General features: G+C 48.0%; 6 protein-coding genes and 2 long non-coding RNA genes across 12 annotated transcripts; 4 read left to right on the plus strand and 4 right to left on the minus strand.

The window, feature by feature from the left end:
* Positions 1-266: 266 nt before the first annotated feature.
* On the minus strand, positions 267-36440 carry RECQL4 (RecQ like helicase 4). Of its 2 annotated transcripts, none has more exons than XM_081918647.1 (25): positions 36315-36440; positions 31166-31275; positions 31025-31058; positions 29739-29848; positions 29088-29231; positions 27365-28488; positions 26520-26619; positions 23116-23245; positions 20974-21105; positions 20533-20682; positions 19303-19395; positions 17415-17551; positions 15584-15667; positions 14796-14984; positions 14510-14692; positions 13318-13519; positions 11256-11533; positions 10166-10303; positions 8545-8701; positions 7605-7734; positions 5951-6117; positions 3812-3998; positions 2985-3147; positions 2170-2278; positions 267-1350 (listed from the first exon to the last, which is right to left on the minus strand). In XM_081918647.1, exons 2-25 carry the CDS (start codon positions 31247-31249, stop codon positions 1229-1231), a joined length of 4347 nt encoding a protein of 1448 aa, XP_081774773.1. In that variant the 5' UTR covers positions 31250-31275; positions 36315-36440; the 3' UTR covers positions 267-1228. The 2 variants fall into 2 exon arrangements, with proteins under 2 accessions (XP_081774773.1, XP_081774774.1); XM_081918648.1 differs by lacking the exon at positions 36315-36440 and adding an exon at positions 31542-31768.
* A 107-nt stretch (positions 36441-36547) lies between these two features.
* LRRC14 (leucine rich repeat containing 14) lies at positions 36548-50957 on the plus strand. The gene is made up of 4 exons (XM_081918931.1): positions 36548-36697; positions 43887-44241; positions 45068-45709; positions 49547-50957. The coding sequence occupies exons 2-4, from the start codon at positions 43919-43921 to the stop codon at positions 50115-50117; spliced, it is 1536 nt and encodes a 511-aa protein (XP_081775057.1). The 5' UTR covers positions 36548-36697; positions 43887-43918; the 3' UTR covers positions 50118-50957.
* Positions 50958-52023: 1066 nt separating this feature from the next.
* On the plus strand, positions 52024-59609 carry LOC309374059 (uncharacterized protein). Its single transcript, XM_081918862.1, has 3 exons — positions 52024-52158; positions 53812-53896; positions 57887-59609. The coding sequence occupies exon 3, from the start codon at positions 57888-57890 to the stop codon at positions 59451-59453; it is 1566 nt and encodes a 521-aa protein (XP_081774988.1). The 5' UTR covers positions 52024-52158; positions 53812-53896; position 57887; the 3' UTR covers positions 59454-59609.
* Positions 59610-61655: 2046 nt separating this feature from the next.
* On the minus strand, positions 61656-86308 carry LRRC24 (leucine rich repeat containing 24). Of its 3 annotated transcripts, XR_014170332.1 has the most exons (6): positions 86166-86308; positions 68266-68440; positions 66057-66335; positions 64590-64758; positions 62647-63926; positions 61656-62594 (listed from the first exon to the last, which is right to left on the minus strand). XR_014170332.1 is itself a non-coding variant. In XM_081918851.1 (5 exons), exons 1-5 carry the CDS (start codon positions 86198-86200, stop codon positions 62908-62910), a joined length of 1674 nt encoding a protein of 557 aa, XP_081774977.1. In that variant the 5' UTR covers positions 86201-86308; the 3' UTR covers positions 61656-62907. The 3 variants fall into 3 exon arrangements, 2 of the variants coding, with proteins under 2 accessions (XP_081774977.1, XP_081774976.1); XM_081918851.1 differs by having other exon boundaries at positions 61656-63926; positions 68266-68437; XM_081918850.1 differs by having other exon boundaries at positions 61656-63926.
* Positions 80461-83642, plus strand: LOC309374421. Its single transcript, XR_014170578.1, has 2 exons — positions 80461-80622; positions 83441-83642. It is a non-coding gene; the product is annotated as an uncharacterized lncRNA (long non-coding RNA).
* A 21974-nt stretch (positions 86309-108282) lies between the features above and the next one.
* On the minus strand, positions 108283-124722 carry LOC309374141 (UPF0598 protein C8orf82). Of its 2 annotated transcripts, XM_081919007.1 has the most exons (3): positions 124133-124349; positions 117761-117809; positions 108283-108977 (listed from the first exon to the last, which is right to left on the minus strand). In XM_081919007.1, exons 1-3 carry the CDS (start codon positions 124271-124273, stop codon positions 108532-108534), a joined length of 636 nt encoding a protein of 211 aa, XP_081775133.1. In that variant the 5' UTR covers positions 124274-124349; the 3' UTR covers positions 108283-108531. The 2 variants fall into 2 exon arrangements, with proteins under 2 accessions (XP_081775133.1, XP_081775132.1); XM_081919006.1 differs by lacking the exon at positions 117761-117809 and having other exon boundaries at positions 124133-124722.
* A 1822-nt stretch (positions 124723-126544) lies between these two features.
* Positions 126545-130120, minus strand: LOC309374229. The gene is made up of 2 exons (XR_014170425.1): positions 130066-130120; positions 126545-126877 (listed from the first exon to the last, which is right to left on the minus strand). It is a non-coding gene; the product is annotated as an uncharacterized lncRNA (long non-coding RNA).
* A 1494-nt stretch (positions 130121-131614) lies between these two features.
* ENPP4 (ectonucleotide pyrophosphatase/phosphodiesterase 4) lies at positions 131615-138992 on the plus strand. Its single transcript, XM_081918885.1, has 5 exons — positions 131615-131749; positions 133773-133848; positions 135198-136061; positions 137105-137275; positions 138414-138992. Exons 3-5 carry the CDS (start codon positions 135239-135241, stop codon positions 138776-138778), a joined length of 1359 nt encoding a protein of 452 aa, XP_081775011.1. The 5' UTR covers positions 131615-131749; positions 133773-133848; positions 135198-135238; the 3' UTR covers positions 138779-138992.
* The last annotated feature ends 1463 nt before the right edge of the window (positions 138993-140455 follow it).

The raw sequence follows: 140455 nt of genomic DNA on the forward strand, positions 1-140455 counted from the left end.
CTGCGCCAGCTGGTCATTACAGAAACCTGTACAGAAACCAGTGTGTGTTTCGGTTTTCCTCTTCCCTCCTTGTCTCTTTTCCCTTGGGTGTTGTGGGTTTATTTAATTCTAAGTCAGAGGATAGGGATTGTCTTGTTTTGATGGTACGCAAGCTGCTCTGGGAACCTTTTTGGCTGTAGAGTGGGGTGCAAATGCTCTAAATAACTACTACTACTATTAAATTCCTCACCTGTTTAGTTCCTGCTCAATTAGATGTGAAGGCAGCATAAATATTCTTTGTATATTTATTAAGGCAAATGTACAAAAAGGATATGGGGGAATTGAGAGAAAAATCAGTGCTAAATTAAGACGGTCAGTTCATGATCAATTTTATACCAATGCAAGCATTCCTCAGCTTATTAAAAAATACGTAAAAGGCCCCTCTATACAATGAAACAGGTTTATCGCAGGTGAAGAGGCGGGCAGCAGCCAAACATTTAAAGCATTATATTTCTAAATGCCATATAAAAGCAAATCCTCACAATTCTTTTATGGAAGAGGATCTGCCCATCAGTTCTTCAAGATCATGCCTGCTGACACCAGTCTCTCCTGTATGTCTCCCAATTGTATGTGCATGTTCTACCCTTAATCATGGGTCCTCCTTTTATACATATTTTATTATCATTATTTATTAAATCAACCTCCCTACCTCCAATGCTGGCACCCTGGAGGGAGGAGGGAAGGCATCCATTAACACACTTCAAGATTTGCAAAATATGTAGAACTCCAGATAATAAATAAAAATAATAAAAATTCCTAGAATATTAAACTTGGTGACCAGGATAAAGCTTGGGCGCCACACATGGTGTGCAAGGCATGCACAGAGACTCTTCCTTACATTAAAAAATATATTAAAAAATCAGGACAATTTTGTAAAAAATTAAGCATAAAAAGGAAGCTTTACATACAAAAATAGGAAAGGCTTGGAGATGAAAACAAGCCATTTCCCCCAAAACCTTTGCTTATTTCAGGGCAACAGAGAAGTCCATTCAGGTGCCCAGCTTTCCCATCTGCCTTGCAGAGAAGTTCTGCAAAACCGCAAGGGGAGCAGGAGGTGCTATTTTGGCTATGCTGGGATGATGGCTGGTCAGTTGCATCTTGCAGTTTGAGCAACCTGCACACAGGCTTGAGGGAACCGTAGAGCTCTGCTCAGGGCTTTCATCCCTGGAGATGGCAGTGCAGGCTCAGTTCAGTTCCAACGGATGATCTCTTCCGTGGCCATGCGTATAATCTTGTTGAAATCAAAATGTATGTACTTCCTCCAGAAACGCCGGTCTCTGCCATAAACCTGGGCCGGGTAGCGTGGGCTTCCTGTCCAAATGGAGAAAACTCAATCAGCCACCAAAAGAATTACAAGTGTTTGGTCATTTCTCAGAAAAACAGAGCAATGCCAGCCATTAGAGGGCCCAACAGAGCCTTCTACTTGGCCTACATTGCTGACATAAAGTTAAGGATTACCAGTTTTGTTCACTTTGCAACAGCCTTTGCCAAAGTAGTAGCCTCCAGATGTTTTTAGGACAACAAACATCAGCCACGCCCTGGGAGTTGGTAGTCCAAAACATCTGCAAGGCACCAGGTTGGAAAAGACTGTTCTACAGCACTATAGCAAATGTGATGCTCAATTGCCTTTGCCCTTAAGAGATCAGATCGTGATTCAGCAGAAATGCCCTCTGGAGGTTTTGGTGGATTTCAGCCTATGGTGCTGGAGGAGACTCTTGAGAGTCCCACGGACTGCAAGAAGATCAAACCTCTCCATTCTGAAGGAAATCAGCCCTGAGTGCTCACTGGAAGGACAGATCCTGAAGCTGAGGCTCCAAGACTTTGGCCACCTCCTGAGAAGAGAAGACTCCCTGGAAAAGACCCTGATGTTGGGAAAGATGGAGGGCACAAGGAGAAGGGGACGGCAGAGGACGAGATGGTGGGACAGTGTTCTCGAAGCTACCAGCATGAGTTTGACCAAACTGCGGAGGCAGTGGAAGACAGGAGTGCCTGGCGTGCTCTGGTCCAGGGGGTCACGAAAAGTCGGACACGACTAAACGACTAAACAACAACAACCTGTGCAGTGCCAGGCTCTGTGCTGATGCAAGAAGCAGAGCAGACCACGGAACGGCTGGAGAATTACATCCTCACCTATGCCGTGGAAGATTCTGGCCACAGCCCTGCCAGTGAACTTCTCGTCTTGGCGGAGAGACAGGAAGTTGCGGACGTCAGCTCGTATTTGCTCTTCCCAGTCCCGAAGCTGAAATTGGGAAGCAAAACATACTGGGAGTTTAGTTACTGATTTGAGCTGTTTTGTACCAAGTCAAATCACTGGATTCGTCTTTGCTCAGCATTGTGTACTTGATAATTGGAAGTGTCTCCAGAAAGGACTCTTTCCTACCTCTGGCTTAAAAGGGAGAAGAGAACTCACTTCTTTGCACAGGTAGAAAAGTGGGCAGGGTAAGGCTACTGATTATCTAGCTTAGAACGTCCTTTGGGCAGCAACTCAAGGTCTTTCCAGTCCCTTGCTGCCTGAGCCCTTTTTAAAATGGGAGATTTCTGCCTGCAAAGGACCTACTCTGCCACTTAGTTATGACCCTCTCCTTTGAAAAATAAGAGGAGTAGCAGGATTAGAACCCTCCCCGTCTTCAGAGCAAGTCCCTAACCACACATTAGTGGAAAGCACACAGTTAATGTGAACAAATATGCCAGAGGTTCACCTACCCACCCATCATTATCTCAGGAGATATTTAGAAAGCCTACTCAGACCCATATATAGTATTATGAAATGGATGAGGACCATGAAGTCCCAGGAGCATTGCAGGATTAGGGTACAGGAGACAGCGGCACATTGCCACACACGGTGCCTGACTGTGGCCACAATCTGGAGAAGCCCAAAAGAGATGCCTGTGTCATTCTATGCTTCAGTGCCATTAAGAAGAGGCGAAAAGAGCAGCTTCTCTCACTTTAATGTCTTGGAGGTCCTCAGCGCCCTGCTCTTCACTTGAGAGTGCAGGATCTGCCTCATCCGTATCCTTCTCAAAATAATCCAGCAGCAGAGACTTCAGCTGGGCGCTCTTCTCCTCGCCCCCGTGGTCACAGCACAAGGCACAGACGCGGAAAGCCACACTGCTCAAAAAGACGAGGGAGAGGGAATACTTTTCTTTTTGCAAATCTTTCTTAGCTGTAAAGGGAATCTGAAGGAGCGTCTCCACCCCCATCGTTCTGCCCAGACACTGAGGTCCAGCTCTGAAGGCCTTCTGGCGGTTCCCTCCCTGCGATAAGCAAAGCTACAGGGAACCAGGCAGAGGGCCTTCTCAGTGGTGGCGCCCGCCCTGTGGAACGCCCTCCCACCAGATGTCAAAGAGAACAAGAACTACCAGAGATTTAGAAGACATCTGAAGGCAGCCCTCTTTAGGGAAGCTTTTAATGCTTAATAGACTATTGTATTTCAATATTCTGTTGGAAGCTGCCCAGAGTGGCTGGGGAAGCCCAGCCAGATGGACGGGGTATAAATAATAAATTATTATTATTATTTGTACGAGTTAACACTTTATTATCCCTTCGGAAGGAGGCTTCCCAACTGGTGCCTCCCACCCCTTCTCAGCATCCAGCCAGTCCGTGACAAGCACCTGTTGTGTCCATTAAATGCAAGGTGGTTCTCCCTCCCTGTTAGAACAGGAGCTCTTTCTCCTCTCTCCTGCCACCAGACTGAACACATTGTTCTTTTGCCCAGCTTCTCACATGCAGCAGAGCCCACCTTTTAAAGTGGTGCCGGTTTGTGCCTACCCACCTCTGAAAGGCCTGGAAGCAGGCCTGCAGCTGGGAAAGGGCAGCTTTTTCGCGGCCCGTCACTCTCTGGTGCAGGAAGTCACAGACCGAGTCCAGCTCCTCATCGGTGAGATCGCCGTAAGAGCGCAGGTGGAAAGCAAACTGGCTAAATTCCACGAGGATCCCGCTCTTCCTAGACACATGGGAACCTGTGCCACAAGGGAAGGGAAGAATTAAGAAGAGGCCTGCAGCGGAATCAGGCCACTTGGTCCAGCATCCAGGTCTTACAGTGACCAATGAGGTGCCCCTTGGGGGAGGCCACAAGCAGGGCATAAGCACAGCAACAGCACTCAGAGAGCCAGTGTGGGGTAGTGGTTAAGAGCGGTGGACTCGTAATCTGAGGAACTGGGTTCGCTTCCCCGCTCCTCCACATGCAGGTGCTGGGTGACCTTGGGCCAGTCACACTTCTCTGAAGTCTCTCAGCAGCACTTACCTCACAGAGTGTTTGTTGTGGGGAAGGAAGGGAAAGGAGAATGTTAGCCGCTTTGAGACTCCTTAGGGTAGTGATAAAGCGGGATATCAAATCCAAAATCATCATCTTCTTCTCCTCTCCCCACTTGCAATTGCCAGCATCCAGAGGCTACTACTTACAGCACTAAAAGTAGAAACAAAAAAAATTCCTTCCAGTAGCACCTTAAAGACCAACTAAGTTAGTTCTTGGTATGAGCTTTCGTGTGCATGCACACTTCTTCAGATGTGCATGTATCTGAAGAAGTGTGCATGCACACGAAAGCTCATACCAAGAACTAACTTAGTTGGTCTTTAAGGTGCTACTGGAAGGAAATTTTTTTGTTTTGACTATGGCAGACCAACACGGCTACCTATCTGTCACTAAAAGTAGAACACAGCTGTTGCGGCTAGTAGCCACTGACAGTCTTACCCTCGCCGAGCCTGTCTGCCCTCTTTTAAAACCATTGAAATTGGTGGACAACGCTAGCATTTTTAGGAGCCCGCAGTTATGCACTGGGTGAAGAAGCCATTTCTTGTGTCTGAGTTCTGAATCTTCCAACATTCAATTTCACTGGAAGGTTAAGTAGAAATCATGCAAGACCCACTATCAGGGAGGCTGGTGCCACGTACGCCAGAGGGTAATCTGGCCACAAATCGGCAGGAACCAGTTTAGGAGGAACTGAATGGCTGAACAGGGACACGGGTGGTGCTGTGGGTTAAACCACAGAGCCTACTACTTGCCAATCAGAAGGTCGGTGGTTCGAATCCCCGCGACGGGGTGAGCTCCCGTTGCTCAGTCCCTGCTCCTGCCATCCTAGCAGTTTGAAAGCATGTCAAAGTGCAAGTAGATAAATAGGTACTGCTCTGGCGCGAAGGTAACCAGCGTTTCCATGCGCTGCTCTGGTTTGCCAGAAGCGGCTTAGTCATGCTGGCCACATGAGCCGGAAGCTGTACGCCGGCTCCCTCGGCCAATAAAGCAAGATGAGCGCCGCAACTCCAGAGTCAGCCATGGCTGGACCTAATGGTCAGGGGTCCCTTTACCTTTAATGTCTGAATGGTAGAGTGAAAAACAACTCCAGTTAAGGTGCAAGGAGGGCTCTGCATGTATAGTAAAAATAACTGGGTTGTGGATTCGTTTTCAAGGATTGTGGTTAGGTGAAGAGATGGTGGAGCAACAGGGGTGGCAGGCGGTTGGCTAGGAAATAAACAGCCAAAATGACACACATTTCCTCTGTATGGTGTGTGTTAATGGATACGCTCTCACATTCTTTTGGACTATGTCTGGCAAGGCATTGTGGAATAGTCTGACGAACTGGGAATTTGGTGCACCTTAAGCCCCCAAAGGGAGTTTTCTCCCACTGTGGCCCTGCTGGGTCAGATATTAAGAGGGTGGGGATTGCCTTGGAATCACAAGTTCCTCCATCCTTGTCACTCAGAAGGCCTTTGCCTCTAAAGAACAGCACCACCACCACCCCACCGATCCCCAACCTTCCAGCTGAGATTAAACAAGGGATGAGCGGCCAACAAGATGTGGCTTCTCTGCTTCCTTCCTGAACCAAGACTGGCTGGGGGCTTAGGCAGAAGGTCTGCTCTCTGGGATAGCTGTTCCCATCCCAGCCCACCTTAGATAGGCTTCCCACTGACTGGTTACCGTTCTGAGTGCTCCACTGCAGCTGACGGAGAGCTCGTTTCACTGGCAAGACCTCCCATCCCATGGAGTCGGCCAGCTCAATGACGTCAAACTCTACAGAGCTGGCATGGGCAAGGTCCACCCCTTTCAGGCGCTGCTGGGCCAGACAGACTGCGAGAGGAGGGCACCTGGGGGAAAGGGGAGGAAGAGAAGTCAGCAGGTGAGAAGTCCGTAGGGGAGCAGAAGAGGGTCTATTTATATAATAATAATAATTTATTATTTATAGCCCGCCCATCTGGCTGGATTTCCCCAACTACACTGGGCGGCTTCCAACCGAATATTGAAAACAATACAGCATCAGACATTTAAAAACTTCCCTAAACAGGGCCGCCTTCAGTTGTCTTTTAAAAGTAAAATAGTTGTTTGTTGCCTTGACATGTGCTGGGAGGGCGTTCCACAGGGTGGGCGCCACTACCGAGAAGGCCCTCTGCCTGCTTCCCTGTAACTTGGCTTCTCACAGGGAGGGAACCGCCGGAAGGCCCTCGGCGCTCAGTCTCCGGGCAGAACGACTGAGGTGGAGACGCTCCTTCAGGCATACAGGACCGAGGCCGTTTAGGGCTTTAAAGGTCAGCACCAACACTTTGAATTGTGCTCGGAAACATACTGGGAGCCAATGCAGATCTCTCAGAACTGGTGTTATGTGGTCTTGGCGGCCACTCCCAGTCACCAGTTTAGCTGCCACATTCTGGATTAACTGCAGTTTCCAAGTCACCTTCAAAGGTAGCCCCACATAGAGCACATTGCAGTAGTCCAAGTGAGAGATAACTAGAGCATGCACCACTTTCATCTGGCAAGCTTGGATTCAAGCACAGATGGAATGATCTGAAGAGTGCAGAGTTCAAATCCACCCCTAATAAATTATCATAATCATCAAGGGGACAGCCTCAGTTCATCCAGCGAAATTGATTCAAGAACGCAAGGAATACCCAGCTCCCCAGATACAATTAGGGCTCTGTGGGTACTCTCCCTGATCATGCCAGAGCTGCGGGCATCTGGCACAGTACGCAGCATTTTTCAAAAGGAGGCTTCTAGCCCTCATGTTTTCCAGCTGAGCTGTCACTGCAGCAATCTGTGTCACATCTGGGGACACCTCAGAAATGGGTTGGAGGACAGCTGTGCCAAACTGCCAGGGGGCTGCAAAGCTCTTTATGCTCCCTTGTCTGGCCCAGCAGGGGACGGAAGGAATTGTTATAACTATTATTATTTCGATTTGCATCCTGTTTTCCCATCAGGAACGATACTCGAAACAGCCTGTGCCAAAACAGCTATACAGCAACAAGCGATTAGAACAGCGAAACCATATGTGTGGGCGCACAATGACAAAACCTACAATTTATTGTATTGTTACAAGAGTGAGAATGAATCAGCTTCATGAAAATGTGCTTTGCTTGACTCCTTTAACCAGGCAACAAAATCTTCAGGTTTGCTTTAACGCTGAGGGTGTCATGCGACCCACAACAGATTCTGCACACACCCCCCCCAATAATCCAGACTCTTCCGTTGGGTTCTCTCTGGTTCCCTTAGACGCTTATCCATGTGCCATCATTTTCCCAGTGCTCAGTTTCCCCCAGGTCCCTGCTCAGAGTGATGCAAGAAGCCACCTTCCCCTCCGTACCTTTGAGCCACTGCCCGCAGCTGCTGGGGGCCACCGTAGCAGACCACCCGGCAGGAAGAGAAGGTGGGGTGCAGGAGCTCCACCCACTGGCGGGGGTGCAATTCCAGGTAGCACAGAAGCGTCTCTATACCTGGAGAAAGAAGAAAACTCTCAAGCTGGAGGGGGCATCTGCTGCTGCTGCTGTGCATCCATCTCTGGTGGAAAGCCTTTCATGGAATCATAGAAATTATTCCAAGCGTCATCTGGTCCAACCCCCTGAAATACTCAGGGAATGTTTGGCCCAACATGAGGCTTGAAGCCTCGACCACAAGATGAAGGGTATCATGCTCTGCTATTCTGAGCTATTTCACTCCAAACAAAATGCAAAGAAGTTTGCATTTAAGCTTGACATATAAAACACAGTCCAGCAGAGAGTGCCACTGGGACATCTCCCCCCCCCCCAATTTTACAATGAGGCAGAAGGATTGTGGGCCAACTTTGAGAGGAGCTCCACCTGGGCCCAGGGCAATGGGGCCCGAGGAAAAATGCAGGCACCCAGGGACTCCATCCCACTCCTTCCCTATTAACCCCTGTGTGGCCTAAAGAAAGGCAGTGTTGTGCAGTGGTTAGAGCACCTGGGAGAGACCACGGTTCAAATCCCCACTCTGTCATGAAGCTGACTGGGTGGTGGCCTTGGGCCAGTCTAACCTACCTCACAGGGTGGTTGTGGGGATTAAATGACAAGGATCTGGGAGAGACCATGGTTCAAGTTCCCCACTTGGCTAAGAACATCTTTGTGCATGAGTGTGCAAAAGGCTCGTGACCAGCAAGAGAAGGAAGCTGAGCAGCCACCAGCAAAGACACAGGGCAAGGGGTGGCTCAGCAGTTGTGGGGCAGGGGCTGGCCCTGTCCTCGTCCTCCTGTGGGAGCTGGAAGTTAACCACTGGTCTGGCCTCCTCACCTTCCTCTCGGAAGTCCAGGGCCTCCACAGTTTGCTGAATGGGGATAGCTCGCTCGTGCTTGTAACAGACCCGAGGACGGCTGTCGCCTGGATCAGGCTGCTCCTCACCGCTCCCTTCCAAGGCAGCCAACATCTCTGCATCGCCCACTTCACCATCCTAGAAGTGAAAATAATAATAATACATTTTTACTTATACCCTGCCCTTCCCGGTTCAGAAAACTGGGCTCAGGGCGGCTAACAACAAATTCAAAACACTTAATTGATACCACAAAAAACAGCATAAAATACAGTATAAAACGTGAATTATGATAAATTCAGAATTCAAAAATCAATTTAGGGGGGAAATCCATCCAATAAACATTAGATGATCCCCAGGGTTAGCTGGCTAAATTAGTCCTATTTGGGCCAGCGAGGAGACCAGGGGAGAATTAGCTGTGGGATCCCAGAGCGGGTAATCTTCATAAAAAGAGGAGATGGAGGGAAGGAAAGGAAATAAAAGATCAGGCTGAATTCAAATTGAAAGCCAGGCGGAATAGCTCTGTCTTACAGGCCCGTTGGAAGGAGGTTAAATCCTGCAGGGCCCTGGTCTCATGGGACAGAGCAGTCCACCAGGTCGGAGCCATCACTACAGTTCTATGACACTGTTCTGAATGGGTCCACAGGAGATTTAGAGCTAGATGGTTCAGCCCTGCGTGCAATTCATAAGCCTCTGAAAGCAAGCTGAAATGTGGGTTGTGTTTTGCAGGCCCAGAGAAGCATTTTTCAGGGTGCCTTGGGGGAAAAGGCTAGGAGTCAGCAATGCAGGGACACTAGAGCGCTCTTTACACAGCCGCAGTCCCAGAATCGGCTCGTATATCCACAAGACCTTGGAGGACCCAGAATGCGGTCCGTGCTAGCTGGTAAAAAGAGATGAGGGAAGCCAGAAAACCTATTTGCACGTAACTACCTGGCCTTGCGGGTGGCGCTGTGGGTTAAACCACAGAGCATAGGGCTTGCCGATCAGAAGTTCGGCAGTTCAAATCCCCGTGACGGGGTGAGCTCCCATTGCTTAGTCCCTGCTCCTACCCACCTAGCAGTTCGAAAGGATGTCAAAATGTAAGTAGATAAATAGGTACCACTCCGGCGGGAAGGTAAATGACTTTTCCATGCGCTGCTCTGGTTCGCCAGAAGTGGCTTAGTCATGCTGGCCACATGACCTGGAAGCTGTATGCCAGCTCCCTCGGCCAGTAAAGCGAAATGAGCGCCGCAACCTCAGAGTCGTCTGCGACTGGACCTAATGGTCAGGGGTCCCTTTACCTTTACCTGGCCTTGAGGCCTGCACTTCATTAAAGAGGAAATGTTAACTTCTGGTGTGGCAATTTTGCTTGTTTACCCTACGACAGAACTGAGTTGTTCATTGATCCTCTTTATAGGAGTTTGTAGTTTTTGTATATTGTTTTCCACTGCTTACTTTTATTGCTTTATGCCTTGCTCTGGGATTGAAAACATTCAAAGAGTGGGCAATAGATACTGCAAATGAAGAAGCGGCGACGGCTGCCACCACTTTTGACCCTGCAGGCCATCAGGGAGAACAACGCCACCCCAAGAGATCTCTGCCCTCCTCTCCACTCTCTCTCCTGACCTTGCTGAGCTCCTGCTGTTTCTCATGCAGCTCCTGGCACTTGCAGGAAGGGAAAACCTTCTGTACGAGCCTCTTCACAGTGAAGAAGTCAACCGTGTCAGCGTAGATGTGCCGTCTCAGCTCGTGCAAATCCTCGCCCTAGGGAGAGAGAAGGCCAGCCGTGTGACTTTGTGGGAGAAGGGGAAAAGGAGACAGACTGCAGGAGCTGCTGCCACCAGGCAGGAATTCCCACAAGGACCAACCTGTCACGGAGCTGGCATGGAAGGCTCCGGAGTTGAAAGAGGGGGAGAGAGACGGGCTGGTAGAAGAGGCAGCACTGGAAGAGGGATGGAGAGCAAGGGGAAGCCACTCAGGCGGAGGCAAGGCTCCCGATGTTAGCGAACATCAGCACCTCTCTACCAGCTCAGGCACGGAGGGAGAGGGAAGACCTGTTCCATCAGCTCAGGACAGGAGGGGGTTAAAACGCACGGAACAACGGAGGCGTTTGGGATTGCCCAAACTGATTTGCTGGAGGAGGAGCAGGAAGTTCCTATTCCCGGGATCTGCTATGGATGATTCAGATGCTTGAAGCGATGCTCTGTACCTTGTAAATAATGTACAATAAAAACTGTAAATTTTCGCACCTGACCATAAGACGCACCCAGTTCTTAGAGGAGGAAAACAAGAAAACAAATTTTCTGAACGAAACAGTGGAGGTATGATTTTTGTGGTTCATGCTGTGGCCACAGACATATGTGATTTGACGGTGAATTTGGGGTGACCCAATGCAAAAATCCTGAGGATCCATGTGGATCGGTGCTTTGTAACCACGTTTTTGTGCCATTGCGGCCCCACGAAACAGTGGGTGCGTGGTTTTTTTTGGTGCAGGCTGTAGCCATGGACATGCTACGTGATCTGATGGTGAATTTGGCTCCAGGGACCACACATATGCTCCGTAACACACACAGATATTTCCCCGTACTTTTTAGGAGGAAAAAAGTGCATCTTATGGAGCGAAAAATATGGTATGTCTCTGATTGAGCAGAGGGATTTATTGCGTAGGGCTCAACAAACTCATCACACAACCCGAGCAGAGTCCAGCAGGCCTTACCTCTGGTTGCAGGAAGAGGTGGCATTGGGCTGGCTTGCCATCTCTGCCCGCCCTCCCGATCTCCTGCACATAGCTCTCAAAGTTCTTGGGCATGTTGTAGTGCACCACGCCCCGCACGTCGGACTTGTCCAGCCCCATGCCGAAGGCCACCGTGGCCACCACCACCCGCAGCTGGCCGGACATGAAGTTGTTCTGCACCCGGCGGCGCTCAGCAGCAGACATGCCGGCGTGGTAGGCTTCGGCAATCCACTTCAGGGGGCGGCGGATGCTCTTTTTGGCTACGAGGAAATGGGATTAAAAAGAGAGAGAACAGGAACAAGGCTCACTTGACAGAGCTCTGAGAGGCTTTCGGTGCATAATAATAATAATAATAATAATAATAATAATAATAATAATAATAATAATAATAATAATATCTATACCCCACCCTCCCCGTCCAGAACTGCTCTCCAGCACTGGGAACTGCAGCTTCTTTCTGGAGAAACTCAACAGATGCAACTCCCAATGGCAGCACAAAATTTTATTTTATTTTTAATAACATAATAATAAACTTTTTTTTCTATCCTGCCCTCCCCGGCCGAAAATGGGCTCAGGGCAGCTAGCATCAAATATATAACATTCGTAGAAAATTAAACAATAATTAAATTACCTCCTAAAAACAGGTCAAAATCAAAGTCTAATTAGCTGGCTTTCCGCAGGGTTAGGGTTGGGATCAGTGAGTGCTCATCGGCCCACTGTTTACGGTGATTTTATATGGGCCTGTGAGAATGCTGGGAGGCCTCTTTCATATATATTTTTTTAAAATAAATAAATTTTATTAGTATTTTCCACACAACAACAATCCGAAAAATATCGAAAAATAACAATAAACACACAAAAACCAACATTTGAAAACTAAAGAAAACAACAAAAAACAAATCCCTATCTTTCAAGTTAATACTATAAACACTAAAACAACAAGACATTGACTTCCACCAATCCCACAGAACCTCCTTTATCTCTCATTGTGTCTTCCTGTTTTCCTTATCATCTCTATCCTAACATTTAGATATAAATCCCTCTTTCTTATCCTTTCACTTCACAAGGTTATTCCAGACTCAGCCAGATTTCTGTCCTCGAACCTTGACTTTTGAGGTATTCATTTAGGCACTCATTTAGGCCTGTGAGAATGCTGGGAGGCCTCTTTCATATTAGTTCTTATATACAAAGAAAAGGGGAGTCAGGCTGAGCCCTGACCAAAGGGCTGGCGGAACATGAAGCTGCCCTGTTTAATTTTTGCATGCGGTGCTGCTGTTAAAGGCTGCTAGTGTGAGTAACCTGAGAGAGCATCCCTGAGCCACATTGCAAGGATTCCTGGGGTGCATGGATATTTCAGTTTCTCACTCTGTGTGCCTGAGTATCTCCTTGGGACATGTTACACTATACACTCTGAAGCTTGGGGTTAAGTGCAAGGTAGCCACTGTGTAGGGATGCAGGTGGCGCTGTGGGTTAAACCACAGAGCCTAGGACTTGCTGATCAGAAGGTTGGCAGTTCGATCCCTGCGACGGGGTGAGCTCCCGTTGCTCGGTCCCTGCTCCTGCCAACCTAGCAGTTCGAAAGCACATCAAAGTGCAAGTAGATAAACAGGTACCGCTCTGGCAGGAAGGTAAACGGCGTTTCCGTGCGCTGCTATGGTTCGCCAGAAGCAGCTTAGTCATGCTGGCCACATGACCCGGAAGCTGTATGCCAGCTCCCTCGGACAATAAAGCGAGATGAGCGCCGCAACCCCAGAGTCGGCCACGACTGGACCTAATGGTCAGGGGTCCCTTTACCTTTACCCACTGTGTAGCTGGAATTTAGGTGGTTCCCAGTAATTTTAGTTATATTTTTACAGGGTATTTCAGCTTTAAAAAAATTATTATGACACACTCCAGGCCTCTGGAGTAGAGCTGGCTATAAATAAATGCATTTTCAATTTGGCCTGAGAACTGGGGGGGGGAAAACCACCAGCTCTCCTGTTTTCTGACCCCACCATTTCCCAGCCTGCCTCTCCAAACAACCAGCCAAGCCAGTGACGACCACCTTTTGCTTTCTTCCTCTTGCTAGCGAGGCTGCTGCTGTCCTCCTCCTGCTCCTCAGCACTGGGGGGCTCTCTGAGTTTCACACCCTGGAGGCACGTGCGGATAAGGGCTGCGATCCGGGCCGTCTCCTCGCGGCGTGTGCAGTAAACTATGACCGAGTCTAGGCTTCCAAACCTCTCCCCTTGCAGCAAGTTCACCAGGGCCTGGAATCAGAACAAAGTTGGCAACTTTGAGATGCAGGACTGCCTCCCTAGATGCTCGAGGGAAAGTGACATGCATTGCTCAGCGCGGAAGAAGGGAATGCCAAAAGACCATCACCGGAGAGACGAGGGATCCTTCTATGATAGGAATTTTGAGGTCTTAGGTATATGTTAAATGTTCATAAGTGTACCAACCAAGCAACGTATATAGATCAGCACAGGAAGACCGACCTGAAACCATTTTGATTCCCAAACTGAGCAAATGATTTCTTTGCAAGGTCAAAGTGGGAAACCTCTCCATTGTCTTTTTCCTTCACAAATAATGAGTTAAGGGCACATTTAAGATATGAATAGGGTGGGAGCCTGTGACCTGGCCCAGGAACTACCAGTAAGTATTTATCATTACAAAAGACTGGCCAGGCTCCCCAGGCAATCCAATCTAGTAAGCAGGGTATCCAATCTAGTAACGTGCCAGACATGAGATAAACGATGAGAGGAGAAAAACAACATTCAAATTTCTGTTTTAGACCGCCTTTTCTGTGATGTAGATATGATGTATCTGGGGTGGTGGTCTTGAGCTACATCCCTTCTGTGATTTATGTATGATGTTTCTGGCGGTGGTCTTGATCTACAGTGTGGCAATTTCAAAAGTCTATATAAGGCCTTGCGCGACATTGTTCTGGGTTCCCCCTCCTTTCCTGCCTGTGAGGGGAGCACCCTGTTGCAACAGATCAATAAAGATCAGGCTTACCAACTGCTTTGCTTCTCAATATTCTCTGGTTGGCCTGTGTTATTTTCTCCTACCGATAGGGAACCTACGTAAGGACTCTATATGGGCTCTTGGATACCCCATAAGGGGAAAGGGCAGATTTTGTTTACAACACTCCCCAGACTCCACAACATACGGCTGGAAATCAGCAACCAGAAAGACTTCTGAAGATGGAGCCTCTCCCACAGAGTAGTGATAGGCAGCAAGTCAGGCCCCAGACTCACCTGGTCCTTGTCTCTGTCTGCAGAGACAGAGAGATGCAAGTTTGGAGGGACAGCAGCAGAACGCACAGCGATCCCCTTGGCCTCTGGGATGCCCAAGTGATGAGCCACATCCCGCGCAGTGGAGAGGGTGGCGGTGGCTGTGAGGCCCAAGAAGCATCGCACGCCCAAGCGGTCCCGAAGAACCTGCCGGAGAGAAGGTGTTACCTAGCCAGGCTCTGCTGCTTGCAGGTGTTCCTCATGCACACACCTGTGTCGCATCTTGCTTCTGTGCGCACAGATTCCATACCTTACAGAGGCGCAGGTAACAAGGGCGGAAATTGTGGGACCATTCTGAGACGCAGTGTGCTTCATCGATGCAGGCAAAAGCTACTGGGGGCAGCTGATCTGCTGGTGGGAGGCAACTGGAGGCCGAGGCGCCTCCCCCAACCAAGGCCTCGGGGGACAGCAGGAGCACATGAACCTTCCCAGCCTTGACCTGCAAGCATGGAAAGCCAGCAAGTTGGGAGCCATAATTTCCAATTTTAACATTTCTATAAAAATAATTTTAAAAGTCTTACCATGCTGACTTGCCCCACAGGGTTGTTGTAAAGATTACAGGCATTGATTAGAATATTTGTATGAGATTGTATGGGAAAAATACAGAATAACAGATAGAAATTTGCTTAAAATGTATATAGGAAGTGCAGTGTAAGCGATGGAAGTCAATCAATGAAATTTTATTGTTGAGATATTTGTAGAATAAATTTGGAAGAAATTCTTCCAAATTTTCTTCTTCTTCCAATTTTTCTTCTTTCTTTTCTTCCCTTTCTCTTTTATTCTTTTTTTATATATGTGTGCTTATCTTGAAAATATATGTATGTATTTGTATGTATTTTGCTTGTATTTTGTAATAATTATGTTAAATAAAATTTAATTATTTTTTTTTAAGGCATGTTGTGCTTTGAGCATTTGACAGCATGCTACCAATTTATTACTATTTACAAGTTGCAAACCGGAGGCTGGAAGGAGCCCAGGGCACCCTAGAATTTTGCAGTTACATTAAGGATTACGTAGCCTCTACATTAGTCGCCTCACCCTGTCCATAGCAGCCTCTCTCTGGGTCTTGGACATGTTTGAGTGTATGCAGACGGCTTTCAGGCACTGGGGAAGACCAGAGACCTGCAAAGGAAGCACAAAATGTGTGTCACTGAAGGAAGAACCAATGGTGGACACAGAACAGTCAAGAGAGATGGAGATCCCCTCAAGCCACATTGAGGCTCCCAGAGCCACCTCCTTGCAAGCTGTCCCTCCTCTGTAACTTCCTCTGAGGGGGTGAAATATGCTGAGGTTTACCCTAATCTCATTCCCTGATGCTAGGATCATGTCATCCAACAAACTTGTTGGGGGAGGGAAATGATTTGCAGGGAAGGGATCTAATTCACTGCTTAAGAACCAGGATTGAGTTAGAGTGGAGTTGGAGACCATTTCAAGGAAACCTGCTTGCAAATAATTCAAAATTATATTCTTAGAAGCTGAACTCAACGTTTGTTCTTACAGATATACCGCTGCATGTGAACTCCAGGCCAGAGAGTCCATCTACCTGAATACAGTGGTACCTCTGGATGTGAACGGGATCTGCTCCGGAGCCTCGTTCGCATCCTGAAGCAAATGCAACCTGCGTGCGCGGGTTGCGATTCACCGCCTCTGCGCATGTGTGTGACGTCATTTTGAGCATCTGCGCATGCAGCAAAACCTGGAAGTAACGTGCTCCATTACTTCCGGGTCGCCACGGAGCGCAACCCGAAAATGCTTAACCCAAAGCTACTTCAACCCGAGGTATGACTGCATTACCTCCTCTCATGGGTAGCAACTCAGATAGACTTTCCCAGCTCCGCTACCTGCCATTACAGCTTTTAAAAATGGACCAAGAAAAGTTACTTTATTGAAAGGAGCTTATTGGGTTGTTGTTTTCATTTTGATTATATACTTTGTGGCTTTACATTTTGATTTTGTTCTGTGAACCACCTGGAGACCTCCAGGCACAGGGCAGTATATAAATTCCATAAATAATAATAATAAAGACTTGAAAAGCAGGTTTGTGTCAAAAATTGGTTTGTTCAATGCCCTCTATTGAAAATAGACAAGAGCTGCCTGCCTGTCCAGGTGAGGCCTTGCTCCTCCGCTATCAAGGTTCAAAGCAATCACAGCAGAAAACCAGAAGCACACTGCTAAGGTCTGGATGCTGGAGGTTGAATGCAGAAGGCCCCAGGGAGGGCTAGGAAAGGTTATTGTCCGAAAACCAGGAGAGCCACTGCCAGTCTTTGAAGACAACCCTGGGATGACAGTATTTTCATCCCTCCCACTGCAAGGATCACCAGATCATGTTTGTTTTACTTTCTCTCTGTGAGAAAGGAGGGGGCGGAACTATTCTTCCAGACTTCCGTCCCTAGTACTGTGTTGGGTTTTCTTTGCTCTGTCTAGAGACAAGATAGCAGTATGAGAGCGCTGTATCTCTCGTACACGTTTGTTATGTTCTTTCATTTGTTTAATCAGTAGAAATAAATTAGGTTTGCAACAAATCTTCCACAGCTTTGCTTCCGTCGCTCTGCTGCTTTTGAGGTGCTCACATCAGCAAATGTGAGTCCACTGCACCAGGACCTATTCCTCGGGAATGCTGTGCTGCTGTTCCTGAGATCAGAAGGTCGGAGGTGCTTCCGACACCCAGCCCATGCAGGCGCTGAAGACGTGGGCTGTACATGGGTGTATGGAAATCAGCTAGATGGACCTATTGGTCTGCTTTGGATATAAGGCAGGTTCCCTGTGTTCCTAAATCTAGAGCCTGTAGAGCTCTCTCCCCCCCCAATCCCTGGACCACAAGCAAGGAAATGACACCAGCCTCCAAATCCAAAAGCACCAGCAAACTTACTTGGTCATCCATCAGCGATACCAATGGCGAGATCACCAAGGTGATGCATTTGGACCTCTTCCTGTACAGGTACGCAGGGAGCTGGTAACAGAGAGATTTCCCCATTCCTGTGGACAGGACCACCAGCGTAGAGAGGCCTAGAGAAGTGACAGAATTAAGAGCAGCAGCGGCAAACTGCACAGGCTGCCTATAGAAGTGATTCCTGCACTGCAGGGGGTTGGACCACATGATCCTTTGAGTCCCTTCCAAGTACAGTGGTGCCTCGCAAGACGAAATTAATCCGTTCCGTGAGGCTCTTCGTCTAGCGGTTTTTTCGTCTTGCGAAGCAAGCCCATTGACAGCTTAGCGGATTAGCGCTATTAGCGGCTTTTAGCGGCTTATCAGCTTAGCGGATCAGCTGATAAGCGGCTTAGCTGCTTAGAAAAAGGGGGGGGAGGAAAAAAACCCTGCAGGAACTCGCAAGACATTTTCGTCTTGCAAAGCAAGCCCATAGGGAAATTCGTTTTGCAAGCGCCTCCAAAACGGAAAACCCTTTCGTCTAGCGGGTTTTCCGTCTTGCGAGGCGTTCGTCTTGCGGGGCACCACTGTATAAAATTATATTGCTGTTGGCACTCGTCTGTTCCAGGGACAATGGACTGCGCGTATGGGGGTGAAGCCACACCTCCTCGGTGCACAAGCCTGGACTGTGTGTCTGGAGGTCCTGGGCTGCCCAGACGACGAGACCCCCCTCTCGGACTCACTGATGGGGTCCAAAGGAAAGCAAAGCAAGACGTTTAGAACCAGCTGGGCTGCAGGAGCTGCCAGAAGGAGGCGTACAAAACGTCACCCAACCGCCTTAGGGACTCTGCTCCACATTTGTGTAGGGTTTACTCTTTAGCCTTTCCTTCTCCTGAAGATATCCCGCAAGGCAGCGGATGTTCAGGATCAGTTTCCCTTCTCCTAAATGGGCTACCTTCCTAGGCTGACGAGTCCTATCTGCCCCTCACTTATCTCTACAGCATGAGCAGGAACTGCCTTCTTGACTGTTGGACCAACTCTCGGTCTCGTCCACTCAATCCACCAGAGCCTATCTTCGCATGCAGGGGAAGTCATACAATTTGATGACTCCATGTTATTGGACTCAATTCAAGGTGCTAACATTAACGTATAACCCCTTAAGCAGCTGGTACTGTTGCTGCAACACCTCTCTCCATATCAACCAGCTCCTATATAAATTCAACCCTTCAGTGTTGCTTGGTCATTCCTTGGAAGTTGCATCTGGCAACAGTCTCCCCCCGCCTAGTGCCTGTGGAGTTTGGAACTAACAGGGTTAAAACTCCGTGGTGTCCTGTATCTGGGAGGAGCTTGACGCAGGGAAATGCGTCACAGTGTGTGTCTGCGTTCAGATCTGCTTTCGCTTCTGGCTGACACACGCAGCACAGCAGCAGAAGCTGCGAGAGAGTGCTTTTGGGAAGCACAGAGAGAAATGGCTGAAGTTTCTGATGGTTTTACTGCTTTGTAAATAAAGCTACTAGAGATAAGAACGAACTGTCTCTGGACGTGATTTATTCCTTTTCTCACACGGATGCAGGACCGCTGCTGCTACTCTGCTCTCCTGCCAGGTCAGCTTTCCCAGCAAAGTCCGTGCAGGGAAGAGTGACTGGATGCAGGATTTATTTATATTTACCCGAAGAGTGCCCTCCTGGTGTCTTGGACTATAACTGCCATCAGGCTAGTCGGCACAGCCATACTGTAGTTCAAAACATCTGGAGGCCACAGGGTTAGAAAAGGATGCAGCAAGACCACATCTGGTCACCAGCAACAATTGCTTGGCCGCACATCCAAGTAAAATGCATCCTTTTTTTCACTCTGCAAGATGAGGAAGTTTCTTGCAAACAACCCTTCTCACCTGAGAGTATCCGCATAATGGCTGTTTCCTGTCCTGGCCGGAAGGTGGCATAACCCAACTCAGCCAGTGCTTCCAACACTTCTGGAGGGGTCTCTGCATAAGACACAGAACAGAGATCCAGTCAAGAAAGGGGCAAGGCCTGTCCCCCCCCCCCCCGCAACGATTCCACGCTCATGGAAGCATCAGGAGAAAGAGACTTAGGTAGAAATTCTACAAAACCCCTTATCAGTGAGAGTGAAACCTGTTCACCAAACTGTGAAACCTGTTCACAAAACTGTCAAGAAACACTTTAGGAAAACCTCACACCGACTGTTAACTAGGGCCTTTTAACTGGGAGCTGTGGCTGTAAGGTGAGTCTGATGGCAGCTGCTTTGGGCCTTGGCTGGTATCCGCCGCTGCGGGCCTCCATCCCAGCACGGGTCCCCAGAAGCCCTCCTTAGATGGAGAAGGGAGGCAAATAGCTGTACGCCCGCCACGGTTTTTCCGTTCTTTGGGGCGGGGAAGATTGAAATTCGGGCGGGCGGAGAAGTCCGGGGTTGGGGCGGTAGGGGGGAAAAATGGCCTCTGCAAGCAGCTGGGGATTCTGAAAACCCCGAATGTGGAAGCCTTGCCTTTGGAAATGCAAGTGGGCCGTGGGTGAAACAGATGGGGAGGAAATCAGTTCTGTAGGTTTTCTGCAGGTAGGCCTCATCTTTTTGGCTCAACCTTGGGTGGGTTAAGTGGGAAGGCAAGATGAATTCAAGGATTTAAAAAACCAGAATTTCATACGCTGTGTGTCTTTGTTTCTCAATTTGATACTTTTACATGGTCTTGTATGCACTGTGGCTTTTGGTGCATTGTGACTTGCTCTTATTTTTTATTGATAATAGCTTAGTACTTACTGTAATAGCTACAGGTTATTTTTTGCTTTATTATTTGCTGGTGCTTAATTTTATTGTGTACTGTTGTATTCCAGTGGGTTCTTGAATATGACTTTATATGATGCAAGTTGTTTAACATTATGTTCCTTTTTTTTGTATTGGATCGGATTGTTATAAGGTGTCTGGATTCTGCTGTAGACTTTGCTGTTTCTTCAGTTTGTAAACTGCCTTGAGTATAGTAATGTAGGAAAGCAGTATACAAATGAAAAGTGAAAGTGAAATTCTGCAGTAAGTTCTGCCTCACCACTGCATGGAGGCTGGCGACAACCAGCCTTCGGGGGGCAGCAGAGACACCCTTTTGGAATCTTACCTCTCACTTTCCCGTCCTGCCCCAGTTTGTAGAGAGGTTCTGTTGGCAGAGGTGGTGGGAGAACTTCGAACACAGGCCTCTGCACACACAGGTGAACCTCTTCCTCCTGAGCAAGCTGCTTCAGGTCTCCTTGGCTGCTCTCACTTTTTGCTGGCGAAGAAGGAGGGGGAGGAACAAGAAGTTATGAATATTATTATCTTTATCGTTTATTAATTAATATACCAGCTGGACCGTAGTGTCTTTGCAACAGCTGCAGCCTCTATATCAACTGCAAGGAAAGCCCCAAATTATTTCTTCATTTTGACACCATGGCACTTGTATCTGCTTACAGAAAAATGCCCTGATAGCGCAGCGGGAACTGACCTGTGGCAAGTTCTTCCTGATCTGAGACCACATAGCATCAGACTGGAGGGTGCTACAGATACAGCCTTTGCCTCTTACCTGAGATCTTGCTGTAGGCTGTGTTGGTCATCTGAGCCACTTCCTCCAAAGTCAGCAGTGGCACCTCCTCTTCGGCAGCAGAGCCATCTCCCTTCTGTTGGGGGTCCGCAGCAGAGAGCTGCTCAGTAGCAGCTAAAGGAAGAAGAGATGCTGCTTTGGAGCAATCAAAACAATGGAAGGAAAATGCCTTCCCCTTTGGGAAAAGGAGTAGAGCGTGTGCTTTACATCAGGGGTGGTAAACAGCAATTGCTTTGACCATAAAAGCTATTGCTTTGACCATAAAAGTTAAAGGGACCCCTGACCATTAGGTCCAGTCGTGACCGATTCTGGGGTTGCAGCGCTCATCTCGCTTTACTGGCCGAGGGAGCCGGCGTACAGCTTCCAGGTCATGTGGCCAGCAGGACTAAGCCGCTTCTGGCGAACCAGAGCAGCGCACGGGAACACCATTTACCTTCCCGCCGGAGCGGTACCTATTTATCTACTTGCACTGGCGTGCTTTCGAACTGCTAGGTTGGCAGGAGCAGGGACCGAGCAACGGGAGCTCACCCCGTCTCAGGGATTTGAACCGCTGACCTTCTGATCGGCAAGTCCTAGGCTCTGTGGTTTAACCCACAGTGCCACCAAGACCACAAATTCTGGTAGCAGTGGGGTAGGCAAATCACCTTTTCCCTAGTGATTGTTGTTTGATTATTTGACGAGGGAAGACAGACAATGCCAGCCCCCCTCACCCCATTTGTACAGTTCAGTCGGGGGGAGAAAGTTGTGTGTTTTCATGCAAGAACATGGAGTGGCCATTTCAGCATATGGCCCCTGAAATATTGACAAAGGGTGAAAGAGGCCCCTGGGCCAAAAAAAATCCAGCCCACCTTGCTTTACATGCAAAGGGTTCAATTCCTGGCACCTTCAAGTAGCTCAGGGAAAGACTTTCATCTTAAACCCTAAAGAGATGCTGCCAGTCAATGTATGGACAATACTGAGTTTACTGGTCTAAGGCAGCCTCCTGGGTTCCTCCTCCTTCTGCAAAGATGGCCAGGGACTTGCCTATGGCCTAGGTTGCCCTGGGCTTTGGTGCAGTTGCAGGAAGACGACTAGACGTTCAGCTTCCTCGTTCAACTAACCTCAATGACTTCTTACAGGCATGGCCAAACTTGGCCCTCCAGATGTTTTGGGACTACAACTCCCATCATCCCTGACCACTGGTCCTGTTAGCTAGCGATGTTGAGAGTTGTAGTCCCAAAACATCTGGAGGGCCAAGTTTGGCCATGCCTGACTTGTTATGTCCCAACCAGGAACTGTGGCAAGTGTTGGCCTGTTTCACTAGAACCATAGCTAAGAATATTACCCACAGTTTGAAGTTGGCTGAGTTAACTAAACAACCACATGCCACTAATGAGAGACCACCAGCCACACATCACTAGCAGCCAAGGTTAGCTGACAACTGAAGCAAAAATTCCCAAGCTCCATCTTGCAGCTGAGGTGGAGGATGGGTAAGAACCTGAGGCTCACACATGCAAAACTAAACCTTGAGTTTAATATTAATGTACAAATTCAGTCATTATCTGCTAGATGTGCTAATCCTATGGTCAGAAATAGTGTCTTCCTCAGAAAGCATTCCAATGTCACATAACAATTCAGGGGGCCTTCATGTCCTTATGCAAAGGTTAGTGGAAAAAGCATTTTCCAAATAAGGCAATGATTGATTGATTGATTGATTGGTTTTATTTATCCCAGCCTTCATCTCACAGTCTTGGGGTGGGTTTCCAGTCAATTTAAAAATCCAAACCAAACCGAAGGAATGGCCAGAGCTGATAAAACATACCTAAAATCATCTGAGGATTAATAATAAAAAACATCTTATGGAGTCAACACAACAAAGTGGTCAACTGGTTTACAACGAGGAATTTTTACTTGTCTTTGTGCTTGACAGCCCGATCAAGACTCTGCTGGTAGCTTTCCTAATAACTGGGCAGTGAGGGTTTGTAGACATTGCAGGAAGTTGTGCAAACTCCGCAACTGATTCCTTCTGCTTTTTTGTGAGAATCTCTGTAGCCATCCAAAACAAACTCGACAGGTCTTCTGTTCTCTTAATGCAAAGCATGCCAATACCTGGTCTATCTGGCCATGACAGCCAGGTGGCCTTACCTCTCCCCTTGCACTGGGAAGCCCAGTGACCACGTTCTCCACACCGGAAGCAAGTGTCAGAGCCTCGGTCCAAGCGCCTGCCACCTCCTCCAAATTGTTCCCCCTTTTTCTGCCACTTCTGCTTCCATACCTGTCAAGACACCAAAAAGACGAAGGCTAAGTTAGTAGATTGATGCTTTTGAATTCTGGTGCTGGAGGAGACTCTTGAGAGTCCCATGGACTGCAAGAAGATCAAACCTCTCCATTCTGAAGAAAATCAGCCCTGAGTGCTCACTGGAAGGACAGATCCTGAAGCTGAGGCTCCAATATTTTGGCCACCTCAGGAGAAGAGAAGACTCCCTGGAAAAGACCCTGATGCTGGAAAAGATGGAGGGCACAAGGAGAAGGGGACGACAGAGGACGAGATGGTGGGACAGTGTTCTCGAAGCTACCAGCATGAGTTTGACCAAAGTGCGGGAGGCAGTGGAAGACAGGAGTGCCTGGCGTGCTCTGGTCCAGGGGGTCACGAAGAGTTGGACACGACTAAACAACAACGAAGTCAATGGATGCCTCTCCTGCGTCACTACAGGAGGTTGTGATCAGGCTGTGTGAGTCATGGGCTGGCCAAGGACCCAGCTGATGGCTCCAGTGACTTGTGGGGGAATCTGTCAGCAAATATTTGGCAGGAGGGTGCCCCAAAGTGTTCTCTCACCCCAGTTATCCCTATGGTGGAAGTCATGAACACATCCCCTCTCTGATGGGCTTTCTGGGCTTGGCAAATAATAATAATTATTATTAATTTTATCTATACCCCACCCTCCCCAGCCAAGGCTGGGCTCAGGCGGCTAACAGGCAATAATAAAAACAAGTTGAATGAATACAACTTAAAAACAAGATTAAAATACAACATTAAAACATTAAAATGCAGCCTCATCACAGGAGTAGAAAGGAAAAAAGAAAGAGGGGGAGATAATCAAATTGACTCCAACCCAAAGGCCAGGCAGAACAACTCTGTCTCACAGGCCCTGCGGAAAGAAATCAGATCCTGCAAGGACCTGGTCTCATGAGACAGAGCGTTCCACCAGGCTGGGGCCAGTGTTGAAAAGGCCCTGGCTCTGGTTGAGGCTAATCTAGGGCACGGGTGTCAAACCACAAGGCCCGCGGGCCGAATTCGGCCCGCCAGACTTCATCATGTGGCCCGTGTAGCCGCCGCCAGCCTTCACCTTTTATTCTCGCTTTTTTTTTTTTACACAAGAAAGCCGCCTCTTCAGCGCATGCGCGGCAGCCTACAAGCCAGAGAACGTCTGCCCTCTAGCGGCGCCGGCCGTTCTACACAGGAAACCTCCACTTTACAGTGGTGCCTCGCAAGACGAAAAGAATCCGTTCCGCGAGTCTCTTCGCCTTGCGTTTTTTTCGTCTTGCGAAGCAAGCCCATTAGCGCCTTAGCGGATTAGCGCTATTAGCTTAGCGGGCTTAGCGGATCAGCTGATAAGCAGCTTAGCGGGTCAGTTGTTAAGCGGCTTAGCAGATCAGCTGATAAACGGCTTAGCGGCTTGGGGAAAAGGGGGGGGGGAGGGAAAAAACCCCGCAGGAACTCGCAAGACATTTTAGTCTTGCGAAGCAAGCCCATAGGAAATTCGTTTTGCGAAGCACCTCCAAAACGGAAAACCCTTTCGTCTAGCGGGTTTTCCGTCTTGCGAGGCATTCGTCTTGCGGGGCACCACTGTACATGCATTCAGGAAACCTCCACTTGTTTTTATATTGAGCGCATGCCATCCTGTGATGTGACAGATCCAACGGCTGCCTGAACCCTTCTCTCCTGTACTGTAAGTCCTACAGATACAACCGGCCCTTTGAGGGTGACCAAACTGCTGATGTGGCCCCCGAAGAATTTGAGTTTGACACCCCTGCTCTAGGGTGTTGCTATTTAGGGACCTTAAGGTCCTCCGCGGGGCATACCGGGAGAGGCGGTCCTGTAGGTATGAGGGTCCTAGGCCGTGCCCTGACACACAAAGCCCTGCCCAGGTACACAAGCCCTGGTGCCACTGAGGACTGGAAATAGCTCCATCTGCCCTGAAGGGAAGGGGTCAACAGCCACCCATCACCCAAGTCTAGGAGGAGTGAAATGAGAAGGGGGCAGAAGAGCTCAGCCCACCAGGAGGAGGGAGAGGCTGCAGGAGCACACACAGCTTTAGTGATCTCTTACCTCCAAGAAGTGTGCCTTCATGTATTCAGATCTATAAATTTAGACGTCCACTCACTGTCTAACCACACCCTGATACACAAGCCCCTGAGAGGTGGTGGGCTCTCCTTCCTTGGAGGTTTTTAAGCAGAGGCAGGATGGCCATCTGTCATGGATGCTGTCAGGGAACTGCCATCAGAACAGGGGTGGGAAACAGAGGGGCAGCTGTGTTACAGGGAGCCTCCGAAAACCTTGCGAAGCAGTTCCTCTTCCGGTGATGAGGAAAGCCCCACCTCCACTGGGGAAGAGGTGAAAGGACCAGAGGATGCTGGTGGGAGCCTCAGCACCGCTCCTGGCCAAGCCAGCCAGGAGGGAAGCACGCCCCTTCCGCCGCCCACCCTGCGCGGAGATCCAAAGCGCAAAGAGAGAAGGAAAAGGCTGGGCGTAACGAGGCTTTTATGTTGGGGGAAGTCCAGGAAACAAGCACTTCCAGAATCTGCTAGCGATTGAGGCAGACATGAACTTTGGGGTTCTGCACTGTAAATAGTTTTTGCACCTAAATAAAACCTGTAAAAGACAAGTCGGAGTCCTGCCTGGTTACTCGTGAGCAACCACCTTTGCCATCTGACAGATGCTTTAGATGAGATTCCTGCACTGCCAGGGGGTTGGACTAGATGACCCTGGGAGTCCCTTCCAACTCTACCATTCTGTAACAACTGTGGCCCCCACCCATGTAGAAGTGCAATGAGGCAGAGACCTACCCACCCCACACAAACAAATGAAGAAACGGCAAAATCGTTGAGAGTAGCTGTCATTTCCCAAAATGTTTTAAACATAAATATTCTTCTTCATGTGAAACTAAATGCAAAATTGGAAGGATAACAACAAGAAGATTTAAAGAAAGAACTATTGGAAACTCAAGGCAGTAGAAACATAAGATGATTAGAACCCCACTGAACTTGAAGTATGTGAAGCCCCAACAAAAATTTATAATTTGGCAGAATATTTGGACTATATGATATGTATTTGTATAATTTGGAATACTTAATGTGATTTGATTGGATTGTTAAAATGGAAAATTTAATAAAAGTTATTTTTTTAAAAAGAAACTAAATGCAAAATTGAATTCAATTCCCTCCAGAGCAAACAGGCTACTTCAACAGTTGGAAGTTCCACTCAGATATGATTCATTCCAATTCTATTTTACAGGCTGTAAATACCACTGAGTCAAGAGGCAATTTACCTGCTTGCGAAGCTGCCTCCCTTTCAAAGCGTACCCTTTCACGTGAGATTTATTCTTGAGATTGATTCGCACAAAGTTGCCATCCTTCTTTGGTAGTGGTCTAGAAAGAGATAAGATCCCTTTATTGTAACGGTTCAAAATAGGATGCCTTGTGTTTAGTTGTACTCTTGCTCAGGCCTTAACACTCGCTGGCAAAAAGGCACAAAGACTTAAGCACCAAAGCAGTCCTGATTCCCACCAGCCCCTAAAGACCCTAAGGGACTGTATTTCTCAAAAAGGTCCTGAGATCTCTCCTCTTTCTCGCTAGTTGAACACAAGTCTTTGAGGGTAAAACATCCTCAACGTGGAAAAGGAAGGGTGACACTGTAGTGTTAGTAAAACAAAACCATGCAAGGTGTCAGCATGGAGAAACACTGTAGGAAGGTACTGCATGAAATGACTATTTTATGTGACAGTAATTTGTAGAATGCAAAATCAGGGTAGGGAGAAAATCCCAGTGCATTACGGACTCTCTCTCTCTCTGGCTACACTTCTAGATATTTTCTCTGCGTACTTAATCGATTTGTACATTCAGGCCTTCTTATAGCGACCTTATGGGAGAAATCCTTGAGGTGTGGGGAGCTGAAGGTTCCTCCAACGAGGGTTCGCATAGCAGGATGGACTGCACAAACCATTCACTTTCTAGCACAAATTTATGAGCACATACCGAAACAGAGGAGAAAATATTAGATTAAGTTGTACTTCGAGGATGCCACTTTTTCTCTTAAATAGCACCTCTCCAGGCTATTCCTTGGCCAGACAAGAGGAGCAACAATCGCCAGCTCCAGAAAGCTCCCTGGACATACCTGCAGGCCAGACTGTTGGATCTCTCACTCTGTCTGGGACACTCCTCCCCATCGACTTCCCCAAGGAGGTTTTCAAAGCAAACTGGGGTGCCTGTTCCACTTTTGTCTTGTGCCTCAACAATGTCCTGACCATCAAAGTCGTATTCACTGAGCCCTGGCTTTTGACTAGCACCACGCAGTTTTTTGAAGCGGCTGCCCCCCGCTACCTCTTTAGTTCTCTTGCGCTTTACACCAGAGGTGCCACTTTGGGACCTGTCCTTGCCATCATCTCCGTGGTCTTCAGCATCCCGTTTCCTCTTCTTGCGAGAAGCTTTTCCTCTCTTAGAAGGACTCCTCTGCTGCCTGTCCTCCACTTTGCAGAAAGCACCACTCGACTGCGGCGAAGTTCCTTCCCGAAGCTGCATCTCGGTTTCCTGAGTGGCCTCCTTGGTGCAAACCTCCAGTTTGTGGCTATGCTTGAAGGCAGAAAACTCGGCTTGGCTCTCAGAGAGTGCTGCGTTTGCACCTGTTTTGCATGGGGTCTCACCTGCAGGATGATTAGCCTGCCCACTGGGCTTGCAGTCGTCTCCAACACTTTGGACCAGGGGCTGACTCTCCACCGCATCTCCTTGACTGTTTTCCCTGGGAGAATTGCAACACTTCTCCTGTTCCTGCTCTCCAAGGTGGGGAGGAACACCCCCTTTCCCCTGAGAATTGTGTCCTGGTGAGCCCTGGCCTGAATCTGCCCCGCCACCTGGGATAGGAGAGCCGTCTCCAGGGAGCCCCTCTCTTGCCTGCCATTCTGCCCCTTGGCACCTGTCCAGCCAACCAGGATCCAGGCTACTCAGACGCTTGGTCAGTGTCTGCTTCAGCTGCCGAAACTTATCCAGCGGAGGCGGCGGCCTTGGCTTTGGGTCACAGCAAAGGAACTTGTTAGGAATCAGCCCTGGGAATGAAGGTGGCAGGAGGGTTTCAAGTTCCATGGGATCGGGGCAAAGCAGCTGATCTGGGCTATTTTTTAACAAAGGAGCCTCAGGCGGTTTGGGAGACACAGGCTTTGCAGTGGTTTGGTGCATGTCCTTCTGCGCCGCTGTGACTGACTTCCTCCTGGGGGTAAGGGATTTCCTTAAAGTTACAGGGCGTTCCTGAGATCAAAAGTAAAATTCAGTTAGTTTCCAGCAAGTGAATCTACCTATACCCCCAACACTTTCTCCTCTTATTTTATACCAGAACAGAAAACCTTTGAAGCTAAGCACAACAGACATCTTTCCCTTCCCTTCTGGAAATCTTTGCTAAATGGATAGCTCTTCCTCAGCAAGTTTTGAACCACATAACAAGTCTCAGGTTCCTTCCGTGGGGTTTCCAGTTAAAGGAGATCAAACACCAGAGCTGAGAAAAACCTTAGACACCCAGTGAGAGCAGACAAAATCTCACTTAGTATTCAGAAATGCGTGTTCATGCGTCTGCAAGGTCAAATTATACAGATAAGTAATTATTTAGGTAAGGGAAATGAGCTCAGACTTTCCAAACAGCCTTATCCCTTCGTCTGGTTCATGGTGCTCATCAAGTTTGCAGACATCACTGAAATGGAAGGAAGTGCAAAGACTAGATCATATCAGAGGCATAGATTAAATGGAGTTAGTCCTTTTGTTTCCTCAAGGATTTTCAGCCTTCAGAAGCTGCCCTGTCCCTGCACTCAGCCTGGGCTCAAGGCTAGAATTAGTCACTCACCAATCACACAAACCTTAATAGCTGATCCCAAGTTGCATTTCAGCTTCATGCCAAAATACTTTACAGAAGCCTGCAGTGTCTCTTGATCCTGCGACGTCAGTTTAGGAGCCATATTTCCTCGATTCAGGTGCGCACCCCAGCAATCTGACTCAGGTACCTTGGAACAGAGATGAGGGGAGGGGGAAGGAAAATAGTGGCAGAAGTTTTAGAGGGTAATTATGGCATGCAAAACTGATGTTTGTAAATTTTACTTGCAAATCGTTCCTCTGTGCAGAGTTGTTTAATAGTTAAGTTTACATATCCATATTGTAGTTCGTTTTCCATGTAACTGCTATCATTCTCCAACTATTTATATTTTTATTACATTTATATCCCACTTTTCCTCGAAGGAGCTCAAGGTGGTATTCACAGTTCTCCTTCCAACTTAATCCCCACAACCATGTGAGGTAGGTCAGTCTGAGAGTGAGTGACTGACTGGCCCAAGCCTACCTAGTGAGCTTCATGGCTGAGTGGGAATTTGAACCCTGGACGTGGTCCAAGTCTCCAACCACTACACCACACTATTATTATCTGATAATAACAAACATGGGCTCAAGCCTTTCCCCTGCAAGGTCAGTGCCCACAGACAAGATCACAACTGCAAAACAAAAAGCTCCTTTGTTACCTGTTCTGTTACTGGCAGCTCCTGAATTTCTTTCTGGCAGATGGCTTCAGATCCAAGGAGGCCTTGCTGTCCTTTGGTTTCTTTCAGTGCCTTGTACTCTTTGTACAGTTCTGTGCACAAATAGCAGTTCAGAATGACGAGGAATTACCTGCCCAAATCAACTCTGGGGTCTATCAAACCCAGCACACACACTCTCCCTCAGGTAGTAGTAATATTCAGGTGCGACAGTTCTACAATAGGTACTGATTTGAGAAGAGCCTGCCTGTAGGGAGGTCTTGTTCTGACAGTATATGTTTAGAAATTCACCCACTGGATTAGGCATTGAGGCCTGCAGCTTGAGCTGAACGAAATGACAGTAAATGTTGCAAGGGGCTGAGATGGAGAGATGGAGAGCTTCAACGCACAAGGTTCCCCCCCCCCCCCCGATCTGACAGGCCATGGCTCCACAGAGCTGCTGCCAATCAGGAAGGACAACACTCTAAAGATGGACTGTTGGCCTGAATCTCCTTAGGGCAGCCAACCACAGTACCTTTCTGCAATCATGTTTCCATGTGTTATAGGGGGTCAAATTTCACAGCTACTGGAAAAGCACATTAAGTAAATGGAAAAGCATTTTGTACACTGAAAACCCCTACACAATAAAACATATTTAGATGGCAATGGCCCAGTGCTGAAGTGATTAAGGCCCATCATCCCAGTGTTTTGGGGTCTTCTGCTGTCTGTGTTTGGGGTCTTGCCTGAGTGTTGGGGTCAGTCTGTCAGTGAGTCGGAACTGGGGGCAACTTCTGCTACATAGGTGCCTCACCTCATATCCCCAACAGTAATTAGGGTTTCTCAGCTCTGCATCAATACTTTAGATTTGCAATGCTGCCATGTATTTTATAATATTTGCATGCTATTGTTCAACCTCATTTATCTTCTCTTCTGCAATGCTTCCCACTGAGGCATTTGCAGGGGAAAGGTGATGGAATAGAGAGTTTGCCCTGAACCAACCAAGCTCTTCCTATCTTAAGACAATGTGTTCTTAAAATGAGCAGTGACAATTATTCTGCTAGTTGAATTTTTGTGTTTTAATTAGCAGGAGTTATAGGGTTTTAGAGTTCTATGCTCTCCTTACCACCATAGGGAACTGGGAAGCATACACGTGACTCTGGGGACTTGCCAGCTGATCTAAATTATTCCAAAAATAAAAGTTGCCCCCTTGATTAACCTAAAGCTGGCTTGACATCCCTTCCACTACTGCAGTACACAAAAAGAAATATGCTATGGAGAAGTGTCACACTTACGTCTGACCTCTTCAGGAGCCGTTGCAACATCAGCCTAGAAAACAGGTGCAAATTTGTCAGGATAATTTTAGAAATGTGAATGACAGACATGCTGTCAGCAATAACTCAAATGTCCATCCTAGTCTGCAGTGTTCCAAATACCTTGCCAGGTCTCCTTTGGTGCTCCTGAAAAAACGAAACCTCCCAGTTTTTCAGCAGGCGTTTCACCTTGTTACATCTGTCCATCGCTCCCCAAGACAGGCTTCCAAAAGCTGCACGAGAAGACAGAAGTTTCGGGTTAATGTGTTCCAAAGGAAGCCTTCAGAGCTGGGTTGGTAGCAGGCAGGAGGCCACACTGCAAGTCCAGAATATGTTACACAGCAGGCAATTCATAATTGGAGAATGCAACTTTCAGATTTAATATTTTTCATGAATTATTATTATTTAAACAGTGTAATCAATATAGATGACATAAGGCCCTCTCGATGGCTGCTCCCAGACAACTCTGGTTCTCCCTCCCTAGAGAAGATAGGCTTACTCCCTCCTTACTGTCCTTTAGCCAGCAGGTGAAGACATTCTAGTTTCAACAAGCTTTTCAGAACTGGCTGCTTTTAAGGAACTGGCTGGTGCTGTGCTGTTCTTCTTGTACTTATCCGTATGTTTTTAATACATCTTCTTAAAACGCCTCTTCAACCAGGCGTGTTTGGCTGATTAACATTCTAAGGCTTTTAAAATGTGTTTGTTTTACTATGTATTTTGTATTCTCATTTTGTGTTTTTCTGTTGTGAACTGCCCTGGGACTTTCGGGTATAAGGTGGTATATAAATTTGATAAATAATAATAATAATAAAGAAATACATTTAATAATAAAATAAATTATATATCTGTTTAATAGTTTTTAATTATTGCTTCCACCCCCCCCCCCCAATGTTTTCAGCTGTTTTTATTTTAGCTGCGAACTGCCTTAGGCCACAGTCAGGGGAAAAGGGTGGGATATAAAGAATTAGTGCTGCATCATTTTTATTTATTTAAATAACTGTTACTTTCTATTGTTATGAGAATTATAAGGTCTAAGATATAAAATAAATATTCATAAATGTACCAGGCAAACACATACATATATAAACCACATGTCTGAACCAGTAGGAAAACAGTCCTAAAGCCATTTTGACTCTTTCAGTGACCTCAGATATTCCTCTGCAGTTTGGATGGAAATGAGAAAAGAAGAAGAAGAAGAAGAGGAGTTTGGATTTGATATCCCGCATTTCACTCCCCTTCAGGAGTCTCAAAGCATCTAACATTCTCCTTTCCCTTCATCCCCCCCAACAAACACTCTGTGAGGTAAGTGGGGCTGAGAGACTTCAGAGAAGTGTGACTGGCCCAAGGTCACCCAGCAGCTTCATGTGGAGGAGCAGGTTCCCAGATTACGAGACTACCGCTCTTAACCACTACACCACACTGGCTCTCAAAGCTATGGTTTCCCCAGTAGTGATGTATGAAAGTGGGAGCTGGACCATCAAGAAGGCTGATCGCCGAAGAATGGATGCTTTTGAATTCTGGTGCTGGAGGAGACTCTTGAGAGTCCCATGGACTGCAAGAAAATCAAACCTCTCCATTCTGAAGGAAATCAGCCCTGAGTGCTCACTGGAAGGACAGATCCTGAAGCTGAGGCTCCTATCCTTTGGCCACCTCATAAGAAGAGAAGACTCCCTGGAAAAGACCCTGATGTTGGGAAAGATGGAGGGCACAAGGAGAAGGGGATGACAGAGGAGGAGATGGTTGGATAGTGTTCTCGAAGCTACCAGCATGAGTTTGACCAAACTGTGGGAGGCAGTGGAAGACAGGAGGGCCTGGCATGCTCTGGTCCATGGGGTCACAAAGAGTCGGACATGACTAAATAATAACAACAACAACATTAAGAGCTCGTGCACCAATTTTCGGGGTTCCTCCTCCCTCCTGTATTGGGGGTGTGATCACCCTGTTGCAACAGTTTAATAAAAATCAGGCTTACTAGCTGCTTTGCTTCTCAATATTCTTTGGTTGGCCTCTTTTATATTCGCCTACAGATAGAGAACCTACATAAGAACTCTATACGGGCTCTTGGGTACCCCATAAGGGGAAAGGAGCAGTTTTTTTCTTATAACACTATATTCCGAAAGGAAAGAGAATGTACATTGCTTCTCTGCCAAAGAATGCTCTGGCACACATGCCTACATCACATGTGAACTAAGTCAGAGGAAGCTCTGAGGGAACTTAACTCTTTTGGGATCATATTCATATATATATATATATATATATATATATTTGCTTTCGTAGATTTTCACGGGTACAGGAATGCAGGTTTTGGTGTCCTCGGGTGTCTTCCCGTGTAAAAGTTGGGGTGTCTAGGCGACGTTTCGACGAGGTCTCACTCGTCATCTTCAGGCTGGTGCTTTCGGCTTCTTGTTACTGGAACAGAGCAGGATCTCAGTGTTTGAGTTCCTATAAATACTGTTGAGGGGGTGTGGTGTATAGCCTCCAATGTTCTGGGCAGAGAGGAAGTTCCCAGGCTAGTGTGCCTTTTCTTCTTTTGTTCCTTAATTACTTGAGGGATATCTTGGGTGATTTCTTGAGTGATATCCTGAGTACCACTTAGGTGGGTCATTAGGTGTGGATTAGTTGCTAAAGTCTTTGTGTCTTGACCTCTTGAACTTTGTGAAGAGTTTTTCTGAGAAGATGGCTGTACAACTAAGTGCAGTACAGCCATCTTCTCAGAAAAACTCTTCACAAAGTTCAAGAGGTCAAGACACAAAGACTTTAGCAACTAATCCACACCTAATGACCCACCTAAGTGGTACTCAGGATATCACTCAAGAAATCACCCAAGATATCCCTCAAGTAATTAAGGAACAAAAGAAGAAAAGGCACACTAGCCTGGGAACTTCCTCTCTGCCCAGAACATTGGAGGCTATACACCACACCCCCTCAACAGTATTTATAGGAACTCAAACACTGAGATCCTGCTCTGTTCCAGTAACAAGAAGCCGAAAGCACCAGCCTGAAGATGACGAGTGAGACCTCGTCGAAACGTCGCCTAGACACCCCAACTTTTACACGGGAAGACACCCGAGGACACCAAAACCTGCATATATATATATATATATATATATATATATATATATATATATATATAATTTTAATACACCACATACAAAAAAGAAATATGAAGATAAACACATATCCATCACCTCCTAACAACTAAGACAGAAATAAATAAAAATAAAAAATACATTGAATAGTGCTCAATATACATTTAACATAAAATGACTTTTTCCTATGTAGCTGACCTCCTGTCTACTCCTTACTTCTGTTTCTCATCCATTATTCACTGCCATATTATAGCATATTTTGGCTTTAATGTTATTTGTTCTATCCTAGGTTTTCCATTAGATTTAAAATTCCTACTGAAGTTATTCAAATGCTGCTACAGACTTCAAACTGTCAGTACTATTTTTCAAATAAATTTTAAAGTTCCCATTCTGTGGTGAATACTTCCTTTGCTTTATTTTGTCTAATTCTGCATATTCGGTCATTTTTTGGATCCACACTGATATTGAAGGGGCTTTATCACTTTTCCAATTTGTCGCAATGAGTATTCTTGCTGCAACAGTAGCATAGAGAAAAAGTTCTGCTTTTTTAGGAATATCCAAATCTGTGATTCCTAGTAAAGCTTCTGTTTTTTGCTAAAATATATTTTTAGCATTTTTCCCAATTCGGAATGGATATCCTCCCAGAACAACTTGATTTCTTTACATTGCCACCACATGTGATACAGGAGGTGGGCAGGCGTGGAGGACTCCCTGGTCCTGTCGGGGCTAACTGTGCCCCTGAAGGACCAGAGGCGCAGCCTGGGAGTCATTCTGGACTCACAGCTGTCCATGGAGGCGCAGGTCAGTTCTGTGTCCAGGGCAGCTGCTTATCAGCTCCATCTGGTACGCAGGATGAGACCCTACTTGCCTGTCTTGCCAGAGTGGTGCATGCTCTGGTTATCTCCTGCTTAGACTACTGCCATGCACTCTATGTGGGGCTACCTATGAAGGTGACCTGGAAACTGCAATTGATCCAGAATGCGACAGCTAGACTGGTGACTGGGAGCGGCCACCGAGACCGCATAACACTGGTCCTGAGAGATCTGCATTGGCTCCCAGTACGTTTCCGAGCACAATTCAAAGTGTTGGTGCTGACCTTTAAAGCCCTAAACGGCCTCAGTCCAGTAGACCTGAAGGAGCATCTTCACCCCCATCGTTCTGCCCGGACACTGAGGTCCAGTTCCGAGGGCCTTCTGGCAGTTCCCTCCCTGCGAGAAGTGAGGCTACAGGGAACCAGGCAGAGGGCCTTCTTGGTGGTGGCACCCGTCTCCTGCCAGATGTCAAGGAGGTTTGCAATCTTCCAATATACCTGAAGGGGCGTCTCCACCCCCATCGTTCTGCCTGGACACTGAGGTCCAGCTCTGAGGGCCTTCTGGCAGTTCCCTCCCTGCGAGAAGCCAAGTTACAGGGAACCAGGCAGAGGGCCTTCTCGGTGGTGGCGCCCGCCCTGTGGAATGCCCACCCACCAGATGTCAAAGAGAACAACAACTATCTGACTTTTAGAAGACATCCAGAGGCAGCCCTGTTTAGGGAAGCTTTGAATGTTTAATAGACTATTGTATTTTAGTGTTTTGTTGGAAGCCGCCCAGAGTGGCTGGGGAAACCCAGCCAGATGGGTGGGGTATAAACAATTACAGTATTATTATATATAGATTTTGTGATTCTTAGCTGGAGCCACTAAGGGTGCCGTGATAAAGTTCCCATTGGGCTTCCCCCGCCCCCCACCATGAAACACAACACTGTGGCAGCCATCCCTGTACATGAGAAAGATAAGCAGAAGGGGAGACCCCTGCCCCGAAGAGGGGCTCTGAAAGGGACCCAGGCATCCGGGGATCCCTCCCCTCCCAAGGCTGGAAGGGACCCAGGCGTCCGGGCACCCCCTCCTCAGGACACTGGAAGGGACCCAGGCGTCCGGGTGCCACCTCCTCGGGATTCTGAAAGGGACCCAGGCGTCCGGGCACCCCCTCCTCAGGACACTGGAAGGGACCCAGGCGTCCGGGCACCCCCTCCTCAGGACACTGGAAGGGACCCAGGCGTCCGGGTGCCACCTCCTCGGGATTCTGAAAGGGACCCAGGCGTCCGGGCACCCCCTCCTCGAGTTACTGGAAGGGACCCAGGCGTCCGGGGATCCCTCCACCTCCCAAGGCTGGAAGGAACCCAGGCGTCCGACCGCGCTCCGTTACCTCGGCCTCCTTCCCCGCGCGCTCTGAGGCGATTCTCTCCTTCCCGCGCGCCCGCCGCGCGGACCAATCGGCGACGGTCCTCCCGCCCGAGGGGCGGCGCCTGCTGCGCCCCAATCAGGAGGAGCCGCTGGGGTGGCAGGGAAGAAAGGAAGGCCGGCCGCTGGTCTCCATGGTAACCCCGTGGGAGGGAGGAGGGAGGGAGGAGGGCGGGGCGGCGGCGCCACGTCCGCGCCTGCGCACCCCGTCCGCTCGGCGCTACGGCGGCTGCGAAGGGGACGGCCGGCGGTGCGCGCGCAGGAGGGTCTCAGGGCCGCCTCGGGATGGCCTGAGGGGAGAGCGGAGCGTCGCCGAGAGAAGCAGCCAGGAGTGGTCGCGGGGGCCCGGTAAGACCCGAGGCCTACTACGGGAGAGAGAGAGAGAGAGCCCGGGTCGGCGGGGGGGGGGTGTCGCTGAGGGGATGTCGTTGCCATGGCGACGGGAGGGGGCCTCCGTGACAGGAATGCGGCGGTGGGGGGAGGGGCGTGGCGGCAAACGGGGGGGGGGGAGGCGGGTGGAGCCGCGCAACAAAAGAAAGGCCCGGCCCCGCCTGAAAGGGATCGCCTTGCTTTAAAAATGGCCGGGGGGGGGGGTCGCCGGTTTCCGCCCCTGAGGCCCACGGAGCGGGGGGGAGGGGCAGCGACGGAGCCCCCCCCCCATATTCCGGATCGGATTCCCCTCACAATCGGGCTCCTTCCCGGCCGTAAGAATCGAGCTCCGTCTCCTCCTCCTCCCTCCCCGCCGAGGCGCCTCTCCTCTGCCTCGGAAGCGGGCGGCCCCCGCGGCATCGCCAGGCCGGGCTGGGAGGGAGGGAGGGAGGGAGGGAGGGACACCGGTGCCTGGAAGCGAAGCGGGTCCGATTCGGTGTCGCAGCTTCTGCCGCCGGTCGACCGATCGTCGCAGATGGGCTGACGGTCCCCGAAACGCAGAAACCACGTAGCCTAAGAACAAAGCGATAAACCCCACCCCGCGGTTGCAAAGGCCCCGCGCGTTGTATAATATCAGCCGGAGGCCCGGGAGGAGGGGAATAATGGCCGATCGCCTAAAGGTGTCCCCGGGAGAGCCGTCCACCCAAACCGGGAGCCTCCCGGGGGTGGGGAGAGCATCACACAAGCGCAGAAAAGGCCCGATCTCGATTACCGCAGCTCCCTTATGTTCCTCTCTTGCACGCCAAAATGGCTTCTTACAGGTAGAAAATCAAACCATTTTATCAACGTTCCTTTCCTTTCTTTTTATTTTGTAAATAATTTTTTTTTAATTTGGTTGTTTTTCACAGGCAGGAAACAATAAGGATGCAAAAAAGGACAATCTAACATTTGAACTGCTAATTAGTGATCCTACTATTTTGCAGGTCTTCTTTTGAGGCTCTTTAAACCTCAAGACTTCCTTCCACCCCTTCTAATGGTTCTTTACATCTTACACCATTCTCTGCATTTTGTTATCATTTTTATCCAATTGTTACTCCTCAACTCCTGTTGTTACTCCAATTGTTACTCCTTTTTCTAGTTCCTTACTGCTTATCAGTGTTGCTTTTAATGCCGTAACCCACCCTGGGACCTTATGGCAAAGGGCAGGAATGCACAATATCAAATCCATTGGGGCACAAAATGCATTCATATATATGTTGCTATCAAGTACTATCTTCGAAGAGGCAAAAGAGAGAGAAAGAAATCCTTTCTGTCATGGTGCTGAGACAGCCTGGATTGCCAACAGGTTTACTGTGATCTCCCAGAGATCATCTGCCACCATGACCAAGGTGATTTCCATTCTGAAACCTGGCTGGAAGCCAGCCTGGAATGAATCCAAATAATCAGTGTCATCCAGGACTGTCCGAAACTGGAACAGAATGACTGATGCTAATACCTTAATTAAGAACAATAAATTTGTCACTGGATAATTGTTCAGGTCAATAGAGTGGTTATTTTTTATATAAAAAAGGGAGCTGGAACACCTCAGGGCAGACAGAAGCACCCAGATTTGACAAACTCCCTACAGGTAATTGTAACAATGGACCCCTCCCTTCTTTTTGGCAAATGAGGGAATAATGGAAGCTTTCAAGTTTGTGATTTCAAGAGATTGAGCATGCTACCCTTTTCAGTTACCTATGCTGATTAGATCTCCCTTGTCTATATCCAAATGGAGTGCGCACCCACTGCACTAGCTGCACGATCCGATCCGATATCTTTATTGTCCTTGTCCCATACAGAACAATGAAATTGAAAAATCTTCATAAGACATTCAGAACCCCCTAAAAACTCTGAAACCCCATTTTAAAATACAATATACTCCTATAGAGACTCCTTATACTGCGTTTAAAACCAGAATTGCATTTGGGTAGAAACTGTTTCTCAGGTGGCTAGTCCTAGTCTTTATAACCCTGTAACTTCTTCCAGAAGGCAGAAGCTGAAAGAGACTATGCTACCACTCAGTGGATTTGTAACTGACCGAACCCAAAGGGTGCTTATCAATGGTTCCTCTTCATCCTGGAGAAGAGTGACTAGTGGGGTGCCACAGGGTTCTGTCTTGGGCCCGGTCTTATTCAACATCTTTATCAACAACTTGGATGATGGACTCAAGGGCATCCTGATCAAATTTGCAGATGACGCCAAACTGGGAGGGGTGGCTAACACCCCAGAGGACAGGATCACACTTCAAAACGACCTTGACAGATTAGAGAACTGGGCCAAAACAAACAAGATGAATTTTAACAGGGAGAAATGTAAAGTATTGCACTTGGGCAAAAAAAAAATGAGAGGCACAAATACAAGATGGGTGACACCTGGCTTGAGAGCAGTACATGTGAAAAGGATCTAGGAGTCTTGGTTGACCACAAACTTGACATGAGCCAACCGTGTGACGCGGCAGCTAAAAAAGCCAATGCAATTCTGGGCTGCATCAATAGGAGTATAGCATCTAGATCAAAGGAAGTAATAGTGCCACTGTATTCTGCTCTGGTCAGACCTCACCTGGAATACTGTGTCCAGTTCTGGGCACCACAGTTCAAGAAGGACACTGACAAACTGGAACGTGTCCAGAGGAGGGCAACCGAAATGGTCAAAGGCCTGGAAACGATGCCTTATGAGGAATGGCTAAGGGAGCTGGGCATGTTTAGCCTGGAGAAGAGGAGGTTAAGGGGTGATATGATAGCCATGTTCAAATATATAAAAGGATGTCACATAGAGGAGGGAGAAAGGTTGTTTTCTGCTGCTCCAGAGAAGTGGACACGGAGCAATGGATCCAAACGACAAGAAAGAAGATTCCACCTAAACATTAGGAAGAACTTCCTGACAGTAAGAGCTGTTTGACAGTGGAATTTGCTGCCAAGGAGTGTGGTGGAGTCTCCTTCTTTGGAGGTCTTTAAGCAGAGGCTTGACAACCATATGTCAGGAGTGCTCTGATGGTGTTTCCTGCTTGGCAGGGGGTTGGACTCGATGGCCCTTGTGGTCTCTTCCAACTATATGATTCTATGATCATTTTCGGGGTGCGCACTATCCCGCACTATCTCTGCAGCTTTCTTATGGCACATGGAAGCATAGATTTGATCTAAGATGGGAAGAGTGCACCCAGTTATTCTCCTCAGTCTTTACAACCCTGGAGAGCATTGTGTTTTCCCTTACCGTGCAGCTCCCAAACCACACACCATAAGTTAATACACTCTCCACAGTGCAATGGTAAAATGCCATCAACGGATCCTTTGAGAGATTGTTGTCTCCTCCCCAGAGCACAAACCTGGGCAATGAATATGGAGGTCCTGGGCTACCCAGACAACAAGACCCCTCTCTCAGCCTTGCTGATGTGGTCCAAAGGAAAGCAGAGCATTACGTTTGGTACCAGCTTGCCTGCAAATTTGCTGGATGGAGGCGGACAAGACACCATCCAACTGTCTTAGGGACTCCACTCTGGATTTGTGATGGGTTTACTCCTGAGCCTTTTTCTCTCCCAAAGATATCCCTCAAGGCAGCGGAGGTTTAGGATCAGATTTTCTTTCTCCTAGATGGTCTACCTTCCCAGGTGGACGACCCCCACCTGCCCCTTACAACCCTCTGCTCAATGTGCAGAAACTGCTTTGTTAACTGTTGGACCCCCTCTTGGTTTTGTCCTCTCAATCTTTGCATCCAGGGGGAGTAGCTAACTCACCAAGGGTTTGAGACCTATCAGCTGCCCTCATTTGATTTAGCCAGCCGGGTCCCTTCTAGCTCTACAATTGTAGGAAGTAGATGAGGTTCATTAAAAACAAGGCTAGGGGAGGGATATAGTGGGTGGAATTCGATTCACTCTTTTAGTCTTCAACATTTGTGGTTGCTGGAAAAACTGAAAGCACCCGCCCCCCCAAAAAACCCCTGCAAGGGCCTAGGTAAAGGGACCCCTGACCATTAGGTCCAGTCGTGGCCAACTCGGGTTGCGGCGCTCCTCTCACTTTATTGGCCGAGGGAGCCGGTGTACAGCTTCCGGGTCATGTGGCCAGCAGGACTAAGCCGCTTCTGGCGAACCAGAGTAGCGCACGGAAACGCCGTTTACCTTCCCGCCGGAGCGGTACCTATTTATCTACTTGCACTTTGACGTGTTTTCGAACTGCTAGGTTGGCAGGAGCAGGGGCCGAGCAACGGGAGCTCACAATTTCGGGGATTCGAACTGCCGACCTTCTGATCAGCAAGCCCTAGGCTCTGTGGTTTAGACCACAGCATTCTCCCCGCCCCCAAACTGCAAGGGCCTAAATACCTGTAATTAGAAATAAGAGGGGAGGGAATCAGATCAGATACTGGATGCTTTTGCTTGATGGAATTCCTACTTTAGGCTACCAATTTAAATTGTAACACTTTTTTGTAAAATTGTTTGCATTTCCAATTAAAACCCAATGGTTGTCTTTCAGCTGGCTGAATATCATTTTTTAAAGAAAAAAAATGTTTGGTGTGTTTTTCAAGTTTATTAAGAAACCCTTTCCCCCCTGTTCTTAAAAACTGTTCCACGGTGCTTCCATTAAAAAAAATAATCCCTATTGTCAGGCATGACATAAAAGGGAAGAAGAGGAAGAAAAAACACTTAGGATTCAGTCATTGATCTGCTGGAATGGAAACAGGTAGCCAGGTGGAATGTCTGCTTCAGGCTGAAGTTTTGAAGGCAGGTGGTTTCTCAGCAGTGCTGATGGGGCAATCCTGCTTCCCTCCTCACCCTCTGCTCTGCAGCCTAATGGCATGGAAGTTAATAAAGCACCTCTGAGCTCAATGGTTCTTACTCTCAACACAACATCCCGAGCCATGCTCCAAAAACTTTAATCTTGATGGTGCCATAGGACGCTTACTAACCAAAAATCAGCATTTCCCCATAGTCTGATGTTTGTGCCAGAAAACAATAGTGTCAATAGTTCATTTCTATCAGTTCAAATAATGGATCATATATACTTGAGAAGGGGGAAATCTTAAAAATTTGGAAGGGGGAAGTAATGTCAAGACCAGCCATAATTTGTAGACCCCTTGAACCACCCCATCCTTCAAGGAATCATTCATAACTTCTGGCACAATGAAAGTGGTAGCCCTCAAACCTCAAAGCAGCTTATCTCTGCTGGGTGGCATACTTGCCCATAATAATCTGACAAGAAGGCATCTTAGTTGCATTTGTCTCTGACCTTCAAAACAGTACGTTTCTGAGCATAATTCAGAGTGTTGGTGCTGACCTTTAAAGCCCTAAACAGCCTCGGTCCAGTATACCTGAAGGAGCGTCTCCACCCCCATTGTTCTCCCTGGAGACTGAGGTCCAGTGTCGAGGGCCTTCTGGCAGTTCCCTCATTGCGAGAAGCCAGGGAACCAGGCAGAGGGCCTTCTAGGTAGTGGCACCCGCCCTGTGGAACACCCTCTCATCAGATGTCAAAGAGAAAAACAATTACCAGACTTTTAGAAGACATCTGAAGGCAGCCCTGTTTAGGGAAGCTTTTAATGTTTGATGGACTAGTGTATTTTTATATTTTGTTGGAAGCTACCCAGAGTGGCTGGGGAAACCCAGCCAGATGGACAGGCTATAAATAATAAATTATTATTATTATTATTATTATTATTATTATTATTATTATTACTACTACTACTACTACGGTGTCTAGATGCAAGCACTTGATTGATAAAGTGTAAAAACGACATTGACCACAGTAGGCTCAAGTATGTGGTTGATTCCTTTTGCTTACTTGAAGTAGACCCCCTTATCACTCGAAGGAGCTCTGCTGGCTGGAAGAGAGGCTGGGCTTGACCACCATCATAACCACAAAGCTGGCTCTTTAGTGGGCCCTAGTCTGTGTTTTTTTGGGGGGGTCATCCTTTTTTTACTCTTCTGCCATTTGTGCACTAATGATCAACCCAACCGTTTCTTTGCCCTCAGAGTAACACGGCACTAAGATGAGACTGTGGTTGGGGTGAAGACACTTGACCAATGCCATCTCATTCCCAAGACATGCATATATCAATTTATCTGTATCCCGCTTTTCCAACTTGAAACAATGCGTACGGCGGTTTATAACATGTAAAAAATTACATCATTACAAACCTAACAAAAGTAGTCATAATAACCTCAAAAAGAACATACCCACAGTGGGCAAGAGAGCCTAGGCAAGACCCTCAGCCATTAACCATAGGAAAATTCCCCCAGAGACAGCAGGAAACCACCCATGATCCATAAGTCTCTGAGAGCAGACTGTCGTACTTCACCCCTGTGAAGGTTGGAGACGGCATACAGTCCAAATCTGACACAGTGTTGGAGGTGAGGTGGGTGTTCATTATTGTGCCAGCTGCTGCAGTAGGGAAGTTCCAAGATTGTATCCATCGTCATTTTTGAAACTCCTTGAGTAGCCTTGCACAAGTCAGTTTCCCAGCCAGTGCTTCTGTAGTGGTAAAAGGTGTAGGGAGGCCTTTTTAATATGCACTGAATGTTTGGAGCTGAATGAGAGAAACCCAAAATATTGTCATAACCCATAAGTACCCACTCAACGTTTTGATTGGCCAAACTGGCACAGCCCAGTCTGCATTTGTAAGAAATCAATCTTTCAGTGTGGCAGCACCTATATTTTGGAACTGCCTGCCTGTTGACATCAGACAGGCACCTTCATAGTACAGTGGTACCTCTGGTTACGTACTTAATTCGTTCCGGAGGTCCGTTCTTAACCTGAAACTGTTCTTAACCTGAAGCACCACTTTAGCTAATGGGGCCTCCTGCTGCTGCCGCACTGCTGGAGCACGATTTCTGTTCTCATCCTGAGGCAAAGTTCTTAACCTGAAGCACTATTTCTGGGTTAGCGGAGTCTGTAACCTGAAGCGTATGTAACCTGAGGTATCACTGTACTTTTAACGCCTGCTAAAAACATTTTTGTTTAGACAAACCTGCCAAGATGTTTAGAAAGATGGTGTGAGTTTTAATTTGTTTTTAGCCTGTTGCTATTTTAACTTTCTGAATATCTTAGATCAGTAACTTTGGGTTACTGGTTTTTTATGTTCAAGCGGTGTATTAATTTTATGAAATAAAAATAAACTCAGTAATAAATCGCTATTCTTTCCTCAGCTTTCTGGCTTGCCGTCTGCTCAGTCGCTGCCATGAACTCCCTGGTGTTCCTCTGCTCTCAGAAGGTTGTCGCTGACTTTGATAGCCTGCAAGATGCCTTGGGCTTCCTCCCGAAGGAGCTCTACCCCGTCTTGTTCAAAGCGGCCTTCATGGACAAGAGGACCCTGTCCTTGCAGCTGCTCGTCAACACCTGGCCCTTCCCAGTCCTCAGTTTCCAGAAGCTGCTGCGGAAATGCCAGCACTGCGAACGGGCCCTGATCCGGGAGAAGCCCAACAAGTACTGCATCCAGATGGTTATTTCGGGAGTTGTGACATACCTAATCAAGCTGCTGGAGAACCGGCGTGGCAGTAAGAGGTATGCGATGGTCTATGTAATTCGTTCTACGCGGGGCTGCCCTTGAAGCTGTCCCAGAAACTCCAGCGGCTGCAGAATGCTGCAGCAAGGCTCCTCACGGGGTCTCTGCCATGGGAGCATATTCACCCAGTGCTTTTCAAGCTGCACTGGCTCCCGGTGGAGTACAGGGTCAGATTTAAGGTGCTGCTTTTGACTTTTAAAGCCCTTCATGGCCTAGGACCCTCGTACCTACGGGACCGCCTCTCCTGGTATGCCCCGCAGAGGACCTTAAGGTCCATATATAGCAACACCCTAGAGGTCCCGGGCCCTAAGGAAGTTAGATTAGCCTCAACCAGAGGCAGGGCCTTTTCAGCACTGGCCCTGGCCTGGTGGAACACTCTGTCTCATGAGACCAGGGCCCTGCGGGATCTGATCTCTTTCCGCAGGACCTGTAAGACAGAGTTGTTCCACCTGGCCTTTGGCCCTCCCCCTCTTTTTCCTTTCTTCCCCTATGAAGAGATTGCTCCCTAATTGTTTTAATGTTGTATCTTAATCTTTTAAATTGTATTTTAATCAACTTGTTTTTATTATTGGTTGTTAGCCACCCTGAGCCCAGTCTTGGCTGGGGAGGGCGGGGTATAAATAAATTATTATTATTATTATTATTATTATTATTATTATTATTTATTATTATTATTATTATTATTATTATTATTATTATTATTATTATTATTATTAATATAATGTGGCCCCTGGGCGTCTCCTAAAGGGTGTGGGCAGGGAGAGCTACCTGGGGGGCGGGACTAGGGTTGCTCTAATGGCTGTTCTTGTTTGGCCTCTCTGGCAGCAAAGGGCCGCAGCAGCGGCTGCAGATTCTCGACATGACTGGCCTCCAGGACGAAGGGCAGGGCCCAGAGAGCATGAGTCTCTGGTCCCGGACGGTCACGCTGGCAAAGGCTTGCCTGGACATCTCCAAGCAGCAAGGCAAGTGGACGAGGCGGACGTCCAAGCGGAGAAAAAGCCCCTACAGCAAACCCCCAGGGCCCCCAGCCCTCCCTCCCGTCTCCGTGGATGTTTGGGTGGACCTCTTTGTGAACAGCACCTCCTACGGAGTCCTGAAGGACGCCTTGCAGATCAACAGCTACAATGCCCTGCGGCTGAGGTGCCGGGACTTCCGGGCAGAGGAGCTGTCCATCGCCAGCACCGTGGGGCTGCTGGAGTTCCTGGACCCGGTCGGCGTCCGGCAGGTGGACCTGAGGTTCAACAACCTGGGCCTCTCCGGCTTGCGAGTGGTCCTCCCACACCTGACCAAGTTCACCAACCTGGCGAGCCTGAAGCTGCCCTACAGCAACGTGGATGTGAGGCGCCTCACCGTGGGCATGGAGGGGAGTCTGCAGTACTTTGCCAACCAGCTGAGCCGGCTGAGATGCCTCAAGGAGCTGAACCTGGGGTCCTCCCGGCTGTCTGGCAAGCTGAGGCTGCTCCTAGGGTAAGCGGCTGAAAGAGGGCTGTGGATGTGTGTGAGCTTCTGCTAATACCCTACTTTGTCACACAGGGCATCGTTGTCGTTTGGCATCGTTTCTGTTTTCACGCAAACAATAATACCAACACTAAGGAGAAAAGAACAAAGCAAAAAAGGAAAGGAAAGCTATGAGGAGAGAAAAGGGAGTGGTAGTATTCCAGTAACAGCCTAATATTAATGATTTATTTTTTCTACCCTGCCCATCTGACTGGGTTTCCCAAGCCACTCTGCGCGGCTTCCAACCAAATATTAAAATACAGTAATACATCAAACATTAAAAGCTTCCCTAAACAGGGCTGCCTTCAGATGTCTTCTAAATGTCATATAGTTGTTTATTTCTTTGACATCTGGTGGGAGGGCGTTCCACAGGGCAGGTGCCACTACCGGGAAGGCCCTCTGCCTGGTTCCCTGCAACCTCACTTCTTCCAGGGAGGGAACCGCCAGAAGGCCCTCGGAGCTGGACCTCAGTGTCCGGTTAGATGATGGGGGTGGAGACGCTCCTTCAGATATACTGGACCAAGGCCGTTTAGGGCTTTAAAGGTCAGCACCAACACTTTGAATTGTGCTCGGAAATGTATCATTGTCCTCCTTAAGTATATTAATCAATAATGTTTTTCCATAGGAGTCCATGGCACACAGGGCATAGTTAAGAGAGTATGGAGCTCACTTCCCCAGGAGGCAGTGATGGCCAACAACCTAGCTGGCTTCCCTGTACAGGGAAGATTTTAATGTCTGATGAGCAACGTATCAATAATAAAATTACTATTATTACTAAAAGACGGATAGACAAATTCATGGAGGAGGGAGACAGTGTGATGTAGTGGTTAAGAGCAGTGGACTCGTAATCTGGTGTACTGGGTTCGCGTCCCCGCTCCTCCACCTGCAGCTGCTGGGTGACCTTGGGCCAGTCACACTTCTCTGAAGTCTCTCAGCCTCACTCATCTCACAGAGTATTTGTTGTGGGGAAGGAAGGGAGAATGTTAGCCGCTTTGAGACTCCTTAGGGTAGTGATAAAGTGGGATATCAAGTCAAAACTCTTCTTCTTCTATCAATGGCCACTAGCCATGATGGCTGTGCTCTGCTTCCATAGTTGGAGGCAGCAATGTTTTTGAAGGCCAGTGCCTGAAAGTCACAGAAGGGGACAGTGCTCTTTTCTTTGAGTCCTGCTTGCTGGTTTCAGACAGGCATCTGGTTGGCCACTGAGAGTACAGAATGCTAGACTAGATGGGCCACCTTTGGCCTAATCCAGCAGGCTCTGTGTTCAGTTTTTAAGCATCCAGCGTACAGATCATGCATTCAGAAGTCCAGTAGGCAGACCACGATTTAAAACTGATTAGGAAGATAGGTAGCTGCCTTTCCCTGAATCAGACCCTTCATCCATCTTGCTCCGTATTGTCTACACCAGGGTGGCCAACCTGGTGTTCTCCAGGTGGTGTTGAGCTCCCAGCACCCATCAACCCAGCCAGGGCAGCCACTGGAGGGCATCACTGCCTTACACTGACTGGCAGCAGCTTTCCAGGATTTCAGGCAGGGTATGGTCCCAGTCCTACCTGGAGATGCTGGGGATCGAACCCTTGGGCCTTTTGCATACAAAGCAGACACTCTGCTGCTGAGCTGCAGCCTTTCCCTGCTTTTCATCTTTTTAAAAAATAATTTATTCTTATTTTTCTCCTTAAACAATATTTTCCACAGTACAATAACATACACATTTACTTTCAGCTCTGCCGAGCCTGTGGCTTCCCTCCCTTCAGCTGGTTTTCCACTTTCAAGTCCTATCTCACAGTTTAGCTCTTTAACCTATTATCCACATTGTAGGATTTGTGTCACTAGTCCTGCTAATTTTTGCAATTATTATTCAAATATACAATTAATTTACTCCAGTCCCTTTGAAATTTTTGATTGTCCTGGACTCGAATCCTGCAGGTCACTTTGGCCAATTCTGCAAAGTCCATCATCTTTGCCTGCCACTCCACAGTCGTTGGTAATTCCTGTAACTTCCACTTTCGGGCATTAAATCAGCCTCTTCAGGTGAAGCATCAGCCTGCGCAAAACTGGTTTGGCGCAACATGTGAAAATTCAAAAAGAGAGAACACAAATATACCTGTAGTTTGCTCTGCACGTGCTCGTGTGGATTCTTGGTGCTGCATGCTGGCCCCTGTTTAAAAGAAGGCTCAGTTTCCAGGCCCCAAAAGTTTGCAAGTTGTGTAATTAGTGGTGGCTGAGATAAAGCCATTTAGTTATAGCTATCAGAAGTTCCAACCCGCAAAGAAAAAAGTCACAGTGTAAAGAGGGATTTCAGCCCTTTTCCAGAATACTCCATGTCATTCTCGCCTCCCTCTGGTTTCTGTTGTCTCCCTCTTCTCCACCAGGCACTCATCCAGCACTCCACTCACAGTTTTTTCTCGGGGGGGGGGGGAGAAGTTGGTGCTTCTGCAGACTTCGGAGTGCATGAAATCCACTGATACCTTCCTCTTAGGCATCCGTGGTGGCCTTTTGGCTACTGTTGTGGAACTCCCTCCGTATGGAAGGAAAAACCGTCCACACACATTGATGACATTAGACATCCTTCGAAGGCACACCTGTTTATGCAAGCCTGTGTGGGGAGGTGTGTGAATGAATGATCATTGGAGCTCCTTTTCCTGGACTGTTTTTCTGGGTATTAACTGAACTTCTCAGTCAGTGTTTGAAACTCCCATTGTTCTAGGCGCATTTTGCGACAGGGAATTTAATTAGTGTGAGCAGTTTCTGAGCTTTGCGCACAGTACTGCACCTAAGATTTCAGAGTAAAACTGCAGAGTGAGTGGAAGAAAAGGAGGACTTTTTCTGCCTCCCCACTTCCAACTACTCTGTGAAGACGAGACCCACTTAAGAATATTGGGCAGGGGAAAGGACCAAACCACGTAAAAAATGAACATAATATGTAACACTAATGTCTCACTACAAATTAAATTGATCTGTAGAAAACGTAGCTTGAAAAAAATGTATTTTTGTAAAGTAAGGAATTTTTAATACAAATATTTTAAATGAACATAATATTTTAGCTGCAGTTGATTCATTTTCAGCTTTGTATTCTTGTTATTTAACAAGCGCGCCTAGACATTCCATTGTTGTGCCCATAACCTAGGTTTAAAGTGCCATTTAGCTTCTCGCTTTTATATCTCAGTTTCTAACACTGTTCTCAGTGTTTAACTGTATTTACTAAGCTGAAGTTTTGTTTCATGATAAGTTTTTATTACGTAACCCACTCATGAGATCTTGCATAAAGAGCAGTATGTAAGTTGGATAAGTAAAGAAGGATCAACACTCGGAGAAGGAACTGGCTGGCTACAGTGCGAGTGGTCTAGATCCCACCACCCATTCAGAGCCAGTGTGGTGTAGTGGTTAAGAGCGGTGGACTCGCAATCTGGTGAACTGGGTTCGCTTCCCCGCTCCTCCACCTGCAGCTGCTGGGTGACCTTCAGTCACACTTCTCTGAAGTCTCTCAGCCCCACTCACCTCACAGAGTGTTTGTTGTGGGGGAGGAAGGGAAAGGAGAATGTGAGCCGCTTTGAGACTCCTGAAGGGGAGTGAAAGGCGGGATATCAAATCCAAACTCCCCCCTCCTCCTCCTCGGGTGCTTATGCTATATAAAAAAATAATTCCTGTCCTCAGGCTTGCAGTCTAATATGACAGGACACAAAAGGAGAAAAGGAAGGAGAGAGAAAAAAGTTGCTAGTTTGCAAGTAAAAATATTTCAAATGGGGATGAATTAGCTGGAGGGCGTGTTGAGAGTGTGTAACGGTGGCCCTTTTCCTGTCTCCACAGTGACTTGCAAAGCCCTTTGGAGAGCCTGGAGCTGGCATTCTGCTACCTTCTGCCCAATGACCTGGCCTACCTTTCCCAAAGCCTCCACACTCCTGCCCTGAAGAAGCTGGACCTCAGCGGGAACAACCTCTCCGACTGCCTCCTGCAGCCTTTCCAAGGCCTGCTGATGGAGGCCGCCCCGACCCTCCTGCACCTGGACATCATGGAGTGCCGCATGATGGACACCCACCTGAACGTCCTCCTGCCGGCCATCTGCCGCTGCTCGCGGCTCCGCTACCTGGGTGTGTTTGGCAACCCCATCTCGGCCAAAGGACTGAAGAACCTCCTTCACAAGACGGTGGGCCTCTTGGACTTGAAGCTGGTCATCTACCCCTACCCGGTAGACTGCTATGGGGATGACCTGCCGTGGCCCCCCACTTCCTCCAACCTCCTCAACGGCAACGTGGACGAGGAGAAGTTCTTCCGGGTCAGCAACGAACTCCAGCAGATGCTGCTGAGCGCCAATCGGGCGGACGTCACCTGGACCACGAACCTCTGCCGCCACAATAGTCTGGACTTCTTTAGTTTATAGCCCCACGCGCATCTCCTGCCAAGAAACAAGGACTGGAGCTTGTCCTCTCCTGCTGCCACTTGCCTGCCAACGCTCCCTGTCTTGCACCGTACTGCAGTGGGCCAATGCTGACTGCCTTACCTGCCCTGGTGCATCTCGGCTGGAAAGATCCACCTGGGAGAGCCTTGCAGACAGCACTTTGAGTGGCTGTCTCTGCTCTCTTTCCGGCAGAGACTGAGAGTGTGTGGAGGCACCATAGTCTTGCTCTGCTCTTTCTTCCTGCCAGGAGAAGGATGCAACTGCCTTTGCCTGCTTGTCTTCAACCTTCAAGGGGCAGGCAGGCAGACAGGGGAGCCTTGCATTCCTTCCGGTCAGCGGAAACAGCGCTGTAATGACTACGGAAGGAGGGAACAGGCAGGCAAGTGGTGACCAGGAGAGAGGAGCGGATGAAATCTGCCCTGGTGTGGTGGCGAGTGGCGAGTGGGTATTTCTGTTAACATAGCAGTGAATGCCAGGTCAAAAGCACGTGAGCCCTTTCTGGTGCATGTAAGAATACCGGGGGTTAGGTTTTGGATTTTTCTTTTCTCCCCCAAACATCTATTTTGTAACATCTTAGTTAGAGCTTAGCAAAGTGGATATTACCGCCTCTCCTTCTGTGTGTTTGATGGGATTGCCAGAGGTCATTTGGGTGGGTGCCTTTGAAATGATTTGGTCCCTTTCAAGACTTGACAGGAGCGGGAAGTTTGTCAATCCAGAACCTGGAATAAGGCCTAAATATTGTAAGGGCCGAAGGAAGGGGAGGTGAGATTATATACAGAGAACTTTGGGACCTGAAATAAAAGATGATTTGCCTGAGAGCAACTGAGGTGTCTGGCGTTTGCTTATGAAGAGGGTTCAGCTCACATATAAGAGTAAGAAAAGTGTTCTCATCAGTGGGTTAGATACGGTTCTCCTGAAAGCCCCATAACACCTGGTTTCTGGGGCTGTGGGGAGAAGTGGGTGTTGAAGTGAGTAGGGGATTGTACCGTGGCAGGTACAGCTGTTTTTTGCATCTTACTGGCAGCCTTTGCCAACGTGGTGTCCACAAAATGTTGCTTGACTACAACTCCCCTCAGCCCCAGCCATAGTGTTTTTGTGGCACTTGCTATAGTTTCACGCACACAAGTAAAGGATAAGCGGAGGCAACCGAGTGTTACGGAGCCGCCGCATGAGCAAATTGGGATGGATGCTCAATAAACAGGCTGTCCGAAGGAGCTTGGAAACAGTAGCAGAAAAATCACCCCAGTGCAGAAAAGGACTAAAATTATGGAGGGCGGCAGGCATGAGTTTAGGGCTCAAAGGCCAGGGACCATCAAACCATTTTTGGTGTGAAGCCTAAACCTTGCCATAGTACCTCCTGAGCAGGCCTAGAGAGGATGGCATCCCTACGACCAGTGAGAAGATCTTTAATGATTGCTTAACGTGCAGATGTTGAGCCAGTGGGAGTTATTCCTTGTCATCTTCCTGTCTGGAATTTTTGCTTCTGGTGCTGCTATTTATGCATAATACCCATAACCCTTCTGCACTTATGCACACACAATGTTCTGAATTTCGCCCCTGCCTGTCCCTAGCTTGAGATGTGTTGATGCTTTGAGTCTATCCATCTTTTCACATGGAGATAGAAGGCAAATCAAGATCTCCAGGGCATTGTTTTATAACCCTTGCAATTTGCCAGCAATTAATGCTTAAACCTTCCCTGGCCTTGAGCAAAACAAATGAGTAGGAGCAGCACTAGGAAGGATCTCCCCTCTAAAATGTGTTTTTGTCAAGGTGTGAATGGACCACACACCTGTGAAGAACCCAGGAAGCAGAGATGCTCCCTCTTCCAACTTGGGCTGCCAAAGGCTCCCCCCACCCAACTGCCTGTGATTGGCTGCACACAGGCCATGATGCCACAATTGTAGTGATGTCAGCATGTGATGTTGAGAGCCCCCAGAATTCCTCGGCCCATGCAAGAGGTGGCTGGAAGGTCCTGCGGAAGGGAGAGAACAGGTTGTGCATGGGAGCTGCCGTCTGTATATAGGTATGGCACAAAGAGGCTTCCTGTGGGAACAGAAATGGATACGGTTTACCTGGATTCAAGGCAAGGGAGCACCGCTGTCTCCCAACTTGGCCACCTACCATTTTAGTTCTCCTTTGTCTCCCAAGTTGTGCACAGTCTGGCCTTCCAAAAACCCATAGCCAGACCTGCTGGGCACCCAAACTCCCAACATCAGGGGCTGTAGATGTGCAGAGGTTCAGCATCCTTGTGGCTTGCCTCTTTGGTTCCCAATGGGCTTGGCTTAAAACTATAATGAGTATGGGCTAAAATAAAACAAATATTGGCAGGTGTGTGGCATTAGGAATGGCAGGTCCTGGGTTCACCTTCCTTGGCTGCGAGGTTGGGCAGTTCCTGTCTGGGAGATGGAAAATACAGTGGGCTGGGAAGGTGCAGGGTTTGGGGACCGTGTCGTTATGCAATTGCCTCACCTAAAAAAGGACATTGTAGAGCAACTCCTCTGTGAAGAAAGGTTGCCGCATTTGGGACTTTTTAGTTTAGAGAAAAGGGGGGTCAGAGACAAAGTTTAGAAAATGCTGCATGGCATGGAGGAAGTGGAGAGAGAAACGTTTGCCTCCCCTCTCATAACGCCAAAACTCGCGGACATACAATGAAACTGAACATTGGGAGGTTCAGGACAGATAAAAGTCCTTCATACAGTGCCGAGTTAAACTGTGGAACTCCCTGCTGCAGGAAGCAGAGATGGCCACCAACCTGGATGGGTTTAAAAGAGGACTGGACAAATTAATGGAGGAGGGGGCTACAGATGGCTCCTAGCCCTGATGGCTCTGCTTGAAGATAGCAATGCTTCTGAATGCGAGTTGCTGGAAATGGCAGAAGGGGAGAGTTGCCCTTGTGCTTGAATCCTTCTTGCGAGTTGACGTTTAAAGCCCTAAATGGCCTCGGTCCAGTATACCTGAAGGAGTGTCTCCACCCCCATCGTTCTGCCCAGACACTGAGGTCCAGCTCCGAGGGCCTTCTGGCGGTTCCCTTGCTGCGAGAAGTGAGGCTACAGGGAACGAGGCAGAGGGCCTTCTCGGTGGTGGCACCTGCCCTGTGGAACGCCCTCGCACCAGATGTCAAAGAGAACAACAACTACCTAACATTTAGAAGACATCTGAAGGCATCCCTGATCAGGGAAGTTTTTAATGTGTGACATTTTAATGTATTTTTAATCTTTGTTGGAAGCCGCCCAGAGTGGCTAGGGAAATCCAGCCAGATGGGTGGGGTACAAATAATAAATTATTATTATTAATAATAATTTTCCTGCAGGCTCCTGGCTGGCCACTGTGAGAACAGGGGGCTGGGCTAGGTAGATCACTGGCCTGATCCAGCAAACTCTTCTGACATCTTCTGAAAGGGGAGGGGCCATTTCTGTTTCTTAAACAAGACTGCCCAGTCTGAGCTAAACTAGCAACCGGTTGCTTTTCTTGGGTAATTGATGGAGAGGGTTGAGGTGAGGCAGCTGCAGGAAGCCTTGGATGAAATGGATTATCTAGGCCAGCCTTCCCCAACCCGGTGCCCTCTGAGTGAGGTGGACCAAGCCTCACACCAGCCTCAGCCAGGCTGTGATAGTTTATGTGTGTGTGTGTGTGTGTGTTTATCTTGTGATGCTGTAAGCAGCTTCTCTCGCTGTAGGGTATATCCAGCCCTATGACTAACCGGAGGCAGCTGCAAAGAGGCACGATCAAGGTGGCAGAGCTGACATGGTTGCCTGAGAAAGGTAATAGACCATCATCCCTTTTACCCCTGCCCTATGGAGGGGGTGTGTGGAAGGGAGGGAGGCAGTACGGCCCTCCTGGCCTCTCTCTGGCCCTTGAGAAATTCTCTCTAAGCTACACCTCCTAGCAAGTTTGTTTTCTGCTGATCAAAAGGGAAGGACCCTAAGCGGTGGATTCAAATTCCAAGAAAGGAGATTCCGACTAAACATTAGGAAGAACTTCCTGGCGGTAAGAGCTCTTTATAAAAATAACACAGTGAAATTATAATAATCATTCAGCTGTGGAATGGACTCCCTTGGAAAGAAGTGGGGTGCCCCCCTGCCAGGGATTCTTTAGCTGAGATTCCCTGACAAGACAGAAGTACTGTTTCTGGGGGACAGGGGGTGGGCGGGTGTGGGGGACTCCCTGGTCCTGAATGGGGTAACTCTGCCCATGAAGGACCAGGTGCACAGCCTGGGAGTCATTTTGGACTCACAGCTGTCCATGGAGGCACAGGTCAATTCTGTGTCCAGGGCAGCTGTTTACCAGCTCCATCTGGTACGCAGGATGAGACCCTCCCTGCCCGCAGACTGTTTTGCCAGAGTGGTGCATGCTCTGGTTATCTCCCGCTTGGACTACTGCAATGCGCTCTACGTGGGGCTACCTTTGAAGGTGACCCAGAAACTACAACTAATCCAGAAAGCGGCAGCTAGACTGGTGACTGGGAGTGGCCGTCGAGTCCACATAACACCGGTCCTGAGAGATCTGCATTGGCCCCCAGTACGTTTCCGAGCACAATTCAAAGTGTTGGTGCTGACCTTGAAAGCCCTAAACGGCCTCGGCCCAGGATACCTGAAGGAGCGTCTCCATCTCCATCTTTCTGCTTGGACACTGAGGTCCAGCTCCAAGAGCCTTCTAGCGGTTCCCTCCCTGCGAGAAGCCAAGTTACAGGAAAGCAGGCAGAGGGCCTTCTTGGTTGTGGCACCCGCCCTGTGGAATGCCCACCCACCAAATGTCAAAGAGAAAAATAGCTACCAAACTTTTAGAAGACATCTGAAGGCAGCCCTGTTTAGGGAAGCTTTTAATGTTTAATAGTATTTTAGTGTATTTTAATAGTATTTTAGTGTATTTTAATAGTATTTTAGTGTATTTTAGTGTTCCGTTGGAAGCCACCCAGGGTGGCTGGGAAAACCCAGCCAGATGGGTGGGGTATAAATATTTTTTTTTTTCGTTTTTTAATTGGCCGAGGGAGCTGGCGTACAGCTTCTGGGTCATGTGGCCAGCATGACTAAGCCGCTTCTGGTGAACCAGAGCAGCGCACAGAAACGCCGTTTACCTTCCCGCCGGAGCGGTACCTATTTATCTACTTGCACTTTGACGTGCTTTTGAACTGCTAGGTTGGCAGGAGCAGGGATCGAGCAATGGGAGCTCGCAGCGTTGCAGGGATTCGAACCACTGACCTTCTGATCAGCAAGTCCTAGGCTCTGTGGTTTAACCCACAGCGCCACCTGCGTCCCTCATAAATTATTATTATATGTTGGGCTAGATGACCACTGGAGTCCCTTCCAAATTCTAGAATTCTATGATCCTCTTTCCCAGGCTAAACACCTTGCATCACATCTTCCTTGAGGGCTTTTGCCTGGCTGGAAGGTGTAAAATCAAATTTAGAGGTAATGGCTCTGGATGGCATAGGTGACACCCAGGGAGCAGGGTGCGAGTTGAGCATAGAAACCATCCTCTTCTACAAAGTTAAAATGGTTATGTTCCCTTCTCCACCCACCTTTGCTTAAGACCCTGCCCACCACTAGCATTCGGCCCTTGGACAGTCGTCCAGGAGGGAATGTGGTCCCCGGGAGAAAAGGAAGTTCCCCCAGGCCTGTTTTGGATCTACATTCTGCAACAGGCAAGCAATCCACCAAACATCAGCATCGTTAGCCACAGGCCTGCCAAGACTCCATTCCTTTCCCTTTTGCTCATCCTGAAGGCTGCCAGTACTTCTGTCCTGGCTGACTCTTGTAGCCGTGTCCATGAGCACGTAAGGCGTGGAACTGTTCCCGCATTTCGTTCCCCTCCTGGCTAGGTACCAGAACAGATTGGTGCCAAGCTGCAGGGTGGCAGCGGCTGGGGAGAGAAATAGCATTCTTTCTTTTATTGATGTACTCCAAGGTGCATCTAACAGTGGAAGCATGGCATTATAGCATTGGGTCATCTAGTCCGCCCCCCTGAAATGCAAAAATCACCGCTAAAGAATCCCTGAGAGATGGTCATCCGACCTCTGCTTTAAAATCTCCAAATAAATTGCCAAGGGAGTCCGTTCTACTGTCGATCAGCTCTCGCCCTCAGCAAGTTTAGTCAGAATCTCCTTTCTTGAAACTTGAATCTGCTGGTTCGGATCCCCTTGGCTCCATCTTCCATGTGATGTCCCTTCAGATTTTTGAAGATGGCTTTTATGAAAACCTTCAGAAGGGAGCAGTCTGTACCTGCTCAGAGGTACTAAAAACACAAAGTTGTTTTTAAGTTGCTTTGTATCTTTGAAACGTTTTTTTAAGCTTTTTGCTGGGGTGGGGAGGCAATCTGCCTGTGCTTAGAGACACCGAGTCTGAGGTGCGAGAAATGGGGGCAGCTACTGTGAAAACTTATCATTTAACTTTATTTATTGAAAATATATATTTATGGCCACCTTCCTCTGGCAGAGAGCAGTGCCCAAGTGTGGCTTTCCCAAAGACTTTTAACACTTAACAGGGAACTGCTGGGCAAATTTTGTGTGTGTGTGTACTTGTGGAAGTGCATCCACACACATGGCAGAAGCTGAATGTTGGGAGATTCAGGACAGATAAAGGCCCTTCTTCAGGCAGCTCACAGTTAACCTGTGGAACTCCCTCCCACAAGAGGCAGTGATGGCCACCATCTTGGACGGCTTTAAAAGATTAGACAAATCCAAGGAGGAGAGGGCTATCAGTGACTACTAGCCATGATGGCTAGTTGCTGGAAGAGAGTGTTCTTCTGTGTTTGAATCCCAATTGTGGGTTTCCCATAAGGGGCATCTGGGTGGCTGCTGTAAGAAAAAGAGGTTGACTAGATGGGCCATTGGCCTGATCCAGGAGCCAGGCTGTTATGCCCTTATGGAACCTCCAGCTCCAGTAGCAGTCTATCTAGGTTCTTTTGGTCACAGTGAGAACAGGATGCTGGACCAGACGGATGCTCTTTAGACGTTGTTAGGTAGCAGAAGGCTTGATGATGGGAAGGAGAGTGTGAGAGACCAATGAGTTAACAGCAGAGGGCAAATTTCAGGGGAGATGCAAAGAAATTATAGTTAAGGGCTGCATGGTGGAGCCTTTGAGGACTCGAAGCTTGAAGCTGAGATGGATGGGAAAGGAAGCTATTCTGAGCTTTGAGGACAAGAGTGGCACATTTACAGTGATGGGGAGAGGAGGAGGAGGAGGAGGAAAGCATCTTTGAGGTGAGATTAAAAGCCAACAGAAACGTGGGCAATTCTGGGGGAAAGAGATCACAAAATGGAAGGGTATACCCCTAAAATGCAGCAGGGTAGAGAGGAGAGAGGGACGCAGGTAGCGCTGTGGGTTAAACCACAGAGCCTAGGACTTGCCGGTCAGAAGGCTGGCAGTACGAATCCCTGTGACGGGGTGAGCTCCCGTTGCTCGGTCCCTGCTCCTGCCAACCTAGCAGTTCAAAAGCATGTCAAAGTGCAAGTAGATAAATAGGTACCGCTCCGGCGGGAAGGCAAACAGCGTTTCCGTGTGCTGCTCTGGTTCACCAGAAGCGGCTTAGTCCTGCTGGCCACATGACCCGGAAGCTGTACGGCGGCTCCCTCGGCCAATAAAGCGAGATGAGCGCCGCAACCCCAGAGTCGGTCATGACTGGACCTAATGGTCAGGGGTCCCTTTACCTTTAGAGAGGAGACAATCCGTCCACCCTGGGACCTCACCTGAGGCCCCAAATGGGGCAGGGATTCTGGCCACTGCCTGATGCCTGCCCTTTCCCCTCCCTCCCAGGATGGAGACCTACGAGGACCACCTTTGGTGCCCCTACAATTCCCAGAGCGGGGAGGATGAGGACGACAATGAAGAGCCCTACCATGACCCCCACCTGGCCAGGGTGCGAGCCCGGAGCACGAGCCGCTCCCGCCACCGCTCCTCCTTCCTGGTGGACGAGCTAGACATGCTCATGGACAAGGCAGCCACCACCATCCAGGCCACGTGGCGAGGCTACCTGGTGCGGAGGCGCGTCCTTCGGGAACACGCTGCCGCCTCGGTCATCCAGGCCGCGTGGAGGCACTTCATCACCCGGGAGTACGCGGCCCTGCAGCGGGAGCAGGTGCCCTCGTGGCAAGGGTATAGGCAGGAGCATCGGGTTGAGAGGAGGAGGAGGAGAAGAACGACGACGACAAGGAGAAGGACGACACCCTCCCTGGCCTCCTTCAACGAGGGGAGCAGGTCCTGGGGGGCCCCGGAGATGGACAAAGAGCAAGCTTCGATCATCATCCAGGCACACTACCGGGGCTACAAGACCCGGCAGGCCCTTGCAGAGTGCAGGCGGGCAGCCACGACTATCCAGGCGCACTGGAGGGGCTACCGCACCCGGCAGGAGCTGGCGCAGATGCCGCAACGCCCTGCCCACCGGCCCAGCCCAAGAGGGACCTACTACGGGCAGCCCAGCTACATGCCCGGGAGCTCCTCTTGGGTGGGCCCCTACCCCAGGAAGCACTGGCGCAAGTGTCTCGTGGGAGACCCTGAGGAGTGGGCGAGCAAGGTCCCTCGGACTCCGTCGTCACACGCAAGGGAGCGCATGGGGGGAGGCAGGAGAGAGCACCTTCAATTCCGGGAAAGGGAGCACCCCGAATTCAGGGAAAGAGAACAGCCAGGAGCCAGGGAGAGAGAGCGCTCAGAGCCCAAGTCGTGCCCCCGCTGCGGGAGATGCACCACTGTGCGCGTCCTGGTGGGGGTGGGCAAGGGCCCGCCCTCCGAATCAGACATGGACGACAGCGAGTGCGAGGGGCATGCCCGGCCTGCATCCACCAGGAGGAAGAGCCCGGCTCCCAGGTCGAGAGGGTCACAGTCGCCTGCCAGGCCCGAGCCTTACGGGTCCCATGTGTCCTACCAGATGGGCCCCAGGGCCTATTACCCCGGGAACCAGAGCATGGCATCTGAAGACCAGCCGCGGAGGCAGGGCCGGGATCCCGGAGGCTTGAGCCAGCGCTATTCCACAGGCCACGCGGCTGCCCGTCCCACGCGGGACCGCAATACAGCGCGGAGCCTCTCCTCCACCAGCCTCAGCCAACAGGGAGCGCCCAGCGCGGGGACCTCCGAATGGCTTTATGAGAACTACTATGCCCGCCGGATGGGCGAGGGCCAGAAGCGGGTGTTCAAGACGCGGAAGCAGATGTGGCAGGTGGCGCGGGCAGCGACCCTCATCCAGGCCTTCTGGAGGGGGTGGAGGGCACGGCAGGTCTTGCGCCAACAGCAGGAAGCTGCCATCAAGATCCAGTCCGCCTACCGGGGCTACAGGACCAGGCTGTACCTCATCGAGGCCGGAGTGCTGAGTGAGGGAGACACTGAGTGACACCCGGCCCTTAAGAATACGGGGCCCAGAGGGAGCCCGATCGGGAGGGGCGGGCAGGCTGGTGGTCGTCACTGGATGGCTGTTCCCACTGCAGCCTTCTCCTTCCTAGTACAAGCAAACGAGCTTACATCCCAATAAATAAATCCTAATTACAAACCCTTCGGAAAAGTCATGCTAGCGTGGTAGAACCTAGAATTTCAAGTATTGCTGGGAGGGAACTGGAACAGGCAAAATGAGGACCAACTGTGTTCTGCCAAAGCGGGGAGTGGACAGGAACCAGGCCCTGAAAGTTGACAGCGCCCATCGAAGTAGCTGGAAGACATTTGCTGGCTGTGATTTCTGCATTGCAGGGGGTCGATGACCCTTGGGGCCCCCCTTCCAACACTACAGTTCTATGTGTGCTGGGCCCAGGAGTTAACCCGAGCAACGCAGTCCAGGTCCGGTCCCGAATCCAAGGATTCCACAAGTAGTCGGTCCAACAGGACCAAGGCAGGAAACCAGGCTAGGTCAGGCGCAGGGTAACAGGCAGGTTCCAGCAAGTGGCAATGTTGCTCCTGCAACGCGGGGTGGGGTCTGACAGCCTTTTATCTCTGACCGGGTAACGGCCGGTCCTGATCCCCCCGTGACTCACCTCCCTGTCTCGCCCGAAGGTGCACTCCTCCTGCGAGTACTCAGGTCTCTCCTTCTCTCAGACCTCAGTCTCTGCAGCTCAGGAGACGTTGGTGGGTGACTAGACCCAGAGGCCGCCTCTGCCTCCCCTGACCCAACCAGTAGTGGAGCAGCTGTAAGTGATGGCCCAGCTGAAGGCAACGAAGTCATCCCTGCATCTGGAGCCAGGGCAGGCTCAGGCCCCTGACTAGGCCCAGCTGCTACTTGTTGCAGGGGAATCTGTGCAGACCGGGGCTCTTCAGAATCAGGCCCCAGACTCGGTTCAGATGCCGCCTGAGGCAGAGGATCCGGTGCAGACCAAGACTCCTCTGGTTCTGAGTCCGAGTCCCAGGCCATCACACTATGGTGCCATGAACATTGCAATTTTAAGTGCACTTTCCGGGCGCCAATTACTTGTTTTTTATATGCTGTAAGTCACCCTGGGGCCTTCAGCTGAAGCGCTGCTGGTGGTGATAATGCTAACAGTAGTTAGATTCCCACAAGACCTGGAGAGCCACAGGCCAGATGTACCCAAGAAGCCTGTTTTCAGAGAGTGCAATGCTGGTTTTTGCCATTGCAACCAGAGTGCTTTTCCCACTGTAGTGCGAAGAACCACACCTATGCCAGGCAATTGCACCCTCTAAAGTATCCTCTCATGACCCCTTGGGGTGGGAGACAAGAATTCAAAGCAACTGCCCAGAAAGGGTCATAGACTCGCAATTTTTAGGTTTGCACACAGACTGCAGGGTTCCTTCCTTCCTTGGCAGGAGAACTGGTGGAGAAATCCAGGTGCTACAAGATTACATGCAAGTCACAACTGAGTGCTGCATTTATACTGGAAAGTGAGGGTGGAATCTTTGCTGCAGCACAAAGCAACATCGACATGGAGTCTCACAGTACAGTGAAGACTTTCCAAATTCATTGTGGCCTATGCCAGCGTTTGCCAACCTGGTGCTTTGTACTACAACTCCCAACAGCCCCAGTTGATGGGAGTTGCAGTACAAAACATCTGGAGGGCAGCAGGTGGGTGAAGTCTGCCCTGGGCTGATCTTCCAGGGTTGAAATGGGCAACCAGAAAGTTGTTTTATGGGGTAGTTAGCAAAAGCAGGCAGTTCAATCCCTCTCCTCCCTGTATGATAATTCTGCATGTGCCATTTTTTGCTCTTGGCTCTCTCTGGCCTGGATATGGTCTGATCCAGAGGGTGGGGGAGATAGGGAGTAGCTGGCCTTCCTCCCATCCCCGCTCTCTGAGTCCAGGGAGGAATATAGTCAGCAAAACAGACTGTGCTCTGTGCAGGGACTGGCTGCTTAGTTTGTAGAGCCTTTGAGAGAGCTCCCTGGATGTTCTGCATCATCCTCATCATGCTCTGCCTAAAATGTATTATCGCAGGATCAGGAAAATGTGAAAAATAGAAATCCCCAAAGCTACACCCTACTTATAGGTGTGCAAGGAAATGTGTGACTGCAACTCGTTTTGCACCACAATTGTGTGTCAGCGCGCACACTTTCCACAAGGGGATGTGCAGTAAGAATTTATAAATAATACAAATGAAATACCGGTCCTTGGCACCCCCCCGGCACCAGCTACATTTTATTGGCTTCTCGTTTGCTCAGATCGCTATGCGGCGCTGCCATTTCCATTTTCCTGGCAGAGCCTGGTGGTACCTCCCCATTTCCTGTGGTTTTCAAGGTTCCTGCAAAACCACAGTTGTGTAGCACCAGAAAAGGGGGGTGGGGTGGCTGTGCAGGTGAGGGGTGGGGGGGGGTCTACCTGTGGGACTTACAAATACAGTGGAGCTGTTCAACTCATTGGGATTGTCACAGTATGTTTTCCTTCATCCTTAAAACGAAACAAAAACGAAACAAAACACCAAATTGGAAAACAAATGTCACACTTGTCCTCCGGCCGGAGAAGCTCTCCCTGTTCTCGGAAGGTATATCCCGGCGCCCCCCCCCCGGCTTCATCTCCACAGTGTCAGTTGAAGGTCAGTGAAAGAGTGGGGGGAAACAGGGTGGTCAAAACTGCACAGGGTGTGACATTTATGGACTTCTATCTCCATCAGCTTCTTGTCAAGAGACTGAACTTACGCCTAGGAAGTGGTTTTTCTTTCATTCCATTCGCTGAGTAATCAAATTCCTTCTGTCCAACCACAGGGTACACATTGGAGGGCAAACTGGGGGGCAACTGGGATAAATCAAGGGGTGCGGCCTTGTTGCTGTCCATCAGTGGCCACCAGTTCGGTACCCCATAACCAGAGCTTTTTTCCCAGGGGGAACTCGCCGGAACTCAGTTCCAGCACCTCTCAGGTGGGCGCCGTTTGCATTCTAAGAGAACGAGGGAGGTGTTCATGGTGAGTTCCAGCACCTCTTTTTCTAGAATAGCACCGCCTGTAACACTTTCTGAATGGACCTTCTTATGGAAGCCTCTTGAACCGCTCTCCTGTCTTTGCGGAGAGCATCCAGGAAGTTCCAGAGAGACCGAGGGAGTACTTACTCCCGAGGAACGGTGCCGAGAGGGTGAGACACACTTCCATTTGGCAGCCACTGTGGAGCGAGATTGCTCCCGGGGGAGAGGCTTAGAAAGAAATCCCCCGTCTCCCCGTTGGGTGCCACTAACGGCCACCGAAGCATCATGGGCTCCACTCCTGCATCACCTTAAGCCGCAAAGAAGGCAGACCTATCGGGAAGGCCGGGGCGGAGGTGAAAGGTCAAGGAAGCAGCTCCCCTAAGGGGGCAGGGGAGTCCACCCACCCAAAGGTTTCCTGGGCACCTTGCTTGTGGGCTCTCCCCGCCTGCCCAAAATCCTTCAGCAGTGGATTTCGTAAGCAATCTGAGGCTGGAACATGAGTCCCTGGTTGACAAAGAGCTCGCTGGCTTCCGGGGGGCCGTCTTCTTCCCCTTCCAAGGTCTGGGTGGCTTGATCCTGCAGCTGTTCGGGGAAGGTCCCCACCAGGCCCTGGGGGTCCTTGTAAGTGGCAAAGAGGGGCTTGTTGCGGTCGATGACGAACATCTCGTGGCCCCTCTCATCCCGGTACTCCTCCAGCTGGGCGAAGGTGGTAGGCCCATCCGAGTAGTCGTTGACGTAGAGGATGTTCTCCTCCTTCTTGGCCTTTTTCCGCTTGCGGTGCTTCCGGTAGATCATGATCACCAGGAGGAGGGCCACCAGGGCCAGGAGGGAGATGGCCACGGCGATGGCCGTCTGCGTGGCCATGCTGAGGGCGTTGAAGTCCATGCTCTCCATGTCGTAGAGGGGCTCCTGGCTGATATCTACTGAGGCCGGGTAGCCGCGCGACGTCTGCTGCTGTTGCTGCTGGGAGAGGTTGACCATGAGGTGGAAGAGGACCCGGGCCGTCCCGCCCGGGTTGGAGGCCTCACACTCGTACTTGCCGGCATGGGCCACCGTCACGTTGTTGAGGAAGAGCATCCCGCTGCCCGTGTCCGACTGCTCAAAGCGCTCCCCCACGCTGCGCTCGCTCAGGGCAAAGGTCCCGCCTGGGAGCCGGGAGCCACTGGCCTTGGCACCCCCAGCCCCCCGCCAGTGCGCCAGCTTGCGCCACGTCACCAGGGGCTGCGGGTAGCCCGAGGCCTGGCAGGAAACGCGCAGGTCGTCGCCCAGCCGCGCCGTCACTTCCAGGGGCTCGACCTGCACGACCGGCGGGATGCAGATGAGGCTGTTGCCGGAGACGTCCATCAGGCTCTGGTAAGCCAGGCGAGGGGGCTCCGCGCACACGATCTTCTTGTCCTGGGGGCTCAGGAGCCGCTGCCCGTCCTCCTTGATCCAGGAGCTCAGCCAGTGCAGGGAGCAGTCACAGCGCCAAGGGTTCTCTGCCAGGAGGAAGGGAGGGAGAGTAGGGGGGTGGGTCTGGTTACAAGTCTGTGTCACACCAGGAGTCTCCCACTGCCTCCCCACCACTCTCCACTCCACAGCCCCATGCAAAATAAGAATATAGGAAGAGCCTGCTGCCTCAAGCCAATGGCCCATCCAGCCCAACATCTCATATCAGACGACCAGATGCCCCTGTGAGAAACCCGCAAGCAGGTGTTTTTTTTATATACATGCTTTTTATTGGTGTGTCATTTAATACAAACAAACAAAATACAGTAAAATTCAACAATCATTTCCCCACACTCTGCTTTTTCCACCGTTTCTTATTGTATCCAATCCTATCTACATCGTAAGATTTATTTCAGTCCTGCCAGAGTCTTCAGATTTCTACAGTTATTATTTATGTACTCCATAAATTTACTCCAATCTTTTTGGAATTTTATAAATAATATATTATTACCTTTTCCAGCCCAATCTTTGTGGCTCTTGCAGAGATTTCCTCCCAGCCTGACATGCCCGCATCCCTCCTGCCTACCCCAGCTTTTCTACCTTGGGGGCAATAAGAGAAGTGGGCAGCAGAGCCAGCTTTGAAATGGCTGAGCTGGCATGAGCACTTCTGGCCTGCAGGTGGCGCCAGAAGAGCTGCCAGCGCGGCGGCTCACCTGTCAATCGCAGCACCTGAAGACTGATGAGGGGCCGGAGAGCCACCCGGCTGATGGTGCGCAGGTTGTTCTTGCTGAGGTCGAGCAGCGCCAGCGAGGTCAGACCAGCCAGCGCCTGGTCCTCCAGAGTCTCTATGCTGTTCTCCTGTAAGTGGAGCTCCTGCAACCTCTGCAAGAGAGAGAATCAGATGGCACATTAGGTAGAAAGAAGGCCTGGAACCGTTATCCACTTCTTCCTTGTTTTGGTACCACTGCTGTTTGGGGCTGTTTGTCCCTCATTCGTTTGCCCTGCCCATGCAGCCAGCCCGATGCAAATTGGGAGCTCTTGGCCAGGAGTCCAACGCCCTGCAAGGCAGGAATCACAACTAGAGGATGCAAGACAGATGGCCGTTCACTCTCACATTAGGAGAGCCCACAACCTCCCGAGGGAGACCATTCAACTGTGAAATGGCTCTTAACAGTTGGAAAGTTTTTTTCTGAGATTTAGTCAGAATCTCCTTTCTTGTAACTTGAATCCACTGGCTTGGGTCCCATCCTCTGGAGCAGCAGAAAACAAGTTGGCTCCCTTGACCGAAGAACAGTACACTCCTTCTATCTGAGATGGTTTTCCTCTTCCACCGAGCGCGCAGCTTCGGGAGGGACGCACATGGAGCGGTGAGGGAGGAAGGGGACACCCGCCTAGCCAGCCAGAAGAGCCAAATCAACGCTGGCAATCAGCGGGGTGACAGATGTCACAGCCAGATCGCCCTCACATCCTAATTGCAAATTCAAATGTATCCCTATCGTGTTTTAGGACTTCCTTAATATTGTATGTGGGCTGGAACTGGTCTGTGACAGAAATAATAAAATTCATTCATTCAAGTTGGCTCCATATTCCATGTGACAGCGGTCTAGGTGGCATTGAAGAAGGCTAGCAGATCTCCTTAAAGTCTCCTCTTTTCCAGGCTAAACATACCCACCTCCCTCAACCATTCCTCATAATATTTGGGGGCCCTTTGCCATCTCTTTACCAGACCCTTTACCATCTCGGTCACCCTCCTCTGCACACCTTTCCAGTTTACCAATGTCCTCTGTCAATTTTGGTGCCCAGAACTGGACACAGTTTAATTGTGTACTGAAAGTCCCTGCTGTTCCTGATATTAACGACAAGTGCTTGAACTTGCTTTTAAAATTCACACAACTGACTTTGTAATGCAGCTATTTCCATAATGCTTGGTTGCATACAGTAGGAATTAGCTAAGAGTTAGCTCCTCCAAGTCATTCATCTCTTTGCACTAAGCCGCTGCAGATCAGGGATGAAAGTGAGAGTTGCTTATACCCTGACTAATACTGAGCCTCACTTCCCTCATCCATAAAATGGGAACAGCAGGGTCCTAATGCAGAAAACATGGCTGCTTCTGGGAGGCAGACTGGGGCCACCTTGATGGACAATGGGCTCGCTTTCCGGACTGCCCCTGAGGGTCTCACCTCCAGGTCACAGAAGGTGAAGTCGGGCAGCCGGGTGATCTGGTTGCCCGCCAGGTAAAGGACTCGCAGGTGCTCCAAGCCCTTAAAGATGCTGCTGTTGATGAGGTGGATGCGGTTGCCATTGAGCGCCAGTTCCAGCAGCCGGTTCTGGTTGCGGAAGGCGCCTGGCTCCAGGGCTGAGATGGTGTTGTTCTGCATGTAGAGGTACTGCAGGCCCGAGAGAGATGCCAGGTCTTGCTGGTGAATCTGCGTGATGCCGTTGTCCTGAAGAAAAACCGTCTAAATGGGGAGAAATAAATAAATAAATAAATAACAAATTTTATTTATATCCCGCCCTCCCCAGCCGAAGCCGGGCTCAGGGCGGCTAACAACAATAAAATAATACAACATTCTAAAATCATTTCATTATAAAATTAATTTAAATCAAATTGATGGCAACCACTGGGCTAGAGTTCTGTGAAGATTGCCAAAGGAGGGAGTCAGGCTGTGCCCTGACCAAAGGCCTGGTGGAACAGCTCTGTCTTGCAGGCCCTGCGGAAAGATGTCAAGTCCCACAGGGCCCTAGTCTCTTGTGACAGAGCGTTCCACCAGATCGGAGCCACAGCCGAAAAAGCCCTGGCTCTGGTTGAGGCCAGCCTAACCTCTCTGTGGCCTGGGACCTTCAAGATGTTTTTATTTGAAGACCGTAAGTTCCTCTGTGGGACATACCAGGAGAGGCGGTCCCGTAGGTACGAGGGTCCTAGGCCCTATAGGGCTTTAAAGGTTAAAACCAGCACCTTAAACCTGATCCTGTAGTCCACTGGGAGCCAGTGCAGCTGGTATAGCACCGGGTGAATGTGATCTCACAGCAAGGACCCCGTAAGGAGTCTCACTGCAGCATTCTGCACCCGCTGGAGAAAGCCAGGGGAGATGCCATCAGTTAAACTCTGAGCTCAACATAGTGTCAGCTCCTGGAAGAACAACAATCCGATTTTCTTGTCTGACTTTAGATTGAACCTCACCATGTTCTGAAGTCTATGTACTACAGCTCTTTAATAGCAAATCACCTGATTCATTTTGCTTCTTTATAAAATATTTTGATTACTTAATCAAGCTCTAAAAAGAAGAGGGTAGTAAAGGAGTGGGCATGGGAGAGGATATGCTCTTTCACATGCGAAGGTTACATTTGGAGCCCAAAGGCTTGGTGGTGGTAGTAATGTGTCTGCGTGCACACACTTTGGTTTTTTATATACGCTCTCCATTTTATTGGTTTAATATATTTGTTGTAGCTCCACATCCCTAAGGGTCTGAGCTGGCTAAAGCAGATTAAAAAAAAAACTATACCAGGTACACACACACACAAATCCCGCCGCCACCCAGATTCAAACACAGCAAATTGGCAGTCTATTAAAAAGTAATTCTTGACACTTGCATGCTCAAGAAAGCATTTCCATATTCTTTTACAATTTTGTAGGTTATATTGGCTCAACACCAAATCAGTCATTGTATATGAGAGAGACATCACCTTGCCAACAAAGGTCTGTATAGTTCAAGCTATGGTTTTCCCAGTAGTGATGTATGGAAGTGAGAGCTGGACCATAAAGAAGGCTGATCGCCGAAGAACGGATGCTTTTGAATTATGGTGCTGGAGGAGACTCTTGAGAGTCCCATGGACTGCAAGAAGATCAAACCTCTCCATTCTGAAGGAAATCAGCCCTGAGTGCTCACTGGAAGGACAGATCCTGAAGCTGAGGCTCCAAGACTTTGGCCACCTCCTGAGAAGAGAAGACTCCCTGGAAAAGACCCTGATGTTGGGAAAGATGGAGGGCGCAACGAGAAGGGGACGACAGAGGACGAGGTGGTGGGATGGTGTTCTCGAAGCTGCGAACATGAGTTTGACCAAACTGCAGGAGGCAGTGGAAGACAGGAGGGCCTGGTGTGCTCTGGTCCAGGGGGTCACGAAGAGTCGGAAACGACTAAACAACAACAACAACATGCTACTTCTACAGAGATTCCAATTTTGGTGTTTTCGGAAAGACACCGTTCATTGTTCCTATTGTTAACGTTTGAATTTATTTATTTTTGAAAGCAAGCCAGCATTTGCACTGAACGGACGACAGTATTATGAGGTAGGTTAGGTTGGGTTGAGAAAGGAAACCTGGCCCTAATGGTCACCCCCCCCCCACCCCAGTGGTGCTGGGAGTTGGGCTTCCTCCCACCTGAGCCTTACCTGGGTGGAGGGATGGATGTTGCCTGGGATCTCTTTGAGGCCCAAAGAGCCACACTCCACGGTCATACTGTAGCAGCGGCAGGTGGCTGGGCAAGTGCGGGCCTGGAGTGCCAGGAGACCCAACAGCAGGAGGGAAACAAGCGTGGGCTCCACCGGAGCCATCCTAGAGCAGCTGCTGGCGAGAGAGAGAGAGAGAGAGAGATTGAATGGTTGTATTTCTATGCCGCTTTCCAGTCAAATGAATCCCAGAGCAGCTTAACAAACAGTAGCAGAAGAGAACATCACAGGGACGGCATAAATCACATAACAAATGTTCAGTAAAACAATTCCAATCTGTAAAATGATATTAGCAAACCAGCAGCTAAAGAAATAAGCTAAGCATCACGATTACAGTGTAAGGCATATTACATGATTAACAAATCAATAAGGCATTTGTAATCTATAAAACAGTATTGACAAAATAATATAAACCCTATTAAATTCCTAGATACTCCCTCTCCCCTTCCCCCAATGACTCATGAGTCCCCGTCAGGGAAAAAGACACAATTTAAATAAATATATAATAACTGTAATATTTCACTCTATTCGGATCATTAAAATACACATACACACATCCATCATACAGGAGGAACCTATCTAGTAGAAATACCAGAACACACACCACAGAAAATCCACAATAGGTTATAGCAGAGGCTCAACAAACCACAGAAGAGAAATAGAATCACAGAACTAAATCACTATTTTATTATTTTATCTCTCCTCTCTTCCTAAGAGTTAAATATGTTGTACATTGAGTTTTCCCCCCGCCAACATTTTATCTTAACAATCCTGTGAGGTAGTTTAAACAAAGTCAATAATAACAATAATAAACATAAAAATAAACAGCTGCAAAGGCCTTTGGCCCTCCAGATATTGCTGGACCACAATTCCCATCATCCGTGTACTTATATGGATGCTGCGGAATCTCCTTTTTAGAGCTGGCAGACGCCTTCTTTGCCAACCTTTTGAACGCATGCTGAAAATGTTCCCATTCCTCCATGCCTACACAGGCAATTAAGAAGACATCCGTCCAATTCATGTCTGCTTTTAACTTTTTTTGGTTTTAAAAATATTTCTATCATTTTATAACAATTCCATTTAAATGTATATAATACAACAAATTAACCAAGAATAACAAAAAACAACAACCCGAAAGTGACAGTTTGTTTTCTGTTTTCTAAGCATTTATGTGTTTCTTTGATGAAGCCTGGAAGTACTGAGACATAATGGCATCTCTTAGTCAAATAAGTCCCTCCTAATATATTTTTAATGGTTTTTATTGTATGGGTTTCTGTTTATATTGCCACAAACCACTTTGATATATATATATATATATATTTGCTTTCGTAGATTTTCACGGGTACAGGAATACTTCAACAGTATTTATAGGAACTCAAACACTGAGATCCTGCTCTGTTCCAGTAACAAGAAGCCGAAAGCACCAGCCTGAAGATGACGAGTGAGACCTCGTCGAAACGTCGCCTAGACACCCCAACTTTTACACGGGAAGACACCCGAGGACACCAAAACCTGCATATATATATATATATATATATATATATATATGGCACAGTGGTATATATCTTAATTAAACAGGCAGGCATGTCCTGGATACACTGTTTGCCTTGCAGGATGAAGGAGAGCGATGTGCGGTTCCCCTAAGAAGACTCCTCCACGATCAGTCCAAGAGTCCAGCATTCATTTCTTTCCAGTGACCTACAAGAGGCCTAAGAAAAGCCCGCAAGCGGAAAAGGCACGCTCCTGCACTCAAGCATTCTTTCCTATCCTCCCCAGCAACTTGGAGTCACAGGCAGGCTGCTTCTAATCCACAAGGACAATAAAATAGATCATTGTGACTAGCAGCCATCGTTAGCCTTCCACTCCTCCAAGAATTCTTCCAATCCCCCTTTGAAGCCGTCCAAGATGGCGGCCATGCACTTCTCGTGAACTCCACAGTTCCACCATGCATGGTGTGATTCAGTCCTTGCTCACCTGGGAGTTGCTTTGGTATCGAGGATTCTTTGCGGTTGGCCCTACAGCTTGTCTACATGCATGGCGATGACCACCATGTCAACCAAACAGATGAGAACCTCTCTTTGGAGAGAGTCCATCTGGGGTCTTTGCCTTAGTGTGGGCTGCTAGATGATCCTCTGGGTTCAGCCACTGGCTGTAACCAAGGTACCAAAACCATGGCAACAGGCATCTAAAAATATAGGTACCAGTGGATGCCGCTGATATGGCTGGATCCTTGCCACCAGGTGGAAACTGCTTGCAGAGCAGGACTGGGGTGAAGCCAAAGTGAGGACTTTGCTGCAAAAAGGAGGCCGGAGAAGTAGAACACACTCACCTTGCACCCCCTGGCATCTCAGCTCAGCACGCCACCGTCTCATCTTCCCCACTGCCCCTTAGCTGGGGAGGGATAGTTCAGTGGCTTCTAAACCCATTAGAGGCTTTGAGCAACGTCACCAACAATCAGGGAAAAGCACTATAGTGCTACAGGCATCCTAATGAGAGATTAGGGTGAGGCTGCAGACACGCTGTGTGGGGCAATGGTCTTAAAGTCTCCCCTGCCTCTGGTTCCAGAGAAGAGGATCTAACCAGCTGGAAGAACAGATGGGGGAATGGATGCTGCCCTCAGAGATTTGGTAGGTTGTTTGTGCCAATCTCTGGATGAAGCTTCCTCTTAATTTCTCCATCAGCCTCAAAGCTCCTGTTCTTGCATGCCTGTCCCATCTCTGCTTCGCCAACCCCCAGCTACGGGCCTATTTTGATACGCAACTTTGCACTCAAGCAATCTCCTGCTGCAAAAGTAATTATCGCTGCTTTGGTGTTATAACAATGGTTTAGTATTCATGCGCCGACGCTCTGGCAAATGCACATTATGTTTTGGATGTGCATTGTATTGATATTCCACACCGCAGTGATTATACATGTATTCATTGCATTCTTGTTATCTTTCGAATCTCCTCTTGTTGACCTTGTTTATCTTCCGCACATCTGGTTTTGCGATCTGTGCCTTGAAACTTCTGTGGAGGACCTCAACTTGGCCAAATTGTAAGCCACAGGGGGGAAAGGCCATCATAGTTCAGTGGTAGAGCACCTCTCTGGGGTCGCCTCCAGGGAGGGCGGAGAATGTTCTCTGTTTGAAGCCCTAGAGAACCCGTACAATTCAGTGCGTAAGAAATATTGAACCAACAGATGGGCACGCACTGTGTACACACCATGCATTTAAAGCACATCCTGGGAACGGTACCTTGTCAAGGGTGCTGGGAACTGAAGCTCTGTAAAGGGTACACTACATTTCTCATGGGGGAGAGCAAAGTGCTTTAAATGTATGATGTGTACATAGCCTCAGTACAAGGTAGCTTCCTATGACTCCAGGCCTTTTTGATGCCAAAGCTAATACAGCCAACTCTGCTGTGATTACATATTCATGGAATAAGCTAGTTTGGAACACAGCCCTGCTTGCAATGATGGGGACAGCCTCTACCTCCTTGCTTCTAAAGCAGCCTCTCTCCCTTTCTCCAAATCCTTCCGTAGACTCTCTTCTTTGCCCCAACAGCACAGGAGGAATTGGTGGCCACCGACTTGGATGGCTTCAAAAGAGGATGGACACATTCATGGAGGAAAGGGCTATCTGTGGCTACTAGCCATGGTAGTTATACCCTGTAATGCCACAGCTGGAGGCAGAAATGTTTCTGAATACCAGTTGCTGGAAAACACAGATTCTGCTCAAAATCAATTCAGTTCCCCTGGTCAGCCTTTTCTACCACACTGTTGTTATTGCAGCAACAATCACGGTCGAGTGAGTTGCAGTTGTGCAAGAACTGAGCCTTTTTGGGGTGTCCTGACTCACAGAAGGGTACCCTGCTGAACTGGACCAAAGACCCACCTAATCTGGCACCCCACAGTAGCCATTCAGATGGCTGCAGGGGCACCACAAACAGAGCATGAGGGAAATACCCCCCACAGTGGTTATTCCTCAGCAATAGGTTAAAAAAAGCCTGCTGCCTCTGGATCCTGGAAGGAGCATACAACCATCACCAATAGCTAATGTTATGATAGGCTGCATCAACAGAAGTATAGTGATCAGATCAAGGAAAGCAATGGTACTGCTCTGTTCTGCCTTGGTCAGACCCTACCTGGAGTCCTGTGTCCAGTTCTGGGTGCCACAGCTTTAGGAGGATATTGACATGATAGAAGGTGTGCAGAGGATGGAGACCAGGATCATCAAAGGTCTGGAAACAGAGCCTCATGAGGAATGGTTGAAGGAGTTGGGTTTGTTGTCTGTTACTCAAGAGGGAGGGCCCCAAACCAATGGATTCAAGTTACAAGAAAGGAGATTTCGACTGAGTGTTAGGAATAACTTTAAGAGCTAAAAATGCTAGAAGGGCCTTTACACTCGCCAGAAGCTCAGTTCTGCCCTCGCTGGTCCTGGAAGGAGCCTTTAAGAAAGTCCCATATGCTCAGAGACATTGCGCCTGTTCATTGGGGGAGATGGGAAGCCCAGAGCACTTGTTCTTTAGATGTCCCTTTTATGAAGAGGCACGGAGTGAGACCATTGATCCCCTACTGGTGAGGCTCGCTGACCTCCCGGAAAAGCAAAAATCCGACTTTTTCCTGTTAGGCAAAGATCAGAAGACGATCTGGATGGTCACCACATTCTGTGTACAGATCTGTAGGCGCAGACCATCTCCCAACTCAAACTAGTTCATTAACAAATTCCCCAAACTTGGTTCCATGGGTGACTCTGGGTCAGCTCCCTGCGGTAGTTTATTGTTGTACATTGTTTTTAAATTTATTGTTGTACATGGTTTTAATTGTTTGTTTTCCTTCTGTGACTGTACCCCCCAAGTGTGTTTTATAAGGTGGTCTCTGACCGTAATAAATTATCTATCTATCTGGGACGCAGGTGGCACTGTGGGTAAAAGCCTCAGCGCCTAGGACTTGCCGATCGAAAGGTCGGCGGTTCGAATCCCCACGGCGGGGTGCGCTCCTGTCACTCGGTCCCAGCGTCTGCCAACCTAGCAGTTCGAAAGCACCCCCGGGTGCAAGTAGATAAATAGGGACCGCTTACTAGCGGGAAGGTAAACGGCGTTCCGTGTGCTGCGCTGGCTCGCCAGATGCAGCTTGTCACGCTGGCCACGTGACCCTGAAGTGTCTGCGGACAGCGCTGGCTCCCGGCCTCTAGAGTGAGATGAGTGCACAACCCTAGAGTCTGTCAAGACTGGCCCGTACGGGCAGGGGTACCTCTATCTATCTATCTATCTATCTATCTATCTATCTATCTATCTATCTATCTCTATATCTACCTACCTATCTACCTACCTATCTATATCTATCTATCTATCTATCTATCTATCTATCTATCTATCTATCTATCTATCTTTAAGAACTTTAAGAGCAGTGGAAATGACTCCCTCTGAGGGCAGAGGGTTCTCCTTCCTTGGAGGTTTATAAACAGAGTTTGGGTGGCTATCTGTTAGGGATTCTTTAGTTGTGATTCCTGCGTTGCAGGGGGTTAGACTAGATGACCCTTGGGGGTTCCCTTCCAACTCTACAATTCTATGACTCTATCATGAGGAGGAGCCATCAGGTCCCTTTTGCTGCTCAGGCACTTGCCCAGCTGAGGTGGGGTTGCTGTTCCCTGCTAGCCTGCAGGGTCCCTTTTCACTGCACTCTTCTGTGTCATCTCTTGCTCAGTTAATTGCCTCCCGCTCTCTTTAATGCATAATAAATAATGAGCAAGCAAGGCCTTATTAAAATTTCATCGGGAGTTTGCAGCCGCTGCAAGAGATTGGGGTAAAATGGGAGGGGGGTGCCCTCCATCTGTTCATTCACAGAGGCAGCTCGGCCTCCCGGCAGATGAATTAGAGAGAGGAGCATCCAGCTATATTAATCAGCCGTTACTCCATGAGAAGCCTTCATCAGGATCTCGCTGGGATGCTGGAGGGAAAAGATGGAGGACAAGGCAGCAAACATCCTCCTAATGCCACTCTATAAATCCAAAGCACATCCACAGTGTCAAAATACTGGCTGCGGGCGCAGTCCTCTCTGCTGCCTAATTGCTAACAAAAGGGCGCCCTGCAGTGCCTGGAAGCCAAAGCCCCTGATCTCTTTTTCAGTACAGTGGCTCAACCACAAAAACCATAAGGAGAGCACCTCTGAGTAAATGCAGAGTGTCGACTGAGTGAATCCAACCAAGCCTTATGAGGAACAGTTCAACGAGTTGGGTACATTTAGCCTGGAGAAGAGAAGACTGAGAGGACCGAAATCAATGGATCCAAACTACAAGAAAGGAGATTCTGCCTAAACATTAGGAAGAAATTTCTGACTGTAAGAGCTGTTCAATACAGTGGTACCTCGGGTTAAGAACTTAATTCGTTCTGGAGGTCTGTTCTTAACTTGAAACTGTTCTTAACCTGAAGCACCACTTTAGCTAATGGGGCCTCCTGCTGTACGATTTCTGTTCTCATCCTGAAGCAAACTTCTTAACCCGAGGTAATATTTCTGGGTTAGCGGAGTCTGTAACCTGAAGCGCATGTAACCCGAGGTACCACTGTACTGGAACAGACCATACTATTTAAAGCACATTCCCTGCCACAGAAAAAGAATCATGGGAACTGCAGCTTTCCCTCAAAGAACTAAAGTTCCCAGTGCCCTTAAACTACAGTTCCCAGGATTCTGGTTGAGGGTGCTTTAAGTGTACAGTGGTATCTTGGGTTAAGTACTTAATTTGTTCTGGAGGTCCGTTCTTAACCTGAAATTGTTCTTAACCTGAAGCACCACTTTAGCTAATGGGGCCTCCTGCTGTCGCCGCACTGTGGCCACACAATTTCTGTTCTAATCCTGAAGCAAAGTTCTTATCCCGAGGTATTATTTCTGGGTTAGTGGAGTCTGTAACCTGAAGCGTATATAACCTGAAGCGTATGTAACCCGAGGTACCACTGTATGGTGCAGGCTCAGTCTAAGAATGAAATACTGTACTGTACTGTAATGGACTGAAAAGAGATCCTTCATTGAGAGAAGGCGCTCACTAGGAACTCTCCAATGTGCTGAAGCAACCAAGCCGCCTTCCTTGTGGGCTTAGGACAGCAGCTCTTGTCCGGCTGCTGCATAAACACTCCAGGCCTTTGCTCGGTTGCAAAGCTTTGCTGCAATGCCAGGATCCCTTGAAACATGCTTTGAAACAGCACCCCCAGGGCAGCACTTTGCAAAGCCAGCCTGGAAACATATTCTTTTTGGCACTCAGTACCAGACAACTCTGAGGGCGAGGGCACCCAGAAAAAGCAAACCCGACAGGGAAACCTACTTTGCATTTACATAGTGATAAGCTCATCGCGGGGAGGACAATTTTCTTGTGAATGCAACCAGCATGTGGCTTGAGGGGGTAGCAGGGAGAAAGAGCATGTGAGCTGGAAGGCTCCATGCAACGGGAGAAATGGAAAAATGCAAGTCTCGCAAATGGAAACACGGGTTCAGAATTACAGTACAGGGAAATGCAGGCCTTTTCGCTTTGAGCACACTTCTAGGTGTGCTGCCTGATCCCGCAGAAGTGGCTTGCTGAGGCTCTAGCATGTTTAGAAAGTTGATGTAAGTTTTAATGTGTTCAATTTATTGCTATTCTAACTGTGTTTAATTTATTGCTATTTTAACATTCCCCAAGTCTTTAATGGTTGCTGTCGATTCTTCTTGATAATTTCATTGTTTTATCTTTTCTGGCAAGCCATTCTGAAGGGATCTTTTTATAAGCAAGCAGTGTCCAGAGTTTACAAAATAAGTAAATAAAATATTCAGTAAGTGGGACAGACTTTGACAACCTGGTTTGGGGCTAAAACTCTCACCAGCATGTTGCATAGCCTACAGCCATGGGGCCTATCATGAAGATAACTGGGGAATTGGAGGGGGGCAGAGCTGGATGGGCTACTGATCACCCTCATGCCTTGTGGCAGATTGAACTAGATGACCACTTGTGTGTCGCCAACTCTACATCTCTATGATTCAGGACCTCATCTGTTCCACCTACGCCTGCTCATGAGGCCATCTCCTTAATGTGAGAGAAACATTCTCGCTAAACTGAAAAACAAAAAGTCTAACACCCACTCGAGTGCCAACAGGAAGCTGCTCTGCTCCTCACAGGAAGTCCCCCTCTATTTTGTCATCCAACATTCCTTTCTCCAGGACACGGGTTCAAAACATCTACTAGATTATGAAGCTCTTATGGTGGCTGAGGGCAAGTCAGTCTCAGTCTCTCTCTCTCTGCTTCTTCATCTCTTAAGTGGTAGTAATAGCCCACCTAGCAGTTTGAAAGCATGTCAAAGTACAAGTAGATAAATAGGTACCACTCTGGCGGGAAGGTAAACGGCGTTTCCATGTGCTGCTCTGGTTCGGCAGAAGCTGCTTAGTGATGCTGGCCACATGACCCGGAAGCTGTACGCTGGCTCCCTCGGCCAGTAAAGCGAGATGAACGCCGCAACCCCAGAGTCGGCCATGACTGGACCTAATGGTCAGGGGTCCCTTTACCTTTAATAGCAATCTACCTTGGGATATTGCTGTGAGAGGCAGACGTGCCACAAAGACTGGACGACATGTGGGAAGTCTGGAGCGCTTATAAATAGGACGTAGCTATAATGTGTTTTTAAATTATTGTAATCCGCTCTGATCCTCAAAAGATAGGGTGGGGATTAAATAATATTATCAGCCTCTTAATAATGAAGGATTATAAAGGATCCTCCTTTGAGATTATAATGGATCACGCATGATGGTTCACCATAAAGCTGAAACAAGAGGGATGACCCCCAAACCTGACCTTGAGGCCTGGCATGGCATAATTGTGGGGCAGAGAGAGGTTGGCATAGATCAGGAAAGAGGGGCTTGTTGGGATTGAGCCATTGTGAAGTTTATATAACAATAAATGGCATGCAGAAAGAGGCTAGAGAAAGGTTTCTCTCTCTCGCAAGACCAGAACTGAATGTTGGCAGTTTCAGGACAGATAAAAGAAAGTCTTTCTTCACATAGTGGATAGTTAAGCTATGGAACTCCCTCACACAGCAGATAGTGATGGCTACCAAAAAGAAGGCTTTAAAAGATTACACACATTCATGGAAGAGGAGAGGGCTCTTGATGCTCAAAGTACGTTTCTGAGCACAATTCAAAGTGTTGGTGCTGACCTTTAAAGTCCTAAACGGCCTCGGTCCCGTATACCTGAAGGAACGTCTCTACCCCCATCTTTCTGCAAAGACATTGAGGTCCAGCACTGAAGACCTTCTGGTGGTTCCCTCACTGCAAGAAGCAAAGCTACAGGGAACCAGGCAGAGGGCCTTCTCGGTAGTGGTACCCTCCCTGTGGAACGCCCTCCCATCACATGTCAACAAGATAAACAACTACCTGACCTTTAGAAGACATCTGAAGGCAGCCCTGTTTAGGGAAGTTTTTAATGTGTGACATTTTAATGTATTTTAAATCTTTGTTGGAAGCCGCCCAGAGTGGCTGGGGAAACTCAGCCAGATGGGCGGGGTACAAATAATAAATACTACTTATTATTATTACTATTATTATATTATTATAGCACCCAGGATGGCTATTCTCCACCTCCATGGTCAGAAGCAGCAATGCTTCTGAATACTAGTTCCTGGAAGGAGGGGAGAGTGCTGCTCTTGTGCTCAGTCTGCTTACTGGTTTTTCCCACTGGGGCATCTGGCTGGCCATTGTGAGAACAGAATACTGGGATGGATGTGACATTGGCCTGATCCAGCAGGGCTCTTCTTGTGCGAGGGGACCACTTCCGTTTTTCCAGTGTTGACAACATTTAACATGGTATTCTGGGCTGGTGGACTTTTACCATAGCAAGCCAAGAGCCTTGGGACAGCTGCTCCACTTACGCAGACGGAGAGACTGCCACAGAAGCATGCTGGGGCACAATGATGACTTCTTCCTGAATTGGGTCCCCTCTGCATTTAGAAAGCTGCAAATAATTCTAAAGCAGCTTAATGGTATGGGGAGGATTTGAGAGCCAGCCTGCTAAGGAGATGGATTAGACACCAGCAAGAAGAAGCAGCCCTGCCAGGACACCTGGCTCCCTAGGAAGGGTAGTGGAACAACACGACTCAATTGTCTATCACAGTCAGGGAGGACACACAAGCTTCAAAAAGCCTAGAGTGTCAACGTGGAAGCCAGGAAGACATGCTTGTGAGCTCCTGGGTTATGGCCCCCTCCCTCTCTGGAGGAAGAAGGAAGACGTAAATACTTTTTCCGCCCAAGTTTTCAAGTTAATTGGTAATAAATACACTGAAACATCTACATTTATCAAAGTATTTATGCTGATAGATTTTCATTATTAAGCATATATTGTAACTGGGAACAGAGGTACCAGCCTTCTACAGAGCCAGACACTTTGTCTTATCTAACTCCATACTGTCTGCACTGAGAGGCAAAGGCTCATATTTACCCACACTCATTGTTTTTTTTTAATTAGGAGGAACATTAATATATTAGTGGTCTGTCTTATACTCATCCATTAAGTAGGCTTGTTCCTTTTACTATGTTAGCCACTTCGAGGAACAAAAATGCAATGAATAAGTTCAATAACAAACTAATAAAGGCATCAGCTACAAGAAAGTTCTCCTACACAACCCCCATGAACTAAATGGGAGCCACACAAGAGCATCCCACCAGGGCTTGCAAGAGAGAACTATGGATTGTAGGTCCAATGACATCAGTAGCTGAAGAGGTATAACAGGAAGGGTTCCTCCTTCCCCATGTGAAAAAGCATGCTGCTGTTAAATAGCAAATAAGTACACATGTTAAAAGGGATGCGGGTGGCGCTGTGGGTTAAACCACAGAGCCTAGGACCTGCCGATCAGAAGGTCGGCGGTTCAAATCCCCGTGACGGGGTGAGCTCCCATTGCTCGGTCCCTGCTCCTGCCAACCTAGCAGTTCGAAAGCATGTCAAAGTGCAAGTAGATAAATAGGTACCACTCTGGCGGGAAGGTAAACGACGTTTCCGTGCACTGCTCTGGTTCACCAGAAGCGGCTTATTCATGCTGGCCACATGACCCGGAAGCTGGACGTCGGCTCCCTCGGCCAGGAAAGCGAGATGAGCGCCGCAACTCCAGAGTCATCCACAACTGGACCTAAGGGTCAGGGGTCCCTTTACCTTTACTTTAAAAAGGGAATGTACATGAGCTGAGGATGTTTGCTTGATGGGATCCTGCATGTTCACCTCTGAAAAGATGCAATATAAGAAGAAGAAGAGTTTTGGATTTGATATCCCGCTTTATCACTCCCCTTCAGGAGTCTCAAAGCAGCTAACATTCTCCTTTCCCTTCCTCCCCCACAACAAACACTCTGTGAGGTGAGTGGGGCTGAGAGACTTCAGAGAAGTATGACTGGCCAAAGGTCACCCAGCAGCTGCATGTGGAGCAACGGGGAAGCAAACCCGGTTCCCCAGATTACAAGTCTACCGCTCTTAACCACTACACCACCACCACCCTTCTTTTTTTCATTTCATTTTTAAGTTATATACCGCTATATTAAAAAGGCTATATTACAATACACAAGGCGGTTTATAAGCTGGGGGAAAAAACAAATATACAAGATCACAAATCATATAGCAATACAAATATGTAATTATGACTATGTATGTATGTATGTAAAGCAGCATCACCAACATGCTTAGAGATGCCCCCTCTCCTCTTCAAGCCACTGGGCATCTCTTATTTCAATGACAGTTCATATAAATGCATTTAACGTCGTAACTTGCCCACTACCCAGCGCTGCTGAACTATGCTCCACCCCAATCTCATGCTGTCAGATTTGTCTGAAACCAGCTTGGTGGAGGAGATGCAATCTCTTCTGGTGTATCTGGGGGCAGGAGAAGGGAGGGGATAATATGTGGGGCAAGATGTGCAGCAAGGGGACCGCAACACTGTTGGCGTATTTATTGCTGGCACTTCTGCCAAGCAGGTCTGCTGTTGCCATGGCGCAGGCAACTGGCTGCAATGCCCACTAAGTTGGGAGACATCAGGGGAAGGGGGTGGCAGCACCGATGCCATGCTAAGCAGGACCCCTAGGGCACAATTCCCTCACTCTGCTGTCACGGTGGCAGGCTCCTGTCAGACCAATTTAGGGCGTTTCACAACAGAGGCTTGAGGAAGGCTGCATTTGCAAATGTTTTTGGTATGAGGTAAGAAAAATAAAGAGAAAGGTATCTACATCTAATGTGCATTCAAGCTAATGTTGGTTTTTTACATCCACAGTACGTTCTGCCCTCCAGTGACACGACCCCCTGTTTAGCAGGGGCAGCCTCTGAATTTTCTGGTTAGTACGGTATTTAAAAAATATCTTTGTTGCTTTTGCAGAGACAAATGTTGTCAGTGTGCACTAAAGTTCTTCGCATTTCAGGCTCCCCACCTGGATCTCTAGAACTTAAGTATTTGGGGGGAGGGGATATTCATTTTTATTCCATGTGCATACAGTTGCAGCTACCCTACATATGCAACGAGATTATTTGCAAGATTAAGCACTCATTTTTAAAAAACAAAGAAAAGCTACGGTCAGTATAATATGTACATCAGCCAGAGAAAAGCTTTCCAACAATATTTGGGGTGGTTGTGAAGGGTGTATGCTGTTCCAAGCACCCCAAAGCTGCTCTGGTTTTCTTCTGGAAAATACTGGAGGGTATTAATTGAATATATATATTATCCTTTTTCTTCTGAACAGTGTCTCCTGTTCCCCAGAAAGAATTGTTTTGGAGCAAGCCATTCCTGGCTTATGGTCCCTCCAGACATCCTTTCCATTGTGCACTCATGATGATCTGCACTCAGGATGGTATTGGAGCTGTTAGACACAATTCTGCTTTCAACACTGCTTGCACTGTAGACACAAGACTCCTGCCTTCGAGGAGGCAATAATGTGGTAACATTGTGGGAGCATCACAAGACAGGACAGTGTGTGGATGGTTCAGTATAAACCCACCACCACTAATGCACTATTATTGTGTCAATGGCATGTCGCAGAACTCATCCTCCAAAAGGCAACAGTCTGGAAGGACTCTTCTATTGCTGTCTCCTTGGAGCACAGTATACATGTGTGCTGATACTGTTAGGCACACCGTGTATATTGATAGCACCATATAAATGATAAAATTGACACTGTAGAGTATTATTTTTATCATTATTATTTATTGAATTTATATACCGTCGTATACCCGGAGGTTTTAGGGCATTTCACAGAACAAAATAAAAATGTAAAACCACAAATTATATAATCAAAATAAAAAGAACAACCCAATAACCCCCCAAAAAACCACCGCATTTTAAAAGGGCATAGGATGTCAATCAAATCAACCAAAGGCCTGGTTAAAAAGGAATGCTTTTCGCTGGCGCTTAAAGGCATATAGTGAAGGCGCCAGGCAAACTTCCCTGGGGAGAGCATGCCACAAATGGGGAGCCACTGCAGAGAAGGCCCCGTTCTCATGTTGCCACCCTCCGGACCTCCTGAGGAGGCGGCACATGAAGAAGGGCCTCAGAAGATGATCCCAAGGTCCGGGTAGGTCATTATGGAAAGAGGCAGTCCTTGAGGTATTGCGGTCCTGAGACGTTTAAGGCTTTATAGGTCAAAACTAGCACTTTTAACTTGGCTCGGAAACTAATTGGTAGCCAGTGCAGTCAGACCAGGATCAATGTAATATGCTCAAACCATCTTTCTCCAGTGAGCTACCTGGCTGCTGAATTCTGCACCAGCTGAAGTTTCCGAACTGTCTTCAGAAGCAGTCCTACGTATAACGCATTGCAGTAATCTAGCCTTGAGGTCACCAGAGCATAGACAACAGTAGTTAGGCTATCCCTATCCAGAAAGGGGCGTAGCTGGGCCACCAGCCGAAGCTTATGGAAGGCACTCGGGGCCACCAAGGCCACCTGAGCCTCGAGTGACAGCAAAGGACTCAGGAGTAACCCCAGGCTATGAACCTTCTCCTTCAGGGGCAACGTAACCCTATCAAGAGCAGGCAACCGCCCACCCATCTGGTCTAGGGAACCACCCACAGTCAGTGCCTCAGTAATCTGGATTGAGTTTCAGTTTGCTGGGTCTCATCCAGTCCATTACCAAGTCAAGACACTGGTCCAGCACTCCCACTGCCTCACCTGCAAATGTAAAGGAGAAATAGAGCTGAGTGTCATCAGCATACTGCTGACAATGTATTCTGAAACCCTGGATAACCCCACCCAGCGGTTTCATGTAGATGTTAAACAATGTGGGGGATAGGATTGAGCCCTGCCGGACCCCACATTGAAGGTTCCACGGGGCTGCAAAGCATTCCCCAAGCAACACCCTATGGGAACAACTGTCCAAGTAGGTCTGGAACCTCCTCAAAGCGGCGCCACCCACCCCTAGTTCGGACAGAAGGGTACCATGGTCGGTGGCATCGAAAGCCACTGAGATGTTGAGAAGAATTAACAAGGACATGTTTCTCTTGTCTCTGTCTCAACAAAGGTCATGATACAGGGCAAACAGCAGTTTAAGTGCCAAACTTTTGGCAAAGCATCCAACTTTTGTCAGAAGAAAAACAGCATCACCTGTTTTCACATTAAAACATACACTCTTGCTTTAGTTTGGCCACACTTCAGTGGCCAAACGCCACTAAAAAAAAGTTTGCATTCAGTGAATCCCTAAATACCACAACTTCTCACAATGTATAAATATAGCAGTGGTCAGATCCAGTATCCCTGAAGTGGTTAACTTCTTAAATGCGAGCTCAAGGAGTGCACTTAGGGGGCAGCAGGACCCTCAGACTCAGGTTTGGAAGTGATCCAAACCATTGTTTGGAGCTGTAATATTTGGGGGGACTTGCAATGATGCCGTTGTGCTCCCAAGGATTCCTTGCAATGTGGCAGAGAACTTGGTGAAGGTGGGGAATGAGAGACTCTCTCTCAGGTCACCCACAGTAGCAGCCTAGCACACAGACATCAAACATGGCAAGCTTCATCAGAAACCAAAAAAAGTTGTGCTGCCATAGGGAAGCTGCACCTGTTGGATTTCAGTTTGCTGCACAGGCTGCCAGAAAGAAGCTGCTGTTCCCAGTGCTGGAGAGCTATTCTGCAACAGAAGCCTCAATCCTTTTTCCTTTTCTTTTTGGCAGGGTGTGTATATGTGTCTGTGGTCCCAGCCTTTGCTGTATACACAGGGAAACACGGCACTCCCTGTTTGTTACTATAGCTCCATCATTTGCCGTTGAGTAGCTATGGCAACCTGTGTGAACCAGGGGAAGGGAGCAGAGAACCACTCACAAGACTGTGCAAACATTGCCTAATCAATAAAGCTGGCAAACAGGGGCTTGCAAATTGGGTTGCACAAGCCCTTCATTTAATTCTCTCTTTTTCTAAGAGGATTTCATGAAAGGAGTACAGTACAAACACTTCTTATGAAAGGAGTTAACCTTACTCCCAAAGCATTATTTCGTGTGAACCTTATCAGAGTACATATCACAGTTCAGAGGCTTATCAGAGAACACATCACAGCTCAGAGAAGACACTTCCTTCACTTGAGCACAGGCCCTGGGTCAATCATTCAGATCTGGGAATGTCCCTTTCCTGACGCCCTAGAGAGTCTGCCAGTCAGTGCAGACAACACTAAGCCAAATGGACCAAGGGTCTTAACTTGGTACAAGACAGTTTCTTGTGATCCTGGAACCCACCCCACTTTCACTCCCCTTCCCAGGATGCCTCTGTCCACCAGAGACAGCAACTTTTCCTTTTTCAACAATGGGAGACATCCTTCCCATGAACTGGGGGAACGTGGCTCCCGGGTGGAGTCTATAAAGGGGCCTTTGGCTTCCCCTTGGAGGTTTTGGACTACAATGCTCATCAGCCCCAGCCAGCAGTGGTCAGAGATGTCCAAAACATCTGGAGGGTACAAAGTTGCTGAAGGTTGCTGCAAAATGTTTCTGAAGGGATTTCCCTCCCCTGGAACAACCTTGGCTTTGCATACATGATGCTTGAGTTCTGGCTTGCCCTAATTCCATCTCTCCTCCTCCCTTTCCCCCCAATCATGTTATTTTTTAAAGGTGGTCATTAATGAATACAGTGGTACCTCGGGTTAAGTACTTACTTCATTCCGGAGGTCCGTTCTTAACCTGAAACTGTTCTTAACCTGAAGCACCACTTTAGTTAATGGGGCCTCCTGCTGCGCAATTTCTGTTCTTATCCTGAAGCAAAGTTCTTAATCTGAAGCACTATTTCTGGGTTAGCGGAGTCGGTAACCTGAAGTGTATGTAACCTGAAGCGTATGTAACCCGAGGTACCACTGTACACATACCCAAGGACCTGTGTGCATGCAATATCTCTTAAAGGAGTGGAAAACCCCACCAAACAATGCCCCTGTAAAACCAAAAGACATCTCTCACAAACAAGCCCACAAATGTTACTAATCCACAATAATTTGGACTACAATGTGTGGCTACATGCCTGCACTGAGAGCACCAGTCACCCTCAAGATTACGAAAACTTTCCTCCTTCTTTACCTGGCAGAGTTATTTCTTCCCTACAGATGGCAAAACGATCAGCTGTTTACAAACCAGCTATAGATAATAGGGGAAAACAAACAAAAACAAACGAACCCTCCCCATTCAGTTTAAAATACTACACTGAATTCAAAGTTAACTCAAGACACTAAGCAGAAACCCCAGCAAGAATGCCTGCCTGGGTTCAGACGGCTGCTCTTAAGAAGACAAGATGTCTCTGCATGTGGCACAAGGATGGGGGGCCATCTCACCAGCCCATAAAGGTGATGGCGGGGGGGGGGAGGCTTAAAGAAGAAGCTGGCTTCCAAAGTAAGTGTGCAGGTCCCAAACCACATCAGACTTCGTAAATTAAAGACATCAAACCACATCAGACTTCCTAGATTAAAGACATCAGGCTCAAGGTACCAGTCATGGATGGCAATCGGCCCCATGGAGAATGATTGCGAAAACCTTTTGCCAAGGCTCACTGGGTGTGGGGGGAAATGGGTAGAAAGGGGAGCCCCCGACAGGTGCATCCCACGATCCAGAGAGCTGGGGTAAGAGAATCTGATACGCTTGTTGCACGCTTAGAGGTCTGGGTTCAAATCCCAGTTCAGCCCTGGCCAGGGGGAAAGGGCAGTCGCATCTTTTTGCATCTCTTTGGACACAGAAGGTCGCAGCCCCGGCATCTCCACTCATACAAGGGTCAGGGGTTGGGAACAGATCTCTCTTCCTACCTGAGACCCAGGAGAGCCACTTCTAGGCTGGGGGAGCCGAAGAGCCCTGAATGGCCTTGCCCAGTCTTCCCATACCTCCAGCAAGCCCCACTGCTAACAGGGGCGGGAAGGCAATAGACCTTCCACCTTAACCTTGCTGGATCGGCCCCATTAGCTGGCAGTCCAAGGAAGAATGGGGGGAGGCGGGATGGAGAGAGGATGCTCTGAGGAGGCTGCCCATCCTGGCATGCCATCCATGCCATCCATGCCCTCCTGCCCCCTTCTCCTCCAGAGCCCAAGCGCTGCCTCCTTTGGGGGGGAAGCGTCCCAAGGAAAAAAAAACCCCACACACAAACCAGCACCCTAATGGAGCAACTGGGAGAGGGGAGACCCTTCGGGGGCCACCCAGTAACTCTGCCAGGGAGCAGCGCGGCTGAGAGGCGGCTCCTGGTCGCGCGGCGGGACCTTGTGGCGGGGAGTCCCAAAGGCCCCGTCTCTCCCTTGACAGACGTCACTGGGCGCGCGACCCCCGCCCGCTCGCGAGTTACCTCAGGGTGGTTGGGGGCCGCTGCCGCCTCTCCCTCAGGCGGACAGGTAGGCCGTCCGGCTCCCCTCAGCTCCCCCGCCCCGCGAAGGTCACCGGGTCTCACCTGCAGCAGCGCCGCCGGGCCCCTCTCCATGGCATCCGCCGGCCGCCCGGCCTCGCAGCAGCGCCGGGAGGAGCGGCCGAGGGCTGAGGGGGCGGCCAGAGGACGAGGGGCCGCCTCGCCACAGACACCACCACACGCGACGCCGCTCGCCTCGACGCGCTTCTGCCGCCCGCGCGCGCCCCGCTCGGCCTTTTAAGCCCCGCCGAGGCCCCGCCCCGCGCCCGCCGCAGCCAACCGCGCCGCGACGATGTGACGTCAGGCGGGCCGCCGCTCCGGTTGGGCGGCCGCCGGAGACCCGGTCTGGGAGGAGGAGGAGGAGGAGGCGGGGCGCGGAGAAGCCCCGCCCACCCAGGTGAGCGGCTGCACCTTTGGGTGGGGGGCCGTGGAGGGAAGGGGCGTCATCGCCCCAGGGAAGACCGGGAGGGGCAACATGGGGGGAAAACATAGCTGTCAACTTTTCCCTTTTCTTACGAGGAATCCTATTCGGAATAAGGGAATTTCCCTTTAAAAAGGGGAAAAGTTGACAGCTATGGGGGGGAAATGATTCACAGGTGGTATTTTGCTCCCAGTAGGCTTGCTAAGGGACGTGGGTGGCGCTGTGGGTTCAACCACAGAGCCTAGGACTTGCTGATCAGAAGGTCAGCGGTTCGAATCCCCACAACGGGGTGAGCTCCCGTTGCTCGGTCCCTGCTCCTGCCAAGCTAGCAGTTCGAAAGCACGTCAAAGTGCAAGTAGATAAGTAGGTACCACTCCAGTGGGAAGGTAAACAGCGTTTCCATGCGCTGCTCTGGTTCGCCAGAAGCGGCTTAGTCATGCTGGCCACATGACCCGGAAGCTGTACGCTGGCTCCCTCGGCCTATAAAGCGAAATGAGCGCCGCAACCCCAGAGTCGGTCATGATTGGACCTAATGGTCAGGGGTCCCTTTACCTTTAGGTTTGCTAAGCCCCTTAATGGATCACTGCCTTGCTGTGGCGAAGGGGCTTGAATAACTCAGAGAAGCTCTGAGCTATGCCATGCAGGGCACCCAAGATGGACAGGTCATTTGTTGTTGAGTCATTTAGTCATGTCCAAATCGTCGTGGCCCCCTGGACCAGAGCACTCCAGACACACCAGACCATAAGACACACCTAGTTTTTGGAGAACAGCCTTTACCAAAGGTGTCATGGACTTTGAAGACACTTGAACTCAGGACGCAAGGAAGAAACGTGCTAAGAGGAAGGCACGCTTGGCAAATCCACACCATGATCAACTCCTGCACAGAATCCCATGTCCCCACTGTGGAAGGACGTGTTGATCCAGAATTGTCCTCCACTTATGGACTAACTGTTAAAGCCATGTTCATGGAAGACTATCTTACTCAGCTACGAGGGATCGCCAAAGAAGAAGAAGATATACAAAGAAGTTTCCACATTATCACCTGGAATTGCAAAGAAAATTTGCATAGTTTGGGACTTTTTAGTTTAGAGGAAAGACAAGTAAGAGGCAAAGTGATAGAACCTGATAAAATTATGCGTGGCATGGATAGAGTAGTTAGAGAAAATATTTCCCCCCGTCTCATAAATCTAGAACTCAGGGACATGTTGTGAAGCTGAATGTTGGAATATTCAGGACAGATAAAAGAAAGGATCTACTCATGCAGCACAAACCAGGGAACTCTCTCCCATAAGGTAAAGGGACCCCTGACCATTAAGTCCAGTTGTGACCGACACTGGGGTTGTGGCGCTCATCTCCCTTTATTGGCCAAGGGAGCTTCCAGGTCATGTGGCCAGCATGACTAAGCCGCTTCTGGCAAACCAGAGCAGTGCATGGAAATGCCGTTTACCTTCCCGCTGGAGTGATACCAATTTATCTACTTGCACTTGGTGTGATTTGAACTGCTAGGTGGGCAGGAGCAGGGACTGAGCAACGGGAGCTCACCCCGTTGCAGGGATTCGAACAGCCGACCTTCTGATCGGCAAGTCCTAGGCTCTGTGGTTTAACCCACAGAGCTACCCGCATCTCTCATGCAGCACAAACTAGGGAACTCGCTCAGCATCCTAGATGGATGTAAAAGAGGAGGAGACAAATTCATGGAGGAGGTGGCTATAGCAAGACAGGAGAGAGGACCCTGGACCTGGTCCTCAAATCCTGCTTGCTGGTTTCCTGACAGAGGCATCTTTTCAGTGAGAAAAGGATGTGGGGACTAGACAGGCCACTGGCCTGATCCAGCGGTTTCTTCTTACGCCCTTCTCCCCTCTCACGCCACTAGTGCAACTGTTCGTGTCACGCTGCACTTCCCACGTGCCCCCGGAAACAGCTTAAGGCCAGCATCTGGTGCTGCTGCACGGAATCAATAACTAACAGCAGCTGAGATTTGAGATGCTGAACGGAGGCTGAGGGGTGACAATGGGGGGGGGGGGGAGAAAGAAACTGACGGCTTCAAATGAGTCAGAGAAATGACCTGGAACAGGGAAGGCAACAGCGGACGTGCAGAAGCAGTAGCTGTATGAGGGGACCCAAGCAGAGAGGGGAAGGGGAAGAAATGTGTGTATATTATTACATCGGGAGACAGAACGAAAGAGCCTCCTGGATCAAGCCTATGGCCTGTCTAGTCCAGCATCTCACAGCGGCCAACCAGATTCCTGTGGGGAACAAGAACAGAAGCACTCTCCCCTCCAGCAACTGGTACTTGGAGGCATTGCTGCGGAGAAGGACCACATAGGTATCCTGTCGAGTAGCCATCGGCAGCCTTCTCCTCTGACACAAATTTGTCCAATCCTCTTTTAAGGCCATCTAAGTTGGTGGCCGGGACGCGGGTGGCGCTGTGGGTTAAACCACAGAGCCTAGGACTTGCCAATCAGAAGGTTGGCGGTTTGAATCCCCGCGACTGGGTGAGCTCCCGTTGCTTTGTCCCAGCTCCTGCCAACCTAGCAGTTCGAAAGCATGTCAAGTGCAAGTAGATAAATAGGTACCGCTCCGGCGGGAAGGTAAACGACGTTTCCGTGCGCTGCTCTGGTTCACCAGAAGCGGCTTAGTCATGCTGGCTGCATGACCAGTAAAGCGAGATGAGCACCGCAACCCCAGAGTCGGTCATGACTGGACCTAATGGTCAGGGGTCCTTTTACCTTTTTAAGTTGGTGGCTGGTCTGGTGGGAGCCATCACAGAGAAGGCCCTGGCCCTGGTGGGGGATAATCTGACTTCCTTAGGGCCCGGCACCTCTAAACTATGATTAATCATGGACCTTAAGGTCCTCTGCGGGGGACACCAGGAGAGGCGGTCATGTAAGTACGATTCAAGCACGAGCAATTCTCCCCTCGGAGACCCCCGGCAACTGCCACTCGGAAGCAGTGCTTCCTCCAGCTGTGCGGGCGAACCATCGCTAGCAAGGCTGGTAGCCACCCATAGACAGGCACAGAGCCATGGGAAGGTGGTGCGTGTGTAACAGTGATGGATGGGAGAACACAGCGAAGAGCCAAGAAAGAGCAGGCAAAGAAAAGAAGACAACACGTTTTGCAGAAGATAAATCTCCCTAAGATGATTCGCCTTGGTAGCTAAATGGGATCGCTGCATTCAGAAGCCGGGCATCTCTGCGTGCCAGATGTGAAGGTCACATGATCTCACAACGCCATCACCTAGGAACAGGGGTACCTGGCCTTAGACCAGGCCAGACTATTTGTGCCTGGGGCCCAGTGTCTTTTTCTTCAATATTTTTTTATTAGTTTTCCAGATTTATAACAAACATAAAAGAAAAACATTACCTTACAATATAAAAAAGAAGAAAAGAAAACAAACAAACATTTATCCTAACTGTTAAAATCCCACTTATTTTGTCATTTAAGGTCAAACTCATGCTGGCAGCTTCGAGAACACTGTCCCACCATCTTGTCCTCTGTCGTCCCCTTCTCCTTGTGCCCTCCATCTTTCCCAACATCAGGGTCTTTTCTCTTCTCATGTGGTGGCCAAAGTCTTGGAGCCTCAGCTTCAGGATCCGTCCTTCCAGTGAGCACTCAGGGCTGATTTCCTTCAGAATTGAGAGGTTTGATCTTCTTGCAGTCCATGGGACACTCTGGTCCTAAACCTCTGCTGCCTTGAGGGATATCAGCTGCCTTGAGTGTATCTTAAGAAGTGTGCATGCACACGAAAGCTCATACCAATAACAAACTTAGCTGGTCTCTAAGGTGCTACTGGAAGGAATTTTTTTATCTTGTTTCGACACAGGCTTACAGGTAGTGATGGGATTCCGTGCCAGGGACTGGCAGGAGGCTGCTGAGTGTGTGCCAGGGGAAGAGGGACTGGTGCCTAACTCAGGAGAAGGGGAGGGGGTCAGTGATTTGGGAGGAACTGTTCCCACCAGGAAGCAAGAGTCAGAGGCAGTTGCTGTTGCTGCAATCGCTCCCTAAAGCGCGGACCTGGAAATACTAGAAGATGCTCAACTGGCACGCCTAGGTCTCCAGAGCTGCAGCAGCAAATGAGTTCTCTTTGATAATAAAGAGTTAACCATCTGGCATGGGAAGGGCCGGCCTTGGCATTTCTCCCCCCATTGCCCCCCATCCAGCAGATTCCTCCCTTTATAAGTTGGGACTGAGGCTCTTCCATCCCCGGGCAGAGGAGAGGATGAAGCACTGAGGTGGCTGCTGTTTCCAAGAGACACCCTGATGGCGCTGTCTCCAGCTCTCAGAACCACCAACCCATTGCACAACTGGGCACCCTCAAAAATGTGTCTGGGGAGAGGGAAGGCCATGACTATTGCCATTCTTTGACATCAATGCCAAGGTTGGAGAGGACCGGTCTCTGAGCATGTTCAGTGTGTGTAGAATATAGTCCTCATAGGACTAGTATTCTACACTATCCTTCAAGACTGCTTGGGGAGAGGCTGGAGGAGCTGGCACACCTTTATATTTCCCATTTGCCCAATGTGACCTTCAGTCTGCGGTAGTTAAAAACATATATTAAATCTTGATCACTAAAATATAACCTAAAATTGTCATTTAAAACCTTAATCATTGTTGAATCTGAGGAATCCCAGCCTGCACAGGAGTCCCCACCTCCAGAATCAGCTGAGCCAGGGCCTGAAGGGTCCTCACCTGTGCTGGGTCCTCAGGTGCAGGCATCAGCTGAGTCTGCTCTGGCTCCTGAGGTGATGGAGGGCCCATTGCCTGCAGGTGCTCCACTCTCAGCCCCGTCAGGGGAAGAGGAGGTTGCCTCTGGGTCCGGTAACCCTCCAGCCTCTCCTGAGCTACAGAGGCTCAGGGCAGAGAGGCGGAGGGAACTAAGTTCCCGCAGGAGGAGTGCTCGCCTCCAGGCCAGGAGAGGCGAGTCACCTGAGGATCGGGGCCGCCCTATGCCTCAGGGCAGATAAAAGCCGGCCAGCCCCAGTCCCAAGAGCAACATTGTTGGTTGTTAGTTCTTGCCTGAACCCTGTCCTGCTTTCCTGCCTGAGCTCCTGACCCACCCTGTTTCCCTGCTTGCAAGCCTGTTCCTGACTTCACCCGACTCCCTGACCTGCACCCAGCTTCAGCTACTACGGACTGCCTCCTCCTTGCACCTTTGACCACGGCCCGGACTTGGACCTCGCCTCTCGGGTAACCCACGGGACCAGGACAGTGGCGTTTGTTTCTCCTTTGGAAATGAGGCACAGCAGAAAGTGCAGTGTCTTCATCATATACGGTCTATTTACACATATATGCAACCTGAGACTACAATAGATGGGCTCAAAGAATTACACTCCAGCCTTGGATCAAAAAATAAATCAAGCATGGCTCTGTGTCTCTCTGCTCAGCTTGCCGCGCTTAACAGAGTGACACTTTTTTTCTGCTAACTATCTCTTAATGGAAGGAGGGGCTTACCCCCATCTGCTCATCATCCAGCACAGAGTATCTGCTTTGTTAATCGCCCATTTCCTTCCCTTTATTCTCTTCTCTCAAGCAATTTCCAGAACACTGAAAAACTGGTTCAGCTTGTATTTTGGCACTGCTAAATTCAGCGCCTGGCAGCCCATCTTAATACTCCAAGCACTGATTTCACATTGCCTTGCTGAAACACCCTAAGAGGCTGCCTTATTCTGAATAAGCTGAGCCTTGGTCCTCAGCTGATATGCCGCTCTGCCACTCTCAGGGATAACTGCAGCATGGCTGAGAAGGCACAGGTGTGAGATTTCTGCAAGGGTGCTGCTGCTTTGGGCGGGATGTCCGTGGCGAATCCATAGCCCGAAGAGACGGAAGACACAAAGGCACCAGAATTGGGAGCATGGACCATAGTAGGAAGCGCAGCCGTGAGGCTCGGCGGAGCATCTGTCCAGAGCCCTTGATTGGACCCGGCACAACTATTGCGATAGGTCCCCGCTTAGCCCAGCAGCCTGCAGGGACAATGTGGAAACAGCAGCTGTGCCCCAATTACCAATGGAAGAATATATGGGACATTTTGGGAAGCCCTACAAGCTGTTGTCCTCTTAAATGCTCAGGCAGGACGGCCTGTACAAGACTAATCCCATCTCTTGCGGGGGCTTAATTAGTGCCAGCGCCTTCTGTCAAGAGCTTGAGTGTAACCTTCAACGCCTTCCTTTCCATGGAGGCGCGGGTTGCAGCCACAGCAAAGGTGGCATTTTTCCATCTCCGCCGTATCAAGCAGTTGGTCCCTTACCTTTCTCGCCCTGATCTTGCCACTCTGATCCATGCGACGGTCACCTCCAGGCTTGATTATTGTAACTCGCTCTACGTGGGGCTGCCCTTGAAGCTGACCCAGAAACTCCAGCGGGTGCAGAATGCCACAGTAAGACTCCTTACGGGGTCCTTGCTGTGGGAGCACATTCATCCAGTGCTTTACCAACTGCACTGGCTCCCGATTGAGTACAGGGTCAGGTTTAAGGTGTTGGTTTTGAACTTTAAAGCCCTATGCGGCCTAGGACACTCGTACCTACGGGACCACCTCTCCTGGTCTGCCCCGCGGAGGACCTTAAGGTCCATATATAGCAACACTTTGGAAGTCCCGAGCCTCAAGGAGGTTAGATTGGTCTCAACTAGGGCCAGGCCTTTTCAGCACTGGCCCCGACTTGGTGGAACGCTCTGTCCCAAGAGACTAGGGCCCTGCGGGACTTGACATCTTTCTGAAGGGCCTGCAAGACAGAGCTATTCCGCCTGGCCTTTGGTTTGGACTCAGTCTGACCCTTACGTTTCCCTCCCCTTATGGTTTTGATCTATGGGCTACTTTTAAAATGAGGCTGCATTTTAAATTGCATTTTAACTTGTATTTTAAATTGGGTTTTTTTCCACATATTGTTTTTACTGTAATTTTACTGGTGTTAGCCGCCCTGAGCCCGGCTCTGGCCGGGGAATAAATTAAATTTATTATTATTATTATTATTATTATTATTATTATTATTATTATTAGGCTGGGGTGCTTGAAATGCCAACACAGGAACCAGAAACTGAAGTGTGGAGAGGACCACACTGGTTATTCTGTCAAGAGGAAAATGAAATACTACATTGAATACATAGAGACCACAAGGGCTGACAGTTTCCTTTATATATTTGACAGCCCACTCAGCTGCCTCACTTTGCCTAACGGTAGGGCCAGCAGATGCACATGCTGGGGTCTTTTTTTTGATTCCTGGGGATCATGTCCCACAGCACCCCTGCTTCCTCAGGTGCAAATGGAGCCGATGAGCTGAAGAGGACCAGCAACCCCACCAAATGAAGGGAAGCACAGACAGTTCAAAAAGTTCCTTTTACTCTTGCCACCTGTGGACCAGCTCGTTCCCCTTGTCATTGTTCGTCTGTGCCAGCCTCTGGACGCCGGTTCGAGATTGTCTCTGGCTGGAGATTTCTCCCCAAATCAAGATGCAGCCACTGCCTCGGAGGAGACTGTCAGAGACTTAAAAGAGCGTCAAAAGTGGTTCCCTTGAGGAAAGCCAAGAAGGGAAAAGGTCCTCAGGGACAGGACAGGCAGAGCGTTGGTGGTGGTGGAGACGGGGAAGGAGAAGAGCGGGGCTTGTTTCTAAAAAAAGGCAGGTACACGCTGTTTCTAAAAAAAGGAAAGCGGATCAATTGTTCCCTGTGGCCACCGAGGAAACAGGATCGAGTGACAGAGAAGGAGGACTGAGAGAAATTACACAGCAGGAGGAAGTCAGCTTTGATAAGGACATCACAGCAGGATCAGTCCCAAAGGAGGGGGGCATAAGAACATGAGGAGAGCACTGCTGCGTCAGGACAATGGCCCTTCTAGCCATGCATCCTGTTCTCTTTTTTTAAAAAAATGCTTTTTATTGGTGTTTCATTTAATACAAACAAAACACAGTAAAATTCAACTATCATCTACCCACATTCTTTCCCCACACTCTGCTGAGCATTGACTTCCTTCTTTCCCTTCAACAGGTTTTCTTATGTCAGTTACTTTTTCCACCGTTTCTTATTGTATCCAATCCTATCTACATCGTAAGATTTATTTCAGTTCTGCCAGTCTTCAGATTTCTACAGTTATTATTTATGTACTCCAAAAATTTACGCCAATCTTTTTGGAATTTTGCTTCCTCCCAATTTTGGATTCTACAGTCAAAACAAAAAAAAATTATTCCAGTAGCACCTTAAAGACCAACTAAGTTAGTTCTTGGTATGAGCTTTCGTGTGCATGCACACTTCTTCAGATACACGAAAGCTCATACCAAGAACTAACTTAGTTGGTCTTTAAGGTGCTACTGGAAGAATTTTTTTTTTTTTGACTATGGCAGACCAACACGGCTACCTATCTGTAATTGGATTCTACAGGTCCGTTTTGCTAGTTCCGCGTAATCAACCATCTTCGTCTGCCTCTACTCCTCTATTGTTGGTAATTCTGGTGCTTTCCATTTTGGGGCTAAAAAGGTGCCCAGCATCGTGTTCTCACAGAGGCCAACCGGATGTCTGCCAGCAGGATTTGAACACAAGAGCAGCACTCTCCTCAACTGCAGTTCAGAAGCATTGCTGCCTCCAACTGTGGAGGGAGATCACAGCCATCTTGGCTAGGAGCCATCAGTAGCGCTCTCCTTCTCCATGAATTTGTCTCATCCTCTTTTAAAGCCAGGGCCAGGGCCTTCTCAGTGGTGGCTCCGACCTGGTGGAATGTTCTGTCCCAGGAGACCAGGGCCCTTCAGGATGTAACCTCCTTCTGCAGGGCCTGTAAGACAGAGCTATTCCACCTGGCTTTCCATTTGAATTTAGCCTGATCTTTTATTCCCCTTCCTTCCCTCCCTCTCCCTTTTTATGAAGATCACCCGCTCTGAGACCCCACAGCTAATTCTCCCCTGGTCTCCTCACTGGCCCAAATAGGACTAACTTAGCCAGCTAGCCCATCTAATGTTTATTGGATGGATTTCCCCCCTAAATTGATTTTTGAATTCTGAATTTATTGTTATTCCCGTTTTATACTGTATTTTATGCTGTTTTTTGCATCAATTAAGTGTTTTAAATTTGTTGTTAGCTGCCCTGAGCCCGGTTTTCTGAATTGGGAAGGGCGGGGTATAAATAATAATTATTATTATATTATTCAAGCTGGCGGTCATCAGCGTCTCCTGAGGCAGTGAGTTCTACAGTGTAACTATACAGTGTGTGAAGGACTTTTATCTGTTCTGAATCTTCCAGCATTCAGTTCCATGGGAGTCCCCTCAGCCTGTGCTCTCAATCTCCCATTATTATTATTATTATTATTATTATTATTTGTATACCACCCTTCATCCGAATATCTTAGGGCGGTTCACAAGATGAAAAGACAGGATAAAAGCACAAGCTAAATACAGTGGTACCTCAGGTTACATACGCTTCAGGTTACATATGCTTCAGGTTACAGACTCCGCTAACCCAGAAATAGTACCTCGGGTTAAGAACTTTGCTTCAGGATGAGAACAGAAATTGTGCTCCGGCAGCGCAGCAACAGCAGGAGGCCCCTTTAGCTAAAGTGGTGCTTCAGGTTAAGAACAGTTTCAGGTTAAGTACAGACCTCCGGAACAAATTAAGTACTTAACCCAAGGTACCACTGTAGTGACAACCAAAGGAAATCAAGACAAAGCTTGCCAAGGGGGAGAGACCACTGGATGCAAGATTTGAGTTGTCCCGTTTCCTACATCCTCTCCCATCCTAGATGCTCAGACAGCACCTTGTTGTTCATCAGGTGCTCCAGAAAAGCAACGCAGGGCGACTCGCTTGTGAGCTTCCATCCTGGTTATCTGGCTGGTCACTGCTGGAAACAGAAGGCCAAGCAGCGCAGTTCTTATAAATCACCCTTACCAGCTTTATTTTTCTTTGATTGCAGCCCCTGCCAAGCCTCTGCCGGCCAGCCTGACCTTTCCATCCATTACCCAAAGTGCCTGGACGACGTCATAAATCCTTTGAAGAGCATCAATCTTTCTCCGAGCCAGGCAACGTTGTGCAACGTACCGCTTAAGGAATCGCTCATGTGGGCGGGAAGACTGTTTTCGGTCGGGAATTCCAAATCAACATTAGGAATACAGTCGTACCTCAGGTTAAGTTCTTAATTTGTTCCGGAGGTCTGTACTTAACCTGAAACTGTTCTTAACCTGAATCACCACTTTAACTAATGGGGCCTCCCGCTGCCGCCAGGCTGCTGGAGCACAATTTCTGTTCTCATCCTGAAGCAAAGTTCCTAACCTGAAGCACTATTTCTGGGTTAGCGGAGTCTATAACCTGAAGCGTATGTAACCTGAAGCGGTTACAGTGAGGTACCACTGTAACTTTCTGATGGCGAGAGCTGTCCGAAAAGCTGCCTTGGAAGGCGGTGGACTTCCTTGGAGTTTTTTAAAAGAGTATTTGGGTGGACAACCATCAAGGATTCTTCAGGTGTAATTGCTGCAACTAATCTACATACAACTAATCCAGAATGTGGCAGCGAGACTGCTGACTGAGAGCAGCCGCCAAGACCACATAACACCGGTTTTGAAAGACCTTCATTGGCTCCCAGGACGTTTCCGAGCACAATTCAAAGTGTTGGTGCTGACCTTGAAAGCCCTAAATGGTCTCGGTTCAATATACCTGAAGGAGCGTCTCCACCTCCATCGTTCTGCCCGGACACTGAGGTCCAATGCTGAGGGCCTTCTGGTGGTTCCCTCACTGTGAGAAGCAAAGCTACAGGGAACCAGGCAGAGGGCCTTCTCAGTGGTGGCTCCCGTCCTGTGGAACGCCCTCCCATCAGATGTCAAAGAGAACAACAACTACCAGATTTTTAGAAGACAACTGAAGGCAGCCTTGTTTAGGGAAGCTTTTAATGTTTAATAGGTTATTGTATTTTAGTGTTCTGTTGGAAGCCGCCCAGAGTGGCTGGGTAAGCCCAGCCAGATGGGTGGGGTATAACTTATTATTATTATTATTATTATTATTATTATTATTATTATTATTATTATTTATTATTACTGCAGGGGGTTGGACTAGATGAGCCTTGGGATCTCTTAGGTAAAGATAAAGGGACCCCTGACCATTAGGTCCAGTCATGGCCGACTCTGGGGTTGCGCTGCTCATCTCACTTTACTGGCCGAGGGAGCTGGTGTACAGCTTCCGGGTCATGTGGCCAGCATGACTAAGCCACTTCTGGCGAACCAGAGCAGCGCACAGAAACGCCGTTTCCCTTCCCGCCGGAGCGGTACCTATTTATCTACTTGCACTGGTGTGCTTTTGAACTGCTAGGTTGGCAGAAGCAGGGACCGAGCAACGAGAGCTCACCCCGTCAGGGGGATTCGAACCTCAGCTCTGTGGTTTAACCCACAGCACCACCCGTGTCTGGGATCTCTTACAGACCTACAGAATTCTGAGTTTCAAAGGCCCTCCTGCTGGAGACCTTCCCTCGTGGCTTGTGCCACGTGCACTAATTAGCAGACGGAGAGAGCTGCCGCCACGTGGATTTTTTTTCCGCCTTGGGCTTCCCAATGAATGTCACGGGCATGCATGGGTAGTGGGGAGGACCCAAGGCCCCAGAGCAGCAGAGAGAAGGGTGCCTTTGAAGTCAGGAGCAAAAGGATGGCTTCATTAGGGTTGCCACGGCGATGAGCTCTCCTGCCTCTCCTCTTCCCACCCTCCAATTCCCACCGCCTCCTCCGCCTCCTGCATCTTGTCCAGAACCACTTTCCTGCTGCTGATGTTGCAGAGGCTGAAGCGGAGAAGCGAAACAGATGGAGAGAGACATAGGCAAGGATGTAAAAAGAGAGGGAAGAGGGACGTGCCTTGTTCCTGGCCGCGCAGCCTATTCCTTCCGGCCACGCTCCAGTGCGGTGTGTGTACTCGTGCGTGCAATTAAACACGGTCGGCCGCTGAGTGCTCCTTCCCTCCCCCCCGCACCGCTGTATTGATCAAGTGTCCGCGGCAGGGAGATAAAAGGGCACGGTTATGTTGCAATTAGCTCTGAAAGCATCATCAGGGCATCGATCCATTTGTCAATTAAGGATTTTGTTAAGCGGGCTGTTACAGTCACTGGGGAGGGGGCGTTCCGCACCCCGGTCTGGCTGCTGTAATCATTTGGTGCATCTTTCAAGCAGCACACAGTTAAACTATGGCCCTAACCACTGAGCCCCTTGGGCTTGCCGATCGGAAGGTCGGCGGTTCGAATCCCCGCGACAGAGTGAGCTCCCGTTGCTCTGTCCCAGGTCCTGCCAACCTAGCAGTTCGAAAGCATACCAGTGCAAGTAGATAAAGAGGTACCACTGTGGCGGAAAGGTCAATGGCGTTTCTGTGTGCTCTGGTTTCCATCACAGTGTTCCGTTGTGCCAGAAGCGGTTTAGTCCTGCTGGCCACATGACCCGGAAAGCTGTCAGTGCACAAACGCCGGTTCCCTCGGCCTGAAAGCGAGATGAGTGCCACAACCCCAGAGTCGCCTTTGACTGGACTTATCCGTCCAGGGGTCCGTTACCTTTACCTTTTCCCTCACACTGTTGACCGTACTAACCAAATACGTGCAAAAACCAATAAAAATTATATATGTATAAAACTATTGATGTACAACCAAACATCTGATAAGACAGGAGACAACAAAGTCACTGAAGATTACTGAGCCATCTAGACTTGGCTATTTGAATCAGAAAAGCCAAGCCTGCAAGTGTTACAAGATTCTTCAGCAGGTGTGTGTTGTACAGGGCTCTGCAACACCAACACCAACACACACACACACACACACACACACACAGAGGGCAGCTCCCCTGGTACCAACTATCCCAGCCCGACAATCAACGGGGTGGTGCTGCTTGTTGCCTGGTTGGCGCTGACCAGTGACGGGGCCTTCTTGGTGGTGGCCTCCCAGTCCTGGAATGCCTTGCCTAGTGCACTGTGTCTGTTTTTCTCATTATTAACATTCCACATGGAGATACAAAGCATTCCTGTCACCCAGAGCTTTCATAGCTGAAGAGATACTGCTCCTGGCAACCTTGATTATAAGTAAAAAACCTCAGAGCAATTTCCAAAGTATGTGACTTTTAAAAAAAGGGTTGCTTTTTAAAGAAATTATTTAGATCTTTTCATTTTATGTTTGTGTTGCTGCCCAGCCCTGTGCTCCTTTGGAAGGAGGAGCACAGTAGGAATTTAATTAAAAGAAATAAAACCGCGACAGAAACCTCTCCCACCGGCTTTCCGAGAGAGACCAGCTGCCAGGGCCTTTCTGTAGAAGCCTTTAAAACAAAAACAAAAAAACCTGTTTAAAGCATGCTTTTGCTTCCCCCACCAGCACTTTTATGCTGATCACAAACTCTCTGGCTGTTGCCCTGCAATTATTTCATTTTTGGTTCCTCTTGTTTTTTTTTACCCTCATCCATTTTATGCAAATGGTGACCATGGATGGTTTTGTTACTTGCCTGGAGGCATTTTTAAAAGATGAATTATAGGCCCTTCTTCGTCAGCTCTTTACTGCCACTGAAAATTAACATTCTCTTTCTGGTTCCTTTTTCATGTTCCATTAGGCACACTGAGCAAACAAGTTTTGCCAGACATTTGAGGTTTAGACATAACACCATTCTCACAATTAGCAGCTGTGTGGACGCATACTGTATATTTATATATAATCAGCAAATTCAGGGGGGTAGGGGGCAGCCCACGATGGTCCTAATCTGGATCAAGGCCTGTACCGCAAGTGTAACTAACAGGCACAGGCCCTGATCCAATTTAGGACCATTGTGAGTGTTATGTACTGAGTTGAATAGGATCCAGAATGCAGCAGTCTGATTGGTCCTAGAAGCAATAGGATCCAGAATGCAGCAGTCTGATTGGTCCTAGAACAGTAGGATCCAGAATGCAGCAGTCTGATTGGTCCTAGAACAATAGGATCCAGAATGCAGCAGTCTGATTGGTCCTGGAACAATAGGATCCAGAATGCAGCAGTCTGATTGGTCTTAGAACAATAGGATCCAGAATGCAGCAGTCTGATTGGTTCTAGAACAATAGGGTCCAGAATGCAGCAGTCTGATTGGTCCACAGGAGCCACCCAATCCAACTCCAGGTGGAAGTGAATCCGCAACCTGATTGGCCTACAGGAGAATCCCGGAATGAGCCAATCACGTGGGGCCCATTGTGTAAATAATGTATATAAAGCAGACATTCTGGGGGAACTTCCATTTCTCCTCACCACTATGAGCTGAATAAAGAGCATGAAATCCACACTTGACTCCGAGTATATTTCAATGAGCTGTCCCCTACTCCCCTGAAATTGCTAATTGTGGGCATATCAGTGGGTTGGACTAGATGACCCTGGGGTCCCTTCCAACTCTACTCTTGACGTCATCTCTTTCTTGGTCCTCCCTGCATTGGATTGCCTGCTGCTCTTCTCCTTCCCAGATATACAAATCTCCTTTTCTTGTGATTGGCATAATCAACCGGAGCCAAAGGCTTTACATATTCCCCCCCCCCCTTTTTTTACTGTAATTTTTAATGCTGTTTTTATTGATTTAGGCTTGGTGGAAAGTTGATGGGAAATCATTTTATAAATGTTACAAATTAAATGCATGGATAAATCATGCTAGCCTGTCCAAGAGACAGAGGGAAAAACCCCAAATTCTATTGACCTCTATATCTTGAGATGCAACAAATGCCAAGTTATACGATGCTGCCTGTGCTTGTTATATTTTGAAAAATAAAAATATTGTTAAGGTGAGAAAAAGAAAGTAGCTTGGGATCCACTCCTAGCACTGCATGTTGTTGTTGTTGTTGAGTCGTTTAGTCGTGTCCGCCTCTTCGTGACCCCCTGGACCAGAGCACGCCAGGCACTCCTGTCTTCCACTGCCTCCCGCAGTTTGGTCCGACTCATGTTTGTAGCTTCGAGAACACTGTCCCACCATCTCGTCCTCTGTCGTCCCCTTCTCCTTGTGCCCTCCATCTTTCCCAACATCAGGGTCTTTTCCAGGGAGTCTTCTCTTCTCGTGAGGTGGCCAAAGTCTTGGAGCCCAGCTTCAGGGTCTGTCCTTCCAGTGAGCACTCAGGGCTGATTTCCAGCACCATAATTCAAAAGCATCAATTCTTCAGCGATTAGCCTTCTTTATGGTCCAGCTCTCACTTCCATACATCACTGCTGGGAAAACCATAGCTTGAACTATACGGACCTTTGTTGGCAAGGTGATGTCTCTGCTTTTTAAGATGCTGTCTAGGTTTGTCATTGCTTTTCTCCCAAGAAGCAGGCGTCTTTTAATTTCGTCCATGGTGTCACGAAGAGTCGGACACGACTAAACGACTAAACAACAACAAGGATTGTGCACTTATCTCACTCTATAGGCAGGGAGCCAGCGCTGTCCGCAGACACTTCCGGGTCACGTGACCAGCGTGACAAGGGACGGGAGTGCACCCCGCCGCGGGGATTTGAACCACCGACCATGCGATTGGCAAGTCCTAGGTGCTGAGGTTTTACCCACAGCGCCACCCGCGTCCCTAGCATGTCACAAATGGGGGGGGGTATAAAAGGGGCGTGGGTGGTGCTGTGGTCTAAACTTGCCAATCAGAAGGTCGGCAGTTTGAATCCCTGCGACAGGTGAGCTCCCGTTGCTTGGTCCCTGCTCCTGCCAACCTAGCAGTTCGAAAGCATGTCCAAGTGCAAGTAGATAAATAGGTACCACTCTGGCGGGAAGGTAAACGGCGTTTCCGGGCACTGCTCTGGTTTTGCCAGAAGCGGCTTAGTCATTCTGGCCACATGACCCGGAAGTTGTACGCCGGTCAGTAAAGTGAGATGAGCACTGCAACCCCAGAGTCATTCACGACTGGACTTAATTGTCAGGCGTCCCTTTACCTTTATCTATACAGTGCTACCTCGGGTTAATTCGTTCCGGAGGTTCGTTCTTAACCTGAAACTGTTCTTAACCTGAGACACCACTTTAGCTAATGGGGCCTCCAGCTGCTGCCGCGCCACCAGAGCACAATTTCTGTTCTCATCCTGAAGCAAAGTTCTTAACCCGAGGTTATATTTCTGGATTAGCGGAGTCTGTAACCTGAAGCGTCTGTAACCTGAAGCATCTGCAACCCGAGGTACCACTGTACAAGGGTTACACAAGTCCAACATTAGGCCATTTTCTCAGACCCCTTTCCCAACACCTCTTAAGTCCCCATTACCAAAAGAACAATAAAACTCTTGACATCTCCTTGCCCTCAGTCTGGAGACGGGCTTTCAGAACATTGGACTTGCTCAACTGCCTCTGCGGATGTCTGGTGTTGCCCCCCTGGTCGCTCCCTGGGTGGGGGGCCATGTCTGTTCTCTCACGCTTGGGGAATTATGGTGGGACGCCCTGTTCCTGCTGCCTACAGGACTTCCCGCTTCTTGGTTCACGGAGGGAGGTGGAGCCTGTTAACAGAGAAATCTGAGGTCTCCCTTGGACAAAAAACAAGGACACCAGCCAGGAATACCAGAGCAAAACAGCAGCCAGGAGGCTTGGTCTTTATGGAAGACTGTAGCGACAGGACTCCCACCTGCCACAAGGTGAAACAAAATGGAAGCCCCAACAAAAGAGCCCCCAAACTTTTATTAGCTGCTAATCCCCATGTTACACCCCCCAAACTACATCACTCATACATCACGGTTACATCATGAAAGGGGAGGTCTGGTGGCAGTAATCTGAGCATCCTGGACCCTGCCCCATGGTTCCCCTTGCCCTCCACCAAACACCCATCAAGTGTAACAAAAAATATATTTACATTTCCCTGTTTCCCAGCCAAGTTAATCCCACCCTTTTCCCTTCGTCTGGGTTTGTTATTTCTGGACTGGCTACCTGTCTGGCACTCAGGTATCAGGATGCCAGGGATTATCACTCAGGCAGAGGGGCTGCTGAGGAGCTGAGCTCACAGGTCTAGAGGAATTTCTGAAGTTTTCCCAGTGAGCCAGTACAGAGATACATTTATCAGAGAATTGTTAAATTTGGTATCGTGCAGCAGAGGCCCTTTGAATAGATAGGAAGAAACTGTGATGAAGTGCTTTGTGGGGACAAATCACAAAAGTCACAATAGTGATTGTGCTGGTTTTGGTAGTGGGCTGCATGTGCATGATATCTGCTGGAGGGGCAACCCCCCCAACCTATACATAACTTCCTGCAACAAGCCCAAATTCACCTTTCTTTAAGGGTTAAAATGGTGTTGGAATGAGGAGAGTTGGTTAAAGAATGGATTTTCTACGAATTTATAAAGCTGGGTATCTTCCCTGAGCTGTCAAGTCGAAAGGATACATCTCAGGCATAATATTTGTAACATTGTAACAACTTTAAAGATGTGCCCCCCAAGTCATTTCTGCAACAAGGGGGTTGGGCTAGATGACCCTTGGGGTCCCTTTCCAATTCTACAATTCTTCGGTTCTGTGATTAGGAGCTGAGATCCTCACTCCAGGGAGGGATGTGTGGTTGTGATCAAATGGTTGCCGAGTGCTTTGAAGATGAAAAAGCAGAGAGGGGGGCTGCCCCCTCTTTTCCCCGCGCAGCTCAGAGTTCCCCAAAGGTTTTGATGCAACGCTGGAAGGCGGCAACAACACAGAGACACTCTGCAGCTTTGGATTACGGCGCCCGGTTAATTAAACTCCTTCCCTTTGCTTTGCAACTGGGAATAGGCTAGGAGCCAGGCAAGCAAACTGGCTGAAAGGAAGTCTCTTCTGCAGGCTGGGAGAAGAGCTTTGCACTTTCAGCGAGTCACGGTTATGCCAGTATTTGTGCTGCAAAGGGCACGTCTTATTTCTGGTCCCCAACGCTCACGTTGTTAATGATGCACGTGAAAGCATTTTTCAAGGTTGTGGGTTCTCCTGTACAGTCGTACCTCATGTTAAGTTTGCTTCATGTTATGTTTTTTCAGGTTGCGTCCTGCGGCGACCCGGAATTACCAGAAAGGGTTACTTCTGGGTTTTGCTGCTCGCGCATGCGCAGTAGTACTAAATCGTGCTTTGCGCATGCGCGCATGCGCCAAATCAAGCTGCGCACCTGCGCTTAAGGTTGCGCTCCTTTCATGTTGCGAACGGGCCTCTGAAACAGATCCCGTTCGCAACCAGAGGTACCACTGTATTTTGTTAATGTGCTCCATGGTTTTCTAGTTTCAAACAAGATTGAGCCACGTTGCGAGACCCCAGGGTGCTGAACGGGGAGGGTGCAATTCCTTACATAAATAGAGTCAATGTTCTGTGAGCGTCCCCTGGCAGGAGCGATGTTCTCTGCGCGAGAGCTGCTCAAGGCTAGTGTGCATCGCCTGTCGACATGCTTCAAGGGCCAGCCGTCTCCACTGCAGTTAGCCTTGGTTTAAGATTTGCAGGACGAAGCTGTGTAAGCTTTGCACGTAGCAGATTGGGGTTTTCAAAAGCATCGCTGTCTTTGACCCCTTTCCCTCAGTGTGCCTTCATTCCTTGCGGCGCTCTGGTGGTGGTCTGGTTCAGGCGCATGCCTGGGAGCCCTTTGCCAAAGAGACACGCTGCTAAATATTTCCTTGGAGGCTTCCGGTAAAGGGGAAAAGAAATCTGTTGGGGGTGTTGCAAACAGAGGCAGAAATGTGGTTCCTTCCAGATGTTGGTTGACTGCAAATCCCAACATCCCTGGCCCTGCTAGCTGGTGCTTAGGGGATTTGTTATGAAAACAGAATCAAAGAAAACTGCCTGATGCTGAGACAGAGCACTATTGCACACACTGTTAGGAATTGAATCTGGAACCATCAATAGCCCTCTCCTCCACAAATTTGTCCAATCCTCTTTTAAGGCCATCTAAATGGGTGGCATAGGGACACGCATGGCGCCCTCCCATCACATGTCAAGGAAATAAACAACCACCTAACTTTTAGAAGACATCTGAAGGCAGCCCTGTTCAGGGAAGTTTTTAATGACTGATGTTTTAATGTATTTGTAATATTTTGTTGGAAGCTGCCCAGAATGGCTGGGGAAACCCAGCCACATGGGCAGGGTATAATAATAATAATAATAATAATAATAATAATAATAATAATAATAATGATGATGATGATGATGATGATGATGGTTCTAATAATAATAATAATAATAATAAAATATTATTATTATTATTATTAGAACCAGAAGGGATGCAGGTGGTGCTGTGGGTTAAACCACAGAGCCTAGGACTTGCCGATCAGAAGGTCGGCAGTTTGAATCCCCGTGATGGGGTGAGCTCCCGTTGCTCGGTCCCTGCTCCTGCAAACCTAGCAGTTTGAAAGCACGTTAAAGTGCAAGTAGATAAATAGGTACCGCTCTGGCGGGAGGGTAAATGGCGTTTCTATGCACTGCTCTGGTTCACCAGAAGCAGCTTAGTCATGCACATGACCCGGAAAAACTGTCTGTGGACAAACGCCGGCTCCCTTGGCCAGTAAAGCGCCGCAACCTCAGAGTTGGTCATGACTGGACCTAATGGCCAGGGGTCCCTTTACCTTTCCTAAGTCGGTGGCATAGGGTTACAGGTGGCGCTGTGGTCTAAGACTCTTGGGCTTGCCACTGAGACTCTTGGGCTTGCCGATCGGAAGGTTGGCAGTTCGAATCCCCACGATTGGGTGAGCTCCCATTGCTCAGTCCCAGCTCCTGCCCACGAAGCAGTTCGAAAGCACGTCAAAGTGCAAGTAGATAAATAGGTACCACTGCGGCGGGAAGGTAAACGGCGTTTCCTTGCGCTGCTCTGGTTTTGGTGTCCCGTTGTGCAAGAAGCAGCTTAGTCCTGCTGGGCACATGACCCGGAAGCTGTACACCGGCTCCCTCGTCCTATAGAGCGAGATGAGCGCCGCAACCCCAGAGTCATTCGCAACTGGGCCTAACAGTCATGGGTCCCTTTACCTTTAAGTTGGTGGCTGGTCAGAACTAGTCCTCCCAAGACTAATTAGGGAGAATAATTATTTTAAATTTGTTGTTAGCCGCCCTGAGCCTGGTTTTTGAACCGGGAAGTGAGGGGTATAAATAAAAAAAAATAGTACTACTACTACTAGTAGTAGTAAGCTGGCAGGTCCTATTGGCCAATCCAGAGGTCCAGATTTCCTCAGCACTGGGGATTTCCTCTGCCCACCCGCCTTGCAAATAATTATTCTCCCTAATTAGTCTTGGGAGGACTAGTTCGCTCTGTGCAGATACTGAACAGCAAAACTCCTTTCCATTTTGCCGTTCAGCTCTGCCTTTTAGGCCCGCTGAGGTTTCCCCTCTTTTCACCCGGCGCGATCTCCTAAAAGCATTAAATTGGATAAAAATAGTCAGCGGGGGGAAGAGGAGGGGAATCTCCATCTTGGGCAGCCCAGATACAATCCTGAGAAAGCCGCTGAGGATTTCGGTTCCCCGACTAGAGGCAGGATCCAGCTGAAACGCGGCAGGAAAAGGTCAGTCTCCAGATCGAAAGCTGTCAAGAAGGATCACATCCACCTATTAAAAGGGGATATCTAAAATTTCTCGGAGGAGGAAACCATAGTAAGTGTTGTTTCCCTGGGAACAGGAGAATGGCTGTATTTGGAAACAATTTCATTTTGTTGAAAGGCACCACCTGCCTTAAAAGATCTCCTGAGCTCCAGCGAAGGCATAGCTGGAAACGACCCCAATGAAACTTCTTTGGAAGTTTTCTCCACTGAGGTGATATGATAGTCATCTTCCGATATCTGAAGGGCTGGCACATGGAAGATGGAGCAAGCTTCTTTTCTGGTGCTCCAGAGCAGGTAAAGGTAAAGGGACGCCTGACCGTTAGGTCCAGTCGCGGACGACTCTGGGGTTGTGGTGCTCGTCTCGCTTTACTGGCCGAGGGAGCTGGCGTACAACTTCCGGGTCGTGTGGCCAGCATGACTAAGCCGCTTCCTGCGAACCAGAGCAGCGCATGGAAACGCCCTTTACCTTCCCGCCGGAGTAGTACCTATTTATCTACTTGCACATGATATGCTTTTGAACTGCTAGGTGGGCAAGAGCAGGGACCAAGCAACGGGAGCTCACCCCGTCGCAGGGATTCGAACCTTCTGATCGGCAAGCCCTAGGCTCTGTTGTTTAACCCACAGTGCCACCCGCTTACAATTCCATGAAATTATAAGGAAGGCAATCCCTGGGAGATGATATGTAATGCATTGAAAAAAAAATCTTAAAATGACATTGGTAAAGAAACCAGAAGCATTTTTGTTAGGGATTTTAGGACGAGACCTGCCAAGAAAAACCAAGAATCTATTTATGTATGCAACAACAGAGTCTTGTTAGCACAAGGATGGAAGAATGAGGAAACTCCAATGAAAGAACAATGGCAAGAAAAATTGATGAGTTATGCGGAATTGGCAAAGTTGACATATAAATTACGTGAGAAGGACAATCGTGACTTCAAGGAAGAAGGAACTGTTTACAGATTATCTAAAAAAACAACAAAATGAATTGGACTCCTTGGCAGGTTTTGAATAAACATACACAAATTTATTAGTAGAATATATGACAGATAAGGCAATGGTATGTACCATTTTTAACATGTAGGGAATAGTATGTGCTAACAAATCAGAGAGGGGAGCTAAGGGAAGTCTTTAGCGGGTGAGAGAGGGAGGGAAGGGGGGAATAAAAAAGGGGAGGAAATGTAATTGGTTATTTTGATTGATAATTTGTTTTGTTAAAATCATTTAATAAAAATATATTTATTTTTTTAAAAGGAAGGCAATCCCAACTAAACACCAGGAATAATTTACTGACAGTAAGAGTCATTCGACAGTGGAACAAATGAAACATATACCAGGCATAGAGGATAAGAGACAGAATAATTTTATTCCAAGAGACTCCGTCCAGAATCCTTCTCAAGATGGCGGCTAGCCATGGATCAAACTGTCCCATCTCCCATTCTTCATCAGATTGGTTTCCTGGATCAACAAGGCACATGGGATGATGGGAACTGTCCTCTCCTCGCCACCATCTCCAGCTACGGACACCATCCCACATAACAGGAAAGCTATGCGGCTGGCACAGACTGGCAAACCCAAGAACTCCAAGCGCCGGTTCTAGGTTCCCTCGTCCTTTCGGATAAACGGAAGCAGCTCATTCGTGAGGGCATGGCGCCGGTCACGCCAGCGGAAATGTGTCGGCGCCTGGCTGGGCCCTCGCTCATAGTCAAAGCAAGGGCTCAGCTCAAAGGCCAGGGCCGATTTCACCAGCCCAACGCCGCCAGCTTTCTCTGGCCCCGGGTGGTAGAGGCGCCCATTCTCGGGCAGCATCAGCAGCTTCTCGGGCTGGAAGGGCACGGCCAGCTTGTCCGCTCCACCACAGTAAGACAACAGCTCCTCGCCCGACGCTCCCTCCAGGAGGTGGGTGAAGACAATCGGCCGGTCGTCGCATCGGACAAAGTTTTGCTCGCGGCCACAGGGCGAGAGGTAGGGGAAGGCGGCTTCGTAGCGCCCGCTCTGGTTCAGCTTGAGCTGCTTGAAGAAGAAGACCAGGAACTGCTTGTCTGCAGGAAGGAGGGAGAGAAAGCAAGAAGGCCGGTCGATGCGTTTCCAATCTCCTACTAGCACACGTGGGTGGCGCGGTGGGTTAAACCACAGAGCCTAGGACTTGCCGATTAGAAGGTCGGCGGTTCGAATCCCTGCAACACCCGTTGCTCGGTCCCTGCCCCTGCCAACCTAGCAGTTCGAAAGCACACCAGTGCATGTACATAAATAGGTACCACTCTGGCGGGAAGGTAAACGGCGTTTCCGTGCACTGCTCTGGTTCGCCAGAAGAGGCTTAGTCATGCTGGCCACACGACCCGGAAGCTGTACGCCGGCTCCCTCGGCCAGTAAAGCAAAATGAGTGTCCTTCTATTTTTGTATAATTCCACTTTATATTTGATACACTCACACACACACTTGTTTCTAAGGTCTTTGATCAGATCCTCAAAACTAATCTTACATAACGTATCTGCTTCTATGCTTAGTAAGGAGAAGGCATCCAGCCTGCCTTGTTGCAGAGTTGCTCTGTTGGGATTTTTAATATACTTCAGCTGAGAAAATTAACGCTCAGTTGAGCAATTTGTGATCATTTGTGTTAAAAATCTGGCAGTGGAAAATTTCTGCGGTGCCTGCCCTTCCCTTGATGCCCAGAGCACGTGCTTAATTGTTCATCCAGCCCCAGAGGAGGTCGATCCGCCACCCGAAGCAAATGGCTTCCCTTTGCCTAATGCATGGGCTGGCCCTGGCCGGGGTCAAACATCCCTTGAAATAGACAAAATGAAGAATCCTCTGTTGTGCTACCAACTCTGATTTCCTTGAGGAAGAGAGCACAGGCAAGGCCAGCCTGCAGCTCAGAAGAAGGCAATCTGAACCATGCTCTGTTTGGCTCCTTCGAACTGATCCGCCAAGCAGCAAACAGCCCTAGACGGAACAGAACTAACACAACCATTTTGCAGGATCCCTTCATTTACAAACCCATCTGTTCTCCAATTACGTTTTGTGTGTTTTGCCTTTAGGGATCTGAGAGACTGAAGGCACCCCCCTTCTTAAAGAGATGTCTTAGCGTGTCAAGGAAATAAACAACTATCTGACTTTTAGAAGGCATCTGAAGGCAGCCCTGTATAGGGAAGTTTTTAATGTGCGATGTTTTATGGTGGTTTTATAATTTGCTGGAAGCCGCCCAGAGTGGCTGGGCAACTCAGTCAGATGGGTGGCACATAAATGATAAATCATCATCATCATCTCGTGTGTGGTTTGTGTTTGGAAGACAGAGAGTCACGCTCATTTAAGGAGTTTGGGAACTCGGCAAAACTATGCCAGAAAGGTCTAGGTCAGCCTCTCGCAACTATGTGCCATTCAGATGTTTTGGGCTAGAATCCCTCCAGCCCCTGCGCTGGCAGGGGCTGTTGGGCATTGCAGTGCAAATCATTGGAAGGGTACCAGGTTGGCCGAGGCTAGAAGACACGATTCGTGCCCTACAGTAAGGCAGGCGCTGTGATGACCTGGGACTTGGGCTCGGAACCAGAGGGGTCTCAGTCTGCAACAGATCCTTTGCCTCAGGCATCATCTGAACCCAGTCTGGGGCCTGATCCTGAAGAGTCCCAGTCTGCACAGGTTCCCCTGCGACAAACACCAGCTGAGCCGAGTCAGGGGCTGAGCCTGCCCTGGCTCCAGATGCGGGGATGACCTCGTTGCCTCCAGCTGGGCCATCGCTTACAGCTGCTCCACTCCTGGTTGGGTCAGGGGAGGCTGAGGCGACCTCTGGGTCTAGTAACCAACCGACGTCTCCCGAGCTGCAGAGACTGAGGTCTGAGAGAAGGAGAGACCTGAGTACTTGCAGGAGGAGTGCTTGCCGTCGGACGAAACAGGGAGGTGAGTCGCCGGGGGATTAGGACCGGCTGTTACCCCGTCAGAGATAAAAGGCTGTCGGACCTCGCCCCAGGTTGCGGGAGCAACACTGCTGTATGCCAGATCCTGTACCTGTCCTTGCCTGGTTTCCTGCCTCGTGTTCTGCCTTGACCCTGTCGGACTGACTCCTAGTGGAACCTTTGGATTCTGGACTGGACCTGGACCGTGTTTCTCGGGTTACCCCTGGGGCCAGCACAGGAGCATGTGTGGAGCGACCCTCAAGCACCAGCTCTCGCCCAAGGAATGCATGCAGAACGCGACTTAATCAAAACAAGCACGTAAGCCAAACACCTTGGCCATCGGCTTCGTTTATTTTGAGCTCAGAAGGCCGTTTCTTTGCTGCGTGCTTCCTTGGCAAGCCATTTGGATGTTCTGCTTCTCTTTGGCATTCAGCCCAAACAAGTGCGACCCGAAGGCAGCAGACCCAGCGGCATTTACAAGCGCGAGCCGCAGAACACAGGCAGGTGGGAAGAGTCGTAAATCGGAGTTATTAATAGCGCAGGTGCAGCTGCGTAATTGGCGGAAGGAAATTAAGATGCAAACAGGCACACGCCGTTTGTTTTGCTGGGAGCTACTCTGGAAACGAGGCTGGTGTGTGTGTGTGTGTGTGTGTGTGTGTGTGTGTGAGTGTGTGTGTGTGTGAAAGAGTCCAAACTGGAAGCGGCGGGGAGAAGGAAGGATGCGGCTCGCACAAGCCCGATCCCAAGCTCATCACGTTATGTGACGGTGCAAAATCCCACGTGGATTTGGCAGGGATGTTTTGCAAGCGGGAAAGGAGATTCCTGCCTCCCAGATCTTCAAATCAGAAGAGAAACCATCAGAGGGGTCTTAAACCCAGGCGACTGTGTGCTAGCTGGCAGCACAGCCCTGAATCCCACTTAGCTATGATTTTTAATAACGCGAGGAAGGTGAGGATTGAGACTTTAAGCAGTGGCTGGAGGAGAGAGAACATAGGAATGGCAAATCTGAACTGGGGGCTCTTGAAAAGCGTTTTAGCTCCACTCCTCCCCCCACTGGGCCACTGCTGTCCTGGGACATGTCACTTTTGAAGAGGAACGATGTGCGGCAGGAGGCAAGCGAGCGCTGCTGACGATGCTCCTGCAGAAGTGGAGACATGGCGCAGTGACAGAATCCCTCTGCAGTGCAGATCGTCTTGGGGGGGGGGGGTTGCTCTGCCTCTGACCTGCATCCGACCCCCAGGCAGGAGGCAAACCGCAGGAGTCGGGGGCACACGAGCTTGCAAGCACTTTTATTCTCTTTCTCCTCCCCTTTTTAAAAAATGAACTCTTGACTGCTCACGGTTACAACTGGTGCATTGGAAGATGAAACCGGGGGGTGGGGGGTGGGAATGGACAGCCCACCCAAAGACAAGAGGAAGGCAGGGGGGGATGAGGGCTCATTCAGCAAGAACTATTGCAATTCCTGGTGCGGTTTTAAATGTAGGTTTGTATATACCTCCAGCATCTTAGAAAGCAGAAAGCAGAGACATCACCTTGCCAACAAAGGTCCGTACAGTGGTACCTCAGGTTACAGACGCTTCAGGTTACAGATTCCGCTAACCCAGAAATAGTATCTCGGGTTAAGAACTTTGCTTCAGGATGAGAACAGAAATCATGCTCTGGCGGCGCAGCAGCAGCAGGAGGCCCCATTAGCTAAAGTGGTACTTCAGGTTAAGAACAGTTTCAGGTTAAGAACAGACCTCTGGAACGAATTAAGTACTTAACCCGAGGTACCACTGTATAGTTTAAGCTATGGTTTTCCCAGTAGTGATGTATGGAAGTGAGGGCTGGACCATAAAGAAGGCTGATCGCTGAAGAATTGATGCTTTTGAATTATGGTGCTGGAGGAAACTCTGGAGAGTCCCATGGACTGCAAGAAGATCCAACCTCTCCATTCTGAAGGAAATCAGCCCTGAGTGCTCACTGGAAGGACAGATCCTGAAGCTGAGGCTCCAATACTTTGGCCACCTCATGAGAAGAGAGGACTCCCTGGAAAAGACCCTGATGTTGGGAAAGATGGAGGGCACAAGGAGAAGGGGACGGCGGAGGACGAGATGGTGGGACAGTGTTCTCCAAGCGACCAGCATGAGTTTGACCACATTTCTACCAATCCTTCCAAGCTTCTGATATAAATTGAACCCCAAGGTTCTCTCAAGGAAGGTCGATCCTGGCATAATAAAAAAAATCCTTCCAGTAGCACCTTAGAGACCAACTAAGTTTATTGGTATGAGGTTTCGTGTGCATGCACACTTCTTCAGACTTCATGCATGCACACGAAAGCTCATACCAATAACAAACTTAGCTGGTCTCTAAGGTGCTGCTGGAAGGAATTTTTTTATTTCGTTTTGACCACGGCAGACCAACATGGCTACCTACCTGTAACTAGATCCTGGCATAAGTTTATGCCGCCCAAGGGCCAGCACACCTGGAAATCCTAGGATGCGCATAAAAGATACTTCCTGGCACCCAAGTGACCCACATTAGGAAATGACTGGCCATTTCTCAAAGCAAAAACACTTTCCTTGCCACCCCATTGGTTTCTATGTTGTTTGTTTTTTTGTAAGGGAAGAAGATTTGAGTGTATTATCAATTTAGGATGGGGTGGAAGGTTCGGAGGCTACAAACGACTTGCTCACAAGTTTATTGACAGCTGCACGAATTATGATAGCTAGGAAGTGGAAGGGGCAGGCAGAATATAAAATGGAAGAATGGTATAAAGGGGTGTGGGATACAGCTATTAATGATAAGTTAACATGTGCCATTAAGGTAAGACGGGGAATATGCTGAAGAACTGATTTTGAGGAGATACGGAAGGTGTTTGTAGAATTTGTACTGTTAAAATGGAAAGGGGTCAAACCATTGCAAGAGGTGTTGAAATTTTGGGACGTTGGATAGCTACAATGGAATGGTCTTGGTGGTGGGGTACACATTTTTATTCTTATTTATTTATGATTATTACTTTGTCAAAATAGAAAATAAATAGGTTTGAGTGGAAGTATTAATTTTAAAAAAACCAAATAAATTATATAATACGCTTATCCAATTAGGTCTTCCATCTGATAAGGGTCTTTTCCTCTGTGACTGATGTAGGATGTGACTAACCAAGGGATGGAAGGAAAGGAACACAGAAAGCTGCCTTATATCAAACGTTACACCGGCATATCTAGCCCAACTAGATCTACAACTAATCCAGAATGCGGCAGCTAGACTGGTGACTGGGAGCGGCCGCCAAGACCATATAACACCGGTCCTGAAAGACCTACACTGGCTCTCAGTACGTTTCTGAGCACAATTCAAAGTGTTGGTGCTGACCTTGAAAGCCCTAAACGGCCTCAGCTCAGTATACCTGAAGGAGCATCTCCATCCCCATCGTTCTGCCTGGACACTGAGGTCCAGCTCTGTGGAGGTTCCCTCACTGCAAGAAGCCAAGTTACAGGGAACCAGGCAGAGGGCCTTCTCGGTGGTGGCACCTGCCCTGTGGAATGTCCTCCTACCAGATGTCAAGGAGATAAACAACTATCTGACATTTAGAAGCCATCTGAAGGCAGCCCTGTTTAGGGAAGCGTTTAATGTTTAATAGGTTATTGTATTTTGGTGTTTTGTTGGAAGCCACCCAGAGTGGCTGGGGAAACCCAGCCAGATGGGCAGGGTATAAATAATAAATTATTATTATTATTATTGCCCAGTGCTGTCAACACTGACTGGCAGCAGCCCTCCCAGCTCTACCTGGGGATGACAGGGTTTGAACCTGGGACTTTTTGCATGCAATGCGGATACTCAACTACTGAGCTGCAATTGCATGGTAACACATGCCACTGGTGGGATTGCACCAGGCTGCTGACTGATGCGCTCAACCAATGCACAATGGATCTTAGCCCCAGGGAGAAGAATGTGTGGGGAAAGGGGGTGGCAGAGGCAGTTGCAAGACTAGTTCCTATTTGCCAGCTGATGGGGGGGAAACATCACTGGACCTTAGTGTCCCCAAAGGCCTCATTTAGCTGGAGATTTGCTACTGCAAATGTTGACTACCGTGAACGATTATGGGAGGGTTCCGGATTAGCAAAAGCCGGCATGAGGAAATGGGGAGGTCAAGGCATATTGTGAGGTTTGGCGGAGGAACATCTGGCGCTCAGCTCGGAGGACAGGGAAAAGAATGGGGCTGGCAGGAGAGCATCCTGCAAACATGGTGTTCTCCCTCAAACCCCACCCTAGATGTGGAGCAATCTCACCAGCCTCATTTGCCCCCAGGGGTGGAGCACCACTTCACTGCCTCGGCCTCGCAAGGCCTGGTGGCGCGCCGGCCTGGGTTTTTAATACCGATTAAAGATTACGCTGCCAGGTCTTAACGCAGGAACACTGGAGGGGATGAGTGCAGCTCCGGAGAAGATAAAAAGTCTCCAAGCGGGGATTTTCCGGATCATGCAATGGCTTAGCAGAGGATCCTCTAATTCTCACCAGGAGATCTCACTTACACAACCGTTGACTATTCCGGGGGGACAGGGACCATCTGCTCAGAAGCACCTGCCAGAGCTTGCATAACCTGCGTGAAAAAGTTTTTCCCCTCCTCCCAGGAACAAAAGTCACAGGCGAAAGTGTTCCTCAACTCACACAACCACTCCCCCCTTGCAATTTGCTGTCAAAAGGAAGCTAAACCTCAGCCCAGCCCACGACACCCTTCATGCAACGCGTAGTTAAAACCAACTTAAAGGTAAAGGGACCCCTGACGGTTAGGTCCAGTTGTGGCCGACTCTGGGCTTGCGGCGCTCATCTCGCTTTACTGGCCGAGGGAGCCGGCGTACAGCTTCTGGGTCATGTGGCCAGCATGACTAAGCCGCTTCTGGCGAACCAGAGCAGCGCACGGAAACGCCGTTTACCTTCCCGCCGGAGCGGTACCTATTTATCTACTTGCACTTTGACGTGCTTTCCAACTGCTAGGTGCAGGGACTGAGCAACGGGAGCTCACCATGTCACGGGGATTCGAACCGCCAACCTTCTGATCAGCAAGCCCTAGGCTCTGTGGTTTAACCCACGGCGCCACCTTCAAAAGGTGGTTAGACGCAGTCCTGGAGGAACTGACAGCTCCTCAGCCTCGTGGGCACTCAACGAAGATATGCCTAAAGGCTGGGAGGTCACGGGGACTGGAAAGAACCTGCTGGCAGTCTAGATTCTGCCAGGCACTGTCAGTCGGTGTGCTAGAGCAACATTAATGTGCTAGAGCAATGTTAACAACCAATGAAGGCTGCTCTGTTTGGATGAATGGGGAGCTGCCCCACCCATCTCAGCCTTACAGCTGCCTGCCTTCTTAAAATCAAAGAACTGTCGAGCTGGAAGGGACTCTGAGGGTCATCTAGTCCAGCCCCCAATGCCGGAATGACAGAATCCCTGACAGGTGGCTATCCAACCTGTTTAAAAAACTCTTAACGAAGGAGAGTCCCCCACCTTCCAAAGGAATCCATTCTTTCTTACAACAAGTCGGGGGGGGGTCCTGTGTTTCAGTTTCCTCTGCCTCGTCCTCAATCTCAGTGTTGCCCCCTATAATACTCCTCAGGGAGGAGGAGGATCGGGGCAAAACTAGAGGCAGTTGGCTCTGCCTGTTTCTGGTTCCACCTCCTGTGGGGCTCCCTGTCTTCTGCCTCACCAGTCCCTAATCGGCACCAATGTCTCGGCAACACGATGACCATGTAGATAGGCAACAGGCAATCTTTATAGAATTCCTTCAAACCATAACAAAATGAAATCTTTAGTCTCAAAGCCTCTGAAAATCTTTAAATGAATATGATGTCCAACACTGAACAGTGACTACATTATTACATGAGCACTGGTCCACAGCATTTGATATTTTCATTTACATATATTCATTCAAAATAAGATGGGTTTATGAAGCAATTCTATAACCTCCCACCACGCTGACGAAGAATTCTACGAAACAGTAGTCAATATCCGGAATCACTGTTCAGTGTTGGACATCATATTTGCTGAATACACAAAGCTTCACAGCTTGTCTTACATAGTACAAAGTCTGGTACCTTGCTTCATTTAAAGATTTTCAGAGACTAAAGATTTCATTTTGTACTTGTTATGGTTTGAAGGAATTCTATAAAGATTGTCTATTGTGTATGTACATGGTCATCATGTTGCTGACGTTCTCTATGGGGTTTGTTTGGTTACCTAATTGGCACCAGGCAGCCACCACTGTCAATGATGACTTGGAAGAGTCAAGCCCGCCATGTGCAATTTGTTTCTGCTCCCATGCCGGTGTCCACTGACCCTGCTCAGCTGGCTCAAGAAGGGATGGGTGACATCATCATCATAAATTTTATTTCTATCCCACCCTCTCCAGCCAACACCGGGCTCAGGGTGGCCAACACCAAGTATAAAAACAATTGATTAAAATACAACTTAAAAACAAGATTAAAATACAACATTAAAATGCAGCCTCATTTCAGTGGAAACTCAAATCAAAAACTTTTGGGGGGATGAAAATGTCAAGTCTTCACCAAGGCTAACTATCCAAACTGGTCCTACATGGGCCAGAAAAAAGCCAGGGAAGTCCCCAAATAGGAGTTCCATCACAGAAAGAGAAAGGAGAAAGGAAAGAAGGGGAAGGGAGGGGAGGGGAGGGGATCAAGTTGATTCCAAGCCAAAGGCCAGGCGGAACAAGTCTGTCTTACAGGCCCTACGGAAAGAAATCAGATCCCGCAGGGCCCTGGTCTCATGAGACAGAGCGTTCCATCAGGCCGGGGCCAGTGTTGAAAAGGCCCTGCCTCTGGTTGAGGCTAATCTGACTTCCTTAAGGCCCGGGACCTCTAGGGCGTTGCTATTTAGGGACCTTAAGGTCCTCCGCGGGGCATACATGGAGGAGCCGTGCAGACCGGGACGGAGCAGGTGGACATTACCTTTGAAACACGTGATGAAGTTCTTGACTTTGGCATCGTCCAGGAAAAGCTGTGCAGGGTTGCCGGAGGAGGGATTGGGAGAAGGAGGAGAAAGAAACAGGACGATGAGCAGACAACCCATCCACAGTCTAGTAAAACACAACTATTCAAGGCAGGCAGGGTGAGGAGGACTGTATGGGTGTAGCTGAAGGACCAGAGATCTCCACCACTCAAGGAGCGGGTCTCTCAGCCTGGGTCACACAGCCAAGTTGATGATACCTGCTGAGTCCAGCAACCTTCTCAATTGGCTTCACCTTGGACCTCACTTGCAACCCGAGCCATGTTTTGCCATCACTGAGCTGTCCAAAACTGGAGTGAAGAAGGTTGTAGCCGATGTGGGCTTCCTCTGAAACAGTCAGCATGGCAAGATCTGTACAGATCCACGCAATGCATCCTGCACAACTTAGTGGCTGGAAGTGGTTCTGAGACAACAGCCCTCAGCACATTTAGTAGGAAAGTATTGCCACCCAACTCAAAACACATTTGGGGTGGGATTGTTATGAGCAGGGCTTTTTTCAGCTGGAACGCGCTGGAACTCGGTTCTGGCACCTCTCAGATGGGTGTCAACGCCATTTCAGTGGTACCTTGCTTGTCGAATGGCTTGGCTACTGAACAAATCGGCTCCCGAACGCTGAAAACCTGGAAGTGAGTGTTCCGGTTAGCGAATTTTTTTGGAAGCTGAACATCCAACGCTGCTTCCGATTGAGTGTGTGCTGGTCCCGGGGGGTTACCGTGCAGTGTGGTCCGAGTCCAGTCCAAGGTCGAGGGTGTGGTATGGAGGCTGTCCGTCAAGGCTAAAGCGGGGTCCAAGGCAAGGAGTCGGGTGTGGTTAGGAACTCTGGCAGAAGAGCAGGACAGGGTGCAAGCAGGAACAGGCTACCAACAATGTTGCTCCCGCAACCTGGGACTGGGCTGGCTGGCTTTTATCTACCCCCAGGGCATAGGGCGGCCCCGGTCCACAGGTGACTCGCCTCTCCTGGCCTGGAGGCGAGCACTCCTCCTGCGGGAACTCAGTTCCCTCCGCCTCTCTGCCCTGAGCCTCTGCAGCTCAGGAGAGGCTGGAGGGCTCCCGGACCCAGAGGCAACCTCAGCTTCCCCTGACAGGGCTGAGAGTGGAGCACCTGCAGGCAATGGGTCCTCCATCACCTCAGGAGCCAGAGCAGACTCAGCTGGAGCCTGCACCTGAGGATCCAGCACAGGTGAGGACCCATCAGGCTCAGGCCCCAGCCCCGGCTCAGCTGGTTCTGGAGGTAGGGAATCCTGTGCAGGCTGGGATCCCTCATAGTCAGCATCTGAATCCGATTCACAGGCCATCACAGAGTGCGGGAAGCTCCTGCAACCAATCGGAAGCTGTGCTTTGGTTTTCAAACGGTTCTGGGAGTCAAACAGAACGGATTAAGTTCAACAACCAAGGTACCACTGTATAAGAGAACCAGGGAAGTGTTCATGGCAAGTTCTGGCACCCCTGTTTCTAGAAAAATAGCACTAGTTATGAGCCACACACTGGTACCGTCGAGAAACCCAGGCCCACACAACTCACGGTTTGCCCATCACCACCTTTCTGTTCTCCCTCTGCTTCATTGTCAACTTGTAATTTAATAATAATAATAATTTATTATTTATACCCACCCATCTGGCTGGGTTTCCCCCAGCCACTCTGGGCGGCTTCCAGCAGAACACTAAAATACAGTAACCTATTAAACATTAAAAGCTTCCCTAAACAGGGCTGCCTTCTTCTAAAAGTTTGGTAGTTATTTTTCTCTTTGACATCTGGTGGGAGGGCGTTCCACAGGGCAGGTGCCACTACCGAGAAGGCCGTCTGCTTGGTTCTCTGTAACTTGGCTTCTCGTAGCGACATAGGCGCCGACTCCATGGGGCCTGAGGGGGCCCGAGCCCCCTCAAAAATTCTTTTGGGGGGGCTCCGCCCCCCCAATAATTTAAGAAAATTATTACCGTATTTTTCCCTCAAAAAGAGGAAGCGGCTGCTTTCCTGCATTCTGCCTCTGTTTCCTTGCTGTGTTTGCTCAAACGGAACAAAGAGCAGGGAAAGCCCCTCCCCTCCAGGCAAGCAGAGTGTCGTCTCTGTGCTCCAGGAGGGGGAGGGGGGGGGGAGAGAGAGAGAGAGAGCGAGAGCAAGAGCACTCGGGAGCTGGCTGGCTTGGGTGGGTAGGTGAGGGAAAACTTTTGCCTTCTTAGCCAGCTGCTTCTCTGCACACCCCTCTCGTGCTCCTTGTCCGTTCTGTTTTTCCTTCCCTCCCCACTTAAAATGTGGTTTAAAAGCATGGATCCACATGGATCCTCAGGATCTTTGCATTGGGTCACCCCAAATTCACCATCAGATCACATAGCATGTCCATGGCTACAGCCTGCCCCCAAAAAATCACACACCCACTGTTGCCTGGGGCTGCAATGGTGCAAAAACGTGGTTACAAAACATGGATCCACAGGGATCCTCAGGATCTTTGCATTGGGTCACCCCAAATTCACCATCAGAGCACATAGCATGTCCATGGCTACAGCCTGCCCCCCAAAAATCACACACCCACTGTTGCCTGGGGCTGCAATGGTGCAAAAACGTGGTTACAAAACATGGATCCACAGGGATCCTCAGGATCTTTGCATTGGGTCACCCCAAATTCACCATCAGAGCACATAGCATGTCCATGGCTACAGCCTGCCCCCCCAAAATCACACACCCACTGTTGCCTGGGGCTGCAATGGTGCAAAAACGTGGTTACAAAGCATGGATCCACAGGGATTCTCAGGATTTTTGCATTGGGTCACCCCAAATTCACCATCAGATCACATGTCTGTGGCCACAGCATGAAGCACAAAAATGATACATCATTAATATTCACCGCCCACGGCGGCAGCCAACCTCACAGGTTCACTTAAGGTCGGGGCAGCCCGGGGCTCGCCCCTTTCGTTCCCCCAGCAGCAGCGGTTTGGAGGTCTTGGGCCCCCCCAATATTTTTTATAAGTCGGTATGGGCCCCCCCAATATTTTTTATAAGTCGGCGCCCCTGCGTAGCGAGGGAACTGCCAGAAGGCCCTCGGAGCTGGAACTCAGTGTCCGGAAATGTACTGGGAGCCAGTGTAGGTCTTTCAAGACCGGTGTTATATGGTCTTGGCGGCCGCTCCCAATCACCAATCTAGCTGCCACATTCTGGATTAGTTGTAGTTCCTGGGTCACCTTCAAAGGTAGCCCCACGTAGAACACATTGGAGTAGTCCAAGCGGGAGATAGCTAGAGCATGCACCACTCTGGCGAGACAGTCTGCAGGCAGGGAGGGTCTCATCCTGCGTACCAGATGGAGCTGATAAACAGCTGAACAAACCCCAATTAAGACAAACCATGGTTTAGCATTGAGAGAACTGGGTCACTGGATGCCTCAAAGAGACAAAGGGCTTCAAAATAGCTCAGCCAACACCACCCCTGCCCCTTACCTTGGCTTCCACCATATTATCTAAAGCACGGTAATATTGGGCTCTGGATAGACAGACACTGAGCTAAGGGTTAAGGGTCAACCAGCTTCCTAAAGGGCTATTCACTGCCTGGCGAATGCCAACAATGGAGCTGTTTGCAACTCAGAGCTCCCACATTCTTGAGGACTGCTAATTTCCAGATCAGTCCAGAGCAACAGGGCGGCCACGAACTCCTCTTTTAACACTAATTACAACTCCTAATCTCCCCCATAATGATTCATTCAGCACTAATTCGATACACCATTAATGCAGCGGAGGCGACTACGTGAATCGGCAGTTAACGCTAATGGATTAAAAAGAGGCCCAAACAACCCCAAGGCTTGGCGCCATGCCAAGCGGCACTTTCCAGGCACACCAGGCATCTGCCACTCAACCGGCAGAGATCTGCGCTAGAGGTGGCTATTAACATTGGGCTGCCGTGAAAAGGAGAGCCCCGCACTACAGCTATCTGGCTTTCAAAATTGTGGTATTTCATCAGCGAAACATCAAGATACATCACGATGCCTGAAATAAGGATGGAGCTATGCAGATGTGAACAGAAGGGCTGGGCAATATCTGGTTTGCAACACTGTGATAATTCCATCAGCTAAACGTGATGATATACTGATATATCACAAGGTCTGAAATAAGGATGGAGCTATGTACAGGCAGAGGCTGGCTTCCCAGTTTTCCCTGCATTGTGATTTTTGCTTGGTACACACACGAATCATGATTTGCGACATATTGACAGGTCAAATGTTTTGAAAGCGCTTTCACAATATGGACTTCAAACCAGTTTTGGATGATATATCAATATTTCGCCCAGGCCTACCCCTCACCATGGAAGGGATTCCATTGGGTCCTTAGGAACTAAAGCAACAAGGAAGCATAAATTAATATTAGTCCTTGGAGAAGAATAGACCGTGTGATTAAACTAGTTACCCATGAGAACAGGAAAAGCCTAGCATTGCCAGCCCAAGCCATTTTGGTATCAGAAGCAGAGTCCAAATGCCCTCTCCTCACTAAGACAAACATTTTAAAAAGCCTTTTTCACACCATTCAGCCACAAATGGCTGCCTCCCTCCATCTCTGCATGCTCCCCAGGTTCATAGGAAGGTTACATGACCAGCCCTGAAGCTCTGGATGTTCTCTGCCTCTCCTGCAATCATATATACAGGAAGTGAGCCTGAGCACGAGGAGGTGGATTTTGGGGTGTCCCTAAGGACGGCTGGGCAGGAGACACATTCATCTGGCCAACGAGGCACAAAACACTACAAAGCTCTAGTTTCCAAGCTTCAAGGCAGTCTCCGCCATCCTGGAGCTCTCCAAATATTTTGGACTCTAATTCTCATCAGTGTCAGGAGTGTTGGTGTTGACCTTTAAAGCCCTAAACGGCCTCGGACCAGTATACCTGAAGGAGTGTCTCCACCCCCATCGTTCTGCCCGGACACCGAGGTCTAGCGCTGAGGGCCTTTTGGCGGTTCCCTCGCTACAAGAAGCCAAGTTACAGGGAACCAGGCAGTGGACCTTCTCGGTGGTGGCGCCCACCCTGTGGATGTCAAGGAAATAAACAACTATATGACATTTAGAAGACATCTGAAGGCAGCCCTGTTTAGGGAAGTTTTTAATGACTGGTGTTTTAATGTATTTTTGTCGGAAGCTGCCCAGAGTGGCTGGGGAAACCCAGCCAGATGGGTGGGGTAGAAATACAGTCATCCCTTGGGTTAAATATTCTTCAGGTTGCGCGTTTTCAGGTTGTGTTCCGCGGTGATCCGGAAGTAACAGAACGGGTTACTTCTGGATTTCGCCACTCGCGCCTGTGCCGACGCTCAAAATGACGTCATGCACATGCGCAGAAGCGGCGAATCGTGACCTGAGCAGACGTAGGTTGCATTCTGCTCAGGATGCGAACGGGGCTCCGGAAAGGATTCCATTCGCGTCCAGAGGTACCAGTGTAATAAATTATTATTATTATTATTATTATTATTATTATTATTATTAAATGTTGTTGTTGTTTAGTCGTTTAGTCGTGTCCGACTCTTCGTGACCGACTGTTCGTTATTATTAAATAAGTGCAATCAAATAAATAAATAAATACAGTGGTACCTTGGGTTAAGTTCTTAATTTGTTCCGGAGGTCCGTACTTAACCTGAAACTGTTCTTAACCTGAAGCACCACTTTAGCTAATGGGGCCTCCTCCAGCTGCTGTGCCGCCGGATGTCTGTTTTCATCCCGAAGCAAAGTTCTTAACCTGAAGCACTATTTCTGGGTTAGCGGAGTCTGTAACCTGAAGCGTATGTAACCTTAGGTACCACTGTACACAAATACATGCATACAGCGATTCCTGGGAGACCTCTCTTCCTATACAGTTCAAAGTGTTGGTGTTGACCTTTAAAGCCCTAATCGGCCTTGGCCCAGTATACCTTAATTATTATTATTAGTTGTTGTTGTTGTTGTTGTTATGCCCAGTATACCTTAATTATTATTATTATTAGTTGTTGTTGTTGTTGTTAGTTGTTGTTATGCCCAGTATACCTTAATTATTATTATTATTATTAGTTGTTGTTGTTGTTGTTATGCCCAGTATACCTTTTTTATTATTATTATTATTATTATTATTATTATTATTATTATTATTATTATTATTATTATTTGTTGTTGTTGTTGTTGTTGTTGTTGTTGTTGTTGTTGTTGTTGTTGTTGTTGTTGTTGTTGTTATAATACCCCTCCTTTGTCATCCTTTTACAAATATACGAAATAACGGGCCCCGGTCGTCCTGTCGGGCTTGCTGGGCCGTGATAAGCCTCAGCACCCTTCTCGGGGGCAGCCCCACGACCCTCCTCTCCTGCCCCCCCCCCCGCACCCCATACCTGTCCCTGGTGGTCGATGTAATAGAAGTACTCTCGGGTGCGGGGCGTGGGGCTCTGGCCCTGCTGGTAGGCCGGTCGGTCGGGTCCGCGGCGGATCCCCGGCCTCAGCAGGAAACGAAGCCCGCCACGCAGCAGCCGCATCCCGGTTTCGGTACCAGACGACAACGACGAGAGGGCCCCGGCTGCGACCGAGGCCTAGTCTAACCGGAAGTGCAATGGGGGACCGGTGATGCGACGGACCTGCCTCCCCCAGGCACCGGAGGCGCGTAGAAACGTTCCGCTCGCTGCATAGGCTGGGCGCCGAGTCTAAGCCTTCTCTCGCTGCAACTGCTTTCCCCAGCCAAGCAGCCCGTCCTGCGGGCGGATCCCTTTCTTGCTCAGCGATCTGGCCCATGTCAGTGCCTGATTTACTTATGAGTAAACAAGCAATAGCTTAGGGCCCCACTCTCTTGTTGTTGTTGAGTCGTTTAGTCGTGTCCAACTCTTCCTGACCCCCTGGACCAGAGCACGCCAGGCCCTCTTGTCTTCCACTGCCTCCCGCAGTTTGGTCAAACTCATGCTAGTAGCTTCGAGAACACTGTCCCACCATCCCGTCCTCCGTCGTCCCCTTCTCCTTGGGCCCTCCATCTTTCCCAACATCAGGGTCTTTTCCAGGGAGTCTTCTCTTCTCATGAGGTGGCCAAAGTCTTGGAGCCTCAGCTTCAGGATCTGTCCTTCCAGTGAGCACTCAGGACTGATTTCCTTCAGAATGGAGAGGTTTGATCTTCTTGCAGAATGGAGAGGTTTGATCTTCTTGGAGAAGGGGATGACAGAGGACGAGATGGTGGGACAGTGTTCTCGAAGCGACCAGCATGACTTTGACCAAACTGCGGGAGGCAGTGGAAGACAGGAGTGCCTGGCGTGCTCTGGTCCAGGGGGTCATGAAGAGTCGGACAAGACTAAACAACAACAAAAGGCAAACTTGCAGTTCAGACCACTGGAACTCCCAGTCCATTGACATTAGGCAGACATCCAGTCAAAGCAGAGTGTGTGTTACAATAAAGATGACTTGGTTCGCAACCACCACCTTTTTCTTGCAATTTAATGATGTTGCAAAGCCATGGCAGAGGCCTCATCACCGCCACCTACTGACTATTATCGATAGCACACAAAATTACAATCATAAAAAGCCAAGTACAGTACTGTACTGTATGTATCCTGCAAAACCAGGCATAAAAATGGCCAGTCTTAGATGGCAAAGGCTTTGACAGCTCCCAAAATCGACTAATTTTTAATGACTCGTGTGCCTTTAATAGCAGCCCCAAATGCCAGATTTTGGCAGGTGAGATTTCTTCCTCATCTTTTTATATTTCTAGGTCACGGGCTGAAAAATTGATGCCGACCAAGGAAGCATTAACAGCAAAGGCTAATAAAGCAAGACTGTCACCTGCTGACAGTTAAAAACATAACTGCATTTTGCTTTAGCAGCTTGAGCTGTGGCATGAAAAATTTATTACACCTTGGAAGCAGGTGGAGGTGAAAGTAGGAAAACTTCAGAGCAGAAAACAGCAGGGAGCGCAAAAGAAATCACCTAAATATAGTGGGTCAATGCTTGATCAGAGCCTATTTTCACAGCAGCAAATATGATCACAAGGATGCCACATCTGCTTCAAGTTAAAAGAAGGAGCGAGAATGTAGGGAGACTTAAAAGAGTTTTATCATAGTTCATTCTTATTTAGGGATTAAAGGATCTTTCACTTTCGGTTTTCTTAGTTTCTCATTTTCCAATTTTAAATTTACTTCTCCACATTGCTACAGAAATATGTGAATATATATATTTTAAGTCCTGCTGAAAATTAATCAGCGTTTTAGTGCAAATTTCTCCTAATAAGCACATTTTTATATGCAGCTTTGCATTTGAACTTGCTGGCATCCATCTGTCTCGAAAGTAACAAATGTTACTTTCCCCTAACTTAATGCATTTTTGTATGTTATTCTGATTAAATATTGTCATGTACAATTTCCACAAGTATATGCATTTTGGAAAATGCTATGTATTTGGAGACCCGCATCACAAAAATTGGATAAGTGTGAATTTTGAAGGATGGCTGTCCTTTGGTTCTCATATGTTTTGCCTCGAAAGGGCAAATGTTGTAATTTGTTTTAAAATGAAAACTGAATCAAATTTGTTCCCCAGCCTCATTCTTATTTATGTCCCACATTTTCTCCAAGGTGCTCAATAATGTCTGTCTCTACACCCCACCCCCCGCTGCCACAACAACCTTGTGAGGTTGAGAGATAGTGTTCCAAACAATGTCACCAAGGAAGTGGGAATTTGAATCTAGTTCTTCCCAGTCCTAGTTTGGGTTTGTAACCACTATGCTACATGGCCTCTCACAGATTTGTAAGAAATGGAAGCATAGGGAACAGAACGGACTCTCAAAATTTTAAAGTTGTCATTCCCTGATAGAGACAATTACACTGTCAGGTTGTCTGCTACCTGATGAAATTGAATTTTCCCCGTTAAGGTCACCTGTGAATTTGGGAACACCAAGCAATCAAAAATACTTCCCCCACCAAAGCGCAAGAACCAGACAAGAGGCAGTTCAGTAAAACTAATCAGGAGCATTGTGAGGAAAGATGCTGTGCGAGGAGGAAATTGCCTTGATGCCGGCGGTTCTTCTGTTCCTTGGAGGCTGAAAATAATCAGGGAAGTTCAGCAGCCAGCTTTGCTTTCAAAATCTTTCAGGGGGATTGGAGATTAGCCTGGCGAAATGAAAACAGACTTGCAAGCAAGCAGCTCTAGCATGTAGTTCCCATTCCCTTCTCTCAGGAGCAGCCTTTGCCAACCTGGTGCCCTCCAGGTGTTTGGCAAAACAGCTCAACTCTCATCAGCCCCATCCAGTGCAGCTCTCAATTTACCTCTGCCTCACCTATCCTGTTGAAGCCCCCTGGGGAAGGCGTTGAGTCTCTAGCACACCCCAGATGCTAAATCAGGAACGATTTATAAATTCATAAATGAGGACCCTGTAGCCCTCCATATGTTGATGGACTACAACTGTTGGCCATTCAGGACGGGGCTGATAGGAGCTGGAGTCTCACTACCTGGAGGGCAACAGGCTCCCTCCCTTTCATTTTTTAAAAATATGTTTATTGCTTTATTGAAAATTATAACCAACCAAAAAGAACCAAAGATTACTACGATTTACAAAGGATAAATTAAATTCTTACAACATAACTTCCATTGTGACTTCCAGTCACCCCATCAAGGGTCCCAGTTTTCTTTTATGTAACCTGCTTTTCATTATCTCTTCAAACTTTGGCCAACTTTTATTTTTGCAAAGTTTTCTATGTTCATACAGGAATCAGTCTAAGCCTGCCAGAGGGTTCACATTTTTACAATGCTCTTCAATATATTTTCTATAAATCTCCCACTCTCTAATAAAAGTTTGTTCTGTATTTTCTCTAATTCTTCCTCTCATTCTTGCTAGTTCTGTATATTCCAATAGTTTTGCCTGTCAGTCCAATTTAGTTGGGGCACTTTCTCCTTTCCATTTTTTTGCTATTAAATTTTTTGCTGCAATTGTTGCATACATAAAGACCTTCCTCAGATTTTTAGGAATGTCTGTACCAATTATGCCCAGTAGAAAGGCTTTGGACTTTTTTCCAAAGGAGATTTTAAACATCTTTCATATTTGATTCCTTAGATTCATCTTTCCATGTTTCTATAATGTATGAAAATTCTTTCCCGTAGCTGGTGCTGTATCCAATATAATTTATTTAGGGGTTCTATCAAAGATCATATTTCTGGTGTTCTTTCTTTCGAAGTACTCCCCAGATGCATCAACAGTTAAATTATTATTAATTTAAAAAAAAATTCCCTATAGCATTTTAAAATCCTGTTAATTAACTCAGTGATTTTGCTGGTGGGACAGAACATTGGTGAGTGAGAGTAGGGGGAATATTTTCATTTTTTACTGAGTACTTAGTACTTATCCTAATTGAATGCCTTTCATTCCTATTTTATCTTTAAACGTAAAATAGCAAATAAATAAATGAAAATCATTTTAAAAATGAAAGCAGATTGCTGTGCTTTGTGCAACTGCTCCCCTCTCCCCCAGCTAAAATAAATCCTTATGAATCAGTGCCTTGTGCACACTAACCTAGGAGAAAAGCTCAAATTGTTGTTGTTGTTATTTATTATTATTATTAGCGTGTCCAGACCAGAGGAGGGCAACCAAAATGGTCAAAGGCCTGGAAACGATGCCTTATGAGGAACGGCTAAGGCAGCTGGGCATGTTTAGCCTGGAGAAGAGGAGGTTAAGGGGTGATATGATAGCCATGTTCAAATATATAAAAGGATGTCACATAGAGGAGGGAGAAAGGTCGTTTTCTGCTGCTCCGGAGAAGCAGACACGGAGCAATGGATCCAAACTACAAGAAAGAAGATTCCACCTAAACATTAGGAAGAACTTCCTGACAGTAAGAGCTGTTTGACAGTGGAATTTGCTGCCCAGGAGTGTGGTGGAGTCTCCTTCTTTGGAGGTCTTTAAGCAGAGGCTTGACAACCATATGTCAGGAGTGCTCTGATGGTGTTTCCTGCTTGGCAGGGGGTTGGACTCGATGGCCCTTGTGGTCTCTTCCAACTCTATGATTCTATGATTATCCTTTTCCCCCAGGGACTCAAGGCAGCTTACAGATAACATTTAGATAAAACAAGAGACAGCTAAACATTTAGATAAAACAATATGTGTGTGTATACCTATTAAAGTATATACAGTAAAAACATTACAAATCACAGCGCCATCCCTTCCCATCAAATGAATGCAAGTGGGATTTTTGCATCTAAAACACATGGTACAGTAATCAGGGCAGACTCTGACAGACTGAAGCCTTGGAGCTGTACTAATGTGCACAGCCCTCGAGAGTATGAAGATGCATCACTCTGCTTGATCCGGAGGCTGCATTTAGTGTAGGATGCGGCAGCCCAATTGCTGACAGGAGTGAGGCCTTGCCAGCATATGACAGAGGTCTGCACTGGTTGCCCAACAGCTACCAGGCCAAATTCTTCTCCCCCACCCCCCCGCCACTTTATTTTATAAATTAAAAAAGAAACATAATGTAGAATTTGCATTACAAGTTGATAGAAACAGTTGTTGTTTGGTCGATTAGTCATGTGCGCCTCTTTGTGACCCCCTGGACCAGCGCATGCCAGGCCCTCCTGTCTTCCACTGCCTCCCGCAGTTTGGTCAAACTCTTCAGGATCTGTCCTTCCAGTGAGCACTCAGGGCTGATTTCCTTCAGAATGGAGAGGTTGGATCTTCTTGCAGTCCATGGGGCTCTCAAGAGTCTCCTCCAGCACCAGAATTCAAAAGCATCCATTCTTCGGCGATCAGCCTTCTTTATGGTCCAGCTCTCATTTCCATACATCAGTACTGGGAAAACCATGGCTTTAACTATACAGACCTTTGTTGGCAAGGTGATGTCTCTGCTTTTTAAGGTGCTGTCTAGGTTTGTCATTGCTTTCCTCCCAAGAAGCAGGCGTCTTTTAATTTCGTGACTGCTGTCACCATCTGCAGTTATAATGGAGCCCAATAAAGTAAAATCTCTCACTGCCTCCATTTCTTCCCCTTATATTGGCCAGGATGTGATGGGACCAGTGGCCATCAAAGGAAAAAACACTAATAATTTGCCAGTTAACTACAATATCAATCATCTTCCATTCTATTATTCTACATTTCATATCTTTATACATTACTTCCTGTCTACACCCAATGTATTTACCCAATATATTTTCCTTTTTAGAAAACTACTTGTACTAAAATAAATTTCGTAATTCGATTATGTTCATAATAAACCTAACGTCTTTTTCGCTTAAACCTTTTGTCTTATTTTACTTCAAACATTGTATTGTTTACACAGAAATCATTCAAACGCTGCCATAGTTGCCACACCTTGATTATAGTTCTGTAAATCAGGCAATCCAGGCGAGAACTTGGTTGTTTTGTGTAGGGCAGCACTTCTCCTCTGGAACTCCCTGCCTCATGATAGGCACCTTTTCACTGCCTTCCTTTCAGCCCCCGCTTAAAAACATTTTCATTTGGGCAAAACTAGCCAGGTGCTTAGAAATGCTGGGGTGGGCTTTTAAAAAATCTGTTTTAACTTTCTCTGTGTTTTTAAAGCACCGTTGTAAAAAGAAAAGAAAAATAACCGAATTTATTGTTTTGTCTTTTTTTTGCAAACCGCTTTGAGGTAGATTTTTTAAAAACAAACAAATTTTTTTTTAATAAACAAGGTAAAAATTAAATTTTATGAGAGAAATAAATAAAACAAAGCAAAAAAGGAGCCAAAATTTGATACCAGAGAGAGCTCAGGTAGGTTTGAGGTAGGTTAACTTTGGTTAATTTTTATCTTTAAAAATAATAATAATAATAATAATAATAATCAAGTGGTCTCTTGAACCTAGCTGTTAACTTTTCCCTTTTCTTGCGAGGAATCCTATTCAGAATAAGGTATTTCCCTTCAAAAAAGGGAAAAGTTGACAGCTATGCTCTTGAATTTTATGAGGTCAATAAATAAAACAAAGCAAAAAAAAAAAAAAAAAAAAGGAGCCAAAATTTGATATTGGCAAGCGAAAGCTCAGGTAGGTTTCAGGTATGCTTTAAAAACAAAACAAAAAAAACCCACCACTTTGGTTAATTTTTATCTTTAAAAATAAAATAATATCAAGTGGTCTCTTGAATTTTATGAGGTAAATAAATAAAATAAACAAACAAAAAAGAAGAAGCCAAGATTTGAGACCGGCAAGCGAGAGCTCAGGTAGTTTTGAAGTACTGGTAGGTTTTTTTAAAACCACCACCACCACTTTGGTTAATTTTTATCTTAAAAATATATATATAATCAAGTGGTCTCTTGAATTTTATGAGGTAAATAAATAAAACAAAGCAAAAAAAAAAGAGAGCCAAAATTTGAGACCGGCAAACGAGAGCTCAGGTAGGTTTGAGGTTTTGTTTTTTTTTAAATACCACTGCCACTTTGGTTAATTTTTATCTTTAAAAATCAAATCAAAGCAAGTGGTCTCTTGAAATTTATGAGGTAAATAAATAAAATAAGCCAAAAAAAAAAAAGGTTTTGAGACCGGCAAGCGAGAGCTCAGGTAGGTTTTTTTAAAAAGCACCACCACCACTTCGGTTAATTTTTATCTTTTTTAATTTTTTAAAAAATAAAATTAATTTTTATCTTTAAAAATAATAATAATCAAGTGGTCTCTTGAATTTTATGAGGTAAATAAATAAAATAAACCAAAAAAGGAGCCAAAACTGTAGACCCGCAAGCGACCGCTAAGGAAGCCCCTCAGCGCGCGGCCCCGCTCGCGGCCTGACGCACCTGTCAAAGTGGCTGACATGATGCTGATGCCGATGGTATATATACCCACCCGCTGGGGCCAATGGGGATCCGGGGTCTGAGGGCGCGCTTGACCAATCAGAGGGCGGCCCCCCCTAGCCTTCTCCGAAGGTTCCGGGCCGTTAATGGCCGTTGGTCCAGGTGACGGCGGGCGGCGGCCAGTGCGCAGGCGCGCCGACTCCTCCGCTGCCGGCGACGCCTGAGGAGGAAGATGGAGGAGGAAGGAAAGTTGAGGTAAAGCGGCGGGGAAAGCGCGCTGATTTCGGGCGATGGGCGGGCGGCGTTTGGCCGAGGGGCGCCTTCCCTGCCCCAAGGGTGGTGGGTTTGAGGGGGGCTGAGGCGACGCGAAGGTCCGACGGCCGCCTCACGTTTTAAACGGCTGCCGGGCGGGTGGTGCTCCTCTCCAGAAGTGGCTGCAACTACGAAATACGGGGGGGGGGAGAGAGAGAGATTACTATTATTATTATTATTATTACGTATTACTATTTATTAATTAGTGCTGGATTTACGTGTAAGCGAAACAAGCTGTAGCTTTGGGCCCCACTCTCTTGGGTGGCCCCCCCAAAAAAAATTAATAGGGGAGGGGAAACTGGGTGTACATTTCCAAAATATAAGATAAAAAAACACACAAATAAAATAAAACCTACATACAGCAACAGTGTTTGGTGTTGGGTTCAGGTAGGTGGCTTGTTGGACTGACGCAGTGGAAATACACACACACACACAGACACACACACACATATATATATCTCTCTGAGTGGGGTGTGCTTGTGTAATCTCACTGTATACAAGTTGTACAAGTGACAATAAAGTATTTCTATAAATCTCCAGTAGCACCTTAGAGACCAACTAAGTTTGTTCTTGGTATAAACTTTTGTGTGCATGCACACTTCTTCAGATACTCTGAAGCAGAAGTCGTCAGACCCTTGTATAACTGTTTGGTGTTGTGTAGGCTCCTATAATTAATAAAAATAATAAGTTTTTATTTATACCCTGCCCTCCCCAGCCAAGACCGGGCTCAGGGGCGGCTAACAACCAATAATAAAACAAGTTGATTAAAATTTAAAAGATTAAGATACAACATTAAAACATTAGGATGCAGCCTCTTCACAGGCGGAGAAAGGAAAAAGAAAGAGATGTATGATGTAAGTAATGTGCCTCCGATCATTTTAAGTTAGAGCTTAATAATGATTTCACTATTAATATGTTATACTACTTGTTAATTGTATTTCAGTTCAACAGTTACTTTGATAAAATACATATTTTGTTATGTGCAAATGGCTTTAGATACCTGTTAGGTCCATAAATCACCATATAGCATATATTCAACACAAAAGAAGTGACAATTTGTTGTTGACAAAGGACAGCTGGACATATAAAGGGCTCCATTACGTTCAGTAGCTTAGGGCTTCATCAAACCTAAATCCGGCCCTGATTATTATTGTTATTGTTTATTTTTTTATTTTGCAAGCTGCTTTATCTTACCCAAAGCAACTTGCAACCCAAAGGTTAATTGCTTTGAGGGTTTTGGTTTTGTTTCTTTTTGCTTTCGTTTCAACAGCCAAGCGCTCTTTAATTGCTATGGAATAAATAAAGGAGTGGGGTGGCAGCCCTGTGGTTGTGGGGCACTTGGCTCTGGACTCAAGATGCTGCCCAGGGTGTGTGGAAGGGGGGTAGTAAGTGCTGTTTAAGAACAGGGTTTGGGCTTTCAGTCATTTCTGTGATGACCTTGAGAACACAGGTGTCCCCTTGGCACAGGGTTTAGGCTCCGTTAAACAGGCACAGAGAGAAACTGCATGGGCTTTAAAGAAATCTCTTTTTAAATAAAGTGGGCTTGAAGAGTTCCAGTGCGGAAAGATTGGGCATCTTAATATAAGCAATTGTATGAGTTGTGTTATTTTATATTAGACGTTGCTGTTACTTTATTAGCTGTTATGGTTTTGGTAGTTGTATTCTAAATTGTGGTAACCTGCCCCTGGGACCTTAGGGTGAAGGGTGGGTAAAATAATAAAATACTTTGTAGTAGGCTATTGATTTGTAATGGAGAGCAAAGCTAAATAATAACTCTTCTATGGACTAGAAATGTTTGTTAAGTAGGAACCTGAGAGTTCTGTAATTGGCTTTCTTTAGCTGTCTTATTTGCTGAAAATTTACCTGTGCAAACAAATAAATTCTAAAAGGTACCTTAAAAATATATAGTTTAAAAGTCTATCTCTAATGTAGATTTTTTTTCTTTTTAATTTTTATTTACACAAAGGTTTTTCCAAATGAGTTTCTCTGAGTGTTGGAGAAAATATTGAACATAGTGACTTGGGCTAGGAATCTTAAATGAGGTAAGCTTCACTGAGAAATTATTTAACTGTGTTCAAGTTACATTAATCTTGTGAACCACCATGAGATCTTGTGATGAAGGGCACTGTATAATCTAATAAATAATAATAATAATAAATACAGGGAGGGCTGCGGTTCAATCTGCTTTGTATGCAAAAGGGCAGTTGATGGCATCTTCAGGGTCTAAAACCCTGAAGAATCATTGCCAATGTGGACGGATATTGAGCTTAGATGGACCACTGATCTGATTCGCTATAAGGTAGCTTTCTGTGTTCCTAAATGAATACAAATTATTTAACTTAAGTTATGTTAACTTATGTTACTTATGCAAGTATTTCTATAGCACAAATTATTGTATATAACAAGGTGGCATACAGCAAAACAGTGGTACCTCGGGTTACATACGCTTCAGGTTACAGACTCCACTAACCCGGAAATATTACCTTGGGTTAAGAACTTTGCTTCAGGATGAGAACAGAAATTGTGCAGCGGCGGCACAGCAGGAGGAGGAGGCCCCAGTAGCTAAAGTGGTGCTTCAGGTTAAGAACAGTTTCAGGTTAAGAACAGACCTCTGGAACAAAATTTAAGTTTTTAACCCAAGGTACCACTGTATATGCAATAAAATATGATTAAAACAGTATAAAACAAGCACTAAAATGATTAAATTTGACTTGTTGAATAAGTCTTCATGAGAAATTAGACCCCCCCTCCAATCAATGGGTGTCTACCAAATTTTTGTTGGAAGAGTTCCACAGCATGAGACCAGCTACAGATGTTTATTTGTAGTGCTAGGAATGAAGAACTAAGAGTATTGTTGTGGCATCAGATTTAAACCAGGAAGTAGAACCTGGTCTAGCTGTTTAGTAAGTTGTACAGGCAAATAGAGAACTACAGGAGTAAAATTGGGGGTGGAGCATTAACTGCATAAAATGAAGTATCATACTAGGTGCTGAGCTTTTTCTAAATTGTCTTTTCTAAGTAATAAAATCAAAAAGTATTTTTAATTTTCTAGCATAGTAAGAAATTGTTGCTATGGACAAGCTCCATGGGATGGGACTTGAATGCACTGTGTTACAGAGGTCCAGTCATCTCTGTGTGCCTGAGATCAGACAGTAGCACTGGGAGAGTGCTTTTTGTGCCCCTACCAGTTATGGTGCGGGTACAACAGGGTGCTATTTTATCCCTGGGGGATAAAATTGATGATGGGGATTTTAGACAATAGTTGCCTTAAATAGAATATAAACTGGGTTTTGTAGGAACTTTAATTGAGATGGAGTAATTTAGATTACTTTAAATGACATCTATTTTGAACTGATGTTCTTAGTGACACTTTCTAATTACTTTCTTCTAGGTCTATCTTCCACATCCTTGTGTTTTGAAACCTTTTCCACAATGCATTTAATACTGGTATTCTTCTTTTATGGAATCATTTGTTGCTCTGGTAGTCATTCTGCTTATGCACCAATGCCCAGATTACTACTGGTTTCTTTTGATGGCTTCAGGGCTGATTATCTGAAGAAATATGAATTTCCACATCTCCAGGATTTTATTAAGGATGGTGTTTTAGTGGAAGACATTACCAATGCTTTCATCACAAAAACCTTCCCAAATCATTACAGTATAGTCACAGGGCTGTATGAGGAAAGCCATGGTATTGTGGCAAATGAAATGTTTGATGCTGCTACCAATAAAACATTTTCGCAATTCAATGACAAAGACCCATTTTGGTGGAATGAGGCAGTTCCTATTTGGGTGACCAACCAGTTGCAGGAAAACAGAACGAGTGCTTCTGCAATGTGGCCTGGCACAGATGTAAAAATTCACAATACTACCCCTCATTTTTTTATGAAATACGATTCTGCAATAGGTTTCAAAGAACGGGTGGAAAACATCATTGCTTGGCTGAACAGTTCTAACCCACTGGTCAGTTTTGCTACTCTTTATTGGGAAGAACCAGATGCAAGCGGGCACAAGTATGGGCCAGAAGATACGAAAAACATGATTGGAGTATTAAAAGAAGTGGATAATTTGGTTGGCTTGCTTGTTGAGAAGCTAAAGGCTTCCAAATTGTGGGAGGAAATTAATGTTATAATTACAAGTGATCATGGCATGGCACAGTGTTCCCCGGACAGGCTGATCAAACTGGATGACTGCATTGACCGTAATAGCTACACTCTAGTAGACAAGAGTCCAGTTGCTGCAATACTGCCCAAAAGTAAGTATTTTCTTAATATATGTTGTTGTTTTTAAAAAGCATAATTTTGATGCTTTAACATGAGACTTGAGACCAAAGCAGTCAAGATATGAGAGATTAGAGATCAAATCTCTGAACTTGAAAAACACGTCCAGCAAGATTTTGATTTTGGGGAATGAAGCTGTGCTGTTTGGCGGCTTCTTTTTTCCTGGGGGATTGATAGGGGTGGGGTGGGGGGGGTCAGAGGGTGCTAAGCATCTATATCATAGCTCTTCAAAGAAGAGAGTAGGACAACTTTATAGTGCCATCGGTTGTTGCACTTCTAATATAGCAAATGTGTTTTTGGTAACATTGGGAACTTTTGAAATGACCTGTTTTCTAATATAGTTGTTGCATAAGCAACAGCACCCCACCCCTTGCATCACAGTGTCCATCACCGTACATAGGTGGGGAAACTCCTATGGAAACTCTCTGCACATTTTAAGTCCCTGTGCTATGGGGGAGATTCCAAGGCTTCCCAGTTTAGACTTCACCTTCCAACTTGTGGAGATGATAGACATAGTGGTGGTGTGCAGTAGAGCTTAGTATGCTCATCTCTGCCCGTGCAAAGCATTTACACATGAGTAGCATGCCTGCGTAGGGCAGTGGTTGACAATATAACTTACTAACATTAAAGGCTAAAATGTGGATTTCACTTTACCTTCAATAAGTTATAGAACCTGGGAGACCAGGGTTCAAATTCCCACTCGGTTATGAAGCTCACTGGGTTCCCTTGGGTCAGCTGTTGTAGCCTAATCGACTTCACAGGCTGCTTGTGAGGATAAAATGGGGAGCATATGCCACCTCAAGCTTTTTGGAGGAAAGGTGGGCTGTAAATATAATACTTAAATATAAATAAAGGCCCAGAGCAAAGTACTAGGCCAGATAAATACCGCAATAGGATTAAACGTGTGATCCGCATTGAACTTGCAGCTGGGATGAGGGTGGGCAATGCACTTCAAATGGCAAATGTTCAGGCTTTACAAAAGATAATAGAATATGCTTCCTTGCTTTATACTTTTCAGATGAAACATATGTATATAACATAATGAAAAATTGCAGCCCTCACATGAAGATTTATCTTAAAGAAGAGATTCCAGACCATTACCACTACCATCACAATAAGCGCATTCAGCCCATAATTTTGGTTGCTGATGAAGGCTGGACGATTGTACAGAATGAGTCTCTTTCAAGGTGTAAGTGTATTCCTTTTGGATGTTTTCTCTTGGCCTGATTTGGAGCAAGTTACTCCCTTTCATGTGGAAGGTACATAGTCATGCAGAGTGCAAAAGCATCCCCACCTAAACATTGGAGCTGCCTAGAAACACCTGCAGTCATGAAAGCTGAGATTCATTGCCAAGGCATGCAGCAAATATCAGTGCCGCTTATCACACCTTAGTTCAGGCTAACGCTGGTGGTTCCAAAGTCACCTTCTGGCTTCCTAAACACAGACTGTATACATAGTACGACTTCAAAGCACACTTGAAACATTATTTCCCTCAGATAATTCTGGACATTGTTGCTTACCCTTTAGAGTTGCAGTTCCTTGCAGCCCAGCCCTTAACAAACTACAGTGCCAAGAATTCTTTGAGGGAAAGAATGCACTCTGAATGTGCTTTAAAGGTATAGTGTGTACACAGCCTCAGTGAGTCAGCTCAACTTTTATGTACATAAATGTTCAGCTAACCCAGCCATGGCCACCAGGGTTAAAATGTACGTTACTGTCCCTGAGGGGTGGGGTTTACTGCCCTCTGCGTAAAGTAACAGCTAGCAGTCCTCCTAGAAGGCTAGGATAGTGACCCCCAAATAGTCTTAGTCATGCTGGGCACCTGTTGTTGTCCAATGGTTGGGATGATGGGAGTTATAATCCAGCATCATCTGCCAGGCAGCATGTTGGCTTTCCCAGCTACAGGGAGATAAAGGCATACACAGAACTAAACCTGCTCCTGGTGTTCCCAGTGTGTGGAATAACAAGCAGGGTTTACCTGCTTTCACCTGCAAAAACAAAGTAACTTTATTCCTGTGGTATATTTTTAGACATCTTGGTGAAGAATAAAGGTTATGCAGGTCTCACATGTAATTCAAAGGCATAGCTAACTCTATTACATAATATTTGGAAACTTGCATGGAGGATAGCCATCTTAGTGGATGGTTGATTTGGAAAGTGCAATACTTTGTATTGTACAATAGTATCATACCAATCTGTATTGGAGTGGGGGTGGGAATACTTGGAAGAACCTGCACTTTTATGGTTCCGGGATTATCTTTAGGGGGGAAATAACTGTTCAGGTTGAAGCTCAGCACATTAACAACTCTTGCATTCCCTTTTTCCAGTAGGAGACCATGGCTATGATAACTCCCTTCCAAGTATGCATCCATTTTTGGCAGCTCACGGGCCTGCTTTTCGCAAAGGTTACAGGCAAAATAGCATTTATACGGTTGATATTTATCCAATGATGTGTCACATCCTGGGCTTGATGCCTCAGCCCAATAATGGCACCTTGAGCCACGCCAAGTGCTTATTAGCTGACCAGTGGTGTATCAATGTCCCTGAAGCCATTGGAATAGTCATTGGTGTCTTCATTGTGCTAACGACACTTACGTGCCTTATAATAATCATGAAGAGCAGAACGGCGGCTGTGCATCCATTTTCCCGACTTCAGCTTCAGGAAGACGACGACGATCCCTTAATTGGATAATATACACTGATTTGTTTTGAAAACTGGATATGATACGAAACTTACACTGGATAACATCTTATGATGCACTTTAATAAATACCAACCCAGAAGACTGCAGAAGAACATTGCCTCACTGAAAAAAGAAACTCTGAATACAGACCTGGTTTTGTAATGGAAAAGGCATTGCATCACTGTTAAACTTTCAGTTAATAAAGTATCTGCTAGAGTAGTAAGATGAGGACTGTGAGATTTAAATGTTTGCAAATGATGCTGCTTTCAGGCATTTCTTATGTAACTCTGGAGATACCCTGGCAACTCCTGAAGTCTGGTGGGGGCAGGATCTGTTTCTGCTGGCTGATGGAGATGATTATTGCACTTTCTTGTATTCGGCACAATGCTGAAAGGGTAAATTATTTAAGCTAGAGGCAACTTAGCAACAGAAACCCTTAGTGCTATGTAGATCACATCAGTCCCTGTAAGCTAGAAATATCTTATTGGGGAAATGTGAATAAAAGCATTTTAAATTTTGCTTCCTGCTCTGTGGATTGCAGGCACAGGGGGCTTTTTAGTTGCAAACATTTAGTTGAAGCAACATTTAAATATGCTGTGACTTATTTTATGTGTTTATGTGCATATGGTAACTTCAGAATTTTGGATATAGGTATTTTTTAATTTATTTTATGAACTTGCAAAACTGATAGTACTTTGAATTAGCAATCCTCCCTTCTAATAGACCAAAGCAGCTCCCAAGTTCTGCTTCTACTTTGTGCCTGCGTGTACCTCTGATTGATTTCTGTCTCTGGACAAGATTAACAATTTTTTTGTTACCTAAATATAGACTCAAGTAGTTGAGATTCCTTTGGCTTTAACCGAAGAGTATAATGTGCATACCTTGATTTGTGCTAAGAAGTTACTATGAACATTCAGGGTTGCTTTATTTTTAACTTCCTAGAATCATTCAACCTACATGCAGAATATTTGTAATTTGGACAAGGTACTATACAATAGAATGTATGTCAGTCTGAAGATTAGAGGCTCAGGGAGGAATGACTACTCGGTGTACAAAGTGGCCATATGTTTAATCATTAGTATTTCAAGCATGGCTATAGATTTGTACAGACCCTTTGCTCATAGTTCCAGCAATGGGGTTAGAAGTCCTTTGGTTACACTCCAAAGTGACCAGTTATATTTTCATTTACTTTTTTGAGCTGCTGTAAGGAACAGAAACAAACCTGCCGGTATGTAGTAGCAATAGTGGAAGGTGACATGCTTTCAGATTAAGAGTGTAAAAGTTGGTGAAGATGCAGGTCCTGGGTTATGCTTTTCATTGCCTCTCTTCGAATCACAGGCACCCTTGGGTAACCCTGCTTGAGCTTCTGACAAAAGCAGAGCTTGTGTGCAGAGAAATTACAGTGGTGCCTCGCAAGACGAAATTAATTCGTTCCGTGAGGCTCTTCGTATAGCGGTTTTTTCGTCTTGCGAAGCAAGCCCATTGACAGCTTAGCGGATTAGCGATATTAGCGGTTTAGCGGCTTTTAGCGACCAGCTGTTAAGCGGCTTATCAGCGGATCAGCTGATAAGCGGCTTAGCGGCTTAGGAAAAGGGGGGGGAGGGAAAAAAACCCGAAGGAACTCGCAAGACTTTTTCGTCTTGCGAAGCAAGCCCATAGGGAAATTTGTTTTGCGAAGCGCCTCCA

The sequence above is a fragment of the Podarcis melisellensis genome (assembly GCF_964234715.1).
Source record: "Podarcis melisellensis genome assembly, chromosome: 7".
In the NCBI taxonomy this organism is placed as follows: Eukaryota; Metazoa; Chordata; class Lepidosauria; order Squamata; family Lacertidae; genus Podarcis; species Podarcis melisellensis.

What these genes read in the sequence shown, in the direction of transcription:
- RECQL4 (XM_081918647.1), bottom strand. Translation starts at nt 31,249, where the DNA reads ATGGACAGATGTAACAAGGTGAAACGCCTGCTGAAAAACTGGGAGGTT. An exon ending in AGCTGCCAGTAACAGAACAG is followed by an intron (nt 29,232 to 29,738) that starts GTAACAAAGGAG and finishes CTCTGTTCCAAG; the next exon opens with GTACCTGAGTCAGATTGCTG. An exon ending in CTGCGGGCAGTGGCTCAAAG is followed by an intron (nt 6,118 to 7,604) that starts GTACGGAGGGGA and finishes CCTTTCCCCCAG; the next exon opens with GTGCCCTCCTCTCGCAGTCT.
- LRRC14 (XM_081918931.1), top strand. Translation starts at nt 43,919, where the DNA reads ATGAACTCCCTGGTGTTCCTCTGCTCTCAGAAGGTTGTCGCTGACTTT. An exon ending in AACCGGCGTGGCAGTAAGAG is followed by an intron (nt 44,242 to 45,067) that starts GTATGCGATGGT and finishes CCTCTCTGGCAG; the next exon opens with CAAAGGGCCGCAGCAGCGGC. An exon ending in AAGCTGAGGCTGCTCCTAGG is followed by an intron (nt 45,710 to 49,546) that starts GTAAGCGGCTGA and finishes CTGTCTCCACAG; the next exon opens with TGACTTGCAAAGCCCTTTGG.
- LOC309374059 (XM_081918862.1), top strand. Translation starts at nt 57,888, where the DNA reads ATGGAGACCTACGAGGACCACCTTTGGTGCCCCTACAATTCCCAGAGC.
- LRRC24 (XM_081918850.1), bottom strand. Translation starts at nt 86,200, where the DNA reads ATGCCATGGAGAGGGGCCCGGCGGCGCTGCTGCAG. An exon ending in ACATCCATCCCTCCACCCAG is followed by an intron (nt 66,336 to 68,265) that starts GTAAGGCTCAGG and finishes CTCCCCATTTAG; the next exon opens with ACGGTTTTTCTTCAGGACAA. An exon ending in TCACCTTCTGTGACCTGGAG is followed by an intron (nt 64,759 to 66,056) that starts GTGAGACCCTCA and finishes TCTCTCTTGCAG; the next exon opens with AGGTTGCAGGAGCTCCACTT.
- LOC309374141 (XM_081919006.1), bottom strand. Translation starts at nt 124,526, where the DNA reads ATGGGCCAGATCGCTGAGCAAGAAAGGGATCCGCCCGCAGGACGGGCT. An exon ending in ACATCGACCACCAGGGACAG is followed by an intron (nt 108,978 to 124,132) that starts GTATGGGGTGCG and finishes TCCTTCCTGCAG; the next exon opens with ACAAGCAGTTCCTGGTCTTC.
- ENPP4 (XM_081918885.1), top strand. Translation starts at nt 135,239, where the DNA reads ATGCATTTAATACTGGTATTCTTCTTTTATGGAATCATTTGTTGCTCT. An exon ending in TGCTGCAATACTGCCCAAAA is followed by an intron (nt 136,062 to 137,104) that starts GTAAGTATTTTC and finishes TATACTTTTCAG; the next exon opens with ATGAAACATATGTATATAAC. An exon ending in GAATGAGTCTCTTTCAAGGT is followed by an intron (nt 137,276 to 138,413) that starts GTAAGTGTATTC and finishes CCCTTTTTCCAG; the next exon opens with TAGGAGACCATGGCTATGAT.